Source organism: Lolium perenne, chromosome 4, assembly GCF_019359855.2.
Source record: "Lolium perenne isolate Kyuss_39 chromosome 4, Kyuss_2.0, whole genome shotgun sequence".
Lineage (NCBI taxonomy): Eukaryota > Viridiplantae > Streptophyta > Magnoliopsida > Poales > Poaceae > Lolium > Lolium perenne.
The window spans coordinates 164,892,514-165,036,692 of NC_067247.2; the positions used below are offsets into that span (position 1 = coordinate 164,892,514).

Genomic DNA, 144,179 nt, shown 5'->3' on the forward strand with positions numbered 1-144,179 from the left:
TAAGTCAACTTGTTTCACCACCACAAGCTTCACATGCTGGTACTTCTGCTGAATCTGAAAATTCCTCTTATAATCTTGATGATGCTTCTACTGTGCTTGATGATAATGGTTCATTAGGTCCTTTTCTAGATGCTACAATTACTAGGTCTAGACAAATTTAAAATACTGAAATTCCTAATGAAAATATTGTTACACCTGTTAATTCACCTGAGTCTGTAGAATACTCTAGTGATGATCTTGATGAAGATTATGTGGAACTTGATGATGATTTTATTGATAAATGTAATGCTACTACTGGTGCAAGTAACATTAAAAAGCTTCTTGCACAACATGTTGTTAGATATAAACTGTCTCCTGATCCTAAATTTGCCACATCTCCTATAAACATTAAGGATAAAGATTATGATTTTTCTCTTGATTTATCTCATATATCTATTGTTGAGAAAACACCTTTTTGTGGTACTGAAAAGGAAAGTGCTGTAGAGCACATGAATGAGCTTTCTACTTTGAGTAGCTTGTTTTCTGATGATATCAAGAAGCGTACTTATTTTGTTGCTAAAATATTTCCTTTCTCATTAAAGGATGATGCTAAAACTTGGTACAATAGTTTGCCTCCTGATTCTATTGATAGTCCAAATGGTTTGCTTGATGTTTTCTTTCGAAAATATTTTCCTGCTAGTGCTCAACATTGCTTTGCAGAAAATTTATAGTTTTGACCAGGAAGATGGAGAGAAATTGCCTGAAGCTTGGGAAAGGTTTGCTCTCTTCTTAGAGCTCGGCCTGGACATGATTTGGAAAAGCATGACTTACTTGATATATTTTATAGTGGACTAACCATTGAGTCTAGGGCATACTTGGATAGTTGTGCTGGTTGTTTTTTCAGGAAAAGAACTCCAGACGAAGCCGAAGAATTAATGGCTAGAATAAGCCAAAATCATGATGATTGGACTACACCTGAACCAACCCCAACACCAATATTGAAGAAGAGGGGTATGATTGAATTGAATGATGAAGATATGAGGGAAGCCAAGAAATCTCTTAAAGAGAAAGGTATTAAATTCTAAGATGTGAAGAATTTACCTCACATAGAAGATTTATGTAAGATAACTCCCCCTTCATCCACGATTGAGGTACATTCTCTTCAACGCTTTGATAAAGAAGATATTCCTTACTCAAAACCTCCTGATCAATGTTTAGATGAATTTGATAATTATGATGTTAAGCAAGATAACTTTAATATGAGAGTAGAGAATCATTTAATGGAAAATTCTCAAGCTATTAGTAAATTGCATGATATTGTGGAGAGAACCTCCAATGATGTTAAGATGCTTGTTAAACATTTTCATATGGTTCAAACTCAAATTGATCAACTCACTAAAGTGCAAAATGACTTGTTAAAAAATACTTCTAAAGAAAAACATGCTTATGAAGTAACAACTAGAGGTGGTGTTTCTACTCAGGATCCTCTATATTCTGAGGGGCATCCCAAAAGAGTTGAACAAGATTCTCAACGAACTAAAGAAACTAGTGATCCTTCTAAGAAAAAGAAGAAGAAACATAAAACTGTTGTAGAATCTTCTGAGCATGTTAATGATCCTAATAGTATTTCTATTTCTGATGCTGAAACTGAAAGTGGTAATGAACATGATAAAGATAATGATAAGAATGATGTTTCTGATAAAGAAGAGGTTGAAGATGAACCTGAAAAGCATGATAAAAATAAAAAGTATACTAAAGAAGATTTCATTGCTAAGAAACATGGTAATGAAAGAGAACCTTGGGTTCAAAAGCAAATGCCTTTTCCGGTTAAGAAACTAAAATCAAAGGAGGAAGAACACTATAATAAATTTTGTGAGTGGATGAAACCTTTGTTCTTGCAAATTCCTTTGACTGATGCTATTAAATTGCCTCCTTATTCAAAGTATATGAAAGATATTGTCTCTAACAAAAGGAAAATTCCTAATGAGGAGATTTCCACTATGCTTGCTAATTACTCTTTCAATGGCAAGGTTCCAAAGAAGCTGGGAGACCCAGGTATACCGACTATCCCTTGTTCCATCAAGAATAATTATGTTAGAACTGCTCTATGTGATTTGGGAGCAGGAATTAGTGTTATGCCTTTTTCTCTTTACAAGAGACTTTATTTAGATAAGTTGATACCAACTGATATATCTTTGCAAATGGCTGATAAATCTACTGTTGTTCCTGTTGGTATATGTGAGGATGTTCCTGTTCAAGTTGCTAATAATTTCTTAATATTAACTGATTTTGTTGTGTTGGAAATGCCTGAAGATGATAATATGTCTATTATTCTTGGAAGACCTTTTCTTAACACTGCAGGGACTGTTATTGATTGCAATAAAGGAAAAGTTACTTTCAATGTTGATGATAAGGAGCATATTGTTTATTTTCCAAAGAATATTGGTAAAGTATATGGAGTTAATACAATTTCTAATTTGAAAACTATCAAAGTGGGAGTTATTGATTGTCCTATATATGAGCCTAAAGAAGGATATCAAAATATTATGATTTGGTCCATATCAATACAATATAAGGTAACATGATTGATTTGAGGTTTATTTCTTCCTATGTCATGTAAAATTTATTTGGTGGCAAGACTTGATCAACCTTGTTATCAAGTACATTTTAAATGCATGGAAGAGCTGAACAACATTTGTTTCTTTCTTCACACTTGTTTTACTTTATGTAATACTACTTGTTTTGCAAGATACTTTAGTTGTTTAAAATTTTGAAAATCTTTTTCTGCCCTAAAACAGTTATTTTAACACCCAGAAATGTGCATTTTTTGAAGTTTTCAAAATTTACAAAAATTATACCACTGGTCCTATTTTTAAATTTGCAACCTGGGAGTGCCTGGGGCTGACCAGTGGGGCACCCCAGGGCTGCACACCATGTGCCGGCGCGGCCAGCATGGGGGGCGCGCCACCCTGTGGGGAGGGCCCCACCTGGCCCTCCACTCACTCATCCACCTACCACTCCACTCTCTTCCACGAGAAAACACACCACCATTATTCAAACCCGAGTTTCTTGCTGTTCTTGCTCGAGATTTTTGATCTCCTTGCTCAGCCCATCTTTGCTGCTGAGATTTGAGTCATTTGTTCTCCGGTATGTTGTTTGGTTGAGTATATCTTGAGTATTTTGCTGCTGTAGGTGACATGTTAAGTGAGTTTGCATGCTTGTTCTAAGTTGTAGAAATTATTTTTGATGCATGTTTAGTACTCTATCAAGTTCCTATAGTAGTTTCCCTCATTTATATGTCTCAAAATCAACTTTTATAATGATTGTTGAAAATTTCAGAAAAGGAAAATGCATAACCACACCTTTGGAGAAGTGTTCGAAAGGGATACGACAAGAGTGGCAAGGCCTTCAAGGGCAGCCACTCGAGTTAGGCGATCCTATGATGAGGATGTCATTGCACCTAGCTTTGAAGATGAAGAGGACAACAGGATTCCTAATGCTTCATCCTTTCCGTGCATTGACTTCTTGCGTAACGCATGGCTACTTGATGACTTCTTGTTTCTCATTAATGGGGTGGGCTTATCCACCTATATGGATGATGAGAGTGATCAATTTTATAGGCTAACTAAAATCTTTGTTGAAAGCTTTAAATTCAGCAACTCACCTTTCACACCATTAGTTAAATTTAAGATTTATGATATGCATGTTACTATGAAGTTGGGTGATTTTTGTGCTGCATTGGACATTACTCATATAGGTACAGCGAAGAAGATCGAGAACCGCCCCAAAGCTTTGATGGAACTCTATCGAGAAGTTACCAACGATGATGACCGTACCATTCAACGCGGCAAGATAAGGAACATTCAGCTCCCTGCCACTAGATATTTCACTTACTATCTTGCTACTAGCATTCTTGGTAGGGAGAACACTAGCAACATTTCTAGTTATCATCTTGCTTTTCTGGTTGCTGCACTTACTGGAAGTACACCTTATCATCTTGGTGCTCTCATTGCTCGTCGCTTAGCTAGTAAGGGACCTATTTATGGAGGAATTGTTGCCTCACGTATTGTTGCATATCTAGGTCTTTCTATTGATCCTAGTGATGAGAAATTGGCTCCTATTAAGCTTGATATTGCTGCTATGAAGGGTCACCAATTTGTCACAACTAACTCTAATTTAGAAAATATTTTCTATAGAATGCTGTTTATTGACGGGGATGAGAGGGAAATCCCTTTGCCACAGAACGATTTGTTCAGTGTTCGCAAGAGGCCGTGGTCGCGCTCCAAGGAGGAGGTGGATGAGCAGCTGAGGATACTTGGTTTCCACCAGTAGCATGACTCCGAGGACGCCGAGCCCTCCGACGGGTACACCGTCACGTATCCTGGTGCGTCCTCCAGCATGTACCAAGGACAAGATCCTTCTTCATCATACTACGAAGGTGCCACCTCATGGGCACCGTGGGATTGATCTCCACTTAGGCCAAAAGCCTAAGCTTGGGGGGAGGTATGCCGGCATCACTCATTCATTGCATATTACAATTGCCGGTCATTTGTATATACTTGTTTCTCTCGGTTGTTTCTCTTTCGGTTATTTTTATTTCAGTAGGTTCTTATTTTAGTTTTTGAAGGTTGTAACTACTGTAGTAACCTTTACTTTTACCTTTTTATTTCATTTGTGTGCCGATGGTTGCCTCTAATATGAGGAAGATGATATTTAGGGAAGTGCTGTCTAAAAAACAGATTCTAGACTGATACTAAAAAAAATTCTAAAAATAGCCGGAACGTTATTTTTAGCAGCCAACTTTTTTGCATGTTCCCAAGGTTATTATCTAACTTTCATTAGTTGAGCACTTTTCGATTTGAATAGCAGAAGATTTTCGAAAAAAATAATTACTGTACTGCTGTCAAAGTTTGGCAGATTTCTGCCACTTTGCTTTTATGTTACTCTTTTAGTTTTCATTCTCTTGTTTTTGCTTTGTTTCTTTTCTAAAACACAAAAATACCAAAAATATTTCTGTTGTTTCTCTTTATCATTTGTTATTTGGTTTCTTGTTCCTATTTTGCTTTATTTACTATCGTTGGTTTGCTATGAGAAAATCCAAAAAGATTTTACTTTCTTTCTTGTTTCCAATTCGAAAACACCAAAAATATTTGTTGTTCTTCTTCGGTTTTGTAAAGTTTATTATGGAGTTCAGCGGTCTCCGGTGGTTGGAGCTTGGTTTTCATTTCATATTATTCAAGCCACACAAGTGAAAGGCAATAATGACGATCTATGACAACTCGACTGTGGTGAGAGGCTGGTATGAACTCTATTTGTTTTCATTTTTGTACATATACTCATCCATGAGAGCATGCTTAGTTGGTTCATGTGAGGTATATGTCATTTAGTTAAAGTCTAGTAGTTCATGATCTCTCATGTTTAGCTCCAATTATTAATAATGAGTAGCATGTCATAAATATTTGATTGCATTGTTTTATTCATAGATAGGTATGACATTGTGGTATCCTCCTCTGAATAATTCATTTGAATTGACTTGGCACATGCTCACGCATGCATATGACTGAAAAACAAAAGTCAATTAAGCCTCGATGATTTACTTTGCTTCATAGTTCTTCTATCACTTTTATACCTCCGTTAATTTTATTTTGTCGCAAGCATGATTATGACGGTTATTGCTCTCTTGATTATTGCTTCCCAGTCTATTGCTAGCCTTCACTTGTACTGAGTGGGAATGCTGCTCGTGCTTCCAAACCCCTGAAAACCAAGTTATTCCAAAGTGTCCACCATAAATACCTATGCATGGCATTTCAAACCATTCCAAGTAAATTTTCATGTGCTACCTTTAAAACCTTCAAAGTACTTCTCAATTTGTGTCAATGTTTTATAGCTCATGAGGAAGTATGTGGTGTTTTATCTTTCAACCTTGTCATTTACTCCTGACAGACTTTCACCAATAGACTAGTGGCACATCCGCTTATCCAATAATTTTGCAAAAAGAGCTGGAAACGGGGTGCCCAGCCCCAATTAATTAACTTTCATTAATAATTATCTTCACATGTTTTGCCCTGATTTATCAGTAAGAAACTTAATTTGCAAATAGACACTCCTCCATGGTATGTGAATGTTGGAAGGCACCCGAGGATTCGGCGCCATGGCTTGTGAAAGCAAAGGTTGGGAGGAGTGTCATCCATAATGAAACTAAAATACATGTGTAAACAAAAGAGAAGAGGGATGATCTACCTTGCTGGTAGAGATAACGTCCTTCATGGGAGCCGCTCTTGAAAGTCGGGTTGACAAGGTAGTTAGAGTGCCCACTACCATTCGTTGATAACAACAATGTAATATTCCAGGTAATGGGGTTACAAAAATAGAGGAAACAGATGTGTGCATTGCATTCATGCATAGAAAATCTGGGGAATTTTCACGCTTTAAAGTAAAACAGTCACAGTAACTGAAGTTTCACTTGACCTTGGTGGAATTGAAGTAGCTCATCAAGTCAAGCGCTATAAACCTCAATGTGACTTTGATAAAACCTTGTTTTGGGTAGAGATGATTTGATCTAAGGGGTTAGATCAAATGGAAATAATAACCAACACAACAACACTTTACTCAATGATCAATTGCTTGATCTTATAAAAGATCATAACATGGAATTCCTTGCCATAACATATGAACCTACCATTAATTGAAAATCAAGTAACAATAATTGGAGAAACTATTCTTCACTTATCTTCTCCATGTCTTAAACTAATCCATGCTCTTACCTAAACCCTATGATACCCATTCTACTTTAATCTTGGAAACAAGATAAGGAGATCCAACTAAGGAATATAATTCTTCTCTATTTCAAATTATTATACATCAAACCCAGAGAGGTGAGAGTTCTATATTATTTATTAGAGAAGCAATAACAAACCTGGAGCTAAACCTTGGATATACATCCAAGTCTTCAAATCATCATCTTTAAGAGGAACACTAGGATATTATTCAAGACAATTCCTAGAAAGAGAACCTAATTATGTTAAACCTAGATATTGATGATCACATCATTTTCTATGGAGCCCGAACTTAGGTTAGCATTAAAGTCCTTCCCCAAATAAGAGAGAGACCACTCATACCAATCTTAGCTTTACCTATTTAAGAATAAAGGACAACCATTGAACTAAAGTATTAGGAGTTAAACCATATCATTTGGGAGTGGTGAGCTAGCCAATACCAAATGGAGTAAGATCATATCCATGAATTGATGAAGTAAAGTAGCAACTAATTCAACCAAGATAGACAAGTGGAGTTTTAGACTTGATACCTATTGAGATATTGTGAGTACACCATAAAATCTAGAATCACTATTCCTAAATGAGAGAGCTCAAGCTTTGGTGTTATACTCAAGATAGATGAGGCAACACTTGAAATGAAGGGAGAGAACTATCCATATATCCTGATGATTAAATCATCATTCCTTGAGAAGAATCATAAGTAATTATCTCAGGCATTCTCCTGGGATATAAATCTAATGAGATAACCATGACCATGTCCACCTAAGGAATTATAAGAGAAGTACTATACCCTAGCTATTCAAGTCAACACTTGATATTGGGAGTGAGAAACCAAATTCATCAGATATACCTTACAAATCCCAACCTTGATCATTATAAATTGAGTAGTGATCATAAACCCTAAGAACTTGAGGTAGAGGATATTAAGAACATAAGGAAAACCTAGTGACAAATTATATACTTTGCATGGTGAGAAACCATACATCATTATAACCAAAGTTAACTATAAAAAGAACCATAACCACTTTAATTACCTTAATGATAGATTAAGGCTAATATTAGAAATCTATTGGTAGAAGATAAAACCAATTCCCATGTACTCATTCACTAAAGGAGTACATAAACTACTAAGCAAGTAATCATATTACCTTGGTAAGGGGAGACTAAAACCTAGCAAATATAAAATGGTGTCATCTCAATTCTACAACCTGTAATCATATCTCAAACCTAGAATGTGTATCACTATGGTGATCATAATATAAACCTAGACCCTAATTGAGATCCAAACCAATTGCCATTAGGTGAATATGATGAGAACCCTAGAATTGTTCACTAATTAAAGTTCATGCTTAATTATGGAACTTAAGTATAACCTAGTGCTAAACCATTTGATTAAACCCATGATGGTGATCAATCACTTATCTTTATAACCAAGACCAAACCATGATGAGAGTAGTACCTACTCTAGGTATTTCAAGGTGTTACTAAACTATAATAAAAGTACTACACTTGGAAGGAGTTCCAGTAGAAGTTCCAACTCATTAGCACATAGTTATGCACATAAGATAAAAGGCAAGTGACAACATTCTCGAATAGGAGATCAAGTCCTTAGAAATATCCAGGTATAGGAAATCATGCCACTAGATCATCTCCTCAACTTATAAAATATAGGGCACATGAAATCACACCTTTGAAATCCTATTTCGAAATAAGAAACTAAGCCTTAAGATCATAATCCATTAATAAATCCTTGCTAGATAAAGAAAAGTCAATTTATCACCTATTATTATAAAGTGCTATAAGTACTATAAAAATATTTGTAATTTTAAAAGAAAGAGAATGGAAGATTATAATTATTAACATACATACTTGAAATATTGTGTATGTTGAACCTATCATTATATTAAACATCAAAATAGTATGCCTCCAGTAGAATTATTGCTTAAGAGGTAATTGCCAAGTTAAAAGTAATTACAAATTTCTGCAAACAGAATTGAATTCAAAACTGAATTCAAAATAGAAAACAAAAACAGAAAATAAAACAGAAAAAGAAAAGAAGGGAAAAACCTTACGTGGCTCACCTGGCCGTGCAGCCCATGGTGCAGTCCAGCAACAGCCCAGCAACACAGCCCAATAAGCAGCCTGGCCCAGCTCAAAACACAGCCCAACACAAGCCCATACCCCTTCGCTGTGGATAAAGACGAGGTGGGGGTCGTCGTCTTCGTCTTCTCCTCTGGGCGCGCAGGAGATCGCCACCGCGACGCCAACGCCACGTCCCGCGGTCGCCGCCGGAGTTGTTGACCACCAGCGCACGTCGGAGGCCTTATAAAACGCGCGGGAGCCCTCCATTTCCCCTCCTTTGCTCTAGTTTCACCCCAAATCGAAACCCTAGCACGCTCAGACCCCGGCCATGGCCGTCGATGTAGACCTCCCCAAGCCCCGCCGTTACCACCACTGAGACCGCCGTCCTCGACATGGTTACCGTGCGCAAGGAATTGCGCTGACGCGCCTCCAATCGACCGCGCCAAGTCATCTTCCCCGACGCCGGCATCTAGCTAATCCGGCGAACGAGGCCTCCTTCGACCTCGCCGTCACGCGCGTCGTGCTCCTGGTGAGCCGTTGATCTCCCTAGCATGCTCTCTGAGCTCGATTGCACACCGTAGCGCCACCGCGTCGCTAGCCCGTATGTGCCGCCGCAGCAACTCGTCGTCGGGCACGCTCCGGTGACCAAATCGGAGCGGCGCCACCACCAATCAGTTCGTCTTGACGCCCTCGTTCGTTTGAGCCTACGCACAGCCCCGCGGGAACCCTGTATCGTCGGCGCCGTCCACCACTGACCGCCGGCAGAGCACATGGTTGCCACATCGGCACCATGTGGCAGCCAGCGTGGCTTAGCCCCACCAGTCAGTGACTGTGTGGGTAGAGTCACCGGGTACATTTAGTCATTTCCTTGTTTTAATTTAAATCCCATTTTTCCAGAAACTTCAAATAAATCTAGAAAATCCAATTTAATTCAGAAAAATATAAATGAGATATTAAAATTCTTAGAAAAGAAAACTCTATCCAATAAAAATATAAAATGAAATTTTTATTTTTAATAAAAATTCAATTGTTTAATACTTGTTATTTAAGCCTTTAATTTTAAATTCTAAATACAATTAAAAATTCAGAAATTAAGAAACCATTTATAAATTAAATAAAACCAGTAAGCAAACAAAGAAAACATGAAAACTAATTTTCTTTACTTGCTATCCTATTAAATCATTATTAGGGAGATTTAAACCCTAATTAATAATTACCCTAATTAGTAAATTATTTAAAAATAATAAAAAGCCAAACTGAATATTAATTTTATTTCAAAGTTATTAATAACTTCAACTTTAACATGAAGTTATTAATCATAGAATTAAATTGTAAATAGCAAACCCTAAATTCCACACGGAATGATATTATAACCCTATCATTCCATGTGACTCCTAAAACCCTAAATTAATTAGGAACCCTAGTTCCATTATTTCATGTGAACCCTAAATTGCTTCTAACCTAAACCCTAGGTTAGAACATGTGATCATGGTACATTCTTTCAAAAAATAGAACCCTAGTAGCAAATAAATACCTGTCTTGGCCACATAAAATGTAGAAGACCTATCACTAATATATGGGTATCCCATGTGTTCATCATCATCAGACCTAAATAATCCAGTAGGGTCAACCAAGTGTAAACCCTAGATCCTATTACCAAAGCCATCATCCTTGTTTATCCCTATTTAGCATCACACCATTGTGATGAACCCTAATAGCAACCATACCTACTATTTCACATTACATAACCCTGTTCCACTAAACCCTACTAGTGTAAGATACTTATCAACCATCCTATTCAGGAGCCAATTATTCCTTACTTAATAGAACCAACAGTACAACCTAAACCACCTCAACCCTAATTGATATACTTCTTATTATTTAAGAAGTATGTTCTTCAAAAGTTATTCTTTTGAAGCAAATAAAGAATCATCCTCAACCCTGCTTATAAGGACCTATAAACCCTAGCCAGCTATCACTGGCAAGATAAACCAACCTTGACAACAATCTTGTATGAATAATTGCTTAGAATGCCAGGCTTAACTCAACCTTACAAGCCCTTTGTGTTGATGAATCCAACTAGGTTGTGATCCATCTACTACTTACTCCAGAAACCAATTAGAACCATAGAACTCCACAACCCTAATTATCATACTTGTTCTTTATCAAAGAACATGTTCTTCAAAAGTTATTCTTTTGAAGTATATGATAATTAATTATTAACCATGCCATATAGTGCTAAAACCAACCACTATTCATTACATGTTAGGATTATACCAAATGTTATTGTTATGTGCTATTAGTGTTATTATTATGATTTATTACAGCACCTGTTTATGATAACAAGCAACCAATTCTTAATAAGAACCTTGTTTGTGAATCACTCTAAAAGTGCAACACACCCTGAACCAATCATTACAACTCACTGATTCTAAATCATCGGGGTTAGGTCACGCTTAGAGCGATTGCATCTCATACTTATGCATTATTGCATCCTTGCCAATCTTTCAAACATCGTCCTTACCGAACGATGATGCTATTTCAGAATTTGGAGTTATTGCGTATCGAAGACCTTGCCTGCATAATCTTGCAGTCAAGAAAGGCAAGTTCATCGCTTGCTCATACCATTTGAGTATCATTATCAAATTACTTGCAAAGTACTATGATTATCACTATTGCATCAAAACCAAAACCACTATTTTCATAACTATGAATATGACTATGTGGTGGGCAATGGAACCATGGATTGTGTTGATATGGTGGAGGTTCCATTGCAAGGGTTTATATCCATCTAGGATTAAACAACAAATGTCGTCCAGTGATTCTTGTGCCGTAATACCCGTGTTAACCATAAGATCCGGAGTGGGACGGAGTAGTCAAAAGTGTTTCCACCTCTCGTACATCAACGGATGCGCTCTACCGTAGACACTTGTATCTGTCGGGGGCGAGCGGTTGGCTGGGGAAGCCTTAAGTCCCCACGGCATAGTCCGTAGACACTTGTCGCCCGAAGAACAAGCGGTTGGCTGGGGAAGCCTTAAGTCCCCACGGTATTGCGGTCTATGATGGGTTGCAGCTACCGGCGTAGGAATGTATGGTAGAGCCCTGCATTGTTGTCGTGGTCGGGGTCCACCCTGAAATATATGGGAATAATGGGACCGGCGTGGACCCAGGGTCGGGGTATGCAACAAAGGGTGGGTGTGCGAGGTAGCAGAGGAACATGATTGGCTAGACCTTATACCGGGCCTCACACCAAAGGAAGTGTGGACGAGAACTAGACTCGGTTGGCACCAAGGTTAAGATCTCTTATGGGTAAAGCAACACACATCTGCAGAGTGTAATGAACCGTGACCTGTCACTCCCTGTTCCGGGATATGGAACTACGAACGCGGCCGGAAAGGAGCTCCATGAAGTTCTAGTAAACCGGTGAAGGCTGACGGACATAGTTCTTCTGAATAAAAGCAACCTTTTGAAGAAATGGTTATGAAAACCTGCATTGGTGTTAGACTTTCTGGTCTAATGCCGTAGCTAGTGCATTAAACACCTCTTTCCTATAATGAACTTGTTGAGTACGCTCGTACTCATCCCACTCTTAAATCCCCTGCTTAGATATGGAGGCATCGAAGGAGGATCTACAGTGCAACTCGAAGGCCGAGGAATCAACAACTACTTCAAGAGACAGGACCATGTCAGAGGAGTCAGATACCACATCCAACAAGGAGAAAACCTAGTTTAGCCATAGAAGGGAACTAGATTCCTAAACCTAGCTCCTATTTAGCTAGAATCTATTCTCAGCCTCTATAGCTAGTTAAATACTCTACAAATAGAGTTCGTGATAAGACTAGACTACGAGTCGTTCTTCTGGAATTTATTTGCAGTTTTACCTCATTGTAAAGTAGGAGGCTGTGATGATCTTATGTAACAGAGTCTGTGTGTAATTCTATAGACATGCCTTGGACCCGCATATGTTTCTGTTGTACCACTCTGAGCGATATAATTCTAGTGGAACGGTGTTTCATTGGTGTTATATCAGACTTGCATACTTCACCATGCAGTGGTATGTCGGGTCACCACAAACAAACACCTCTCAAAACAATTTTACTTCTGTTTTAAAAATGAAAAGCTCTAGCACATGTTAATCCCTGCTTCCTCTGCGAAGGGTCAATCTTTTATGTTTATGTTGAGTCACCATCCTTTCTTTGAGCACCTTCTTGAGAGCATAATTATCATTCTTAGTGTAATATGTTTGTCCCAGAATATGGGTAACTATGGTATAACTTTGATGCTTTTATCTTTGATAATGTTTACTTCTAGTCTTTCCATGAAATTCAGAGATGCCTGGGCATTTATGTTTTGCTGTACAAATACGGGCAAGCGAGATACCACTTTATCATATCTTTTTATGAGCATTGCAATCCTGGTGATAGATATGTTTCATGATGCTTATTATTAATTTGTTGGTATCTTTTTCATGATTGACATAACTATTATATGACTTTATTTGCATTTATCTTATCATGAATTGCCTAAGTACTCGTCCATATAATGAGAATATTTACATCATATGAGCAAATGTGTTCGTGAAAGTTCTTTTATCGCACTCAGTTGTTAACTGAATTGCTTGAGGACAAGCAATAAGCTAAGCTTGGGGGGAGTTGATACGTCCAAAACGTATCTACTTTCCCGAACACTTTTGGTATTGTTTTGCCTCTAATTTGTGTATTTTTGATACAACTAACACGGACTAACGCTGTTTTCAGCAGAATTGCCCTGGTGTCTTATTTTTGTGCAGAAAATCAACTTTCAGGAAAATCTCCGGAAATAATTGAAATGGGCCTATTTTCACAGAAGATCTACGGAGCCAGAAGATGAGACGGAGAGGGGGCCACGAGGTGCGCACACCACATGGCGGCGCGGTGGGCCCCTGGGCCGCGCCGCCATATGGTGACGCCGCCTCGGCCAGCCCCCGACGCTCCCCTCTGGACTACTTAAAGCCCTTGACCTAAAAAGGCACGGGGGTTCGACCAATTTGCCAGAAGACATTCAGAACTCCGCCGCCATCGAAAACTCTACTTTCGGGATCAGAAACTCCGTTCTGGCACCCTGCCGGGACGGGGAATTGGATGAGATCATCGCCATCATCGCCACCGACGCCTCTCCATCAACCATCCATGCTTCCCCCATCCATGTGTGAGTAAATCCCCGCTGTAGGTTGAAGGGGATGGTAGGGATTGGATGATATTGTTCATGTAATAGCCATAAGATTGTTAGGGCATGGTGCCTAGTATCCGTTGTTGGTACTTTTATGATATTATTGCAACTTGTTATGCTTAATGCTTGTCACTAGGGCCCGAGTGCCATGATTTCAGATCTGAACATGTTATTGATTCATGATGATATTTATTGTTTTATGATCTTACCTACAAGTTATATACACATATTGCTGTCCGGAACCCGAGGCCCCAAAGTGACAGAAATGGGGACAACCGGAGGGGAAGGCTTTGATATGAGGATCACATGTGTTCACGGAGTGTTAATGCTTTGATCCGGTGCTCTATTAAAAGGAGTACCTTAATTACCAGTAGTTTCCCTAGAGGCCCGGCTGCCACCGACTGGTAGGACAAAAGATGTTGTGCAAGTTTCTCATTGCGAGCACGTACGACTATATACGGAACATATGCCTATGGTTATTTAGTACTTGGATACTGTTTTATTATTATCTGCAAATGCCTTGTCTTGATTATTACATGAGTTATCTTATCCATGCAGCGCCCGTTCATCCATCTCTATGCCTACAGTATTTTAATCCTGCTGTTTACTATAATCACTACTGTTGTCTTTATTACACTGCTGCTTATATTTCACTACTGCTACTGCTATAAAACTGTTGCTACTGATAAACTCTTGCGAGCAAGTCTGGTTCCAGGTGTAGCTGAATTGACAACTCCGTTGTTAAGGCTTACAAATATTCTTTGGCTCCCCTTGTGTCGAATCAATAAATTGGGTTTTACTTCCCTCGAAGACTGTTGCGATCCCCTATACTTGTGGGTCATCAATACTCTCCAGTCGCGTCCCGAAAACCGTCCCTCAAACCACGTTGGATGGAGCGTTTGGGGGACATGTTTTGTTCGTACCGCGTTTGGGGGACGCGCCCCAAACGCCGTCCCCAAATAGGAATTCAAATCATTTGCATTCAAAAGAGATCGTTCCCGCCGTAGTCATCGCGATCAGAGTAGCGGCGATCAAAGTACTGGGCGCGCGATCATATTACAGACCGATGATAGAAATAAAAGAAGGGTTTGTCGTAGGGCGATGCCGACGCCGCCGACGCATCCTGAGTCGACGTTGGCCCGTCGATCACGATGAACTCATCGTGATCTGCCCGGTGGACGTCGAGGCAGAGGCCGACGCAGGTGTAGTAGCGGTTGCGTCTACCGGCTCTTACTCCGCCTACGCCTTCTTCTCCAACTGCGCCGCCCTCCGCCCCTTCCGCTCCGCCGTTGACAACTTCCGGCGCAGACAGTCTTGATGCCACTGATCATCGGTCCAGCTTTCCGGCTTCTTCTTCGGAGCCGGTGCCTTCCGCGGCTTCGCGAAGGGCGCCTTCGCCCCTTTCGTCCCATTGCTCGGTGGCTTCTTGGTCCCTTTCTTGGCTATTTTTTTTGGGGCAGTTGGTGGCGCCATGGATGGGGAGAGGGTGGCGGCGGGAGGAACAGGGTAGCGACAGCGGGAGGGAGAAATGAATCGGCGGGCGGGCGGGACAGGTTAAATGTGTTGGGATGGAAGAAATGCGCGGCGGGAGAGGCGCGATTTGGCGGGAGCGGCGGACAAATTTTCTCTTTGCCACTGACGCATCGGGCACGCTTTTCCGTGTGTCCAGCGTCCCCGGAGCATCCTCTGTGTAGCGGGGACGGGCTCGGGGCGCCGGGCACCGTATCTGGCTGCGCCGGACAAAATTCGGCTTTGAGAAACGCGGCTGAGAACTTTTTTTTGTCCGGCGCGCCCAACTCCCTTTGGGGGACGGTTTGGGGGACGCTGAAGATGCTCTTAATCAATAGCGCAGCCAAAAAAAAAATGCAACATACAAATAATGGGGGCAGACAAGAGGTAATCGTTCAGTGTCAAATACTTGGAGATGTTCTAAATCTGAGCATTGAGAGCTCCAATTCTCCTTCCCGTACGGATAAATTCTTATGTCCCTCCCAGCCGGATTTGTGTATGCTCAGCATCTCCAGCGGCGCGATGTAAATGGGCGCTGAGTGACTGTTAGTGTCCGTTGTGATCGGAAATGTGTCTGGCACCACCTTCAGTGGGGCGACGCAAAGTGATCGGGCCGTCCGCGGAGACGCAAACCTGGCCCAAATATGCGCCAGGTTTGCGTCTCCGCGGACGCTCGGCGGTCGCGGAATTTGTCCGCGTTGGGTGCATCTGGGCCCGGTCGGCAGTGAGTAGGTAAGCAAAAGATTTTTTCATTACTATCGATTGGCCAAAAGGACCATCTTTACAGAGATGGTTAGTCGAGTTAACCTAAAACTACAACGGCCGTACCTACTCGCCATCGCGCGGCCTACACCGGCCTCGGTTACTCGCAGTCGCGCGGCCTACTACTGGCCGCCGGAAGGGCTGGCGTCATCGTCGAAGCAGGAGCGCTTCGCGCACGCCCGCCGTGCACGCCGGCGAACGGACATCTCGTCCTGCCGCCTCTGCCGTTCGACGACCTCGGCCATGGAGCTGTCCCACAGGGCCTCCGCCTGGGCCAACACCACCTGGGTAGCCGCCGCCTCCGCCGTCGCCTGGGCCTCCTCCTCCTCCGCCGCACGAGGGGTCGTCGTCCGCGATGTCGTGGATGACGGCGTCCGCTGGAGGGGCAGCGATGGCCACCCGCGCCTTCGCGAGCTCGGCCATGGCATCGGCGAGCTCGGCCATGGCGTTGGCGATCTCCGCCCTGGTCGCCGCGAGGCGCCCTTCCGCGCGCTCTGCCGCCTCCGCCACCGCCTGCACAACCTCCGCCTCCGCCGCCGCCTACGCAACCTCCGCCTCCGCCACCTCCGCCTCCAGATCCAGCTGCTGGGCCTCAACGCCGGCGGCGACTACCTCCTCCTCCTCCTCCGGGTGGAGGTGCCGGCACATGTGAACAACTTGCTCTCAACTAATGTGGTCGGCCATGGATGGATGGTAGGGTTTGAGGTGTGCCCGTCGTCCCCGCTGGTGTCCACCATATATAGCCACGGCGCAGCGGGAAACGGCGTTGGCGCGCAGGTCGTTTCCCGCGCGCGCGAAACGCCGGCGAAACTTGCCAATGTTTTGGGCACGCACGGGAACGATCATCTTCGCGCGGGAACAGTTAATCGCCGGCGGCAGTCCTCGACGGAACGTAAAACGCCATTAGCGACCTTGACGCTGTCCCCGGTTAAAAAATGCGTCCGCCCGCTGAAAGTACCCCAGACACAAACGGGCGTCCTGGGCCACACCGCATCCACGGGCCGACGTAAACGGACATTTCAGATGTCTGAAATGCATCGGCCCGCTGGAGATGCCCGCAGGAGTGTCAAGGCGTCACGCGGCCGTCGTAATGAGTCGTAATGAGGCGTAACTCGTTGCCTTCTGATTGAGGGGATCGAGCTATTTGTTGGGGAGGATGATGGGAGGGTAGTTATTCGTGTGTCTCACATTTAACTTTGTTGTTGAGCTATTTGGTGCTGCATGGTTGAGGTACCAGGTATATCTATGCTCGGGACTAAAACTGAATTTCTTAGCTAAACAAAAAAAAAAAATCACCGTAGGATGCTACAGTTTGTTCAAACAGTAAGAGGATACTTGTACAGCCCGGTCCAGGATCAGTATGGGTCTCTATTTCATTACTATAGTCTCTGGCGTTTGTAAGGGCTCTTCTTGGGCTGGGCCTTTGCGGAGAGCTCCCAGGTAGTTAGTATATGGCCTTCAGATCATGCAATTCGGGAAGTACTCGGGTGCAGTGCAGGGGAAGCTGTAGTCAACAGACTGTGGTGTTGCCAAAGGTTTATATTGGAGGACTTTTACTGTACCCCCGAATGAACAGGGGCGGTCCAATCTTACCAATCCAGCGGCTCGTGAGCCCTCGTACTCCCCCACGAAGCCAAGAAGTACTAACCAGAAATCGCTCGGAATAGCGGTGGAGTACCTCCACCGGAGGGGCAGAAAGTAATTTCTCAAACTATGTGCACCCGGGTAGGGTTGTTACCGTGATCTATTGTTTGTGTGAGGGTGTTTTTGCAAAAGCTATCCGGTGAGTCCCAGATTGATTCATGATTCATTTCTTTGAGGTTTCTTTGACGAACCCCAGAAGAGATACTCCTGGCGGCGTTGGGGGAAATGGAGAACCCGACCAGGGGATGCGGCACGGCGCGGCCGTCGCCCTAGGGCCTAGGCCCTGAAGGAGATATGCCCAAGAGGCAATAATAAAAGTGGTTATTATATATCTTTATGTTTATGATAAATGTTTATATACCATGCTATAATTGTATTAACCGAAACATTGATACATGTGTAATATGTAAACAACAAAGAGTCCCTAGTATGCCTCTTAACTAGCTTGTTGATTAATGGATGATTAGTTTCATAATCATGAACATTGGATGTTATTAATAACAAGGTTATATCATTGTATGAATGATGTAATGGACACACCCAATTAAGCGTAGCATAAGATCACGTCATTAAGTTATTTGCTATAAGCTTTCGATACATAGTTACCTAGTCCTTATGACCATGAGATCATGTAAATCACTTATACCGGAAAGGTACTTTGATTACATCAAACGCCACTGCGTAAATGGGTGGTTATAAAGGTGGGATTAAGTATCCGGAAAGTATGAGTTGAGGCATATGGATCAACAGTGGGATTTGTCCATCCCGATGACGGATAGATATACTCTGGGCCCTCTCGGTGGAATGTCGTCTAATGTCTTGCAAGCATATGAATAAGTTCATAAGAGACCATATACCACGGTACGAGTAAAGAGTACTTGTCAGGAGACGAGGTTGAACAAGGTATAGAGTGATACCGATGATCAAACCTCGGACAAGTAAAATATCACGTGACAAAGGGAATTGGTATCGTATGTGAATGGTTCATTCGATCACTCATCATTGAATATGTGGGAGCCATTATGGATCTCCAGATCCCGCTATTGGTTATTTGTCGGAGAGAGTACTCAACCATGTCCGCATAGTTCGCGAACCGTAGGGTGACACACTTAAGGTTGGATGTTGAAATGGTAGAACTTGAATATGGAATGGAGTTCGAATATTTGTTCGGAGTCCCGGATGAGATCCCGGACATCACGAGGAGTTCCGGAATGGTCCGGAGAATAAGATTCAAATATAGGAAGTCATTTTATAAGATTTAAAATGATCCGGAAGGTTCCATGGAAGTTCTAGAAGGTTCTAGAAAAGTCCGGAAGAAACCACTTTGGAAGGCGGAGTCCCAAAGGGACTCCACCACCATGGCCGGCCAACCCTAAAGGGGGAGGAGTCCCAAGTGGACTCTCCTAAGGGGGCCGGCCACCCCCTCCCTAGGAAGGGTGGGAATCCCACCTCTAGTGGGAGTCCTAGCTTGGGTAGGTTTCATGTGATATGGAAGGTTTTGGTTCGGGGTCTTATTCGAAGACTTGTAGACCAACTCTTGGGTGTTCCACCTATATAATGAGGGCCAAGGGGAGGGGGCCGGCCACCCCAAACACCACAAGGTGGCCGCACCCCTAGTGGCCGGCCCCCCCTCTCCCAAACCCTAGCGGCCCTCTCTCCTCCACCACATCCCGCATGCTTAGCGAAGCTCCGCCGGGTTTCTCCACCACCAGCGACACCACGCCGTCGTGCTGCCAGATTCAAGAGGAGCTACTACTTCCGCTACCCGCTGGAACGGGGAGGTGGACGTCATCTTCATCAACAACCGAACGTGTGACCGAGTACGGAGGTGCTGCCCGTTCGTGGCGCCGTGATCAAGATCTTCTACGCGCTTTTGCAAGCGGCAAGTGAACGTCTACCGCAGCAACAAGAGCCTCATCTTGTAGGCTTTGGAATCTCTTCAAGGGTGAGACTCGATAATCCCCTTGTTTCTACCGTCTTCTAGATTGCATCTTGGCTTGGATTGTGTGTTCGCGGTAGGAAATTTTTTGTTTTCTATGCAACGAATCCCTACAGTGGTGTCAGAGCCGTATCTATGCATAGATGGTTGCACGAGTAGAACATAATGGTTTTGTGGGCGTTGATGCTCTTGTTATCTTTAGTTTGAGTACTTTGCATCTTTGTGGCATAGTGGGATGAAGCGGCTCGGACTAACTTTACATGACCGCGTTCATGAGACTTGTTCCTCGTTCGACATGCAACTTGTATTGCATAAGAGGCTTTGCGGGTGTCTGTCTCTCCTACTATAGTGAAGATTCAATTTACTCTTCTATTGACAACATTAGTATCAACGTTGTGGTTCATGTTCGTAGGTAGATTAGATCTCTCTCGAAAACCCTAAACCACGTAAAATATGCAAACCAAATTAGAGACGTCTAACTTGTTTTTGCAGGGTTTGGTGATGTGATATGGCCATAATGTGATGATGAATATGTATGAGATGATCATTATTGTATTGTGGCAACCGGCAGGAGCCTTATGGTTGTCTTTAAATTTCATGTTGAGTAGTATTTCAAAGTAGTTGTAATAGTTGCTACATGGAGGACAATCATGAAGACGGCGCCATTGACCTTGACGCTATGCCGACGATGATGGAGATAATGCCCGAATATGATGGAGATCATGTCCGTGCTTTGGAGATGAAGATCAAAGGCGCAAAGACAAAAGGGCCATATCATATCACATATGAACTGCATGTGATGTTAATCCTTTTATGCATCTTATTTTGCTTAGATCGTGACGGTAGCATTATAAGATAATCCCTCACTAAAATCTCAAGATAATAAAGTGTTCATCCTTAGTAGCACCGTTGCCAAGACTTGTCGTTTCGAAGCATCTCGTGATGATCGGGTGTGATAGAATCAACAAGTGCATACAACGGGTGCAAGACAGTTTTGCACATGCGGATACTAAGGTGGCCTTGACGAGCCTAGCATGTACAGACATGGTCTCGGAACACGTGATACCGAAAGGTAGAGCATGAATCATATGGTTGATATGATGAACACTTTGAGTGTTCGCCGTTGAAATTACACCTTGTCTCGTGATGATCGGACTTAGGTGTGGTGGATTTGGTTCGTGTGATCACTAAGACAATGCGAGGGATATTGTTTTTGAGTGGGAGTTCACCTAGATTTTTAATTATGTTGAATTAAAATTTGAACTCAATTTGTCATAAACTTAGTCTAAACTTTTGCAAATATATGTTGTAGAGATGGCGTCACCAATCAATTTTAACCAGTTCCTAGAGAAAGAAAAGCTTAAGAGCAACGGTAGCAACTTCACCGACTGGTTTCGTCATGTGAGGATCTTCCTCGCTGGCGGAAATCTGCAATTTGTGCTTGATGCACCGCTAGGTGACCCTCCTGCAGAAACTGAAACCGAGGAAGTAAAGAATGTTTACGCAACTCGGAAAACTCGGTACTCTCAAGTTCAGTGTGCCCTCCTGTGCAGTCTGGAAGCCGATCTTCAAAAACATTTTGAGCACCACGATCCTCATGAGTTGGTCAATGAGCTGAAAGCTATATTTGAGACTCATGCGGCCGTGGAATGCTATGAAGTATCAAAACACTTCTTCAGCTGTATGATGGAAGAAGGCAGCTCCGTTAGTGAGCACATGCTCGTTATGACCGGGCATGCGAAGAAACTCAGTGACTTGGGAATAGTGATTCCTAATAGACTGGGGATTAATCGTGTCCTTCAATCACTGCCACCAACTTACAAGAACTTTGTGATGAACTACAATATGCAGAACATGAACAAGGAGTTACCTGAACTCTTTGGCATGCTAAAAGCTGCTGAGATTGAGATCAAGAAAGAGCACCAAGTGTTGATGGTCAACAAGACCACCAGTTTCAAGAAACAGGGCAAGTCTAAGGGAAAATTCAAGAAGGGTGGCAAGAAAGCTGCCACGCCTCCTATGAAACCTAAGAACGGCCCTAAGCCTGATGCTGAGTGCTATTACTGCAAGGAGAAGGGACACTGGAAGCGTAATTGCTCCAAGTATCTGGATGATCTGAAGAGCGGCCTTGTCAAGAAGAAGAAAGAAGGTATATCTGATATACATGTTATAGATGTTTATCTCACTGGTTCTCGTTCTAGTACCTGGGTATTTGATACTGGTTCGGTTGCTCATATTTGTAACTCGAAACAGGAACTAAAGAATAAACGAAGACTACTGAAAGATGAAGTGACGATGCGCGTTGGAAACGGATCCAAAGTCGATGTGATCGCTATCGGCACACTTCCTCTACATCTACCTTCGGGATTAGTTTTAAGCCTAAATAATTGTTATTTTGTACCCGCGTTGAGCATGAACATTATATCTGGATCTTGTTTAATGCAAGACGGTTATTCATTCAAGTCTGAGAATAATGGTTGTTCTATTTTTATGAATAATATCTTTTATGGTCGAGCACCTGAAAAGAATGGCTTATTTCTGTTAGATCTCGATAGTAGTGATACGCATATACATAACATTGATGCTAAGCGAATTAAATTGAATGATAATTCTACTTATATGTGGCACTGTCGTCTTGGTCATATTGGAGTGAAACGCATGAAGAAACTCCATACCGATGGATTACTTGAATCACTTGACTTTGAGTCACTTGATAGATGCGAAGCATGTCTAATGGGAAAAATGACTAAGACACCATTTTCTGGTATGATGGAGCGAGCTACTGACTTATTGGAAATCATACATACCGATGTGTGCGGACCAATGAGTGTAGCATCGCGCGGTGGTTATCGTTATGTTCTAACCTTCACAGATGATCTGAGTAGATATGGGTATATCTATTTCATGAAACATAAATCCGAAACTTTCGAGAAGTTTAAGGAATTCCAAAGTGAAGTAGAAAATCAACGTAACAAGAAGATTAAATTTCTACGATCTGATCGCGGAGGTGAATATCTGAGTTATGAGTTTGGCATGCATTTAAAGAAATGCGGAATACTTTCACAATTGACATCGCCGGGAACACCACAACGAAACGGTGTGTCCGAACGTCGTAATCGAACTCTCTTAGATATGGTTCGTTCTATGATGTCTCTTACTGATTTGCCGTTATCATTTTGGAGTTATGCATTAGAGACAGCCGCATTCACTTTAAATAGAGCACCATCAAAATCCGTAGAAATGACACCGTATGAATTATGGTTTAATAAGAAACCTAAGCTATCGTTCCTTAAAGTTTGGGGTTGCGAAGCCTATGTAAAGAAGTTACAACCGGACAAGCTAGAACCCAAAGCGGAGAAATGCGTCTTCATAGGATACCCTAAGGAAACTATAGGGTACACTTTCTATCACAAATCCGAAGGCAAAATCTTTGTTGCTAAGAACGGAACCTTTCTTGAGAAAGAATTTCTCACTAAAGAAGTGACTGGAAGAAAAGTAGAACTCGATGAGATATATGAATCTTTACTCGTTGATCAAAGTAGCGCAGTACCGGAAATTGTACCTGTACCGCCTACACCAGCAACAGAGGAAGCTAATGATAATGATCATGAAACTTCGAACGAGGAAACTACTGAACCTCGCAGATCGACAAGGGAACGTGCCACTCCTGATTGGTATGATCCTTGTCTAAATGTCATGATTGTGGATAACAATGATGAGGACCCTGCGACGTATGAAGAAGCGATGATGAGCCCAGATTCCAACAAATGGCAAGAAGCCATGAAATCCGAAATGGGATCCATGTATGATAACAAAGTATGGACTTTGTAGACTTACCTGATAGCCGCAAGGCTGTCGAGAATAAATGGATCTTCAAGAGAAAAACAGATGCTGATGGTAATATTACTGTCTATAAAGCTCGACTTGTCGCAAAGGGTTTCCGACAAATTCAAGGAGTTGACTACGATGAGACTTTCTCACCTGTAGCGAAGCTAAAATCCGTGAGGATTTTGTTAGCAATAGCTGCATTTTTCGATTATGAGATTTGGCAGATGGATGTCAAAACGGCGTTCCTTAATGGAGACATTGAGGAAGAGTTGTATATGGTACAACCCAAAGGTTTTGTCGATCCTAAAAATGCTGACAAAGTATGCAAACTTCAACGTTCAATTTATGGACTGAAGCAAGCATCAAGAAGTTAGAACCGACGCTTTGATAAGGTGATCAAAGACTTCGGGTTTATACAGTGTCATGGAGAGGCCTGTATTTACAAGAAAGTGAGTGGGAGCTCTGTAGCATTCCTGATATTATATGTAGATGACATATTATTGATTGGGAATGATATAGAACTATTAAGCAGTGTAAAAGGTTATTTGAATAATAGTTTTTCAATGAAAGACCTTGGTGAAGCATCGTATATATTAGGCATCAAGATTTATAGAGATAGATCAAGACGCATAATAGGGCTATCACAGAGTACATACCTGGACAAGATTCTAAAGAAGTTTAGAATGGACGAAAGTAAGAAAGGTTTCTTACCTATGTTACCAGGCAAGGTCTTGAGTAAGACTCAAGGACCGGCTACGGCAGAAGAAGAGAAAGGATGAGTAATATCCCCTATGCCTCGGCAGTAGGATCTATCATGTATGCCATGCTATGTACTAGACCAGATATAGCACATGATGTTAGTTTGACTAGCAGATATCAAAGTGATCCAGGAATGGAACAGTGGACAGCGGTCAAGAATATCCTGAAGTACTTGAAAAGAACTAAGGATATGTTTCTTTGTTATGGAGGTGACCAAGAGCTCGTTGTAAGCGGTTACACCGATGCAAGTTGGAACACTGATCCTGACGACTCTAAGTCACAATCTGGGTACGTGTTTATATTGAATGGTCTTTGCGATGGTGGGCAAGCTCAAGGCAAGCAGGTGGCGAAGTCTTCAACAGAATCAGAGTACATAGCGGCTTCAGAGGCTTCATCAGAAGCGGTATGGATGAAGAGGTTCATTGTAGAGCTCGGTGTGGTTCCTAGTGCATTGGACCCATTAGTCATCTACTGTGATAACATGGGTGCCATCGCCAATGCACAAGAACCAAGGTCACACAAGAGGCTGAAGCATATCAAGCTGCATTACCACTCGATTCGCGAGTACATCGAAGATGGAGAAGTAAAGATTTACAAAGTACACACTGATCTGAATGTAGAAGATCCGTTGACTAAAGCTCTCCCTAGGGCAAAGCATGACCAACACTAGAATGCCATGGGTGTTAGGTACATTACAATGTAATCTAGATTATTGACTCTAGTGTAAGTGGGAGACTGAAGAAGATATGCCCAAGAGGCAATAATAAAAGTGGTTACTATATATCTTTATGTTTATGATAAATGTTTATATACCATGCTATAATTTTATTAACCGAAACATTGATACATGTGTGATATGTAAACAACAAAGAGTCCCTAGTATGCTTCTTAACTAGCTTGTTGATTAATGGATGATTAGTTTCATAATCATGAACATTGGATGTTATTAATAACAAGGTTATATCATTGTATGAATGATGTAATGGACACACCCAATTAAGCGTAGCATAAGATCACGTCATTAAGTTATTTGCTATAAGCTTTCGATACATAGTTACCTAGTCCTTATGACCATGAGATCATGTAAATCACTTATACCGGAAAGGTACTTTGATTACATCAAACGCCATGATACGTCCAATTCGCATCACTATTTTATATCATAATTTGTTGTTATTCATTGATATATTTCATATTTGGGGATAATACTTATGTTATTTCATCTATTTTGCATGATTCATGATTATTGGAGGATCGCGCACCGGAGTCAGGATTCTGCTGGAAAAAGCCCCGTCAGAATGCAATATTTCGGAAGATCAACAGTTGGCGGAAATTATATGAAAAATCCTATTTTTCCAGATGACGAAGGGAGCCAGAAGGGGGAGCCGAGGGGACCCGAGGTGGGCCCACCTCATAGGCCGGCGTGACCCAAGGCCTGGCCGCGCCGCCCTGTGAGGAGGGGGCCCACAGCCCCCTCTCGCCTCCTTTTCTTCGCGAACGTCTTCGTCCCGAAAACCTAAGCTCCAGGGGATAGGTCGCGAAGAGTCACAGCCACCTCTGCGAGGCGGAGAACACCAGAGAGAAAAGAGCTCTCCGGCAGGCTGAGATCCACCGGGGAAATTCCCTCCCGGAGGGGGAAATCGACGCCATCGTCACCGCCATCGAGTTGGACATCATCTCCATCACCATCATCATCATCTTCATCATCATCACCGCCGCCTCCACCGCTGCACATCGTCACCGCTGTAACAATTTGGGTTTGATCTTGATTGTTTGATAGGGGAAACTCTCCCGGTGTTGATTTCTACTTGTTATTGATGCTATTGAGTGAAACCGTTGAACCAAGGTTTATGTTCAGATTGTTATTCATCATCATATCACCTCTGATCATGTTCCATATGATGTCTCGTGAGTAGTTCATTTAGTTCTTGAGGACATGGGTGAAGTCTAAATGTTAGTAGTGAAGTATGGTTGAGTAATATTCAATGTTATGATATTTAAGTTGTGGTGTTATTCTTCTAGTGGTGTCGTGTGAACGTCGAGTACACGACACTTCACCTTTATGGGCCTAGGGGAATGCATCTTGTACTCGTTTGCCAATTGCGGGGTTGCCGGAGTGACAGAAACCTGAGCCCCCGTTGGTATATCGATGCAGGAGGGATAGCAGGATCTCAGAGTTTAAGGCTGTGGTTAGATTTATCTTAATTACTTTCTTGTAGTTGCGGATGCTTGCAAGGGGTATAATCACAAGTATGTATTAGTCCTAGGAAGGGCGGTAAATTAGCACAGGTTCACCCACACAACACTTATCAAAACAATGAAGATTAATTAGCCGTATGTAGCGAAAGCACTAGACTAAAATCCCGTGTGTCCTCGAGAACGTTTGGTCATTATAAGTAAACAAACCGGCTTGTCCTTTGTGCTAATAGGATTGGGCCACTCGCTGCAATCGTTACTCTTGCACTTTACTTACTCGTACTTTATTCATCTGTTACATCAAAACCCCCTGAATACTTGTCTGTGAGCATTTACAGTGAATCCTTCATCGAAACTGCTTGTCAACACCTTCTGCTCCTCGTTGGGATCGACATTCTTACTTATCGAAGATACTACGATACACCCCCTGTACTTGTGGGTCATCAAGACTATTTTCTGGCGCCGTTGCCGGGGAGTGAAGCGCTATTGGTAAGTGGAATTGGTATGGGAAATTTCTACTGTTTGTGCTGATTTTATTTCTGCCTGCTGCCATAATTCATTATGGAGAGATCTTCTCTTGAGTATTTATTTGGAAAATCTACTACTACTGCAAAGGTAGTGGATGAGGCGCCAGGTGAGGAAGAAATACCATACAAAATACCTATGAAAATTATTGAACGTGTAGTGGATAACCGTTATACAGGGAAAGAAAAGTCCACCCTGGAGATCATTTACTGTTCTTACATGAATTATGCGGTTTATTCAAGTGTGCAGGTATTGCTATGGATGAAGTGAGGAAGAAACTATTCTCTATATCGCTGTCTGGTAAAGCGGCGCATTGGTATAAATTACTGGATAATGGGGATTCTCTTGAATGGAATGATATTGTGCCCCGGTTTTATTCTAAGTTCTATCCTCCAAGTGAAATTCACAAGGATCGGAACCGCATATATAATTTTTGTCCTCATGATGGAGAGAGTATTGCCCAAGCGTAGGGGAGATTGAAGTCTTTAATGCTCAAATGCCCCATTCATGAGCTTCCTGGTAATGTTATTATTGATAATTTCTATGCAAGACTTTCTTTTCAAGACAAGACCTTGCTGGATACTTCTTGTTCTGGATCATTTACGCGCAACAAAGAAGAGTTTAAAAGGGACCTTCTTAATCGGATCCAGGAAAATACTGAAGGATGGGAGAACGACAAAGATAGAGAATCAGGTATAAATTATGATTATAAATGCATTAAAGCTTTTATGGATACTGATAAATTTCGTAATATGAGTGCTACTTATGGTCTTGATTCTCAAGTTGCTGCAAATCTTTATAAAACTTTTGCCTCTCATTATGAATTGCCTAAGAAGAACTTTGATAAGTATCATGAACCATATAAAGATAAAATTGATTCATCTATTAATAAATGTGTTGTAGTTGAAACTGTTGATCATGTTATTCCTGAAGCTTATATTGAAAAAACTCCTTTCCCTGCTAAAATGAAGGAGTACTCTGTTATAAATAGTGCGGTTCATAAAAGTGAAAAGAAACCTATAGAACCTGAAGAACAAATAAAAGTTGAACCTGCTGTTGCAATAGTTAAAGATCTTGTGACTGAAAATGTGGAGGATGGTCATATTATTTTCTGTGAAGATGCCTCTAATATTGTTTCACATCCTAATAAGTCTAAGAAAGCTAGTGTTCCTAGGTTATCTGTTAGAATTGGAGATCATTGTTATTATGGTTTATGTGATATTGGTGCAAGTATTAGTGCTATTCCTTATGAGCTTTACACGGAGATTATGCACGAAATTGGCTCTTGTGAACTTGAAGATATTGATGTGGTTATTCGGCTGGCTAATAGAGAAACTATCTCTCCAATTGGTATTGTTCGAGATGTGGAAGTTCTATGCGGTAAGATTAAATATCCTGCTGACTTTTTGGTACTTGGTTCTGCTGCTAGTAAATATTGTCCTATCATTTTTGGTAGACCTTTTCTAAATACTTGTGGAGCTATTATAGATTGCAAGAAAGAATTTTTTTTGACTAAATTTGCTGGTGAATCTTATGAGTTTAACTTCTCTAAATTTACCAAAACTCCTTATAAAGCTGATTTGCCTAATAACGATTTTAGAGTTGAACAGTGTGCATCTATCGCTCTTGCTCCTAATAATCCTTTGCAGCAACATTTGGAGAATAGTGAGAGTGAAGTTTTTAGGGAAGAAAGAGACGAGCTTGATGAAATTTTCCTTCGTCAACCTATTCTTAAGCATGATTTACCGGTAGAAGATCTGGGTACAACACCGCCACCAAAGGAAGATCCTGTCTTTGATTTAAAACCATTGCCTGATAATCTTAAATATGCTCATATTGATGATAAGAAAATATATCCTGTTATTATTAGTTCTAAGCTTACAGAGTTTGAAGAAGAAAGGTTATTGGAAATATTGAAGAAACACCGAGGTGCTATTGGCTACACTCTGGATGACTTGAAGGGGATTTCTCCCTCTATTTGCCAACATGCCATTAATATGGAAGATGATGCGAAGCCTGTTGTTGAACCTCAGCGTCGTCTAATTCCTAAGATGAAGGATGTGGTAAGAAATGAGGTATTAAGACTTCTTGAAGCTGGTATTATATATCCTATTGCTGATAGTAGATGGGTTAGTCTTGTGCATTGTGTTCCTAAGAAAGGAGGAATGACTGTTGTGCCTAATGATAATGATGAGCTCATACCTCAAAGAGTAGTTGTAGGGTATAGAATGTGCATTGATTATCGAAAAGTTAATAAGGTTACTAAGAAAGATCATTACCCTTTGCCTTTTATTGATCAAATGTTAGAAAAGGCTGTCTAAAAATACTCATTTTTGCTTTCTTGATGGTTATTCTAGGTTTTCACAAATTGCTGTTAAAACTAAGGATCAAGAGAAAACCACTTTCACTTGTCCCTATGGAACTTATGCTTATAGACGTATGCCTTTTGGTTTATGTAATGCCCCTGCTACTTTTCAAAGATGCATGTCTGCTATTTTTCATGGCTTTTGTGAGAGTATTGTAGAGGTATTCATGGATGATTTTTCTGTCTATGGGAATTCTTTGATAATTGCTTGCGGAGCCTTGATAAAGTTTTGCAGAGATGCGAGGAAACTAACCTTGTTCTTAATTGGGAGAAATGCCACTTTATGGTTAATGAAGGAATTGTATTGGGACATAAAATTTCCGAGAGAGGTATTGAAGTTGATAGAGCTAAAGTTGAAGCAATTGAGAAGATGCCCTATCCTAGGGATGTTAAAGGTATTCGTAGTGTTCTTGGTCATGCTGGGTTTTATAGGAGGTTTATTAAAGACTTCTCCAAGATTTCAAAGCCTCTTACTAATCTTCTTCAAAAAGATGTACCTTTTGTTTTTGATGATGATTGTAAGGAAGCCTTTGAAACTCTAAAGAAAGCCTTAACAACTGCTCCTATAGTTGAACCTCCTGATTGGAACTTGCCATTTGAAATTATGTGTGATGCTAGTGATTTTGTTGTAGGCACTGTTCTTGGACAGCGAGTAAATAAAAAATTGAATGTTATTCATTATGCTAGTAAAACTCTTGATGCTGCTCAAAGAAATTATGCTACTACTGAAAAAGAATTATTAGCTGTAGTCTTTGCTTGTGATAAGTTTAGATCTTATATTGTTGATTCAAAAGTTACTATACATACTGATCATGCTGCAATCAGATACCTCATGCAAAAGAAAAATGCTAAGCCAAGGCTTATTAGATGGGTACTTCTGTTGCAAGAATTTGATTTACATATTGTAGATAGGAAAGGTGCTGATAATCCTGTTGCTGATAATTTGTCTAGATTGGAAAATATTGCTTATGATCCTGTTCCTGTTAATGATAGTTTTCCAAATGAACAATTGGCTGTAATAAAGGTGAGCTCGCGAGACAGTCCTTGGTATGCTGATTATGCTAACTTTATTGTTTCCAAGTACTTGCCTCCAACCTTTTCAGCTCAGCAAAGGAGGAAATTCTTTTATGACTTGAGGCATTATTTCTGGGATGACCCACACTTATATAAAGAAGGAGTGGATGGTATTCTGCGAAGATGTGTTCCTGAATATGAACAGCAAGAGATATTGAGTAAATGTCATGGTAGTGCTTATGGAGGACATCACGCCGGAGATAGAACCGCGCAAAAGGTTCTACAATCAGGTTTTTATTGGCCAACTCTCTTCAAAGATGCAAGGAAGTTTATCTTATCTTGTGATGAGTGTCAAAGGGTTGGTAATATCTCCAGACGCAATGAAATGCCTATGAATTATACTCTTGTTATTGAACCGTTTGATTGTTGGGGATTTGACTTCATGGGACCTTTTCCCTCTTCAGAAGGTAACACTCATATACTTGTTGCTGTTGATTATGTTACTAAATGGGTGAAAGCCATACCTACAAAAAGTGCTGATGGTGAGACCTCTTTAAAGATGCTTTTAGATATTATTTTTCCTCGATTTGGAGTTCCTAGATATATTATGACTGATGGAGGTTCTCATTTTATTCATGGTGGTTTTAGAAAAACTCTTGCTAAATATGGTATTAATCATAGAATTGCTTCCGCTTATCATCCCCAAACTAGTGGGCAAGTAGAACTATCAAATAGAGAAATTAAATCTATCTTGCAAAAGACTGTTAATAAAACTAGAAAGAATTGGGCTAGTAAATTGAAGGAAGCACTATGGGCTTATAGAACTGCTTATAAAAATCCCATGGGAATGTCACCTTATAAAATGGTTTATGGAAAAGCTTGTCATTTACCTTTAGAACTAGAGCACAAAGCTTATTGGGCTGTTAGAGAATTAAATAAAGATCATAAATTAGCTGGTAATAAGAGGTTGCTGCAATTGAGTTCTCTAGATGAATGGAGAAGTGAAGCTTATGAAAATGCTAAACTCTTTAAAGAGAAAGTTAAAAAATGGCATGATAGAAGGATTATCAAAAGAGAATTTAATATTGGGGATAAAGTCCTATTGTATCGGTCTCGTCTCAGATTCTTTGCAGGGAAATTACTCTCGAAATGGGAAGGACCATATGTTGTTGAGGAGGTGTATCGTTCAGGAGCAATAAAAATTAGCTCTCTCCAAGGCAATGCCACACAAGTGGTGAATGGACAAAGACTCAAGCATTATATCTCAGGTGATTCTTACAATGTAGATGTTGATGTTATTCGAGTGGAAACACCGGAGGCTTTCATCAAAGGTCAAATTGAAAGTCCACCAGAACTCCACTTTGAATAGGTAACAGTACTGGTAATAAAAAAGTTCGCAATTTACTTTCCGAACAATGTTTTTGGTATTTTTGGAAAATATGAAAAATTACGAGATCGAAACGGAGTGGAGGAGACGCACGAGGGCGTGCCCCCATAGGTCAGCGCGGGCCCCAGCCAGGCCACGCCGCCCTATGAGCTGGCCGCCTCGTCGCCTCTCTCCGACTCTGGTTCGACCTGGTACTTTCCTTATGACATACAAATTCCTACTATATAATCCCCCGGACCCCTGGAGGTTCGTATATCGTTTTCTCGACGTGTTTTGTTTCGAGCTGTTTCTGCCAGGATTTGCTTCGGATCTAGAGCCATCATGTCTTCGTCGGAAACTCCGAAGGACAGCTCCTGCAAGGACGTTGACAACTTGTACATGGAGGAGCTGAGGATGCACCCCAAGGAGTTGCTGCTCGTTGATGGAGAGCTGCAGATCAAGGATGTCCAGGGTCCTAAAGGAGAAGGAAGCTTGGAAAACAGGATGGAGAAGCTAGAGCAAGAGGTCTTCAAATACAAGAAGATGGCTGAGTGTGAGGTGGACATCTTCCACAAGATTGTGTCTGAACTTATTGATGCACACGAGAAGGAGACTGCAAAGCTATGGGGCGACATCCTCTCACTTCACGACACCACCAACAAACTCCAAGCTCAACTCTATGATGTTCAGAATCAGAACTGTGAGTATGAAAACAGGTTTAAACACATAAGCTATGCTGCTAGTTTCAGGACTCCCGAGACCAAGATGTCGTTTGTTGATGGAGAGCCTCTTCCTTGGAAATCTGATGATGGGAATTCATCACCACCATCGCCGAAGGAGTAATTCATCATCGGTATTGACATTCCCTTGGTTTGTTCCAAGCTTGGGGGAGTGCCGCTGTATCACATCATCACTATCTTTTACTTTTTACTATCAAGTAGTGTCATATCATGAGTAGGGAAGTTATCATATAAGATGGGTTGCAGTGTGGAAGTATCTCTCCTTTAGTTGGTTGTCTATGTATCCCTTGGTGTGAGTTATCGTTATGAAATATTAATGAGAAGTCTTATCATTTACATATTGCACATCTTATTTTAGTTTGCAATCCCTATTATATGATTGATCTTGTTATTAGTATTGGTATCACTTTGGGAGCATTGAATAAATCTATTTGGTTTTGGCAAACTTAGCATTGGTCAATAGCAACAACACTTTGAGGTCTAAGTAGAAAAGAGAAATACATGTAGTTGTTTCATTGTCTTCCTTTCTTGTTAGCTCATAGCTTATTATTCTGAAGTTAAATTTGTTTGTGCTTACAAGAAAGATGCATGATTGTTTCTATCACATGTATACTTGTTTGTTTCCCTCGACTCTTATGCTTGCTAATTAACCTTGCTAGCCAAAGACCTGTACTGAGAGGGAATACTTCTCGTGCATCCAAACCTTAACCCAAAACCTATGTCATTTGTGTCCACCATAACTACCTACTACATGGTATTTCCTGCCATTCCAAGTAAATACTTCGTGTGCTACCTTTAAACAATTCAAAATTTACTATCTCTTATTTGTGTCAATGTTTTATAGCTCATGAGGAAGTATGTGGTGTTTTATCTTTCAACCTTGTTGGGCAACTTTCACCAGTGGACTAGTGGCTTCATCCACTTATCCAATAACTTTGCAAAAAGAGCTGGCAATGGGATTCCCAGTCCCAAATTAATTAACCTAAATAGACACTCCTCCATGGTATGTGATTGATGGACGGCACCCGAAGGATTCGGTTAGCCATGGCTTTTGTAAGCAAAGGTTGGGGGGAGTGTCATCATAATAAAACTAAAATAAAAAGGCACTCCTTCATGGTATGAGATTGTTGGCAGGCACCCGAGGATTCGGTTAGCCATGGTTTGTGAAAGAAAGGTTGGAAGGAGTGCCACACAAAAATAAAATGGGAGCCGCTCTTTGAAGGTTTGTCTGGCAAGGGGGTTAGAGTACCCGCTACCAGTCGTTGACAACAACAAACACCTCTCAAAATGTTACTTTCCTTCTCTTTATATGATTTCAAAACTGAAAAAGCTCTAGCACATGATTTAATCCCTGCTTCCCTCTGCGAAGGGCCTGTCTTTTACTTTATGTTGAGTCAGTAAACCTATTTCCCTCCATCTTAAGCAAGCATTTGAGTTGTTGTGATCAAACCATTATATTGTGATTTACCTCATCATGTCTTTTACTTTTCCTTGTTTAGTACAAGTTTTATCTGAATGAATATAGCTTTGAAAGTTATCAATGATCATGAGGAGATTATTATGATTGAATATGCAAGTTGTGCCATATGAACTTTAACATAAGAGCGCTGCTCGATAGATAAGTATAACCTGTTAACTGTTCTTTGACCAAGAACGAAGTTTGCCATTACCAACCATGATTTCTTATGCACCTTTATTTGTGATTACCTTATACTTGTTTCAAGTTGAATTATATGAGGAAGTTGTTTACTAGAATGTCTTGTGTGGATGAATATGATGCTTCTTGTCCGTATTTTATTTATCGACTCTTCACTCCATAAACATGTGGTCCTGTTTACCGAGTTCAGTTTCGCTTGGGGACAAGCAAAGTCTAAGCTTGGGGGGAGTTGATACGTCCAATTCGCATCACTATTTTATATCATAATTTGCTGTTATCCATTGATATATTTCATATTTGGGGATAATACTTATGTTATTTCATCTATTTTGCATGATTCATGATTATTGGAGGATCGCGCACCGGAGTCAGGATTCTGCTGGAAAAAGCGCCGTCAGAATGCAATATTTCGGAAGATCAACAGTTGACGGAAATTATATGAAAAATCCTATTTTTCCAGATGACGAAGGGAGCCAGAAGGGGGAGCCGAGGGGACCCGAGGTGGGCCCACCTCATAGGCCGGCGCGGCCCAAGGCCTGGCCGCGCCGCCCTGTGAGGAGGGGGCCCACAGCCCCCTCTCGCCTCCTTTTCTTCGTGAACGTCTTCGTCCCGAAAACCTAAGCTCCAGGGGATAGGTCGCGAAGAGTCACAGCCGCCTCTGCGAGGCGGAGAACACCAGAGAGAAAAGAGCTCTCCGGCAGGCTGAGATCCGCCGGGGAAATTCCCTCTCGGAGGGGGAAATCGACGCCATCGTCACCGCCATCGAGTTGGACATCATCTCCATCACCATCATCATCATCTTCATCATCATCACCGCCGCCTCCACCGCTGCACATCGTCACCGCTGTAACAATTTGGGTTTGATCTTGATTGTTTGATAGGGAAACTCTCCCGGTGTTGATTTCTACTTGTTATTGATGCTATTGAGTGAAACCGTTGAACCAAGGTTTATGTTCAGATTGTTATTCATCATCATATCACCTCTGATCATGTTCCATATGATGTCTCGTGAGTAGTTCGTTTAGTTCTTGAGGACATGGGTGAAGTCTAAATGTTAGTAGTGAAGTATGGTTGAGTAATATTCAATGTTATGATATTTAAGTTGTGGTGTTATTCTTCTAGTGGTGTCGTGTGAACGTCGACTACACGACACTTCACCTTTATGGGCCTAGGGGAATGCATCTTGTACTTGTTTGCCAATTGCGGGGTTGCCGGAGTGACAGAAACCTGAGCCCCCGTTGGTATATCGATGCAGGAGGGATAGCAGGATCTCAGAGTTTAAGGCTGTGGTTAGATTTATCTCAATTACTTTCTTGTAGTTGCGGATGCTTGCAAGGGGTATAATCACAAGTATGTATTAGTCCTAGGAAGGGCGGTACATTAGCACAGGTTCACCCACACAACACTTATCAAAACAATGAAGATTAATTAGCCGTATGTAGCGAAAGCACTAGACTAAAATCCCGTGTGTCCTCGAGAACGTTTGGTCCTTATAAGTAAACAAACCGGCTTGTCCTTTGTGCTAAAAAGGATTGGGCCACTCGCTGCAATCGTTACTCTCGCACTTTACTTACTCGTACTTTATTCATCTGTTACATCAAAACCCCCTGAATACTTGTCTGTGAGCATTTACAGTGAATCCTTCATCGAAACTGCTTGTCAACACCTTCTGCTCCTCGTTGGGATCGACATTCTTACTTATCGAAGATACTACGATACACCCCCTATACTTGTGGGTCATCACGCCACTGCGTAAATGGGTGGTTATAAAGGTGGAATTAAGTATCCGGAAAGTATGAGTTGAGGCATATAGATCAACAGTGGGATTTGTCCATCCCGATGACGGATAGATATACTCTGGGCCCTCTCGGTGGAATGTCGTCTAATGTCTTGCAAGCATATGAATAAGTTCATAAGAGACCACATACCACAGTACGAGTAAAGAGTACTTGTCAGGAGACGAGGTTGAACAAGGTATAGAGTGATACCGATGATCAAACCTCGGACAAGTAAAATATCGCGTGACAAAGGGAATTGGTATCGTATGTGAATGGTTCATTCGATCACTAAAGTCATCGTTGAATATGTGGGAGCCATTATGGATCTCCAGATCCCGCTATTGGTTATTGGTCGGAGAGAGTACTCAACCATGTCCGCATAGTTCGCGAACCGTAGGGTGACACACTTAAGGTTGGATGTTGAAATGGTAGAAGTTGAATATGGAATGGAGTTCGAATATTTGTTCGGAGTCCCGGATGAGATCCCGGACATCACGAGGAGTTCCGGAATGGTCCGGAGAATAAGATTCATATATAGGAAGTCATTTTATAAGATTTAAAATGATCCGGAAGGTTATATGGAAGGTTCTAGAAGGTTCTAGAAAAGTCCGGAAGAAACCACTTTGGAAGGCGGAGTCCCAAAGGGACTCCACCACCATGGTCGGCCAACCCTAAAGGGGGAGGAGTCCCAAGTGGACTCCCCTAAGGGGGCCGGCCACCCCCTCCCGAGGAAGGGTGGGAATCCCACCTCTAGTGGGAGTCCTAGCTTGGGTAGGTTTCATGTGATATGGAAGGTTTTGGTTTGGGGTCTTATTCGAAGACTTGTAGACCAACTCTTGGGTGTTCCACCTATATAATGAGGGCCAAGGGGAGGGGGCCGGCCACCCCAAACACCACAAGGTGGCCGCACCCCTAGTGGCCGGCGCCCCCCTCTCCCAAACCCTAGCGGCCCTCTCTCCTCCACCACATCCCGCACGCTTAGCGAAGCTCCGCGGGTTTCTCCACCACCACCGACACCACGCCGTCGTGCTGCCGGATTCAAGAGGAGATACTACTTCCGCTGCCCGCTGGAACGGGGAGGTGGACGTCGTCTTCATCAACAACCGAACGTGTGACCGAGTACGGAGGTGCTGCCCGTTCGTGGCGCCGTGATCAAGATCTTCTACGCGCTTTTGCAAGCGGCAAGTGAACGTCTACCGCAGCAACAAGAGCCTCATCTTGTAGGCTTTGGAATCTCTTCAAGGGTGAGACTCGATAATCCCCTCGTTGCTACCGTCTTCAAGATTGCATCTTGGCTTGGATTGTGTGTTCGCGGTAGGAATTTTTTTGTTTTCTATGCAACGAATCCCTACAGGCCCATCACGGGTGAGCGTATCAGGAGCCGACCGGGGGATGAGGCAGCGCGGCCGTGGCGTCATGGCCGGGGAGGGGGACGAGGCGCGGTTGTGGCGACCAGCCGGCGCAGGAGGAGCCGTCCGAGATTGGGACGACGCGCCGCGCGGCTGTGGCATCTAGGCACCTGCCGGATGCGCGCGGCCAGATGCGCGCCAGTGGTGGTCGGCTCCCTCGGCGGTCAGGTGGGAGCGGACGTGGCGGCCAGGTCGGTGGCAGTAGCATTTCATCGCTCTGTCGACGAGGTGGGTTAAATGGAGGAGCGGCCGTGGCAGCTAGGTGGTTGCCTCACTCCACGGATTCACACTCCATGTAAGGAACATCCCAATCCCAATCCCTCTAATTTTTCCATGCATGATTTAGAATTGCTTTTAGGGCTACTTTCTATTTTGGTGTGGCTAGTTTCAGTTTTGGAAATTATTTAAACATGTGCATAATCTTGATTTTTGATGTTATCAACTTCCCTGAGAATTTTGGTACAATTTTAAAAAATTAGCTATGCATCAGTAGTGGTAACCACTCCTGAAATTTTGTCAGTCACCAATTAGTTCGAGCTTCTATAAATTTGAAGGCTTAGTGTGGGAATTCTTAGCATGTGTTACCACTAGAATCCCTTGAACCTTGGCAGTAGCACAACCAAATTGAAGCCTGGCCATTTATCATGGGCAACCTTAAAGTAAATACACATAGTACATAGATTTGTAAAAGAGCTCGAAAAATTTAAAACTCACTCTTAAACCACATCTTGATTCTTGACCTGATTGGTAATGTTATATAGCAATGAACCTCAAGTCTCACAAAGCACATCTGCAACAAGTAGGAAAAATAAAATTCGAAAGTTTTTTTCATGTCCAGTGCTCTATGAACCTAAGCACAAACAGGCCACATGTGCTCCTGCAACAAGTAGGAAAAAATTATTAGGATTGTATTAGTTGATGTATTGAAATGAGATTACACTCTGCTAATGAATGTGCAATTGTGCATATAATAGTAGTTCTCTTCCAAAGATGCACATCATAGTCTGGCCACTTGTGCATCTTAGAAATTTCTTTTAGAGTTTATTCTGCCATCCCTAAATATGTAGCAATACCTTCAAGCTGAAATTGTTTGTTTAAGTTGGTAATTAGTATAATGTAAATGCTCTAGTATCCGTAAGAGATTGCAGAGAATGTGACCGTGTTTTGGAGTTCATAGTTCAGAATCTGGATATCTCTGTCCTCTGTGTTTATGACCGCTACGTACCAGTGTACTCCACGGTTCAAACACTGAGTTTGTATTTTACCTAATATTGCTAGAATTACTTGACTTCCAAGATTCATTAATTATTTAGTTCTGCAATAGTGAATTTAATTCCTCCTGAACGTTTTGAGTACGGCTCTATACATATCTGTAATGAGATTTGTTACCGTGAAGTACTACTCCATCCGTTGTGCCACTAAAAGGTTGATTCACCTCACTTCAAAGGTTGACGCTTGTCACTTTGTCTCTTCATTTTACTAGTTAAGCTCAGTCTATTTTCATACCTTGGTTATGTAATTTTACTAGTTCAGAAATACCTTATATATATGTTTGCTAGTTGGAACTTGCCGGCCTTGCATTCTTCTTTTATATTGTGTGGAAATAAATATTGCCGGCCTTGTAGTGTTGTCTTGAAGAAACATGTACCTAGCAACTTGGCATAGTCGACATCTAGTATTGGTATATTCATTTTCCTTGCATCTATCTATAATTAAGTTCTAGAATTCACAATGCTTACTTTTTGCATTTCAATTTTCATAAAGCTGCAGCTTGATGATGCTCGGACGAGTCTGGGATGGGGCGACGGTGCAAACCCGGGGCTGGTGACATCGGACGGCACGGACCATGGCACCATGCCGAGCAGCACCTCTTGCCATCCCCCGCTCGCCTCTGCCTCGCCGGATCAATGCACCGGAGTGGAGCAGCTGCGGAGATCGTACATCCACGTCGCCATCCCGACATGTCGCCCGGCCTTGCAGGACGCCAAGATCTGGTTGGAGTATGGCAGAGGAGGCCTTCCTTTGGGAGATCAAGGCGACCACCGGAGTGGAGCAGCTGCGGAGACCGCACATCCACGTCGCCATCCCGACATGTCGCCCGGCCTTGCAGGACGCCAAGATCTGGTTGGGGTGTGGCAGAGGAGGCCTTCCTTTGGGAGATCAAGGCGACGACGTGCCATCCCTGCACGCTGCCCTCTCTTTCCTTCGTTACGTGTTCTGGTTAAATATAGCATTTTTAAAGCTTGTTTTCACATTGTTGTATAACCTGACGCAGTTTGCTCAACCAAACAGTGGCAAGGAAGTAGTTCCATTACAACCCCCGATACAAAACAAAACAGGGATTTTCCCATTACGTTTACGTTACCACCTGTTAGCTGATACCATTTACCTTTACGTTACCAAAACTGAACCAAACATGTCCATAATACCTGCACCAAATTTAGCGGGACATATTCAAATCTGGCTGAATGTAGACATGCAACAAGGCAACCGAATGCATGCATATACAGCAAATATCAAGGTTACACGCAGACTGAAGGTTCAACTATTTCAAACTGATAAATGTCTCTGCCAACACAATGAATGGCCGGTATCTATCATTTTTGTCCATTAGCTCGACCGAATGAAAATTCGCAGGTTGAAGGTCCAAGGTTTTGGAACTGAAACAAGCATGCAGTATGTAGATCATCGTCAGTACCATCCATCATCGACCATTATCAAATCATCATGATGAGTCATATCTGCCCAAATTATTATAAGCGAAGCAGCTATCCCTGAGTTAATTCCATAGAATTTGTATCCCCCAAAATTCATTTGGTTCAGAACTATTTATATGTATACATTATACCAGACACGCTCAAGAAATAATTGAACTCATAAATTAAAACATCAGGAAACATCAACTGATTGGTTCCAAAAAGAATGAGAAACTTAATATAATTTCTAACATTAATTTTGTTCAAAACGATATGGTAGCACAGACACTCCTATGTTTGTTTCTTTTCAAATTTTACACCACTTGGAACACACAGGATATACATTCAAGAATTAAAATCTGGGCAAAGAAAGTACATCTGTATGGCCATTAAAACATCAGGAAACATCAACTGATTGGCTCCAAATAGAATGAGATACTTAATATAATTTCCAACATCAGTTTTGTTCTAAACTAGATATGGATAGCAGAGACACTCCTAAGTTTGTTTCTTTTCAAAATTTCCACCACTTGGAACACACAGGCTATACGAATCTGAGGAAAGAAAGTACTACTATATGGCCACTACTACTGTAGACCTGTAGTTTTGCTGCACAAAGAAAGAGAAGAACTAACTAGCTCACGTCGCTATACATCAACCAAGAGCGCACAGGCGACCCGGACGAAGGCGGAGATGACCGATCGGATCAGCCGCGCGTTGGGGAAGAACGAGCCTTTGACCCAGGACGCAGGAAGTGGCGGCTCCAGACGGCCACCAAGGGCAGAACCGGGCCGCGGCGCGCAGTGGGGGCCAGGGCCGCGGAAACGTCGGACTCGGTGGCGAGGCAAAGCGGCGTTGCCGCAGTTGGGGCGGGGATGCGGAATCAGCAATCCCGAGTGATCTAGCTCTATCGGAAATCACCATGAGGATTAAAGTGCAAATTAATGCAAATTGACCTTTTGACACTCTTAGAAAAATAAAATTTTAACTAATCCTACAGCACGGACGGTCAGATCCGCCTGGTACTCCACCGCATTAAGAGATATAATAGATGCCCCCCATAGGGGGACTCACAGCGATCTGATCACGTGAGCCGTCGGATCTTTATATTAGTGCATCTCAGCCGTCTATATTTTCACCGCGTCCATATAAAAGGGACACCCACGGTGAAAACCCTAGAGGCACACTCACCCAATCCCAGCCGCCGCGCCCCATCCCCTCGCGAGTCTCCTTCCAATCCCCACGTGTGCTCCTCCCCCGTGTCCGGCGGCGCTGCTCCATCTCCCTGGCCGCCACCCACCTTCTCCTCCTCCCAAGCCCCGTATCCCCACCTCGTCGGCCGGCCTCCTCCATGGAGCTCGAGCTCTGGAGACCCGAGGCTGGGTGAGCATGGAGTAGCAGCAGCGGTGGAGGCCCTCATGGTCATCTCCGATGAGGCGGAGGAGGAAGCCCTCCAGGGCGCCGTCGGTCCGGAGGCCGCCACCACGGGCGGCGACGCTAGAGGAGCATGAGGATCCAAGAGATGGGCCGTGGGCGCGGTGTGCGGGGGACTGGTCTGCGGTGGGTGAGCGCTCTGTCCCTCGCCCCCGACGTGCTCCTCTCCTCTCTCTCCATATCCTCGTCCTCCTGTTCTAGCCTAGGTGCATGAATTTTTTTGTTCATAAGAGAGGCTCCTCTACTTTTCAGTTCAAATCCGTATGTTTTCTGACTTTTCTGTCCGTTTGTTGTAGTATTGCCTGGCATCCAGACCCAAACTTGGAATGAGGTAACCTTGAGGTAACCTGTTGAGACCTGCTCCAGACCCAGCCGTCCACTATCAAGATTTGAGAAATATTACTCTGAAGAAGATTGTGGTGTAAGATTATGATTGGTTTCTGGGTTAGAAATGTATAAAGGAATTCTGCTAACTCTAGAACCATATGACCACTAATTTTTCTTTATAATGTTCCTACCTAGGTTCTATTAGTTTAGATCAGCTTCATGTTATTAGAATCGGCTAATGTGAGAGATCAGTTAAATCATTATCGATGAAGCGCTCGTCAACAGTGTACCTACATGTTATTAAAATCGGCTAATGTGAGAGATCAGCTTCTTTGGTTTCCATTTTTCTTAGGCTGGCGTGCATACACCCATGTTAAATGTGATGCTTGAGATGTATATTATGAAGTTTGTCTGTTGACATGTTTATCGAAGAAAAAGAAATGTACTGCTATGCTTGAAAGGACTCCCAATAGAATACCTTGTGTTTTATCTCCGATCTTAATCTTATTGGAGTATAGCGATTAGAATTGTCTTTGTTCATTAGCAGGACATAGCTAGACCAGACATATTTGACCAAATTATTATAATTCCCATAGACTCATAGTTAACTTCTATGGCTGCATATGCTGGTCAAACATATCCTACTTGCTGCATAGATAAGTGTTTTTCTTACAGTTTTGTAGTTAAACTACATGTGGTGATACTTTCTGTTTTATTGGCAGTTTTCTTTCTGGTTATACCTTATGTTTTAATGTCAGTTTTCTTGGTGGTTACCCATTGCTTTATCCGTATATGTGCAAAAGTTCTGTGGCAAGTAGCAGGTTTGCTCCCTTTCCAGGTGTTAATTGGTGACTGCATAAAATAATGACTAAGAAAATCAAGTACTCTTAGATTCAGTATTACTTGCTGTACATCAAGGTTACCTCATTTTATATGACCATTTCTTGGCTGAATTCTTGGTGAAGTTATGCTTGCTGGGTGGTCTGCTCCTCCGGAGATGATTGAAAGCTGATCTACCTCGCAATGAATAACAACACCCACTTAAAGTTCACGGCCATACAGAATATCAACTGAAATTCATAGCGATATACATGTATTTTTCCCGGCTGGGGCTCATCATGGTGGTCGTTGTGAGCTGAAAGGCATGGGGGCGTCCAGACCATCACTCCCCCCCTACAGTTGTTTGACATGGGTCTAAAGATCTTCGTTCCTCGCCTAGAAGCCCTTGCCAAGTTTGCTTTTGGGATGGGTTTGCCTCGGGTATGTAATGCAAGCTTGTGATTTAGTACCGTCATTCTATCACGTAACTAAGAATATGAGGTTTTTATATTTATTGGGGTAACCTATCGTAGGAAATCGTCGCATAGAAATCAGTATAGCTTTTGTTAGCATTTGAGTCCACTATTTTTATGAATTCGTTCTTGTGGGAGGATCTCACCACTTATATTTGAAAACATCATGTTTGTCAAGTGGTTATCTTAGTTAACAAAATAGAATATTTTTTATTTTGTTTGCTATGGCTTTGAAGTAAATTTATCCTTCATGTTGTGTCCATCTCCATTATATTCACTATCTCCAGTGCCTGTTTGGAATTCTGGTGGTCATGATATCTTTGTTTGCTTGGTTTGGAGATGTGAGGTTCCAGAATTGGAGCAGAAGGTTGAGCAATGGTAGCGAATGACATAGTCGCTTTAAATTTTGCACTCCCTTCTTTCATACATTTATTTAGCCAATTGGATTGTCTCTGTTGAGGTAATGCTTTTTCTGCAGATATTTGTTAATTGGGTTCTGAAATAAAAATCAGTGATCTAAGATAAATAAGAGGTGAAATATATATTTTTTAAACTTGGTTTCTTGCCTATAGATGCTCACGTATTGACAATTATTGTTTTTTGTTACTAAAAATTGATTGCAGTGTTCAAACAAAGAATTATGAGTGCTGCATTGCAATATGGTGCCTGATCTGAATAGTAATATTCAAAAATGTTGTTCCATAAAAATGGTGCAATATGTAGCAGCGAAGAACTTGATTTGTTTCCCCCTTGATTGTTTATCATGAAATAGTTTTTTCTCTCCACCTGGTTGTTCCTATTTCTTTTGTGTAATAGCATATCCATTTATGCGCAATAGGTGAGATGCTATTTATTTGTAACTTCGAAAACAGTGAGTACTACCCATAATCACTTCAACTTTTATCTAAGAAAACACATAGGAACAGGAGAGGATTGAACATGTCATTTTTGTTTAATTTAATGGCATATTAAACTTGATGCACATGTCACGAGTTATAGCAGAGAATGCACACTCGGGATGATTTTGAGATCGGTGGGATAGCAAGAGCCATGAAGGAACTGAACTTGTAGCTTAATTCAGAAATATTTTTGGCAGGATCCCCATATTTGTATGGAGGGATCTAGGAAAGTTCTTTTGCAATGTATTATTATGGTCAAAGCTGCTCTTTGTTGCGAAGTTGAGCTCTGTACAATGTTGGTGGTTCTTTTCATATGATGCATGCCACACGTCTGCTATTCATATTGGGTCCCAAAACCAGATCATAAGTACTTTTCTCATTGTAAGAACTATTTATTTCGCTTTTCTTAGAGGTATTTACCAACTCTATGTACACGAGAGTGCTCAATTTTTTGGAGGAACTTTCAAACATATTCTATTCCATTCATGTTTATTTGATGGGCGTTCATATATGTTGATTAAAGATAGCTGGAATGAGTTTAGGTGTAGTAAAATCCATATATTATTTTATAATTGGTTAAATCAATATGTTGCACTATTGCCATCACGTCTTATCAGTTCCTGACTGCTGCTGGTAGTACTTTTCATTTTTGGTTATTACAAGCAGAAAAGCTAAAAGTTGTCTTATTCTTGCTATGGGTAGCCAATTGTGGTTATAGCCATGGTGGAGATGAGATCCACGGTGTATCCGTATTTTGTTTTTTTGAACATACTGTATAATTATGGATTCTCTTTATTTCTCTCATGCTGTCATGTATCTCAAACACATAGATCACATAATATATCAACGTCCACTTAAATATACAAGATTAGAAGTTTGGTTGTGTAAGTAGCCGGACAAATAAACATATGGTTTGTTAGCTGAAGAAATGCTCATCTGTTATAAATTTAAATGCTTCATGTTCTTTTTCTCGTGCCAATGCTTACGAAATGTAAGCGAGAATAGGGTCTATTGACAAGTGCAGCATGCAGCAAAGATATAGAACAAATAATTCTAAGAATTTCCCAGGCAGCTATATCTTGGTCTGAAAAACATGTTTATTACTGTACATTAAATTTCTGTTGTACATGTTAGTTTCACCCATTATTTATTGCCAGGTTATCCCAACCATAATCTTGATCTTTCTGCAGGTATTAGGCTGTTTATTGAAATATCACCACACTCCGATGCAGTGGATTCCCACAAATCTTGCAGGTTCAGGGGCAGGCCACACCAACGGCAGAAGCTAGAGCTCAGAAATTGTTTGGTATCCATCATCAACCTTTGCACCTATTCGTGATATATGCGGCTTTGCTAGATGTACCTTCATCCATGGTAGGCCTCACCATAGGTGGTTTGCTTTTATTTCAGCCAGTTGTGCACCATGTACTATCTTCACAGAAGGATGGAAATTCACATCGAATTTAAGTATCTTTGCTAATTTGAAAAGAAGTTCACAAATATATTTATTTAGCTTGAAATTTGGGGATCTTCGGAGAAAATATTTAACATCAACAAGTATCTTTTAGAATTCATTTGTGCACAGAGCTTTGTTCCATGATTCTGTTCAGGTCATGGCTTTAGAGATAGTTACTTATCCAGTAGACATGGTCTTTTGGTTTACTTGCGCTTCGTATTCTTATCGTCTGCCTGGATGTCATGTTAGGTTCTTCCAACTGTGGTTGATGATCCGTAGGAGCTACCGGCATCATACGATGCATCTGGAATAAATAAGAGGTAACCTCTCTTTCTATGTGTGCAAGCAGCCTATCGATACCTGCCTGGATGATGCTTCTATGTATCCCTTTGCTCACTAAGGTTGTTTAAAATCCTCTCACCGTAGAAAGTACAGAATGATGATACTTAAGAGTAAGAAGAAAATACCTAAACTACTGTCTTCCTATGGTAGCACCATCAGTTATACAGTTTAAGAGTGCGGTGAAATCACCGTAAAGTTGTGTATTTCTAGGAGATGTCGTGCATCACCGGATTTATCGGTGGAAGATGTTGTGGTGGCGCGGTCCATCACTCCCGGCACCGTTCAGCGAGGCACCATGGATCCTTCTTTTTAATCCAATCTTACTAGCCTATTTGGTATTGCTGCCTCTGTAGAGATGCGTCGTTCTGAGGTGAGCCTCTGTTTCATTCGATGCTCCTTGCATTGATTTTCTTAGTGTGTGCCCGTGATTTTTGTTTATGATGAAATGCCGGACATAGCCTTGTGAGATTCTTTGCGTACATGTGGTTGCCCTGGACACAAATAAAAGCCATTTGTGGGACATGTGGTAGTAATGCATGCGGTAGGAAAAAATAGTTAGAATGAATATGTATAAGGTCCATATCGAACACATGCACATGTTCATCTATATGCACCATATGGGCTCGGTATGGAAATTCAGATTCAAGTGTCCAATATTTGCGCCTCTCTTCTTGCCTAATAGTAATTTTGTTTTCTCAAACACATGCTTAAGCACACGCCAAAGCGTGTGTATTTGTGTATTAGAAGAAAACTGCAGAAAAAGCGGGTGGTACACCAAAGCATAGCCAAGCTACAAAAAAATTAAAGGCTAAGAAGAGAAAGAAAGAAGAAGCTAGAAAGAAATATATACCATTTGTTAGCACTGGGGACTGCCGCGTCATCGGGTGGCCTGGAATGCGGAGGTAGGATAGGAAGTGCTTTTGCCCCAGCAAGCATCCACATCTTTGCTTCTTCCAGAATATAAATGACCAAGTCTTCTCTATTGAGATTGATATTCTTAAAGATCACATCATTCCTTGCTTTCCAAAGCCTCCAAACGGTTAGCGAATTAGATATTTAACACCTTTTTTTTGCATTCCAGGGCTGGCATTATCTACGGCGATAGCGAACCAATGTTGAAGCTCTCATGGGCGCGAGGCATATAACCAAGCAGGTTAAGTCCGGACAGAATGTCATGCCATATCTGTTTAGAGAAGGAACATTGAGTGAGCAAATGGGGTATAGACTCAACCTCCCGACCGATCACATAAAGCGCGGGTGTCATTATCATTCAAGTCATGGCGTTTGCGCCTTTCTACTGTCCAACATCGGTCAAGCGAGGCCCGCCAAGCAAATATTTTGCATTTGAGACGGCTCCAACATTCCTAGATTGAGTTGTGATGAGGAGAGAATATGGAGCCTTCAAAAAATGCTTTGTAAGCAGATTTAGCAGAGTATGAGCCTGACTCGTGAGGTTCCAAGTTAAGGTTTCTGCGAGCCCGGATGCGGCTCTGCTCAACAGTGATGTTTGCTAAGTGAAGAAATAGAATGATAGCTTCGGTGGAGAGGGTTCCACTAATATCCCCGATCCGGGCATTCTCTGGTAAGGCTGAGGCGTGACCAGGCACTTGATGACACGAGGGTGAGAGTAGCAACCACGACAGGGGTAAGATCTCGCAATACTACGCCTGACAAGCCATCTATCCGACCAGAAAGGCAGGTTAGTGCCATTACCAAGGGTGGCTGTAGTTCTTTGCATAAACAAGGGCTTCGATGTGGCGACTAAGATGGATGTGAAAGTTGGTCCAAGGGCGAAACAGTTGCCTAATAGTACTTCATTTCAGGAGATATTGGTGGCCCAATCTTGATAACCATATATTCCTTTTTAATATAAAAACATAAATGTGGTTCCATGTTAGAGATATGCTTAGAAGTAGCACCATGTTCATGTTTTTGTTCCGGTGGGAAACATAATTTATTTCTAAAAATGTATTCAATACTAAATGACCAAATGGACGATGCATCACTTGGTGCTTATGTTTTGGCTATTGTGCTACTTGGCAGAACCACTCCTGGAGATTCTAAAGTTTTGGCTTGCATCATAGTGACATTCATAGTTTCAGTAACTTTGAGCTTCAGATTAAGGAGATACAAATGATTTTTTTGCTTATCATGGCTACCTCTGAACTCTGAAGTTGATGAATAAGCTTGCTACCATTATTTGATTTTCTATTATTTCTTCGACAATCCTTTCTAATATATTTCCTTAAATTATATTTTTTTTTTAAATGTGAGGACGTGGTGATCCTTGTTGTGCAGAGAACCAAGTCAAAACTTTAAAATGTTTTATCTCCTCCAAAATTACTTGATAAGGAATCCTGCAAATGATTTTAGCATATCATGGCTACCTTTCTTTTGTTGTTCATTCCTTAATTTTGCTACTTTAGATAGTCATACAATCGTACTTATTGTACTATATTTTCAGTATTAGTCATTGTAATATATCCGCCCATTTTCCTGATTGTATATAATTGTTTGTCTAACAATACATATTATCATTTTACCGTATTGTTTTTATCACCATGATACCAAATGTAAATCGGTGCGAATTCAACGGGGTCGTGCGCCAAGGCGCACAATTATATCTAGTCCAAGGGGTATATATGATGCCCCCTCACGGAGCTCTCACAGCGATTTGAGATGGTGACCATCGGATGGCTCCTCGCAGCGAATCTCAACCGTTCATCTTTTTCACCGCGTGGTATAAAAGCGCCCAGACTCGCTGTGAAACCCTAGCCAGCCGCCGCCCGCAATCCCCAATCCCGTCGCGACCGATTCGCCTCCTCCCCTCCACCTACTTCGTCGCGCGCGACGGCCGACGATGCTGCTCAGCCTCCACCCCCGGCTTCCACCGCTCCTCTCGTCGTCCTCCCCAATCCTCCCTCGCCATGGAGCTCGGTCTCAGACAAGCGCGAGAGGAGGTCGCCGCTGCTGTGCACAACGAGGAGGCGCACATCGACGGGCGCGGGAAGGGAGCCACCAGGTCGTCGAGCGCCTTGTGCTCCCAACACCGTCAGCCAGCGCGTCTCCGGCGAGCGGAGGAGGCCGCCGTCATCAAGCATGATGAGGAGGTGCGCATCGACGCGCGACGGAGGGAGTGCTCCGCGTGTGCGCCTCCGTTGCTGGTGTGTTGCTCCTTCCTCCCCATGGCCTCCTCGTCCTCCTCCACGCTGCCTCCGTGCCCAACCTCCTCTACATGGACGTGAGGCTCCATAATCCATATACTGTTTCCTCTGCCCCGCCTCCTCTGCACAACCTTGCAGATGCTGAGATGGGACGGTGCCAACAACAACATCAACCACTGGTCGTCTCCTTCCTCCCCCTACAGGTTGAATCCATCTTGCACGAGCTCCTCTACTTGATTTCATTCTTTTTAATTTAGTTTATAATTTGAACAGCTAGGGTTTGGGTGACCCATAGGTTCCAACAGTACCTTCAGAAGCCCTGTTTCCCCAATTAAATCAGGTTCCAGTGACCTAGGTGGATCAATCTAGAAGGTACATCCCAAACATTCTTACTAATTGTTGTGCTGTGATTGATCGTTTTATTTTAATATCACTTTATTTAATTAATAGTAGTTCATGTAAATGGATTTTATTATCTTTTTAAGCCAGTCTATCCGTGCTCTTCGATGTGATAAATTTCTTGTTCTACCATGTTAACGAGTACATGAACCTTAGGGTGGCCGTGGTTTCACAGTGAGGAATGATTGTGGAGTGCTTATTGTTGCAGGAGCAGAATGAAGCATGTCCGCCTCTGTACTTGTAACATGTTAGTCTTCCGTTCCTGAAAAACATCTAGGTGAGCACTCTTCCTCCCTCTTCTTTGCTCACTCCTCAATATAAGTTTGTAAGGTAGCTCTTGCATATAGAAAGTGTTGGTCAGAGACCAGTTCTTCAATGTGTCCACCAAGTTCATCTTTTTTTTCTCTGGTTTCAGAGTTGAGAAAGGTTGTAACCTTGGCGCTTCTCTGTATAGCTGAAGAACAGAAGAATGAAATAAGTAAGGCCTCATTTGGATTTGCACTACCCAGAGATCTTCATTTTGGACATGCCAACAACTGTTGATTGTACAGGTGAAACATAACTCTGTAGATTGGACATGACAAAATACCATCTTGCTAACTCTGTAGATGGTTTTTGTTTGGCCATTGGACCCAATGCTTAGTGCCTTCATTACTTCGGCATCATTAGTTATGACTTAGAATTGTTTCCATGACTTAAATTGCAAGTATTGAATTAAATTTCAGTAAGCTGTTAATTAGTTAGAGCCACATTACAGCATTGCCTGGTCTACTTGTGTATTACAATACTCCTGCACTTCTATGGCTCGTAAGTGTACTTATACAAGAAACAAGATGCATTTTTTACAGTATTGGTGCGATGTAGCATCTCTTTCCAGTATTGTGGCTATTGAATTTGCAGAATTGGTGGATTACTTTTTATATTGCAAGAGTTTCTTCAATTCTGAACAGAGTGTAACAATGCAATAATATATAATGTTCACCTGCTTATATTTTCTATGGTGGCTTGCCCAGTAACAGACTGGAGCAAAGACTGGAGCAAAGACGTAGATGAAGATCTATGAAAGATTCGACCCTAATATAATTGTGCAAGGTTGTCATTTCTCCTTATTCTTTTGGTTCAGGTGTGTTATGGAAGAAGAAAATGAAGTTATTCAAATTGTCCCTGATCTCGATGTTCTACAGGTGATAGCCTGAATTTTGGTTCAAGTTTCTCATGAGGTTACATCACCAATAGTTTGATTTTGTTAGCAATGCACTTGTACGTCATGAAGGCTGAGCTATATGTGTATTTTGTTTGTTTGATGTTTCAGGGCTAGCGTTCTTGACTAAGGAGGAAAAAAGAGGCATATGTTTTAGTTTTGAAATAAAGGATCGGAACTCAACTATAAAGTGTATATGAGGCGAGGCAATTTTCTTTGGCCAGTTCTTTATTTATTTATTTGAAGATTTTTTAGATTTATGGTTAATGCCAATTTAATTTCTGCAAGAGTTTTGGCTTTGTCAATGCCATGATATTAATTCCTTAGTTATTCTCCAAAATACTACCTTTTGTCAGATCTGTATGGATATCTTTGGCGGAGCCTTGGCTCGGTGAGCCTGGGCAGCTGTCCAGGCTCAGCCGAGGAATCTCCATGCTGTTGGTAGTGGGAGTGATTTAATCAGCTGTTTATGGGGATAAATGTCCAAAATTGTTGTGCTGACCTCCAGTTATCAGGTTGTAGCAGATCATGTCATGTCTATCTGAGTGGCGAGAAATCAAGCAAAAGTAAAAGGTACATCTCTGCATTACTTATCAGAACCATGCCCTTGCAATATTGAGTGACTTAATTTTTTAGCATTGAATGGCATTCATCAATGGAAACTCAAGAAATGAAGGTTTTTTTGGGTATTGTATTGCTTTTGTGAGCGTCTCTTCATGTACTTCAGTGGCAATGAGCAAATAAAATCTTACCATTAATATATAATCTATAATTTACAGAGGAATCTGCACCTTAACACTACCCTGTTTTCTAGGATTCTCCAACTTAGTCTGAACATTTAGGTGTTAATTATGTCTGTGTAAACTTTATTTCTATTTAAATTATCTTTATGATTGATGATTGATATATAGTTATTTACCATATGATTTCGATATTTCTTCAAAAGAAATTAGCACCTGGGTTGGGTGGCAACGTGTCCGAGCTGCCAAGCTAGGGCTATATATCTATACTATCTTTGTATTGGTGACATCCAATACATTGAGCCACATAAATCTTTTTTTCTGTCCTGGTAGTTATCATCATGTTTTTTCCTGTTTAGGTGCTCCAGAGATGCAACGTTTTCAAATGGCACCTCATCTTTTTGTTCATTTATGTTGTTTGTCATAGTTTTACACTAAGGGATAATTGGCTATATAATGATTCTCATAGTTTTAAAATAAAAAGGAAGTGTTTTATTGTAGGTCTTTGGCCATGGAGTTAAAGTTACTGGCTGGTACAAAATTTTAGATTCTAGGCACTAGAGGAACTAAATTTGAGGTTTAGTTCTATGAATTGGTTGGTTTTCAGTGTTTTTTATTTTTATCATATAATTATTGAAACATGAAGTGGCATTGACACATTTTTTTTACCATAAGTATCACTTCTCTGAGTTACTAATATTTTTTCCAAGATCAGATTATTTCCTGGTCATTTACCTATTTCTTTGTATTCACACTAGAAGTTGCTATTGTCTAGGCTATGTAGTCTGTAACTCTACTAGCAGGAGCGTCTTCACTAGGTATATTGGGGATCCTAATGCGCTGATGGTGCTGCTGATATGACCAAATGAAGTGCTAACAGCTTGTATGGACATTCTTATTGTTGAACATGTTTTATGCTATTCATCAAGCCATACCAAGTCGATTATCTTTGTATGCTCTACTTCTGTCTTTATTTATGTCACGGTTGTGTGATAATCTAGATAGTTGTATTTTCCCTTCAAATAGTGTTAGATGATTGAGTAATTATGGGTGGAAGTTACTGTTGTTTTGCACATTTCCTTGTGTTGTCATCTGCCTAGCTGCTGGTTGTTTGACATTTGCTTTTCTCTTAGACCAATTGAGGTACATATGTATTATGTAGTCGTAGTTTCAGTTTCTTGGTTTATATTCCATGGTCTGTTCAGATTATGACATGTACAAATGTACATTAAGGTCTGCTAATTGGTTTGTTGGCCGACTTATTCATACTTACTCTATTATAGTTTCCTAATTCATCCATATTTCAGGAATTTGGTAAGTAAACAAAATATTAATGAAATAGGAAAATATATAGGTGTCAAATTCAGCTACATTGCGTGTGCATGATATATTTGGTGAAATATATGAGTAAGCTCCAAAAAAATATGTGGGTTCCGAGTATTGACCTATTATGGTTATTTTTTTGGTTCCTCTCTTTCTCCTCGAAGCATGTCCATTCCCAATAATGTGAATGCTTTGTTTTGTAGCCTGAAAAGGAAGCTTTTGCACTGCAACTCAAATGGATCTGGTTCAAATTAGTCTTGGTGAAGTATTACAGTCATGTTTTTGCTTTTTTCCATACTTGCATTAGGTGTGTAAATATTTTGCCCAAATGGCTTTCTTCATGTTATAGCTGATAAAAGTCAGGTCCCTTGTGTGATATTTGGCCATGTTCTAGACCAGAACATATGTATATTAATTCAACGACGGACAATTGGCTCAGAAATAACATGTGAGTCCAATCTCGAAGGCTGCAGTCCAACACTGACCACAAGTAAGCCCCATGACCTCCTCTGCTTCTCCCCTGCTTGCTGGAGGATGGCACGCAGCAGTGTGGGGCATTTGGCAGAGGTGTGCTTCTTTATTTTTCTTCTACCTATTTATGATATTTTGCCATTGGTTTGCATATGGGATGAGACACATATATCTCTTGAAACTGACAGCAGCAGTAGCTCTATCAGAGTACTCTTGGAAGGAGCAGTCCTCATGCAAGGAAGTAATCGAGAGAACCTATCTTTGGGGTCATAGAATAATGCAGCATCTGTCCTCGCATAATGTTCATACCTTATGAGACATCTGTGTTGTTTTCTTACAGATGGATCCTCGTGACTCGGATTAGCAAAAACACGATTGCAATTATGGAGGGCGCCATAAAACAGAGATACATCCTCACATGATCAATATGGATTGCTTGGTTTGAGCGGCAGTTTAGCCTATTATTATGCTTGTTTTGGTGCAGTACAAGAAGTTCATTGGTTGCAATTTTTTAGATGAATATTGATGTCCTATATTAGTATTGTCTGTATCTCTGAATATTGGGAGTTGATAGCTTTTTCTTTGTCAAACAAAATTTATGGAACACTCCAGATTGATTGAATCATGTGTTTGCAAGATGGCATCGAGTATCTATCTTATTCGTTTGTGTTTCTGTTTTACTCTACACATCATCTCATTTCGTCCAAACCAAGCTATAAATACTCCAGCAATCATGCCCTTTAGTTTAGTTGTCACTTACAAATGATGAAAAGAGCTCAGTTCAACAACAAATTTTCTTAACCGGTTCACACTGCTGAGTAAACTTCATAAAGATCAGAACTGAATAAAAGGATAGATTACAGGAGACGAAATTATGTAGAACATCTAAATTGCAATTTCTGTGTAAAATCAAAATTGATATTACTTCATTGGACGCCATCCTGTGGGGGCAAAGCCTTGGCCGTTGAGTCCCATTGTGTGCGGGAAGAGCCATAGTCGCCATCCTAGAGGCGGTGGATTATCCTACTAGCATGCCAAGTGTCGTATCATTGTCGTTTGACGGCGCTGCGGCTGCTGAGTCTCCATTGCGTGGGTGCGGCATCATAGAGGCGGCGGCGCGTCCGAGAAATTGCGGCCGCTGAATCGCCTGAGGAGATAATACAAAGGAATTCAGATTATTATTGATCCAACGGGGAATCTTCAAAAATAGGGTTAAGCTACTGGTTTCAGACCCCACCTCCATTCCGCACCATCTGTTAATCATCCAACGGTTCATGATGAAAGTTTTCAAATATTCACACAATGGAGGTTGGATATATGTTACATTTTAACTACAACCCTGAACTAGGAGATAAATTAGCCATGTATCAAATATTTATTATATCATTATATAAAACGTTTATCAGTGCGAAAGTTGGGCATGCGGGTCGAGGCGCGTCCCAAAATGATATCTGGACCTAATATGATCTTTTTTTTTGGGTTTTTGGTCTTTTTTCTCTTATTGTCCTACAATGATTTTCTCAATGACCTTTTTCACAGAATCCCTTGGTTCCGAGCATTGTGTGCTAAATAGTGATCATACTATTTGCAACAAAAATAAGTTATTACACTATTTGTCTCGCGTATTGGCAGTTAACTTATATTGTCGCTATACATAATAAACATCGGTACGAACTTCACGGGATCGTGCGCCAAGGCGCACATCTAAATCTAGTAGTTTTGGAGTACCAGGGCACCGTAAAAATCCTACAGTATTATATTAGGCTGGTCAGAGTGGTAGTATAGTGGTAATATCATAGGTAGTATCATGTATTTTAGGTCAGATGATATGGCATCTAATTAAGAAGGAGAGATAGGATTAAAATAACATAGGTGGATATTGTATCATAGCACATGTTACGAGAAAAGTAAATGGAAAATAAATCTTGTACGTAGATTTACATTGAGATTCTACAAAATAATAAATTTGAAAGTTTATAATACTACTCTATAATACTACTCACTATAAAGATAGTATCATAGACAAGTATCATATGTATGATACTAGTATATGATACTATGCACTATAACCACTGACCGTATTGCTAGTGATTGTCTAGTGACCGTATTGCTAGTGACCGTATACTAGTATCATAGTACTGACCGTATTGCTAGTGATTGTCTAGTGGCGATCAAGGAATTGAAGCTGCCACACCGTGTCGATGAAATCCAAGATGTCAGCAAGCTGAACAGTAATTCCAAGAAGCTAATTAATGTTCCGCCATGAAATCCAAGAGTCCAATCGAGATCAGGCTCACTAACTAGCTAAGTTTTCTCGTTCTGAGGTTGGTCGGCGTGTGTGGCTTTTTGATGAATAATAGGGGGCTAGCTTTTGTTGGAATTGGGCCTTGGTTTTAGAACAAGTACAATAGAGTCCAATCAGCTAACTATAAAATATTAAATAATATATTTTAGATTATTTAGAGGAGAGAGAAGGGGAGAGAGAAGGGGAGAGAGAAGGGAGGTGCGCTCTTGCATGTGCTCCTAAGGCTGGTGCCAACGCGGGCTGGAGGAGAGGCGCTACCGCCCGCGATGGGGCGAGAGGGAGGCGACAGGCGGGCGAGACGGTAGCGGCGGGCGGTGGTTCCACCGCCCGGCGGTAGGACGCGGTACCGCCCGCCTATAGCCCGCGTTGGAGGCGAGAGCGGGGCGAGAGGGAGGCGATAGCGGTGCTAGTGGGGGCGGTAGGGAGGCGGTAGGGAGGAGAGAGAAATGAGAGCTGTCACTATAGCCCGTGCATTGGCACCGTGGGGTGAGAGTGGGGTGAGAGTGAGGGTAAAAGCTGACGTGGCGAGGCTATAGTGGGGTGATGCATTGACACCAGCCTAAGAGCAAGGACAATAACATAGCCAGCTACCGGCTATATAGTCACACTAGTATAAAAAGAGGCTTCCATACGACCCCTTTAGTCCCCAAAATGTCAGAACCGCGACTAGTGGGGTCTTTAGTCGCGGTTCTGCAGGAGAACCGCGACTGACGGTCTGGGCCCAGCGGGCTCGGTCGACAGCTAGTGTCCGGGCGGGGTTTGCCAGCCGCGACTAAAGGTCCTCAGGCCTGGCCCGAAGGCCTTTAGTCGAGGTTGGCCAGGCCAACCGGGACTAAAGTCCCATCCCTATAAATACACTTCAGCACACTTCACTTAGCAACTTGGTGTGCCACTTCTATTCACAAGGGGTGGTGGGTTTGCCTTGGATCATCTTATGCACACAAGGTGTTTGATGAAATGCCCAAGAGCATGAAACAAACATGATATGAAGTGTCTGAGCCACACTTAAGCTTTCTCATTTATTTTTCCTCCTCGATCGCGGTTAGCAACTTGAACCTTTCATGTGTCATTGATAAAATATGCATGTGTGTAGTTCATTTTTTAATTTCTATTATTTCTATCTAGTTAGTTTAACAAATGCATGATGATTAATTATATACTTTATATAATAATGCAGATGAATCAGCAATGGATGTACGGTAACTGACTCTCGGGTGAGTTCATTACGGGTTTGAATGATTTCCTCGTAGTGGCTAATGCGAACAAGCAGGAGGGTTTTATTATCTGTCCATGTACTGCCTGTAAGAATCAGAAGGGTTACTCTTCCTCAAGAGTCGTTCATGTGCACCTGCTTCGGCACGGTTCATGCTAAGCTATAATTGTTGGACCAAGCATGGATAAAGAGGAGTTATAATGGAAGAAGATGAAGAAGGGGATGATATCGATGACAACTATCATGGTCATTTCGGTGATACTTTCATGGAGGATGCTGAAGGAGGGGAAGGTAAAGAAGAGGCACGTGATGAGCCCACTGATGATCTTGGTCGGACCATTGCTGATGCACGAAGACGCTGCGAAACTAAAAAGAAGAGGGAGAATTTGGATCGCATGTTAGATGATCACAAAAAGTCACTGTACCCAGGATGCGATAATGGTCTGAAAAAGCTGGGATGCACACTGGATTTGCTGAAATGGAAGGCACACGAAGGTGTAGCTTACTCAAGATTTGAAAATTTGCTGAAAATGTTGAAGAATATGTTTCCAAAGAATAACGAGTTGCCCGCCAGTACGTACAAAGCAAAGAAGGTTGTCTGCCCTCTAGGTTTAGAGGTTCAGAAGATACATGCATGCATTAACGACTGCATCCTCTACCGCGGTGAATACGAGAATTTGAATGAATGTCCGGTATGCACTGCATTGCGTTATAAGATAAGAGGCGATGACCCTGGTGACGATGTTGAGGGCGAGAAACCCAGGAAGAGGGTTCCCGCCAAGGTGATGTGGTATGCTCCTATAATACCACGGTTGAAATGTCTGTTCAGGAAAAAAGAGCATGCCAAGTTGTTGCGATGGCACGAAGAGGACCGTAAATCGGACGTGGAGGAATGACTTGCGGAAGAAGCTTAATCCAGAAGCTCGCTTCCGACCAATTCAAGAGAAATTGGCAGAATTTTTGATTCTGGAAGTCCACAGTCCTAAAGGAGAACACTATTACAAGAACGAAGAACTTCTAATTTGATAAATTGTATATGGAAACTTGTTTGAAGTTGTTCTTGTATATGGTCACCCGAGAGTGAACATTATATATTCCTCTTGAATTGTTCTTGTTTGAAACTTCAAACTTGTTTGAAATTGTATATTCATATGCATCAACGTGTAACGTGTATATAGTAGCGTAGAATATGTGAACTGAAACTTCTTTGAAATTAAAATAAAACACAAAATAAAATATAAAAGAAATGAAACACAACAAAAAGAAAACAGATTAGGGGGTAAAAACCCTAAACCTGCGGAGACCTTTAGTCCCGTTTGGTCTAGCCAACCGTGACTAAAGGTCCTCCGCCCCGACGAGCGTCTGCCGCCCACGTGGATGGGCCTTTAGTCGCGGTTCGTAAGCAACTGCGACTAAAGGGGGCCTTTAGTCTCGCATAATTAGTCCCGATTGCGCAACCGGGACTGAAGCCCGTTACTAACCGGGACTAAAGCCCTTTTTTTCTACCAGTGTCATGCCATGTCATATAAAGCTTTCATAAATAAACCTTCATACAATAAGCTGGCTATTAGGTTGGCTCTATAAATATTTTAGTATTAAATGGTTGCATGTGAATGTGTTTGCATGCAAGACTCAAAACATGAGAACAGCCGGCTACAGCATCCATGGTAGGCTGCATGCGGGCTGCAGCTTTTTGAAATTTGTGCTATAGCCAGGCTACAAGTGAAGAGTCAACTCAATAGGATCTATTATACTTGCTCTAATCACTTTGTGAGAGTGAAAGGTAGGTCATATGTTAGTAAAGTACTTTATTCTTATAGCCAACTATTGTACATGTTAGCTATATGGTAACTACAAATGACATGTCATCTTGTTATAGTTAGCAGTTGGCTATATTATTGGAATTGCTCTTAGTCCATATCACAATACAAATTTTGAAATTCTATTTATCCCATTTATGTAAAGCAAGGCGGCGGGAGTAAAATTTATTCCCATATTGCTAGTTGAGAGAGAAATATGAAGTGGTTTATAAGGGGCTGCCTCCTTCCAGAATCGATGAGGGGTTTACAAATTTTCATCGTCTTTCTCATCTTGTACTTTGGCGTGGACCAACATACGGGACAGTAGGACTCCGGATGTTGGAACCCCGCCTCTGTACGGGTGAGGGGCAGTCAGGTATTGGGAGAGCGCTTACGCGTGACTGCTGGCAGCACGATGTCGTCCTATGACGAGTTCCCCAGCGACGACTTCTACCCTAACGTAGACGACCTTCTCCTCGGCAACCTTAACATGGGAGACAGAACCGATGATGATGTCGGCGCCGCCGCGCTGCTGCTGCTCAAACTGCAGAGTATGTGATTCTCCTTCGTCTATGTCACATCTTGCTGGAGTTTCTAGTTTCGGTGTTTGCAGTAGATGCGATAGGTTTAAATTGTTTAGATGCTATATGCTCATCTACTCTCTTAGTGTACATGATTAGTTTTAACACTATTTCTCTTATCATGCTATGTCAACTATTTGTTCGGATTAAATTATATGGTAATTTTCTGATATCTTCAACAGCTTCCGAGTGCTGCGTTTTGTGGCTCAAGCTATATGTAATTCTATTATAAGTTTTTTGAAAACAACATTTTGAAGTTTGAGAAAATTCTGAAGAAAAATCCTATAGATGTAAGAAATGATGTATTCTATCACGGTGAAAAATCTGAACTCAATATTTCAGGCTGTGCAAAAATGACGAGATTGAGAATTTGAAGTGTACAACTTCCAAAATTTGTCATTATTTTGGGGTCTAGACTCTAGAATACAAGGTGTTTAAAATTGGCATTTTGCATGTTAGTAAAATATGCCATTTTCAACATCTGTTTTTTCAAGAAAAATAAACTTTAAAATGTAGTTTTCAAACTTTTGAAGAGAAAAGCTACATGTAGCCCGGGCTACTTTTGCAGTTTTTCGCCAGCTTCCACTAAAAAAATGTTATGAATTGGAGGCTGGTATGTAAAAAAGTTATGTTATGGACGAAAGTTGGGGTAGTTTTGTTTAGTTTGTCAGCTCAGGTCCCAATACCGATCCACTAAAAAGGATCCTGTGATCCTGCTAAAACAAAGCTCCCTGTACCGTTGCACAAACGTTCTGACAGCAGCACAAACACGTACTGCTATAGCAGTGGTGATAGACTGATAGTATGCTTTAAACAAATTCGCGTGCATCTTGTTTTCATGCAGATACACACACATACGTTCTGACAGTAAAATGACAAGTAAACAAGCTCGGCATCCTGATCTAGGCCGGATTGTGTAATCTATCTATCTCAATTCTCAACACGCAGTGTATCACGTGCACGCATGGGAACATGCGCTCGCGCAAAACATATTCGTAGCAAAGGAAGCCTACAAATGCGCGCAGAAGCAACAGACAAGAGGAACACGAAGGGTCCGCTACCGATGCATGCATGTGTTCCAACTTGTTTGAGGAACCCTAGCTAGAGGTTCTTTCACGGTTGGATCGAGGCAGGCAGGCAATAATCTGGTCATGATGGATATGTATGGTTCGAAGTGACGCTCTCTGCCAAAACATACATGCTTGGTTTGGTTGTTTCTTGCTTTGTCGGCGTGTGTCACAGCCTCAACAGTGAGAGTGCATCCATGGCTGATGCATGGTTCTAGTTTCCATGTATGTGAGCTCTTGCGAATGAAACTATTCGTCCACTGTATAAAGTCTCCTTCAGCTAAACATTGTTGGACGATGATCAGCCACGGTCATTGCATGCAATGTCACCGGGTATTTTGGGATACTGGTAGGAGCAGTATAGTCGCAAGCTTCGACTTGTACTGCTTGTCTTGCCGGGATGCTCGGCATTCTGTCCGAGACGAAGGGGTCATCGAGATTGACATTTGTGTCACCTTGCACCCGTCTAGCATATAGGATCACTGTGTACCTTTTGAGTTCGGTTGTACTTAGGGCTGGGCAAGAAAAGCTGGAGACTCGGCTCGAAATCAACTTGTCTTTTAGCTTGACTCAAGATCGACTCGAAAATGAAAGGCAAAGATTTTACCTCGTTTCAAAAAAATAAGATCGACTCGAAAATGAAATGAGCTAAGTATGAGTGTCTTAGGTAGCTCGACCTAAAAATGAGCTGATCTTGAGCCACCACTAGCTCGCCCGGGTCATTAGCTTGAAATAATATAACCATGTCTAGTGATTTTGTAATATGTTAAAAGTAAATAGGATATTTTGTTACCTTGTATGCTGTGCCTGTGAACGTTATTTTTTCCTTCCTTCTATTTCCAACAAAATCTAGAAGATTAATTAGGTGAGCAATTTCAGGCATTAATGATACGTGGTCAACCTTTATAAATAGGCTACCATGGGTTTACGGTCATGTACTAGTTTTACGACCGAGAATAAGCAAGCTACTTGAATATATTAAATTATTTTATTTTGATTGGAATAATATTTAGTAACGTTTTATTATGATGTTGTTGTGTGTTCTACTAGTTAAAAATTGTGTTCAAATATGGGATTTTTTGTTTTTTACTAGCTTGAAACTAGCTCAAGATCGACTCGAGATCGTTACAAGCCGAGTATGAGCCAATTTTACGACTCAGCCTTTCACCCGACTCAATTAGAGCTCGTCCAAATTTTAATACGAGCTGAGCCGAGCCTAATATAAGTCTCTCGAACTCGGCTCATTTGCAGCCCTAGTTGTACTTGTACTGGAGTTGAGCTCCATGGAGGGCATATGACATATGAGGCGCCGCCGACCGGCCCTTCACGTCCAGAAATCTTGTTCAGAGACGTGCCAAGTAATGAAACAAACGGGTGACATTAACACAAGAATTTTTGGTTTTAGATTTTCTACATCTCTCAACCTGTTTATCTGACGGTCCATTTTAATGTGTTGCTAGAAGTTTTTTTATTAGCTCCTAGTTTTTATCACTTTTTTATATCTTTATAGTAATATTATAGCTATTTACTCTCCCCTTTGAAAATAAGTGACTTGGCTTTTTCTAGATACAGTTGTATCTAGATGCATTTCAGTGTGTAGCTATATCAATATCTAAACAAAGTTAAGTCATTTATTTTTGAACGAAGCTTCTAGTTACCACGTTGTTGTAGTACCTTCACGAAGGTTACTCCACACCAACCCACCCATCCAATACTTACATGATAGTGTTTCGATGATCTAGCACATCTCTTATTTGTGTATTTATATTACTTTCTCCGGCCCACAGATAAGATAAGTGTACGTTTAGCATTGTTCTAAGTCAAACATTATTAAATTTTATAGAAAAAGTAGAATATTTATGTCACTAAATTGGCATCACTAGATTTATAACTAATGTAGTTTCGTAATTATATTAATTTGATATCTAAATGCTATTACTTTTTGTAAAAAGTTTATCAAACTTAAAAATATTTGACTTAAGCAAAAGCTAAACATACACTTATTCACAGGCGGAGGAAGTATAATTGAATACACTCAGCAAGCATTGTACTGCTATGAGAGAGGGTAACCGTTCACAACAACCATGGTAGGCGCGATCGTACATTATCAAATTTGATAACTCGGGATGAAACATGGATTGTTTTGAAGCACTTGTCGATGTGAATTCAATAATAAAAACGAGCTGTGATCGGCTGAATTATTTAGAAGTTTTGTTTTTAGAATTTAGCAAATACTAATGTTGATGGCATTAAAATAATATGGTAGATTCTTTATATGCTCATGTCTTTGTGGGGGAGGACGGTTATTAGAACATATGTTACATTAGATAAAACAATCATAATTAAGTATGCTTATTGATCAACAGATTTTTTTTTGTAGAAGCAATATTGAAATTATTTTAGATAGAAAGGGCAATGTACATTTGATCCTAGCTGCATATGATTTCCTTACCCAAAAATAAGTTTCGAATGCTATTTTTTTTAGAATTGTTTGGCCCTTATATCGCCACATATTCTATGAGCTCGCTTAGAGTTTCGTAAAAAGTTAACACTTTCCATGGCCTGCGCAAAAAATAAAAATAAAAAAATTGCATTGCCTCTACCACACCGTGGCCTACTTCGTGGGTTTCCTTTGTTGATGATGACGAGGATACCGTTAAGGAGCTAGCCCCCCAGACGCCGCCAGCTGCTGCCAAGGACTGCACAACAGCTGTTGTTGACCAAGGCAATGAGGTGGAGATGGCCACCCGGGTGCTCTTGATTGTCTCTGTTGGTCGCGTCGCCGAGGATGCTGAAGAGGAGATGGCAAGGCAAGCTGCTGTTGACGATGATGAGGCAGGAAAAGGGGTGCTACCCCTCGTTGCCGCACCGTGGCCTCCATCTTGGGCGTACGTTGCGGACAACGACGACGAGGACTTCGAAGAGGAGTTGGTTCCCCAGACACCGTCGGCCACCAAGTTCTTCAATGATGATGTTGTTGTTGACAAGGTTGATGGCAGGGAGGTGGAGTGTGTGGCAGGCACGAGTGATGCGTGGCAGGAGGTGATGCCGCGGCGCGGCCCGGCCGTGCCGCCCGAATTTTTCATCCCCGCTAGTTGCTTGTTGTCATGTCCCTGCTTGGTTCAAGGATAGATGTTGCATGTGCCTATCCCCTGGTCACCGCGTTGCGGTTTGCTATGACAACTTCAGGTGCTCTCGATGCCTTAAGAACAATCATCAGGCACGTGACTGATGTAGCGCTTGGCGTGCTCTCATGTTGTTGGCACGCCTTGTTGCGTCATTGCCTCGCCAAGCGAAGTCTCCGCGCCATGCCCAGGTTGAGGTCTCGCCCGATGTGCCTCGTCGTCAGTCCTAGGTATCAGTTGTTTCTGCTCCTATTAGCTCTTTGGCATCGGCGAATATGCAATCCACTTTGGAATAGCAAGATGAGTTCTTTGAGGAGGTTGTCTGTCCTCTTCACGATGCTGTTGATTCTTTGCACGACTGATGCTCGAGACTGTGGGCTTTCTGGAGCGGGGGAAAGCTGTGTTGGGTAGGCTCTCCCGAACTCCTGCCATTTCTTTAGTTCTACGTGATGTTGACAAAGTGGGAACGAGCGGAGTGGGCCTTCATGGTTGTTTCGCTCCTCGTGCTAGGGCGTGCTCGATGATCAAGGGTCTGGTCAAGCAGGTCATGCCTGAGCTCTTGGAGTTGTGTGATGGTGTTCTTACACCTCCTCTCTTCAAGGAAGTGAGTCTCGGCTCGCACAGGTTCTCAGATGTGGCTTCTCCATCGTGCCAGGCACTTGCCTTTGAGAAGTGTGGTGTGTTGACGTTGCAGTCTTTCCTTCGCCCGAGTCCGGTAGACATGTGGTCTCTATTGGACTATTGGCGATGGGGTTGCCAACAGTGCCCGGAGCTTTCGTTACCAGAGAGGTTTGCGACTTTCTCGCCACCTTGGTTGTTGCCTACTCTGGATCCACAGTTGTTTGATGGATGCCTCCAATGTTGTGGCCTGTCTTTTTCGGCCTGGTGTTGGAGTGTCGTGTTCGAGTCTTTGTTAGTGTCGCTTTGTGGACTATGTGAGTGTGCTGTTTGTGTGGGACTAGCCCGGTTATTGTAGGTTTTCGCCTGATTTTCTCTAAAAAACGGACACCCTCTTCTTAATTAATTCATGAGACAAAACTTTTGCCTCAGTTTTTTTTTTCTAAAAAGGCACCAATTTTTTTTCCTTTTTTTGGCACATATCACATAAAATTCAGCTTTTCTTGAAACAACTTCTTGAACACTCGTAATATTTAGAGATGTAGGTGCAATATTTTCAGAATATTTTATTTTTTTCAATATTTTTTTAAGTTAAACAAAGGGAGCATATGCACTGAGAGTAAAAATTCAGTGCGTAGATAGAAAGCTTATTATATACTTTGACCGGACTGTACATTTCTTGCACTGAGAGTAAATATTTTTTTGAAAATCATACATTACATAGACAGGTTAATGTTTTCTGGTTGGTTTGGTTGCACTGATCTGCTGGGATGGAATACCCATGATCGATGGCTACAGTTTGTGGGCCACCCGGGGCCATATATGCATGCATGGCGGCCGGACCACCACCCTACAGGCAGGCGGCAGCGGGGCCACGCCGTCGCGGCGAGACCACGTGAAGTGGCCACGCCGGAGTAGCATTGCCCTGCGCCCCCACACGCACAGTCGTCGACGCATGGGAATGGAATCGATCTTCACAAGACGATCGAGTTTGATCTGGTCCCCGGAAGCCTGAACCTGATGGCATGCATGTAGCAACAACAAGCAAGCATGTTTCAACATTCAGAATTTTTCTGCTCCGACTCTCGCTACAGTGTCTGGGCTGGCTGTATGTGTGAGCCGCTTTGGCTACTAGCTGCGTGCGTGCGTGCTCTCCGATTGAATACCCATGCGCACACAAATTGCTACATCTGACCGGCCTAAGCTAAAACCACTTCTACCGCTTTTTGTCCTAGTCTTACAGTCGATGGAAATTCAGTCCCAGTCCCATAATTTACCGCGTGGAATGAAATGTTGGTGCGCAAACTGGTCCAACGTGCCAAAAAATGAGATGAGCAATGGAGGCGTTTTCGGTTGCCTCAATACTAGAAACCAGATTTATGGTCCTTCCAACTAATTAATATGGTTTTTACCATAATTCAAATTTATATAGTAGCTAGCAGCGTTCTAGTTAGGGCTGTGAGCAGGAGCCCGCCTAAACCCGCATATAGGTGTTCTAAAAGCCAACCAAGTGCAATTTTTATTTTACATTAACATATTTGGCTTTTGGTATACATATATGGGGGTTCACGGGACGTCCCCTTTGCAACCCTAGTTCTAGTTACAAGGCATTGAAGCGTCTTCGCATCCAACCAAGCGCAGATGCAACTCAACTCGAGAGGGGCTAAATGCTAGCTCACAAACGGGACCAAGGATGGTATTTTCTTCCGCACCCCACCTCCCAACCCTAACCGCCGCCGGTAGCGCCGCCGGGGCGAAGACCCACGGGGCGTGGCGGCGGCGGGGGGGGGGGCTTCCTCGTCGCTGCATGATGAACGGTGGTCGGATCCCACCTCCTCGACGCATGGCGGAGCATGCACAGATCGGATGGGATGGGCGACAGCGGGCGCTGCGACTCCTCCCGGCGGCTGTCCCCTGGCGGACCGGCCGACGCGGGTGGGTTGGGCGGTGGCGGCCTGTCTCCCTCCTTCCGTCGGCTGTCCTCCGCAACACTCCGGCAGGGGCTGGTGGTGGGCGGCGGCCAGGCCCTCGGTCTGCGCCATGCCCTCCCCCCGCCTCTCGTCGGTGTGTGGATGCGATCTCGGGATTCTTCCGCAACACGAGGGCGCCCGCGGCAACAACCTTGGGTTCGACGGAGGAGGTGCCCATCTTCTTCGCCGGAAAGGGTCGGCCTGCGGTTGGTGGTGGTGGATCCTTGATCTATCACCGCGATCCGGCAGCGAGATGGAGGAGCATGGAAGCCGGCGATGTTGTCACCGGTAGAGGGTTGGATTGGCCAGCCCGGGATGGTCGCCGATGTGGGGGTCCGACCTGAATAAAGGTGGCGGTCCTACGGCCTCTCTTGCGTGAAGAGGAGGACCTACCGGAGGCCTGGACTCGTGATCTGGCCGGGGGGTTGAGTTCCGGAAGGCTCCGCCGGCGAATGTAACAGTGCTTTGCCTGGAGTTTGTTGGATCGGAGGTATTCGGTCGTGCGCACCCATGCTTTTATTCCGATCGATTGGTTCTGGATGGAGCGGTGATACGTCTCCGACGTATCGATAATTTCTTATGTTCCATGCCACATTATTGATGTTATCTACATGTTTTATGCACACTTTATGTCATATTCGTGCATTTTCTGGAACTAACCTATTAACAAGATGCCGAAGTGCCGATTCTTGTTTCTGCTGTTTTTGGTTTCAGAAATCCTAGTAAGGAAATATTCTCGGAATTGGACGAAATCAAAGCCCAGGGGCCTATTTTCTCACGAAGCTTCCAGAAGTCCGAAGGAGAGACGAAGAGGGGCCACAGGGGAGCCAAACCATAGGGCGGCGCGGCCCCCCCCTTGGCCGCGCCGGCCTGTGGTGTGGGGCCCCCGTGCCGCCTCTTGACCTGCCCTTCCGCCTATAAAAAGTCTCCGTGACGAAACCCCCGATGCGAGAGCCACGATACGGAAAACCTTCCAGAGACGCCGCCGCCGCCGATCCCATCTCGGGGGATCCAGGAGATCGCCTCCGGCACCCTGCCGGAGAGGGGAATCATCTCCCGGAGGACTCTACGCCGCCATGGTCGCCTCCGGTGTGATGTGTGAGTAGTCTACCCCTGGACTATGGGTCCATAGCAGTAGCTAGATGGTTGTCTTCTCCCCATTGTGCTATCATTGTCGGATCTTGTGAGCTGCCTAACATGATCAAGATCATCTATCTGTAATTCTATATGTTGCGTTTGTTGGGATCCGATGAATAGAGAATACTTATTATGTTGATTATCAAAGTTATGCTATGTGTTGTTTATGATCTTGCATGCTCTCCGTTACTAGTAGATGCTCTGGCCAAGTAGATGCTTGTAACTCCAAGAGGGAGTACTTATGCTCGATAGTGGGTTCATGCCTGCATTAACACAGGACGATGTGAGAAAGTTCTAAGGTTGTGTTGTGCTGTTGCCACTAGGGATAAAACATTAGTGCTATGTTCAAGGATGTAGTCACTAGTTACATTACGCACCATACTTAATGCAATTGTCTGTTGTTAGCAACTTAATACTGGAAGGGGTTCGGATGATAACCTGAAGGTGGACTTTTTAGGCATAGATGCAGTTGGATGACGGTCTATGTATTTTGTCGTAATGCCCAATTAAATCTCACTATACTCTTCATGATATGTATGTGCATGGTCATGCTCTCTTTATTTGTCAATTGCCCAACTGTAATTTGTTCACCCAACATGCTGTTCGTCTTATGGGAGAGACACCTCTAGTGAACTGTGGACCCCGGTCCAATTCTCTTTACTGAAATACAATCTACTGCAATACTTGTTCTACTATTTTCTGCAAACAATCATCTTCCACACAATACGGTTAACTCTTTGTTACAGCAAGCCGGTGAGATTGACAACCTCACTGTTTCGTTGGGGCAAAGTACTTTGGTTGTGTTGTGCAGGTTCCACGTTGGCGCCGGAATCCCTGGTGTTGCGCCGCACTACATCCCGCCGCCATCAACCTTCAACGTGCTTCTTGGCTCCTCCTGGTTCGATAAACCTTGGTTTCTTTACGAGGAAAACTTGCTGCTGTGCGCATCATACCTTCCTCTTGGGGTTGCCCAACGAACGTGTGAAATACACGCCATCAAGCTCTTTTTAAGGCGCCGTTGTCGGGAGATCAAGACACGCTGCAAGGGGAGTCTCCACTTCTCAATCTCTTTACTTTGTTTTTGTCTTGCTTAGTTTTATTTACTACTTTGTTTGCTGCACTAAATCAAAATACAAAAAAATTAGTTGCTAGTTTTACTTTACTTGCTATCTTGCTTACTATATCAAAAACACAAAAAAATTAGTTTACTTGCATTTACTTTATCTAGTTTGCTTTATTTACTGTTGCTAAAATGGCCAACGCTGAAAACACTAAGTTGTGTGACTTCACAACCACAAATAATAATGATTTCTTATGCACACCTATTGCTCCACCTGCTACTACAGCAGAATTCTTTGAAATTAAACCTGCTTTCTTGAATCTTGTTATGCGAGAGCAATTTTCTGGTGTTAGTTACGATGATGCTGCTGCCCATCTTAATAATTTTGTTGAACTATGTGAAATGCAAAAATATAAAGATGTAGATGGTGATATTATTAAACTAAAATTGTTCCCTTTCTCATTAAGAGGAAGAGCTAAAGATTGGTTGCTATCTCTGCCTAAGAATAGTATTGATTCATGGACTAAATGCAAGGATGCTTTTATTGGTAGATATTATCCCCCTGCTAAAATTATATCTTTGAGGAGTAGCATAATGAATTTTAAACAATTAGATACTGAACATGTTGCTCAAGCTTGGGAAAGAATGAAATCTCTGGTTAAAAATTGCCCAACCCATGGGTGACTACTTGGATGATCATCCAAACCTTCTATGCAGGACTAAATTTTTCTTCACGGAATTTATTGGATTCAGCTGCTGGAGGTACCTTTATGTCCATCACTCTTGGTGAAGCAACAAAGCTTCTTGATAATATGATGATCAACTACTCTGAATGGCACACGGAAAGAGCTCCACAAGGTAAGAAGGTAAATTCTGTCGAATAAACCTCTTCCTTGAGTGATAAGATTGATGCTATTATGTCTATGCTTGTGAATGATAGGACTAATATTGATCCTAATAATGTTCCATTAGCTTCATTGGTTGCACAAGAAGAACATGTTGATGTAAACTTCATTAAAAATAATAATTTCAACAACAATGCTTACCGGAACAATTCTAGTAACAACTATAGGCCATATCCTTATAATAATGGCAACGGCTATGGTAATTCTTATGGGAATTCTTACAACAATAATAGGAGTTCACCCCCTGGACTTGAAGCCATGCTTAAAGAATTTATTAGTACACAAACTGCTTTTAACAAATCTGTTGAAGAAAAGCTTGGGAAAATTGATATACTTGCTTCTAAAGTCGATAGTCTTGCTGTTGATGTTGATCTTTTGAAATCAAAAGTTTTGCCTAATGAGAATCATCATAATAAAATTACTACTACAGCAAATGCCATTCAAGTTAGAATTAATGAGAATATAAGATTAATGGCTGAACTGCGTGCTAGGTGGGATAGAGAAGAAAATGAAAAACTAGCTAAAGAGAAAAATATAGCTAAAGTTTGGACTATTACCACCACTAGTAATGCTAATGCTACACATGTTGCTGCACCTCCTACTCATAGTAATAAAAGAATTGGTGTTAGCAATGTTTCCACTTCTAATGCAAAGCGCGAAACTACTAAATCGCTAAAATCTGCTGAAATTGCCTGTGATAAAGCTGCTGAAATTTTTTCCAACATTGGGGATGATGATCCCATTGCTTTAGATTATAATGGTTTGAATTTTGATGATTGCCACATCTCTGAAGTTATAAAGTTCTTGCAAAAACTTGCTAAAAGTCCTAATGCTAGTGCTATAAATTTGGCTTTCACACATCATATAACAAATGCTCTCATAAAAGCTAGAGAAGAGAAACTAGAGCGTGAAGCCTCTATTCCTAAAAAGCTAGAGGATGGTTGGGAGCCCATCATTAAGATGAAGATTAAAGATTTTGATTGTAATGCTTTATGTGATCTTGGTGCAAGTATTTCTGTTATGCCTAAGAAAATCTATAATATGCTTGACTTGCCACCGCTGAAAAATTGTTATTTGGATGTTAATCTTGCTGATCATTCTACAAAGAAACCTTTGGGTAAAGTTGATAATGTTCGCATTACCGTTAACAATAACCTTGTTCCTGTTGATTTTGTTGTCTTGGATATTGAATGCAATGCATCTTGTCCCATTATATTGGGAAGACCTTTTCTTCGAACTGTTGGTGCTATTATTGATATGAAGGAAGGTAATATAAAATATCAATTTCCTCTCAAGAAAGGTATGGAACACTTCCCTAGAAAGAGAATGAAGGTACCTTTTGATTCTATTATGAGAACAAATTATGATGTTGACACTTCATCTCTTGATAATAATTGATATACACTTTCTGCGCCTAGCTGAAAGGCGTTAAAGAAAAGCGCTTATGGGAGACAACCCATGTTTTTACCTACAGTACTTTGTTTTATATTTGTGTCTTGGAAGTTGTTTACTACTGTAGCAACCTCTCCTTATCTTAGTTTTGTGTTTTGTTGTGCCAAGTTAAGCCGTTGATAGAAAAGTAAGTACTAGATTTGGATTACTGCACAGTTCCAGATTTCTTTGCTGTCACGAATCTGAGTCCACCTCCCTGTAGGTAGCTCAGAAAATTATGCCAATTTACGTGTGTGATCCTCAGATATGTACGCAACTTTCATTCAATTTGAGCATTTTCATTTGAGCAAGTCTGGTGCCATTTTAAAATTCGTCAATACGAACTGTTCTGTTTTGACAGATTCTGCCTTTTATTTCGCGTTGCCTCTTTTGCTATGTTGGATGAATTTCTTTGATCCACTAATGTCCAGTAGCATTATGCAATGTCCAGAAGTGTTAAGAATGATTGTGTCACCTCTGAATATGTCAATTTATATTGTGCACTAACCCTCTAATGAGTTGTTTCGAGTTTGGTGTGGAGGAAGTTTTCAAGGATCAAGAGAGGAGTATGATGCAACATGATCAAGGAGAGTGAAAGCTCTAAGCTTGGGGATGCACCCGGTGGTTCACCCCTGCATATATTAAGAAGACTCAAGCGTCTAAGCTTGGGGATGCCCAAGGCATCCCCTTCTTCATCGACAACATTATCAGGTTCCTCCCCTGAAACTATATTTTTATTCCATCACATCTTATGTGCTTTTTCTTGGAGCGTCGGTTTGTTTTTGTTTTTTGTTTTGTTTGAATAAAATGGATCCTAGCATTCACTTTATGGGAGAGAGACACGCTCCGCTGTAGCATATGGACAAGTATGTCCTTGGTTTCTACTCATAGTATTCATGGCGAAGTTTCTCCTTCGTTAAATTGTTATATGGTTGGAATTGGAAAATGATACATGTAGTAATTGCTATAAATGTTTTGGGTAATGTGATACTTGGCAATTGTTGTGCTCATGATTAAGCTCTTGCATCATATGCTTTGCACCCATTAATGAAGAAATACATAGAGCATGCTAAAATTTGGTTTGCATATTTGGTTTCTCTAAGGTCTAGATAATTTCTAGTATTGAGTTTGAACAACAAGGAAGACGGTGTAGAGTCTTATAATGTTTTCAATATGTCTTTTATGTGAGTTTTGCTGCACCGGTTCATCCTTGTGTTTGTTCCAAATAAGTCTTGCTAGCCTAAACCTTGTATCGAGAGGGAATACTTCTCATGCATCCAAAATACTTGAGCCAACCACTATGCCATTTGTGTCCACCATACCTACCTATACTACATGGTATTTTCCCGCCATTCCAAAGTAAATTGCTTGAGTGCTACCTTTAAAATTCCATCATTCACCTTTGCAATATATAGCTCATGGGACAAATAGCTTAAAAAACTATTGTGGTATTGAATATGTAATTATGCACTTTATCTCTTATTAAGTTGCTTGTTGTGCGATAACCATGTTCACTGGGGACGCCATCAACTATTCATTGTTGAATTTCATGTGAGTTGCTATGCATGTTCGTCTTGTCTGAAGTAAGAGAGATCTACCACCATAGGGTTAAGCATGCATATGTTAGAGAAGAACATTGGGCCGCTAACTAAAGCCATGTTCCATGGTGGAAGTTTCAGTTTTGGACAACAATCCTCAAATCTCAAATGAGAAAATTATTAATTGTTGTTATATGCTTATGCATAAAAGAGGAGTCCATTATCTGTTGTCTATGTTGTCCCGGTATGGATGTCTAAGTTGAAGAATAATCAATAGCGAGAAATCCAATGCGAGCTTTCTCCTTAGACCTTTGTACAGGCGGCATAGAGGTACCCCTTTGTGACACTTGGTAAAAACAATGCATTGTGATGATCCGGTAGTCCAAGCTAATTAGGACAAGGTGCAGGCACTATTAGTACACTATGCATGAGGCTTGCAACTTATAAGATATAATTTACATGATGCATATGCTTTATTACTACCGTTGACAAAATTGTTTCATGTTTTCAAAATCAAAGCTCTAGCACAAATATAGCAATCGATGCTTTTCCTCTATGAGGACCATTCTTTTACTTTCAATGTTGAGTCAGTTCACCTATTTCTCTCCACCTCAAGAAGCAAACACTTGTGTGAACTGTGCATTGATTCCTACATATTTGCTTATTGCACTTATTATATTACTCTATGTTGACAATATCCATGAGATATACATGTTACAAGTTGAAAGCAACCGCTGAAACTTAATCTTCTTTTGTGTTGCTTCAATGCCTTTACTATGAATTATTGCTTTATGAGTTAACTCTTATGCAAGACTTATTGATGCTTGTCTTGAAGTACTATTCATGAAAAGTCTTTGCTTTATGATTCACTTGTTTACTCATGTCATATACATTGTTTTGATCGCTGCATTCACTACATATGCTTTACAAATAGTATGATCAAGATTATGATGGCATGTCACTCCGAAATTATCTCGTGTTATCGTTTTACCTGCTCGGGACGAGCAGAACTAAGCTTGGGGATGCTGATACGTCTCCGACGTATCGATAATTTCTTATGTTCCATGCCACATTATTGATGTTATCTACATGTTTTATGCACACTTTATGTCATATTCGTGCATTTTCTGGAACTAACCTATTAACAAGATGCCGAAGTGCCAGTTGCTGTTTTCTGCTGTTTTTGGTTTCAGAAATCGTAGTAAGGAAATATTCTCGGAATTGGACGAAATCAAAGCCCAGGGGCCTATTTTCTCACGAAGCTTCCAGAAGTCCGAAGGAGAGACGAAGAGGGGCCACAGGGGAGCCAAACCATAGGGCGGCGCGGCCCCCCCCTTGGCCGCGCCGGCCTGTGGTGTGGGGCCCCCGTGCCGCCTCTTGACCTGCCCTTCCGCCTATAAAAAGTCTCCGTGACGAAACCCCCAGTACCGAGAGCCACGATACGGAAAACCTTCCCGGAGACGCCGCCGCCGCCGATCCCATCTCGGGGATCCGGAGATCGCCTCCGGCACCCTGCCGGAGAGGGGAATCATCTCCCGGAGGACTCTACGCCGCCATGGTCGCCTCCGGTGTGATGTGTGAGTAGTCTACCCCTGGACTATGGGTCCATAGCAGTAGCTAGATGGTTGTCTTCTCCCCATTGTGCTATCATTGTCGGATCTTGTGAGCTGCCTAACATGATCAAGATCATCTATCTGTAATTCTATATGTTGCGTTTGTTAGGATCCGATGAATAGAGAATACTTGTTATGTTGATTATCAAAGTTATGCTATGTGTTGTTTATGATCTTGCATGCTCTCCGTTACTAGTAGATGCTCTGGCCAAGTAGATGCTTGTAACTCCAAGAGGGAGTACTTATGCTCGATAGTGGGTTCATGCCCGCATTAACACACGGGACGATGTGAGAAAGTTCTAAGGTTGTGTTGTGCTGTTGCCACTAGGGATAAAACATTAGTGCTATGTTCAAGGATGTAGTCACTAGTTACATTACGCACCATACTTAATGCAATTGTCTGTTGTTAGCAACTTAATACTGGAAGGGGTTCGGATGATAACCTGAAGGTGGACTTTTTAGGCATAGATGCAGTTGGATGACGGTCTATGTATTTTGTCGTAATGCCCAATTAAATCTCACTATACTCTTCATGATATGTATGTGCATGGTCATGCTCTCTTTATTTGTCAATTGCCCAACTGTAATTTGTTCACCCAACATGCTGTTCGTCTTATGGGAGAGACACCTCGAGGGACCGGTGGACCCCGGTCCAATTCTCTTTACTGAAATACAATCTACTGCAATACTTGTTCTACTGTTTTCTGCAAACAATCATCTTCCACACAATACGGTTAACTCTTTGTTACAGCAAGCCGGTGAGATTGATAACCTCACTGTTTCGTTGGGGCAAAGTACTTTGGTTGTGTTGTGCAGGTTCCACGTTGGCGCCGGAATCCCTGGTGTTGCGCCGCACTACATCCCGCCGCCATCAACCTTCAACGTGCTTCTTGGCTCCTCCTGGTTCGATAAACCTTGGTTTCTTTCTGAGGGAAAACTTGCTGCTGTGCGCATCATACCTTCCTCTTGGGGTTGCCCAACGAACGTGTGAAATACACGCCATCAAGCGGCGCGAAGCTCTTTTTCTGTGTTGACATCAAGTGACTATGGATACATGATGAAAGTCGGAAGAAGAGAATTTCATGAAGGCCGGAGGGGAGGACTAGCTAAGGGAGGTTCAAGTCTCCGCGCTGCTGAGGGGTTTGCTTGGTGTTCCGGGCTTCACAGCAGTGGTATAAAAGTGGGGGCGACAACACAGGTGAAGTGCAGAGTCTTACCGTTCATGGTGAAAACCCAAGGTCTGGCCTTAACAGCTTGTGCATGGCAATGACCTTGGTGGAGGCATTGTTTTGAGAGCGGGGACTATCTTCAGGGTGAAAACCCAAGATCTTTGATCGGGCGACGACGGTGTTTGAGCACTGTTCCCTTCTTGGAGGAGTCGTTTTTTGAAGAGTATGTAATTCAGGTGTTGTCATGACGGTGGATGTATTGTTGTTGTTAGGTCCGAGATATTGTAGCGGGACTTTTATTGCTTAGTTTTGTTTTCCTTTTTTTGGCTGTGTGCATACGTGGTGCCATTGGGTGGTGTGTTGTTGCAGAGGCTGAGTGTAATTGGTATCTCTTGATATTAATATATTCCCTTTATCGAAAAACCTACGGGACCAAAGCGTTGATGCATGTACTACCTCTTTTATTCCTAAATTTCCCATTGCTTCAATTCCTAATGAGTTGGTAGTGTCTAGTGCTGCAAAGCTAGGGGTTTCTGTAGGTGTTTCTCCTAGTAAGGTTAGTTCATCAATTAATCTTTTAAGGAAACTGATTTACATAGAACTCTAGTCATGCTTGGGGATAAAGTGAAGCGTGGAGACGAGTCTTTTAGACTAGTCATAGTGAGAAGTAACATAGAGTAGTAACATGCACATGTTACTACCTTCATAGTGGTTAGTAACATCAAAATAGCAGGATTATCATAGATGTCTTCATTAATTAGCTTACAGTCTCATTGTATCTTGGGAAGTGTGATGTTATAGTAACTCTATGTTACTCTATCCCCTCTCTCCTCATTAACTCACCGCCACGTAACGAAATTTGGTGAGTTAGACACTTAGTTATTACTCCCTCCATACCGGATTAATAGGCAAATACACACTTCGAGAAACAAGTTTGACTACTAATTTGGTCTACAAAATATAAAATATATATCACATAAATTATATCATTGGATATATTTTTGAATATGAATCCAACGGTATAATTTTTGTGACATATATCTCATATTTTGGTAACCAAATTTATAGTTAAACTTGTTTATGCCTAATTGTCCATTAATTCGGTAGGGAGGGAGTAGTGAAGTTACTCACACAATGAGTTAGTAGTTTGGTTTTAGAAACAAAAAAAAGGTCTACACGAAGGCTAAACTGCTTTCTGCTTTTGTGCGTTGTAGTGTTAGAATCCCTTCTAAAAATAAATCTAAGTCAACATAAAAGGCAGTTTCTTGCATAGTGTTGGTTTTGGATATCAAGCTAAACATGAAGTAGTGCATGAAACAATTGGGGATGACAAGCTGGATTTTTTTTGTTGTTCTTTAGGAAGGGCTTCGTGAAATTAAGAAGGGAAGAGAAAAAAATAAGCTCACTGAGCAAAAGTAAAACATATGCAAGAAGGTGATGAAAGATGCAAAATATTTCATCTAATTAAAAATGGTAGACATCGAAGATAAAAAGATCTTTCAACTAGAACAAGACGAATGAACTTTTATAGGGAAAAAAGAATATTAAATACTATATTACTAAGACGAATGAGTATAAGATATTGTTTGGGGCACCGGCCCGTAATTACTTCTCTTTAATAGAAACAAAATCGGTGGATATTCCTAAAATTTCCCAAGAGAAAAATAATATTATTACAACTGATTTTGTAGAGAAAGAGGTGTATATGAAGCTATAATTGAAATGGAAATTAAAGAACAAACCTTTAGGACCAGATGGGTTTCCAACTGAGTTCTATCAAAAAATCTAGGAAATTATTAAACCTACTTCATGAATATGTTTGAAAATTTTCACTAACGGAAATTACCATTATTTCATCTAAACTATGGCACAACTATTTTGCTAAGCAAAATGTAGTTCAAATTCATCAATATAGACATATTTGTTTTCCAAGTGTTAGTTTATTATTTTTTACAAAGGTTGGTAGTAATAGAGTGACAGACGTGGCGCATAGAGTTAATCGACCAACCCATACAACAGTTATGCTAAGAAGACATATTCTTGAAGGAATGCTGATTTTTCAAAAAATAATCCATGAACTTAGTAGGAAGAAAATAGATGGCATACTCCTTAATTTTACTTTTAAAAGGCATATAATGAGGTTCAGTGGCCTTTCTTACAGTAAGTTTTGCGAAAGAAATATTTTGGCCCTAAATGGTGTCAATGGATAGATCATTTTATTAGTCAAGGTAGTGTATGCATTGAAGTAAACAATGACATTGGGCACTATTTTCAGGACAAAAAGGGTTTGAGAGACATGGTGAACCGCTGTCACCTAAGTTGTATAATATTGTGGCCGATATGTTAGCAATTCTAAATGCAAGAGCAAAAGAAGTTGGACAGGTTGGTGACATTATAACTTATCTAGTTGAGGGAGTGAGGTGTCGATTCTTCAATATATTAATGATACGATCATTTAATGGAACATGACATTGAAAAGGCGCCCAATATGAAACTCACACTTTGCATCTTTCAAGAGTTAACGAGACTACAAATAAAATTTTACAAGAGTATTTTTTTTTGTTTCAGTCCAGATAAGGTTCTAGAAGATCAATACCGAAATTGTTTGGTTATGTGTTCTATTTAGATACTTGGGGATGCCCATTCACTACAAAAAGAAACTAGTGAGTGGAAAATGAAAAATCGTGGAAGATCACTTTGATAACAAGCTCACAAGTTGGGTGGGCAAACTTTTGTCGTATGGGAATCACTTGGTTCTAGTCAATTTAGTTCTAACTAGGCTTGTCATAGATGTGCTTTCTTTCGTTTGAAATACCCGAAGCGGTAAGGAAAATGTTGGATTTTTTCCGCCCAAGGTTCTTTTAGCAAAGCGATGAACTTTAAACTGTGAATGAACAAAGTGTATGGAAAGAGATAATGCAAAATAAATAACTAAAATCCAAATCATTGTCCCAAGTTAAGCCTCAACGGTCGACTCACCTTTCTTATCAAGGTCTTGTAGAGGTGAAAGACGAGTTTACTTCCATCTAGGGAATGACGAGGCACTCAATTCTGGGAAGACATATGGCTAGGAGACTCACCATTGTCTCACCAATAACCATCCTTAATTCCTTATACAATATTGTTCAACGAAAATGTGTAGGAGGAGCTATCTACTAGTACAAAATTACAAAGAAACTACTCAACAGGAGGAGGGGGCATCTTTCCTCCGTGCCGGACTAGTAGTTATGGTTAGGTTTTGTGTGTTGTGGTGCATTGTTGGGGCGGTGGGAACGTTATTTGGGCGAATAAATCTGCTCCAATTATACTCCCACACCAACAACGACCTATTGGGCGACGCCTCGGAGTTGATGGAAACATGTACTGATCGGTCCCTCGGGTCGGTAACTTGGTCTTCTCGATGTTCTTCAGATCTAGCGAGATTAGTTCCTCGGTGTGTCGATGGGGTTTGTTGTTATCTGTGATGGCACTGGCGGTCGGGGCGAGGTGGTTCTTCTGGAGCGAAAACGTTGGTTCGAAGGTGGTGGATATGCCATTCTTGTACAACTTCGCCGATCGAAGGCGGTGGATCTTGGTCCAAGATCGCATAGGGACGTCCCCGATTGACGTGCCACAACGACATGTGCCTCGTTGCTTGCAGCAAGCATATCCATCTACTCATGAAGCCTCGTTGACGATGGCGCTTTCTTGATCTTGCAATGGTGAAGGCTCGACGTCTCTTCTAGCATCATTCTCGGCGGCGCTAGTTTTGGACGGTGGCCGCTGGCTATGGTGGTTGCTGAAATCCCTATGGATAGTTTTGCATATCTCAATTTTTTAGAATTTTATCTACAAATTTACAATCATTTTATTGCAGTCTGTCTTTTAGTTTCCGTGTATGTTGCTTCATGATTTTAGGTTGCCAAATCAACCCTAGATTGGCTGCCTGTGAAAACTGTGGGATTATATAAATAAAATATACTATGAATAAAATGAAAATATAAACTATAAAAATTAATAAAAAAAATATAGAAACAAAGAAAGAGAAAAATATGTACTCCCTCCGTCCCAAAATGTAAGACGTCTAAGGATTAGTTAAAAGTCAATGTTTTTTAAGTTTGACCAAGTTTATACATTAAAATATAAACATTTACGGTACTGAATCAATATGAATAGATTCACCATAAAAAATTAAATGTTCATTCCATGTTGTAGAAATAAATATATTTTTCTAACTATATTTAATTAAAATTAGTAAAATTTAACTTTTAATCAATCTTTAGACGCCTTATATTTTGAGACGGAGGGAACCTAGCAGGGGCATACCCTCTGCCAAAACACGCATCACACTGTACTGCGCGGCGTGCTGCGGGTAGATAGAAAAGCCTAGCTGAAGAACAGCAACGTCCATTACTTTGGTTAGGTGAAGTGTTTATTATCTTCTCGTGAGTGCATTTGCTGATTCGCAGAACACACTGTCACGAGTACTGTAGACTGTAGGTAGGGTATCGATTAATGTGCGTACGCTGCCCTGCCACGAGCGGCGTGCATTGAAGAGCAGTCAGTCACTGCACTGTTTTTGCAGAATGTAGAATTGCAGTCTTCGGATTACTCAAGCAGGGGCTTCCTGGAATTATTTATTGACAAGATTACAAACGGAGCCGGGCAGGCACACAAGTGCAAGGATCAATGCGATCACGCACAGAGTGTGTGTGAGTGTGTACTCAAGCCACAGCTCCCAGGTCACAGCAAACGCAGGTGCACGATCGAGGACGCAGCTGGCGGGTAGCCTGGGGTCAGTTTGGGTGCTTCAGTGAAATGTGGCTTGGGCATATTTCCTTCTATCAATACGTGAAATCCTTTGAATACAAGCATAGATTACACAAATAATAGTATAAAAATAGTGAAAACACATATATTTGAAATGGCAACACAGTCTTCAACTCCTGGCACCACCACTGCTTCAGCGGCCTTCTCCTAGGTCTCTTGGCGGCACTGCCTTTTCCAGCATCCTTAGGGCATCTCCAACCCGGAGACCCAAACCGAAAAACGGACACCACTTTTGTCCGTTTGGGTAAAAACGCGTCCCAACGCGCAGACCCATATTAAAAACGGACTGCTGTGCTGTCCGGCACGACCCAAAACCGGACCAAATTTGGGAGCAATTTGGGGCGAGCCGGACGCGTGCGGGCGTCTCTGGTCATCCGCGCGTGTCCTCCCAAACCCCACATGGCAGCCACACACCCAGACCCGCACAACATTTTCTCTCCTCTATCCTTCTTTTTCTCTTCTGCCATGGATATTGCCATCGCTCCCCACCGGAATAGGCTCGCCGGCCAACCGCCGCCGTCGAGCTCGCGTGGAGGATCCCGTCGCTAAGCATGGCCCCTTTTTTTCGTCCCTGCCGGAGGTCGCCGCGGCCGAAACGGTGATGAGCGTTGCCGCCGCGCTGAGGAGCTCCGCCGCCCGCGCCGCGCGAGGAAGCTCCGCCCGCTGCAGCTGCTGCCGACGAAGGAGAGGTGCGGCGGAGCTGTGGTGCACGAGCTGGAGCCTGGCGGGCGGGGGCCGTGGGAGCGGCCATCACCGGGGATGTCGGCGGCGAAGAATAGAGCCGCGCCCGCGGCGAACGGGGCAGCGCCCGCGGCGAGAGGGAGCGGATGCCGGAGGTCATGGCCTCGCAGGCGCGAGCCGCGCCTCGCCATGGCCGCGCCGTCGCCGGCCTCGCCACGCGCGCCCCGGCCTCGCCCGTCACGCCGCCACCGAGCCAAGCCGCGAGGAAGCTCCGCCGCCCGCGCCGCTGCAGGGCCGCGCACGCCGCTTCCTTCCCACGCGCGCAGGCTGGACCCTCCCGAGCCGTTCCCCGCGCCGCCCTCGCCCGCCACCGCGACGCGCGCCGCCCGCCACGCCGTCGGCCGCCGTCCGCGAGCACGGCCGCGTCGCGCGCGCACGCACGCTCGGCGAGGCGGGGGCGGGCACGGCCACGGGCGGGACGGAGGCCGCCGGGCCGGTGCGGGGACGGAGGCTGCGGGCACGACGATTACGATATGGCTCCCGGCGAGATGGGGATAGCGGGCACGCACGAGCGGTGGCGGAGGTTGACGCGGGCGGGGCCTGCCGGAGCGAGCGAGCTCGCCGGGGCGGAGGTCGACGCGGGCGGGAACTGCCAGAGCGGAGCTCGCCAGGGCATGGCGGGGGCGGAGGTCGCCGTGCCTTGGCGACCCGTGGCGCGGCGGAGCTCGCCGGGAAGTGGCGGGGTGGGGCGGAGGTCGCCGGGGCGGGGACGGAGGCTGCTGGGGCCGAGGTTCGACGGGGCGGGGCGGAGCTCGCCGGGCATGTTCTTGCCCAAGTAGTAGTATGGCTTGACAGGGAAGAGAAATAATTTGGGTCTGTCCGCCGTTGGGGAACCAAAACAAGCCACGGACATATTGTCTGTCCGCGTGTCCGGAGGTCGACCCAAACGACCACAATCGGACGACTATACACGTCCGTTTGGGTCGTGGGGTTGGAGATGCCCTTAGAGCACCCTTTGCCAAGGTTGTGGACAGCATTACCCATAATTATCTTGGACTTGGAGCACTGCAAAAAAAAGGCCAATTACTAGAACACGCGCAAGCAATTTATATGTCTACAATATCTCATCGTGTTAAAGAGATATAGCCTCATATAGCGACACCCAAAGCAAAGGGAGTGCTAAAAGAGTAAACTGAATGCGCAAGCAATGTTCATGTATAAAGGAAAAGATCTTATGAATAATCTTTCACATTACATATATGGTGCCATATTTTAATCATCACCAGATTCAAAAAAATTACATACATAATATAGAACCAGGAGCCTCATATTAAAACATAAATGACTAAGACATGATCATGCAAGACCAATGATCATGCGCAAGCTATGTATTTGTGCACGACACTAGGTCTTGCAAGATCATCCATTGAACGGTACACAATTTAATCATCGGGCATTGCAACAAAACAAAGAAAAAATAAACAAATTGGGTCTTCGTATTTACATTGGACACAAAAATTCAGAAATGGAACTGGCGAACCAATTAGAATGCACAACATTTGTGTTTGTACCAAGCACATGTTCAACGGGACGATCTCGAAAGACATAGAGCCACAAATTATAATACAAGTTTTAGGGTGATTGGCATTTTTAATAACTGTCCATCTGCCCCGATCTAACGGTGATAATTAGACGGAACCAAATTGACGGAACCGGAACCGCGGGACCGGAACCAAAATTTGTGGGACCGGAACCTCAAATATAATTTACCAACATTATATAAGACAAACGTCCGTTTGAATGGCTGAAGCATCTGATTAGTCTACACAAATCTTAAAGCAACACATAATTTATCATATTTACACATATCTTAAATCTGTCCGGTGTAAACCAAAATCAAACCACCTCATATCTGATGCTCTCTCACTATCCATTCGTCTCTCTCACTCTCTCCACAGCCGGTAATCCCCGCGACGCAGGTGACGGTGAGGGGATGGCGACAGAGTCCCAGCGATCCCCGCGACGGAGGGGACAGCGAGGGGACGGCGGCGTCGGGTCTCTCCCGGCGATCCCCACGACGGAGGGGCAGCGAGGGGACGGCGGCGTCGGGTCTCTCCCGACCATCTAATGGAGGGGAGGGGAAGGGGACGGACCGGCCTGCCCCGGCGATCCCCGCGAGGGAGGGGAGGAGACGGCGGCCATCCGACGGACGGGTGGGGAAGGCGAAGGGACCGGCCTGTCCCGGAGATCCCCGCGATGGAGGGAGGTGAAGGCGACGAAGGGGAGGGGACGGCGGGAAGCGCTTGTCGGGGCGGCTGATTAGGGGAGGAGCGCCGGCGGCGACGTTTGAGAAGAGAAGCGGTTGTCCTCCTCCTCTAGCTCTTTCCTCTTTTCTTGATTCCAATTCCCAAATTAGACATTGCTCTGACAAGTTGTTTTCAGTGTGCACTTTGTCAATTTAGTTACGCATTGAGGAGCTGCTCAAAAACCTTTGCCATTCATTTGTTTGCATTAAGTGATGGCACCAGAAAGTTTGAAATCGTGGTCTGTGAGATACTATTTCTCAAAATGCAAACAAACGGAATAATTCACCACTCGCCATTGGCATGCTAATGATTTTACAAGATGTTGGCTAGGCTGCTTTTTCTGTCGGCCACTGAAACTTCCGCTGCATATAACATTACCCAAACCTGAATAGCTCCTTAGGTTGTACCGAACAGTTCGCAGCTCACTCTGTTTATTTCCCCCATGTCCGGAGTTTGTCTTGCCATCACAAATCATATGAATCTCTGAATTTGTACTGCACACTAATGATCTAGTACTGCATTTTCCATGTAGCAAGATCATACAGATCGCTAAGCTTGCACTTTTAATAAGGCGGGTGTACCTTTTGGTAGCTTCATACTACTCCAAGATGGTTCAACACTAATTCAGATAGCTATTTAGTTTTTTAGATTTTACAGAGGAACTGATTTGTCGTGAGTCTAGTTACTTTGGAATTGTAGACATCGTTTATATGCCTGCTAGTTCTCAACTTCTCATCTCAACTTTTTTAATAGACATAGGCCATTCTGGGCATGCGCCACCCTGATTTTTGTTGCTGCATCCATTGCCACATTTGTCACGGGCCAAGCAGTACAGGCAAGTATGGTTCTTTAAATTGTTTCTGGCAACTTATATACCGTACCTTGCATTGTAAATGCTTATTTTTTTATATAATCTTAATACCTTTCTATGCTTTTGGCCAGGATACGTTCGAACCATACGACGTTTTGTGGAATGGTATTGTTGGCACTTTGGGCTACCTTGATGTTGGCCAGAAGGGCTTGGATGAAGATAGGTTGTATTATTCATGTTTTCTGGTGATTTGGAAGTGCTGGTATGCATGTATAAGATGCCTAGTTTGTAACACGAAAGCAAAGAAAATCAGGCTTCTTCTATGAGTAAAACCATCAGGTTTCATTGACGAGTAGATCCATCAGGCTTCTTGCATGACAAAAATTCCTTTGCCAGACGGGATTTGAACAAGAGCAAGCATAACACAGCTAGCTACTACTCTGACTAGATTGGATACTCATCAAGACTCACTGTCCCAGATTTTGCACCTTACAAGGCATCCTTTGAGGATATGCTATTTCTTTGATCTTTCTAATCCTCTTACATGGCTTGGTCCAGAATGCTTCTATCTAAAAGAAGCTTATGTAACATGGTATTTCCACGATGTTGGGAACTGATATTCGTTCTGACGACCTGAAAGTTCAGTTATTATCACATAGTATTATAAGTCCCGTTCATTTGGCTTGTTCTCAAACCTGGATGATCTGTTCGTGTTTTAGTTGCTGAAACCAAATGTCACAAGTAGGAGAACAACACTGCAAATGCCAAGTTATATTCACACACTGTATATTAATTTCATTTGTACAACATCAAGACCCACCTTATATAGGGGAAGAAAAAAAAATTAAGAAAAAATGAAGAAAGCAATAAGCATCACTATCTGCAGCTACTTGAGTTGAGATCGTGAGTGTCATCTTGCTTAATGAAACAACATCTACTGAGTGGATCCACCTTGTACCGGATGACGAGCCGCCAAGTCGTAGGAATCAACCCCATGCGCCATAGCAGCGTAATGCTGCGGGCTGACATGACCATCGAATCCAAACTGGCTCTGCAAAAACAGCAACAAGCAGGTCAAACTACTAGCATGAATAGTACGGTTTCAGGTGGGAGCTGAGTCAAACCTGATGATGGGGCATCCGAGCACCGGCCCTCACGACCGCCAGCTGCTGCTGGAATCTGGAAGACGAGTCCCCGGTTCCCACCATCGCTGGCCTGTATAAGAGGAAAATCTTCATTGCAATATATCTAAAGTACAATACATGCATAGTCATAAGCATATTAGTCTAAGATGTAGGATCCAACAATTGAAATCTGTGTGAGCAAGAACACGCTCCAGCAAATTTATTTCTTTTATGACGCACCAAAAACTCTGAGTATTAAAGTTAAAACAAAATTAAAAATGTGAGACATAATAGCTCGACGATCACACTTGAAATGCTAACCCATATCTAAGACATAATAGCTCGGTGATCACATAATAGCGCGGAGTATTAAAAATCTGAGACACAATAGCTCGACGATCAAATGTTTTTTTTTGTAGGAGTACTTGCCATTGCTAATGTCAATTTTTTTTTTTGACAAAATGATTGTAGTCCGGTTCTCTCCTGCATATATATTACTCCTCCAATTATCAAACTAGGATGTATTATAGTTGGTACAATCTGATGCATCATGGTTTTCCTTTTGACAGGGAAGAGAATAGAAGGTACCGTATCAGGTCACAACTCATGATCTGCAATTTTAGAAGATTACATTTGCCATACATCTGAACTGCAGATCCACTGTATGTCTGGTCTTCACAGCTGACCCATTTCATGCGAGTGCCGATATATTTACTGCCCAAGGCCATTGTAGTGTGCATACTGCAGCAAATAACATATTTTCGCTGGTATGCAGGTTAATGATATAAAAACTGAAACTGAATGCGATATTTCAGAGCAGTATGATTTCGGAACACCATAAGCTAGCAGGTGCATACAGTGATACCGATGCATTTGTGATTTGCGATGTAGAAATACAGCTCTATTATACTTCTTTTAACAGGGGTACACCTTGATTAGGCACTAGGAGATAGAAATTTGAAACACTGAATTTGACTCATCCATGTTGCAGACACGAGACTGACGGACGTACAAAACACTGAATTTGACTCTAACAAAGTTCACACACTAGACTGACCTTCAGTGTTTAGGCGACGGTGTCCAATCCCGCAGGCGAGCATGGCGGTGGCCGCCCACTCCGATACCACTGTTGAGGCTGGAGGTCTGATCCCGCCGTCGAGGAGAGCGGGGGCGTTACACCAGACTGAGCCACGGAGGAGAGAAATTCGGGTTGGGATCTTGCAGATCAAGAACCATCTCGAGGTGATCGAAGGAGGCGAGGTGGACGAGGAGGCAGAGACGCGTCCGCCGTGATCTCGGGCGGCGCTCGTCAGGTAGGGGGTAGGGGTAGGGGCTGGATGCTCCCGGCGATCCCAGCGACACTCTGGCCGATCCCCCAGCGACGGAGGGGGCGGGTCAGTGATTCTGCCGGCGATCCCCGTGATGGAGGGGAGGGGGCTGCGACAGAGAGGACAGGGCCGTGACTCTCCACTCGATCCCTTCGATGGAGGGAGGGGCGGTAGCTGCGACGGAGAGGACGGGATCTGTGACCTCCAGCGATCCCCGCGACGTGGGGAGGCGCGGTGGTGCCGGCGCCGGCGTCGGGCGCTGCTGTAAAGAAGGCCTGGACGAGTCGTGTATAGAGGAGTTTATTCTGATTTGGTTGATGAGCTTTTGGTTTTTCTTTGATTCTGATTTGATAAGTTAATTTCTAAAACGTCATAGAAGTTGCATAAAATTTATTATCGATTTAATCAACGGTCATAAAAAATTAGATTAGACGGAACCTAAATTTGATTAGACGGAACCTAAGTTCCGTGCCAACCACCGTAAAAGAGCTCTAATTATAATCATCGGTATAAGTAGCACAAGCAATTGTCGATGACTGTCAAATGGATATCGTTAAGGTAGCCTCATAGAGCATAGTACAGAAAGAGTAAAGAGATGATCCTACAGAGCCAAGGGCATGATTAAACCATGGTTTTTTATCATACCAATATGTTCGACTTGAACATCCTTTCACCTACAACTGTTGCAGATTAATCATCGGCGCCACAACAAAGTGCTGCATATTAGGCATCGTATGTCCAGGTTAAAACGTTGTAGCCATGGATTCATGCAATCCATTGGGATCTTGGACAAGAAATGCGAAATAATCATACACCATCATATTACATGGAACCGCGAACAATGAAAGATAAAAAGAAATATTGTGTCGATCTAACCCTAAAACCAAATATTACCCAATCGAGCAAAATGTAACAATAAGCCACATGTATGTACATATAAATGTGTTATTCAAGAAGCACACAGACATAGTAGAAGAACAAAAAACGGCATAATCGACGATAGTTTACCCTAGCACTACAAATCTACCTTGCATGTAATGAATAAGTATATAATTAGGCTCCCCATACAGATCTACACATTTAGAACTGTCTAAGAGTGCAACCGCCGCTGACGAGATGAGAGAGATGGAAGAACATAGGAGCGGGCGGGTTCGAAAAGACGAATGAGAGCAGATAACCGGCGGTAACCGAATTTATGACGCGTGTTGCGTTGCGTTGCGTTGCGTTGCCTCTTGTTTTTCTTCACGCGTGCAGATGCATTTTTTTTTACTTTGCTCTCGCCTGTGTTTATCCTGCCACGAACGCCTAAAGTAACTATCCATGGAGCCAATTTTTAAGCCGTGTTACTCCCTTCAAATGAATTATCCAGAAAATATCTATGATGTTGGGGCAGTCTTACATAGAAGTTTATCAATATAAGACTATCAGAAATAGCATGACAATGATTCTTACGAATGAGTTCATTAAGTCTCCCAAAGCTTGAGCAATACTTTCTTTAAGATGAGGCCAAAAATATAAATATGAAAACGATCATCACAAGCTTATTTAGGAGTATAAACTTGGTGTAGAATGACTTTCTCAATAATGTCCAGTCAAAACGACATTTAATATCCAGAGATCTAAATCGTATGCAAGCATTACCAGAAAGAGATAGATATAATAATATCCTCTACACATGATCATGAGAAACATTGGCCATTTTAAATAAAGAGTATAGATCTTCAATACTACTACTAGCCAAAGTAGCATGTAAATGTCTTTTTTCAAGGATACACCCTGGAAGGTGCATCAAATTCCATAGAAGAAGAGGCCAAGACGGCCGAAACAACGTCAACGAAGGCAACCCGATACAAACACGACGCCACACAGATTACAACACCACCTACACCAGCCGAACGACAAACTCACCTTGCACCGTCCAAAGGAGATGATACACTAAGCTACTGGGCCGCGTCACGACCGAAGAAAGGAACTCCAGGAAGCCAACTCCAACTTTAAGATGGCACAAGCCAACGCACCGCCCACCCAAAAGTACCCTGAAACGGCGGGTTTGAACCAGATCGAAGGAGGCGCCGACCACGAAGAAGTGACGTCGACGGTGTACATAGCGCCCCGGAAGCCCAAGCTCTGAGCGGCGGCCACCACCGACTCCAAATGGCGTACCAAGGACTCCCGAACCATCGAGGCGACACATCCAAGAAGGAAAACGACACAGCCGTGCCGCCGCCCGATCCGAAGACCGGATCAAGGTTTCCCCCGATGTTCGACGCGGGGAAGAGCGAGCAGCACCATGACGACGCCTCCAACGAGGTGACGTCGCCCGCGGGCGTCGCTGTCGCCAACTTACGCAGGGATTTCTCCCCGGTCCTGCCGCCAAACCCAAGCCCGTCGGAGAAGCGCCGCAAGGAGCCGCCTTTTGGCCACACCGCCGTTGAGAAGCAACGCCGTGGTCGCCGGAGAGGGAGGTGCTGACCTCCGTCTCACCGCACGAAGAATGGGGACTGGAGGGTGAGACTCCAGCCCGCCGCCGCCCGGCCGGCCGCCGACACCTCCATGGTGCCCAGCAGCCGACACCACCAGGCGTCCACGCGCCGGCCTGCAGCCACGGCGGGCCCTGAGTTCCCGGCCGCCACCGCAGGGGACGCCACCATCGCGGGGGAGAGCAGCACCTCCGCCAACCCGAGATGCGCCGAACGTCGGTTTCTTGCAGCACCTCGCCACCGGAGTGCCGCCGCGCCACGCACCCCGCCGCCGGAAGAGGAGGCCGCCACCACGGGAGGGAGAGGCCCCGCCGCCGCCATCACCGCCCGGGATTTGCCCCGCGGGACCTCTGGCGATGGCGGAGGAGGGGGAGCGGGGGTAGGAGCCTAGGGTTTTTTCGGGAGCGGGGGAGTGGGGGATATTCACGGCTTCGCATGTAAATGTCTCGTAGCAGTTTTACTCTTATTACCTGTCAAAACTAGCCAAACTCCATCCGGTGAGTAGCGGCGCGAGTGGCCGTGGGAATTGGGGAGCAGCGCAGCTAGCTACCAGCTACGGAGTAGGTTGAATGGGGACGAAGCGAGCGGCGAGTAACCGGGGCGACGACGAACTCAAACGAAGCCCGAGGTGGCGCGCACCGGAGGCCGGCCGGAGCGTGGATGCACGCAAATGCATGGTGCGGTCTGCGGTGGGAAGAGGGGCGAGAAAAGGCGAGACGCTTTCCACCCCGGCTGTCGTCGATCAGCAGAAACGAGGGCGCCACGGATACGCGCGCGTGGCCATGCATGCACACGACGACAGCGGGTGAGTGGCAGAAAGCCCGGGTTTGGGTCCAGCTTCCCACAAAGCTAAGCCTACCTGCTCTGCTACACCTTTTTGCTAATCCATGCCTCCCTTTGCACCGTCTCGTCTCTCTTGTGTACACCGCTTGCACCTGTACAGCTAGGAGTTGAAAAAATCAGCTAATTAGCTGTCCAGCTCCAAGAGTCAAAGCTTCAGGTCACTTGGAAAGGCTTCTTCGGCAGATTCAGCGACCACAATACTTTTCAGTTTTCTTTTGCTCTTTGCCTTTTTGACTTTGAGTGAGCTACTACCCCGATCCCGCGGATTCAGCAAGAGTAGGAACCTCACAAAAGATAATCACACTGCTAGCCTCGTAGGCTACCCCCGTGGATCCATGGTCCATCATGTTACCAAAACTGTGGATCCTCATATCCATGTTCAAATCCTGCGTCCTGCACGATGAGGACATGCACGCAAGAGACAGCTTGGGCAAGCATACATGCATGCGGGTGTACCGGATAGAATAAGTTCTGTTTATGAATCCAATGTTCACATTTTTGCGAGTGCGCTATTTTTGTTAGAGAGGTGCGGACACCAAAACACTCAAATCACCACAAAAGGCTCTCCGTATTTCCCTGAGCCTTACCATAAAAAATGAAATCCTCGATCCACCATGCAACTTTGAGGATGGTCACCAAACCCGTATAAGTTTGAAGCCACCTTCACAACTTAATTAGAGGCTTCCGAAAAAAACGCCACGAAGGCTAAACACTTTAGGAATCTCCACTATTTAATTGGAATTCGCAAGAACACCACTAAGTCAAAAAGTCATCAAGGGTCCAAAAACCCGAGAGGAACAAGCTCCGGGTACAAGCACGGAAGAAATATACTCATGAACTTTCACCATCACATATCACTGCGAAGAACCAATCGACGAAACCACCAACGCACAACCTTTCCCCGAAATCCTAAGTCCATAACCATGGACATTGCTGAGGCGACCTCTCATCACTAGCGCTTTATCCTACTCCCTCCGGTTCGTATTAGTTGACTTAACTTTATTTAGATATGCATGTATCTATTCAGCAAACACGTCTAGATACATCCGTATCTAGATAAAGTTGGGTCGACTAAATTGGAGAGAGTAGATATTTTGCTTATGTTGCACTATATCAAATGGAGAAAGAGATCAATGGTGTATCCTAACTAAGATACAGCTCTTGAACATAGTACACCGCTAGCACAATCTCATGCATGCATGTCCCAAAATCATTGAATGTGGAACTTATGTAACACTATATTAAATAAAGAACGAAATTAATAGCTCTTGCAGAGTCCATAGAAAAATATATAATGCTATCCCAATATCATCCATACATATTCTCATAATCATTAAATAATGGCACAATCCTTAATAAGAAGATCAACATGGGTGATGGTAGCTAGCTATAAGAGTTTGTTTATGTCATTGTCCATTGGTATTAAATTGCTGTAAGAGACAATTTAATAGTTTAAATATTGTAGCCATCATCATATTCTTCATTGGTGTCACTCTTCAAAATTTGTTTATGTCATTGTCCATTGCTAAGAGTCTTTCTCTAATTCAAGAAAGGATTAGTACAATGCCGCTACCTAGCTCCAGCCATGCCACTATATAGGATAGCGCGGTAAGATACCATGTGCTGTGAAATGCCTAACATAAATATGGTGACATATAAGACTTTTCTTAATGAATTGGCTATAAGCACGTTATCCTAAATAGTGGTGTATCTTAAGAGACATATGATGATGGCTACTAGCAACGCTAAAATGCTCTTAATAAGTTGGGGCTCCAAGTGCAGAGTGTTATATCAACGGAGTACCTTCTCCACAAGGGTAACTCGAGGGTTTATATCGAACTCTCGGGGAACTAGATGCAAGAGTGTATTCTTTTCTCTTCTTCAAGCAATCATGCAGGTAAAGTAAATGCCTTGTGTCACCAACTCCACCGTGTGGTTGTTGAAAGAACATCTCTCACATTATGTTTTGAAGTGTTTGATGTCAATATATGGGATACACTAATGTTTGATGAAGTGGTGCAGAGATTACATTTATACATGTTTGTGAGTGTCTTGTGTGGAAATACAAGACAAAAGGAAGCTATCAAAGTTTTACCAGGCCGGATAATCCGGGCCGGATATTTGCACCCATTTTTTGGCTAAGGACTCGAGGCGATCCGGCTCAGTACTACCCCGGATATTTGGCCGGACATTTGACCGGAAATTCCCCAAGGCCGGATAATCCGGGCCGGATATTTGCAAAATATCCGGCCCCCAAGTTTTGGCTAAGGACTCGAGGCGATCCGGCTCAGTACTGCCCCAGATATTTGGCCGGACATTTGACCGGAAATTCCCCAAGGCCGGACATTTTGGGGGGCCGGATTCTCCGGCCCCAACTTAGGCCGGATTATCCGGCCCTCGAAAGCTCCCAACGGCTGGATTTTGAGAGGGGGTATTTATACCCCCTTTCTTCTTCCTTCCAACCAGCTCAATCATTGCTGAAATTCTGCCAAGCCTCACCACCATTAGAGCCACCTCAAAGAACACAAGATTTGCAAGATCTCTTCCTCCACCCATCCAAAGCTCTTGATCTTTGGAGATTCGAAGGAGAAGACCCCGATCTACATCCTCACCGAAACGTTCTTCATTTCCTCCTCATATGCTTGAGGACCCCCTTGCTAGTGTTCCTCTTTGGATCCCTAGTTGTTGTTGTTGATGTATGCTTGTTGAATTTGTTGTGTTGTTACAGATTTGGGAGCCTCCAATTTGGTTGTGGATGTGTGCCCCAAGAACCTTGTAAAGGCCCGATTTCCGCCTTGAGGAAATCCCTTAGTGGGAGTGAGCTAGGCCTTCGTGGCGTTGCTCACCGGAGACCTGAGTGAAGCCTTCGTGGCGTTGGTTTGGCTTTCGTAGCAACCACACTCCTCCAAACGTAGACGTACCTTCTTGCAAAGGAAGGGAACTACGGGAATCAACTCCGTGTCTCCGCGTGCTCCACTCTTGGTTACATCTATCCTTTATCTCTCTATATATTGCGTAGCTATATCTTGCTTAGTTTTTAACCTTGTCATATAGGTAAATTCACATAGTTGCATATCTAGAGAATTTACCTTTGTGTCAAGCCTAAATTGAAAAAGAACTAAAAATTGGTTAGCACCTATTCACCCCCCCCCCCCTAGGTGCGGCATACGATCCTTTCAATTGGTATCAGAGCCTCGGCTCTTATTTTGGGCTTAACCGCCTAAGAGTATGCCGGACGATAATGTTATGGAGGGAACCCCAAAGCCGGTTTCCATGGATGATCTCAAGTCGTTGGAAACATCCTTGAGGTCCTCCATGGAAGCTCAAATGGAAAGCATGAGAAATATGATTTCCGAGCTTTTGCCGAGGGCTCCCCCCGTCATCCCCGTCCTAGAGGTTCGGGACAAGAGTGGGTTAGAAAAGGGAGATGCTTCGGGCTCACCCTCCTCTACCTCACCTTTGAAGAGTGATAACTTAGAAACTAATAAACTCCCCACTATTTCTCCTAGAGCAACAAGTGATGGTAGAGGCTACCATAATGTGTCTCCATATTTCCTCTCCCCCGATATTCCGGTTCCCCATCCTCATATAAACACTCGGGGTGACCCACCTAAGTTTAATGAGAATGATTTCGATACATGGCAATTTGAGTTTCGCTCTCATGTTCGTAGTGCCTCCAATGAACTTTGGAGAATCATCGTGGAAGGCTTCAAGTCCTACAACCCCAACAAGTTGACTAGAAGAGAAGCGGTTGATAATCAACTCAATGACATTGCCTTGCACATGATCCAAACTAGTGTGGGGACAAAGGAATTGTCCCGGGTTCGGAATTTCACCACCGCCAAGGAAGCTTGGGATGGTTTGGCCGCTAGTTGCATTGGAAGTGAAAGCATGAGAAGGAGCAAGTATAATGCTCTTCGGAATCAAGCCGAATTATTCATGAGGCTTCCGGATGAAGATCATCAAGTCATGTATCAAAGACTTATCACCATTGCCGATTCGTTCCGGAATGTGGGTGCCAAACACATTGATGACTCTTGGATCAAAGACAAGTATATTGATTGCATGATGTCGTTTGAACCCATTGATGTCAAGACTCTTGTCGGGAGAGAATGTTTCTCCTCTCTCACTTCTCAACAAGATCGTGCTACAATTGTGGTGACAAGCGCCATTTCATAGCCGATTGTCCCTATGAGCATAGAGAAACCCATGGTGGAAGGCTCATTCCCAAGGACAAGGGCAAAGTCTCAAAGGCACCCAACAAGAAGTTCTACAACAAGAGTAAGAAGGACAAAAGGCCTTCAAGGATTGTGCTCATGACCAAGAGTATTCTTCCGATGAAGTTGAGAGTAGTAGTGATTGCCACCACCAATATTCCCTCTTCATCTCTCTTTGAATCCCCCAATGAGAACCCTCACATCAAGAATGCACATTGCTTCATGGCTAGGTCCTCCTTGGATACATCTATTGTGCTATCAACTCAAGATGATGAAAAAGATGAAACTTCAAATGGATTGGTTGCTCTTGCTTCTCTCTCCACCAACTCTTCATCACCAAATGAATTCCCCAATGAAGACATTCAATTGAAGGAAGAAAGTTGCCTCATGGCTAAATCTTCCGAGGTATCTTCCCCAACCCCTCTATACCTATCATATCAAATGACCTAGGGGTTGATCATGCTAGTCTAAAAGTGAAATAAGAAATGCTTGACTTTGATGAGTTCATTCTTAACTTGAAAGGTGACACTAAAAAGCATGTTTCAAATCTCATAATTCGTCTAGCTCAATTAAATGATACCCTTGAGAAAAAATGTCAAATAGAGAGAGAAGACTCTCTTGAAATTTATGCTCTTAAAAATGCCCTTGAGGAAGGACAAGAAACTATAGCTTCTCTTGAAGAGAAGCTAGAAAATCTCGAAGAGCCTCAAGATGAAATTAATGAGCTTACTAAAGAAAGAGATCTTGCTAGGGCTAAAGCAAAAGTGCTTAAAAAGGAAAAAGCCAAATTTGGTGTTGATCATGAGAAACTTGTGAAGGATCTAGATGATCTAGACAAGGCTCACAAAGCCTTGAAGAGTGAATACTCACTTCTCTCCAAGTCGAATGAGCAACTTCAAATTAGGCTTGCTAAATATGATGTGCCTAGCTCCTCCACTCCTACTTGTGATCATACAAGCATTATTGAGGAAAATGCTAGGTTCAAGGATGAACTTGCTAAGGCCTCCTCTCCCCAAAGTAAATTGTCTTTGGATGATCTTTTGAGTAACCAAAGATCAAACAATGGGAAGGAGGGCCTTGGTTACGTTTCCAAGGCAAAGAAGGCTAACAAAAAGAAAACCAAGCCCGCACAAAAGAAAGCTATTACTAATGATGAAGCCCCTAAGGTCAACATCATTAATGATGATGTTGCGGGAATTGCTAATCCTCACTATGTTTTATTTAAAGATTATTATGGTGATGTTTATGCAAAATATGTTGGTCCATATGATGGTTATATTGCTTGGTCTATTTGGGTCCCAAAGACCCTTGTTGCTAACATAAGAGGACCCATTGAAAAATGGGTACCTAAATCCAAGAATTGATCTCATGTAGGACTATGCCGCCGGAGGGTCAAAATGGGTACTTGATAGTGGATGTACAAGTCATATGACCGGCGGCAAGAACCTCATCAAGGAGTTGAGGCCCAACATAGATCATATCACCGTCTCCTTTGGCGATAATTCTACATCCGAGGTATTGGGTTTTGGCAAGGTTGTGGTTACACACAACATTACTCTTGTGGATGTCATGCTTGTCAAAACTCTTGGTTACAATTTGCTTTCCGTTTCCGCCCTTGGCAAGATGGGTTTCGCCGTCTTTATTGATAATGATATTGTGGTCCTCTTGTGGAGCAATACTCTAAAAGTCGCTTTCGTTGGGTATCGCGAACACAACTTGTATGTGGTGGACTTTTCGGGGACCACCACCACAAGTGCGATGTGCCTATTCGGAAAGGAGGATGTGGGTTGGTTGTGGCATCGCCGCTTGGCCCATGTCAACATAAGAACTTTGCAAAGTCTTCACAAGGGGAACCATGTCAACACCCGGATTTTTTAAGTCCAGATGCCTATTATGCCATACATCGCAATCCCAGGAAGATTGTTGTTGCGAGACATAACAGTTGATATCATAAGTCATCATTCATTACAAACCATACTCATCTTACAAATATAGATCACAGATGTCTACGCACGCTTCTTTTCCTGTAGACAGTGTTGGGCCTCCAAGAACAGAGGTTTGTAGAACAGCAGCAAGTTTTCCCTTAAGTGGATCACCCAAGGTTTATCGAACTCAGGGCGGAAGAGGTCAAAGATATCCCTCTCAAGCAACCTGCGATCACAATGCAAGAAGTCTCTTGTGTCCCCAACACACCTAATACACTTGCCAGATGTATAGGTGCACTAGTTCGGCGAAGAGATAGTGAAATACAAGTGGTATGAATGAATATGAGCAGTAGTAATGGTGCCAGAAAATACTTGACTGTCTACGGCGACAGAAAATAGCTTGCTGGCGTGCAGTTGATGGTGGTAATATTGCAGGAAGTAGAGATGCAGTAAAACAGTAAACAAGAGGTGATTGCAGTATTTGGAAACAAGGCCTAGGGATCATACTTTCACTAGTGGACACTCTCAACATTGATCACATAATAAAACCACTCTACACTCTCTTGTTGGATGATGAACACCATTAATTGTGTAGGGCTACAAGAGCACCTCGATGCCGGAGTTAACAAGCTCCACAACATTCGATGTTCATATTTAAATAACCTTAGAGTGCATGATAGACCAACGTAATTATACCGAGTACTAACATAGCATGCACACTGTCACCATCAAGCTATGAAAGGAGGAATAGATCACATCAATACCATCATAGTAATAATTAACTTCACAATCTACAAGAGATCACAATCATAAACTACGCCAAGTACTACAGGATGCACACACTGTCACCATTACATCATGGAGGAGGAATAGAGTACTTTAATAACATGACTAGAGTAGCACGTAGATTAATAGTGATACAAAGCTCATATGAATCTCAATCATGTAAGGCAGCTCATGAGATCATTGTATTGAAGTACATAGGAGAGAGATTAACCACATAGCTACCGGTACAGCCCTTAGCCTCGAGGGAGAACTACTCCCTCCTCATGGGAGACAGCAGCGGTGATGAAGATAGCGGTGGTGTCGATGGAGAAGCCTTCCGGAGGCACTTCCCCGTCCCGGCGGCGTGCCGGAACAGAGACTTCTGTCCCCCAGATCTTGGCTTCGCGATGGCGGCGGCTCTGGAAGGTTTCTCGTACCGTGGCTTATTCGTATCGAAGATTTAGGTCAGGGGGCTTCTTATAGGCGAAGAGGCGGAGTCGGAGGGGGTCTGGGGCAGCCACACAGTAGGGGGGCGCGCCCCCCTGGGCCGCGCCGGCCACATGTGTGGGGCCCACAGGGCTCCCCTCTGGTGCCTCTCCGGTGTTCTGGAAGCTTCGTGGAACTTTAAGATGCTGGGCGTTGATTTCTTCCAATTCCGAGAATATTTCCTTACTAGGATTTCTGAAACCAAAAACAGCAGAAAACAGAAACTGGCACTTCGGCATCTCGTCAATAGGTTAGTTCCGGAAAATGCATAAAATCATCATAAAGTGTGAACAAAACATGTAGGGATTGTCATAAAACAAGCATGGAACATAAGAAATTATCGATACGTTGTAGACGTATCTGCATCCCCAAGCTTAGTTCCTACTCGTCCTCGAGTAGGTAAACGATAACAAAGATAATTTCTGAAGTGACATGCTACCAACATGATCTTAATCATACTATTGTAAAGCATATGAGATGAATGCAGCGATTCAAAGCAATGATAAAGATAATGATTAAACAACTGAATCATATAGCAAAGACTTTTCATGAATAATATTTTCAAGACAAGCATCAATAAGTCTTGCATAAGAGTTAACTCATAAAGCAATAAATTCAAAGTAAAGGCGTTGAAGCAACACAAAGGAAGATTAAGTTTCAGCGGTTGCTTTCAACTTGTAACATGTATATCTCATGGATAATTGTCAACATAAAGTAAAATAATAAGTGCAATAAGTAAGCATGTAAGAATCAATGCACAGTTGACACAAGTGTTTGCTTATAAGATGGAAGAAAGTAGGTAAACTGACTCAACATTAAAGTAAAAGAATGGCCCGTCGAAGAGGAAAGCATTGATTGCTATATTTGTGCTAGAGCTTTTATTTTGAAAACAAGAAACAATTTTGTCAACGGTAGTAATAAAGCATATGCATTATGTAAATTATATCCTACAAGTTGCAAGCCTCATGCATAGATTACCAATAGTGCCCGCACCTTGTCCTAATTAGCTCGGATTTACATGGATTATCATCGCAATACATATGTTTTAACCAAGTATCACAAAGGGGTACCTCTATGCCGCCTGTACAAAGGTCTAAGGAGAAAGCTCGCATTGGATTTCTCGCTTTTGATTATTCTCAACTTAGACATCCATACCGGGACAACATAGACAACAGATAATGGACTCCTCTTTAATGCATAAGCATTCAACAACAAATAATATTCTCATAAGAGATTGAGAATTGTTGTCCAAAACTGAAACTTCCACCATGGATCATGGCTTTAGTTAGCGGCCCAATGCTCTTCTCTAACAATATGCATACTCAAACCATTCAACTCATGATAAATCACCCTTACTTCAGACAAGACGAACATGCATAGCAACTCACATGATATTCAACAAAGGGTAGTTGATGGCGTCCCCAGGAACATGGTTATCGCTCAACAAGCAACTTATTAAGAAATAAGATACATAAGTACATATTCAATACCACAATAGTTTTTAGGCTATTTGTCCCATGAGCTATATATTGCAAAGACAAAGAATGGAATTTTAAAGGTAGCACTCAAGCAATTTACTTTGGAATGGCAGAGAAATACCATGTAGTAGGTAGGTATGGTGGGCATAGTTTTTGGCTCAAGGATTTGGATGCACGAGAAGTAATCCCTCTCAACACAAGGCTTAGGCTAGCAAGGTTGTTTGAAGCAAACACAAGTATGAACTAGTACAGCAAAACTCACATAAAAACATATTGCAAGCATTATAAGACTCTACACTGTCTTCCTTGTTGTTCAAACACCTTTACCAGAAAATATCTAGACCTTAGAGAGACCAATCATGCAAACCAAATTTTAACCAGCTCTATGTAGTTCTTCATTAATAGGTGCAAAGCATATGATGCAATAGCTTAAACATGATCTATATGAGCACAACAATTGCCAAGTATCAAGTTATTCAAGACATCATACCAATTACCACATGTAGCATTTTCTGTTTCCAACAATATAACAATTAACGAAGCAGTTTCAACCTTCGCCATGAACATTAAAAGCTAAGAACACATGTGTTCATATGAACCAGCGGAGCGTGTGTCGAGGGTACTCCTCGCCAATGCCCTCCGATAGGGGCTTAGGGTTGATGGAATCCTGCAAGCTGACACGAGACATCGGTTCACAGTCAAGCGGGGAGAGCGATTTACCCAGGTTCAGGGCCCTCGATGAGGTAAAACCCTTACGTCCTGCCTGTCTTTTCTTGATTATGAAGACAATGGGTTACAATGGGGTGCCGAATAGTTCGGCTGAGATCTCGTCGAGATTACTACTGCTAGGGTTACCTAGCTTTAAGCTTTTTCTGGCTATGATCGCTAAGATTGTTCGTGTCCCTCGGCAGCCCCTCTCCTGGCCTTTATATAGGAGGCCAGGTCTCAAGGGTCCTAACCAAGTACGATCAGGTTTACATCACTTTTTAGATCTAATCTTTCCTTGTTGACCGCTTCCTTGTCTTGCCCGCCAAGGTTTCTTCCGGTGCGCTGTCCAGGTGGCCCATCTAGCCTTCAGGTGTCTTCATGGGCCTCCATTTAGTCAATACATGATAGGGCAATGTTCATTACTCGAAGGGTAGTGCCCACGTCAGTAGCCCCCGAGTATCTAGCCGAAGATAGTTCGGGTAGAGACTAATGCATGTCTTCTCCTGATGTTCTTTGCTTATCTTGAATTTGCTCCGTCTTGATTTTATCGGGTGCGCGTCAGCGCTCCCGATGGGAGTAGCCCCCGAGTCTAGGTACGGATGCTGGTAATCCGTGTGTAGACTCAAGTTGTACTACTCGAATATTTTCCTCTGTCGATGTTTTTCACAGATCTTCATAGGTCATCCGATATATTTTCTTTATGCGAAGGATAATGAGTAACGTGCCCAACTTTTGTTGGTTAACTGCCGATGGCAAAACAACGTTACCCTACACAGAATCAAGTCCCCGGGCATGATCCTGGAGTGCAAAAAACTTTTATTGGGTGTGCATCATGCACTCCCGATGGGAGTGTCTAGGTGCAAGCGCTTGTAACCGAGTGCAGACTCAATCCTTCTTCCTTCGACTGCTTATTCTGTCGAGTCTTGATTTTATCGGGTGCGCGTCAGCGCTCCCGATGGGAGTAGCCCTCGAGTCTAGGTACAGATGCTTGCAATCTGTGCGTAGACTCAAGTCTTTCACCCGATAACTTTTCATTTTTTCCTTCGGATGCTTCTGTGTTTCTCTTTTTTTTATATATGGCGTCACTGTTGCGGGCCGATTGACAGGACTTGACCTGACGTGTAACTGCTGTGGGCCGATTGACAAGACTTGACCTAACGGGCCCACCCTAGCTCTGCGCGGGCAGGTTTTAGGGCTTGATTAATGCACGTGTGGTGATCGAGGCGTCTCCTCAATTTTCGCGCGACGTGGGAATAATGGGCCGCCGGTTCCACTCCTTCTTCAAGCGCCACATGTACGGTCAGATCTGCCCCACTCCCCACGATGCTTTGTGGAGTTATGGCCACGATTGGGCGCAAATTCTTACGGGATAAATAGGGAGCCTCCTCTTTTTTTTATCTTTTACCCCGTTTACTGCTCATCTTCTCCTTCAAGCCTTCCTGTTCCTCTACCTCTTCGTTAGAAGCTCCGTTCACCATGGGCAAGAAGAAGAGCGGCAGTACGTCGGAGGTGGGCAAAGTTAGCCGTGATTGGAGCGCCTCCGCCATTTCCAACCGCGACATCAACAAACTCCGCGCTCTCGGCTTCATCTCCGCATCTGAGGATCCCACTGTTGATCCATATGCCTCAACTCATACTTTCCAGATACTTAATCCCACCTTTATAACCACCCATTTACGCAGTGGCGTTTGGTGTAATCAAAGTACCTTTCCGGTATAAGTGATTTACATGATCTCATGGTCATAAGGACTAGGTAACTATGTATCGAAAGCTTATAGCAAATAACTTAATGACGTGATCTTATGCTACGCTTAATTGGGTGTGTCCATTACATCATTCATATAATGACATAACCTTGTTATTAATAACATCCAATGTTCATGATTATGAAACTAATCATCCATTAATCAACAAGCTAGTTAAGAGGCATACTAGGGACTCTTTGTTGTTTACATATCACACATGTACTAATGTTTCGGTTAATACAATTATAGCATGGTATATAAATATTTATCATAAACATAAAGATATATAATAATAACCACTTTATTATTGCCTCTAGGGCATATCTCCTTCAACTCGAAGGGTTCGGAAAGAGCTCGGCACGGGAAGAAGATGAAGGAATCTGCAGTACGGTCTTCAGTTCAGACTAAGCATTGATATAAAAACTCCCATCGGGAGCATCAAGCACACATCATACAAACAAAAGGATGTTTAAATTGGCAACAGAGCCGAATTTTTGGAGTTACGAATGATCTTATGTACAATGAGTCAAGTAAACAGTTCAAGGGATTGCCGATGATGAACCAGGGGCAGATTCAGGAACAGGTCCGGCTTGCGCTTCATCCACCAGCTTCAGAAGTCGGTTGGCGCAAGTTATTGCCAATCTCTTGAAAGGCTCAAGATCGACTAGATGGTTTTCATCATCGATAGGCAGTGCCTTAGAAAACTCCTCCAATTCTGACCCCATCCCATGACCCATAAGCAACTGAAAAGTAAGAACTGCTCCAATCAAGCTGCTGCGGCGTTTCAGTACCTCCACAGGCTCGGAAGGATCGACAAGGAAAGCCTCCGCCATCTCGTCGAGAGTCTTGTCCAACATCATCTTTGGGAAGATCATCGAGTATAGCTTCGACAGTGCTCCCTTAGACTTTTGCAGCAGTTTAAGGATTTGGGTATTGGACTCGGTGGCAAGTGATAAAGCGTCGGCTGTGGAATCCTCCCGGAGCTGATGGCGTCGGCTGACAGTTATGTTGGCGGCCTCTGAAAGAGAGACATATCAGCAATCAACAAAGAAACATCAAGAAAGAAGCGGAATACCATGAGGGTTTTTACCTAATAAATTCTTGACGGATTCACGGAGGACACCTTCCTTCTCATCGATTGCAGCCGCCGCAGCATGCCTGTCATCCTGATCATCCTTCATCTGACGCTTCAGCCTCTTCACCTCTTCCTTCAACAAGGCGTTCTCATTCTTGGCATCAGTAGCAAGCCTGTTGGCTTCGACCACCTGATCAGCCGAAGATTTGACGGCCTTTCGAAGTTGGGAGTTTTCGGCTTCAAGGCGAGTGGATTGCTCAGCAAAGTCCGCCACAGCGTCGACTGTAGCGTAAATCGGCTGCAGCTAGGAAAAATCAAGAGGAGCCAGACAACAGAAACTTGGCAAAACCAGGTAGATTAAGTATTTACATGATCACGACCAGCTGACGGGGTGGGAGCGTCATCAGAAGGGATAACTCTCGATACTGGGACCTTCTCCACACCCGTGCGTGAAGGAGGAGTTGACTTGGCGGGAGAAGGATTTGACTCCTTAGCCGATGCTGCTTTCACAGAGGCAAGCTTGGCCCTCTTCGCGAGAGGAACATCATCATCGGAGCTACTTAAGTACAATACACAGTTAGCATGAAGGATGACGTGAAATAGATTAAAACAAAAAGAGTATAGATGCTCACAGATCCAGGTCATCTTCGTCCACGAAGAAACTTGTTGAACTCTTCTTAGCAGATGGAGGCGAAGCAGCTTCATCGGCGTCATTATCTCCTCCTCTAGGACTTGATTCAGCCGAAGTGATAAGATCATCGTGTACCTGCTTACGACGCCTGCTCATGAGGAAGGTGTCATCTTCGGCAGCTTCCTCCTCCTGGACATCGCTGTCTTCAAGAACGTGTTGAACGTCCTCGGTTCCCTCAGAATCGTCATCGTCATCCTCCAATACCAAGCCGCTCTCAGGTGAGGGAGGATAGCATTGGGCAACAATGGGAGCCTGCAGAAGGAAAGAAACTTATAAGGCACAGACAGGAAAAGAAATAATAACAATAAACAAGGAGCAGAAAGGTTACCTCGGACGGGAGGTGTTTGAGATCATAAGGAGGACGAGCCGACGTCAAGACAATGGTGTCCTTCGTACTAAGGCATGTTAGGCGACGAACTTCGTCTCGAAGCTCATCTGTCGACAGGTCGGCAGAGTTGATCCTTGACTTGTCGCTTTTGCCAGTATAAAGCCACATCTGGTGAGGGCGGGACATCAGTGGCTGCACTCGACGTTGTAGGAACACTGAAACTACTTCAGTACCGCACATCGTCAGGCCTCCTGAATTCTTCAAAGTGACTATCTGCTCAAACAGCTCATCGGCTGTCGCCTTTTCTTCGGGAGAAAGGGCGTTTTGCCAAGATTTCTTCTTTTGAGCAACCAAGACGTCATCCCAAAGAGGGAGATTTGAACGCCGCCCAAGAACAGCGGGATCTCACAGGTAGAACCACTTGTTGCGCCAGCCCTGGACGGATTCCTTCATCGGGTAGTCGAAGTAATCGACCTCCTTCCTGACGACAAAGCCAACGCCACCGACAACGGGGGGGCCATTACTGTCGTTGTGACGCTTCTCGTAGAAAATCTTCCTCCAAAGGCCCCAGTGAGGCTCAATGCCGAGGAAGGCCTCGCAGACGGTAATGAAAATGGAAAGGTGGAGGATGGAATTTGGGGTCAGCTGCCAGAGCTGAATCCCATAGAAGAAAAGGAGGGAGCGAAGAAACTCGTGGGCCGGAAGAGAAAGGCCACGGAACAAGAAAGCAGCAAACATAACAGTGAAGCCCTTCGGGGGCTTTGGGCGAGAAACTGAACCTGGGAGACGAATGTCATTTGTCCATCCCGATGACGGATAGCATATGAATGAGTTCATAAGAGACCACATACCACGGTACGAGTAAAGAGTACTTGTCAGGAGACGAGGTTGAACAAGGTATAGAGTGATACCGATGATCAAACCTCGAACAAGTAAAATATCACGTGGCAAAGGGAATTGGTATCGTATGTGAATGGTTCATTCGATCACTAAAGTCATCGTTGAATATGTGGGAGCCATTATGGATCTCCAGATCCCGCTATTGGTTATTGGTCGGAGTGAGTACTCAACCATGTCCGCATAGTTCGCGAACCGTAGGGTGACACACTTAAAGTTGGATGTTGAAATGGTAGAACTTGAATATGGAATGGAGTTCGAATATTTGTTCGGAGTCCCGGATGAGATCCCGGACATCACGAGGAGTTCCGGAATGGTCCGGAGAATAAGATTCATATATAGGAAGTCATTTTATGAGATTTAAAATGATCCGGAAGGTTCTACGGAAGGTTCTAGAAGGTTCTAGAAAAGTCCGGAAGAAACCACCAAGGAAGGCGGAGTCCCGGAGGGACTCCACCTCCATGGCCGGCCAACCCTAGAAGGGAGGAGTCCCAAGTGGACTCCCCCTATGGGGGCCGGCCACCCCCCACATGGAAGGGGGGAATCCCACCCCAAGTGGGATACCCACCTTAGGTAGGTTTCCCTATCACATGGAAAGTTTTGGGTTCGGGTCTTATTCGGAGACTTGTAGTCCAACACTTGGGGCTTCCACCTATATAATGAGGGGCCAAGGGGAGGGGGCCGGCCACCCCAGGAACCACCAAGGTGGCCGCACCCCTAGTGGCCGGCGCCCCCCTCTCCCAAACCCTAGCGGCCCTCTCTCCTCCACCACATCCCGCACGCTTAGCGAAGCTCCGCCGGATTTCTCCACCACCACCGACACCACGCCGTCGTGCTGTTGGATTCAAGAGGAGCTACTACTTCCGCTGCCCGCTGGAACGGGAGGTGGACGTCGTCTTCATCAACAATCGAACGTGTGACCGAGTACGGAGGTGCTGCCCGTTCGTGGCGCCGTGATCAAGATCTTCTACGCGCTTTTGCAAGCGGCAAGTGAACGTCTACCGCAGCAACAAGAGCCTCATCTTGTAGGCTTTGGAATCTCTTCAAGGGTGAGACTCGATAATCCCCTCGTTGCTACCGTCTTCTAGATTGCATCTTGGCTTAGATTGCGTGTTCGCGGTAGGAATTTTTTTGTTTTCTATGCAACGTTATCCTACACGAGTAATGACGAATCAGACCTTGTTCATCGTTTACGTGATCAGGTGTCCTGTCTGAATAAGGACATCACCTCTCTTCGTGCGATGGCTGCCTTGGTGAAGAAAAATGGAGAGATAGCGACTGCTGTCGAGCAATACGCTCTCGATGGTCTTTATGTTGCTACCGAAAGTTTGAGCTGTAAGTATTAGTCTGCCTTCTGGCATAGCTTGAATGTTTTTTTTACTTGACACTCGTTCCTTTTCCAGTTGTAGCTTCGGATGCAGCTGAGGAAGACAAAAAGATCCATGAAGAGGTTGAGGCGATGACCGATGTCGCACATCCAACACATGGTCTGTGGTTGCATCGTCCGAAGGCTGTCGTCATGGCGAAGTTTAAGTACCGGGTGATGAAGGCGCATTATTACTTTGATAAGTACTATGCCCATCTCATGATGGTTTGGAACACCTTGTTCCCTCTGGACCAAGCACCCGAAACCTTATCTGGCTTATTCACCCGATTCAAGTCTCCTGAGAGGATTCGACAGCTGGTGCGGAAAGAGCTTCTGGCTGGTGCTGAACTTGCCTTTGCTTCAATATTGGCGTGCCATCCATCTTTAGACTTGACAGCCGTAGCGAATACTGAAAGGGATTTAAGCCAGCATTATGATGTTGCTAGAGGTCCTGCTTACACCGTCATTTCTCGGATGGAATCGTGCCTTGAAAAGGATCTGAAGGCCCACTGGGACCGGGGGACCCGATTATGAATGTAATAACCTTGTATCTGCATAAGATTGTTTACTGCGTACGCTGCACGCTATGTTAGTTTGATTAATATTTTATTGTCGAGTGCGGCTGAGTGATCAGTTCAACCTGCTTTCTCGACGACTTCGTTGAATTTTATGCAATGTTATTGCGAAGTCGATATGTAATTTATTCGAGAGCTTGGCTTCGTCACACGGTGCACCAGTTTGAGCCTTATCTCGTGATAATGTAACCATCGACTGCAGCTCTCGCATATTTTTCGAGGCTTGGATTGGTTGTTTTTGTGTGTCATTAATCTTAGCTCTCGCTGAGAGTATTCAATTAAGGACACTATATAAGTCAGCGCTCCCGATGGGAGTTAGAGCCGATTGTAAGGACTCCAAACGTTATGTTCGGGTGCCAAAGCCTGAAGCAAGAAAAAGGTAGAAAATCTGATTAGATCTTTATTCATAATGTAAAGCAACTCTATAGGCCGTTAATTAAAAACAATCGTGTCCTATGTATAGAACCGTCGCAACTGCGCGATGTTCCACGGATTCTTGACGTCTTTTCCTGAGGCTGGATTTTTGAGCCGATAGGCTCCTCCTGGTATCACTTCAGTGATGATGTATGGTCCTTCCCATGGAAATTCTAGCTTCAGGGGTCTTTTTTGCTTCAGCCGAAGTACCATATCCCCAACAGTGAAGCTTCGACTGCGTATTCGTCGGCTGTGGTAGTTTCTCAGCGCTTGCTGGTATACTATTGTTCTTGCCAAGGCGATGTCCCGTGCTTCGTCGAGGAGGTCGACAGCGTCTTGCAGCGCGATATTGGAGGAAGACTCTGTGTATGCTGTCACTCGAGGAGCTTCAAATCGGACGTCGGCTGGTAAGACTGCTTCGGCTCCGTACACCAAGAAGAATGGAGTGTATTGAGTTGACCTGTTGGGCGTGGTACGCAAGCTCCAGAGCACGGATGGTAACTCTTCGACCCATGCTCCGGCCGCGCCTTTAAGGCGTTTCTTGAGGCCATCTCCTATTAGGCCATTGATCCTTTCCACCTGGCCATTGGTCTGGGGGTGAGAAACTGATGCGAATTTCAATTTGATTCCTCCGTCATCACAAAATTTCCTGAACTCCTCGGAATCAAAGTTGGAGCCATTGTCTGTGACGATGCTGTGGGGCATACCAAATCGACAAGTTATTCCCTTGAAGAATTGAACCGCTGTTTCGGCTTTTTGGTTTCGTACAGGTACTGCCTCGATCCACTTAGTGAATTTGTCGACTGCGCCAACAAGTACGTGTGTCCTCCGGGTGACGATCTTGGCAGCGGTCCAACTTGATCGAGTCCCCATTGAGCAAAAGGCCATGCCAAGGGTATTGTCATTAAATCCGTTGCAGGAGCATGTGGTTTTGATGAAAAACGTTGGCAGGGATCGCACTTCATGACTAGGTCCCTAGCATCCGACGCTGCCGTTGTGTGGTGACCTGGCATACCACTGCATGGTGTAGTATGCAAGTCTGATATAACACCAATGAAACACCGTTCCACTAGTATTATATCGCTCAGAGTGGTACAACAGAAACATATGCGGGTCCAAGGTATGTCTATAGAATTACAACATCGACTCTGTTACATAAGATCATCACAGCCTCCTACTTTACAATGAGGTAAAACTGCAAATAAACTCCAGAAGAACGACTCGTGGTCTAATCTTATCACGAACTCTATTTGTAGAGTATTTAACTAGCTGCAGAGGCTTAGAATAGATTCTAGCTAATTAGGAGCTAGGTTTAGGAAGCTAGTTCCCTTCTATGGCTAATCTATGTTTTCTCCTTGTTGGATGTGGTATCTGACTCCTCTGACAGGGTCCTGTCTCTTGAAGTAGTTGTTGACTCCTCGGCCTTCGAGTTGCACTGTAGATCCTCCTTTGATGCCTCCATATCTAAGCAGGGGATTTAAGAGTGGGATGAGTACGAGCGTACTCAACAAGTTTATTATAGGAAAGAGGTGTTCAATGCACTAGCTACGGCATTAGACCAGAAAGGCTAATACCAATGCAAGTTTTCATAACCATTTCTTCAAAAGGTTGCTTTTATTCAGAAGAACTATGTCCGTCAGCCTTCACCGGTTTACTAGAACTTCATGGAGCTCCTTTCCGGCCGCGTTCGCAGTTCCATATCCCGGAACAGGGAGTGACAGGTCACGGTTCTTTACACTCTGCAGAGGTGTGTTGCTTTACCCATAAGAGATCTTAACCTTGGTGCCAACCGGGAATGACCCGTCCACACTTCCTATGGTGTGAGGCCCGGTATAAGGTCTAGCCAATCATGTCCTCCGCTACCTCGAACACCCACCCGTTGTTGCATGCCCCGACCCTGGGTCCACGCCGGTCCCATTATTCCCGTAATTTCAGGGTGGACCCCGACCACGACGACAGTGTTGGGCTCTACCATACACTCCTACGCCGGTAGCTGCAACCCATCATAGACCGCATTACCGTGGGGAATTAGAATGGGATCCCCACCCTCCGGTTGTTCCGCAAGACACAACTGCTACGGCAAGCAATGCTTTACCGTGGGGAATTAGAATGGGATCCCCACCCTCCGGTTGTTTCGCCAGATACAACTGCTATGGTAAGCGCATCCGTTGATGAACGAGAGGTGGAAACACTTTTGACTACTCCGTCCCACTCCGGATCTTATGGTTAACACGGGTATTACGGCACAAGAATCACTGGCGACATTTGTTGTTTAATCCTAGATGGATATAAACCCTTGCAATGGAACCTCCACCATATCAACACAATCCATGGTTCCATTGCCAACCACATAGTCATATTCATAGTTATGAAAATAGTGGTTTTGCTTTTTATGCAATAGTGGTAACCATAGTATTTTGCAAGTAATTTGATAGAAATACTCAAATGACATGAGCAAGTGATGAACTTGCCTTTCTTGGCTGCAAGATTATGCAGACAAGGTCTTCGATGCGTAATAACTCCAAATTCTGAAATAGCATCATCGTCCGGTAAGGACGATGTTTAAAAGATTGACAAGGATGCAATAATGCATAATTATGAGATGCAATCGTTCTAAGCGTGACCTAACCCCGATGAATTAGGATTAGTGAGTGGTAATGATTAGTTCAGGGTGTGTTGCACTTTTAGAGTGATTCACAAACAAGGTTCTTATTCAGGTGTGATTACTTGGTATTATAAACAGGTAGATAATAAGGCATAGTAATCAATTGAGCACACAAAGAATGATAATTGGCATAATGTTAACAAGTAAAGAACAGGGGTTAGTTTTAACACTATATGGCATGGTTAATGATTGATTATCATATACTTTAAAAGAATAACTTTTAAAGAACATGTACTTTGATAAAGAACAAGTATGATAATTAGGTTTGTGGGGTTTTATGGTTTTCTATGGTTCTAATTGGTTTCTGGAGTAAGTAGTAGATGGATCACAACATAGTTGGATTCATCAGCAACTAGGCTTGATTGGTTAAGATAAGCCTAGGCATCCTAAGCAATTCATTATACATGGTTGTGGTTAAGGTTGGTTTATCTTGCTAGTGATGGCTGGCTAGGACTTATAGGTTCTTATAAGCAGGGTTGATGATGGTTCTCTGTTTACTTCAAAAGAATAACTTTTGAAGAACATACTTCTTAGATAATAAGAAGTATAACAATTAAGGTTGAGGTTGTCTTGTATTAGCTATTGGGTTTCTAAGTAGAGAATGGTTGGTTCTTAAATAGGATGGTTCATAAGTATCTCAAACTAGTAGGGTTTAGTGGAATATGGTTAGGTAATGCACAATATTTGGTATAGTTGTTATTAGGGTTCATCACAATGGTGTGATGCTAAGCATGGATGAATAAGGATGATGGTTTTGACAGTAGAGGCTAGGGTTTAAACTTGGTTGATCCTACTTGATTAACTAGGTTTAGTGATATGCATACATGGAATACTAAATTGCTAGGGATAGGGTTCTACATTTCATGTGAACATATGTATGTCTTTTAGTTGCTAATGATGGCTCTATGATTTGAAATAAAGTACCATGAACATCTGTTCTAATCTTGGGTTTAGGTTAGAAGCAAATTAGGGTTCACATGTAATAATGGAATTAGGTTCTAAATGTATTTAGGGTTTAGGGTTTCACATGAAATGATGAGTTCCTGGTTTTATTACTTATGAAATTAGGGTTTTCTAAATACCCTAAAGTTCTTGAATTAATAACTTCACTTTAAGGTTGAAGTTATTAATAACTTTGAAATAAAATTAATATTGGATTTGGCATTTTATTATTTTTAATGAATTAATAATTAAGGTAATTATTAATTAGGGTTTAAATCCCTCTAATAAGGATTTAACAAAATAATGAATAAAGAAAATTACTTTTAATGTTTTCTTTATTCATGTACTGGTTCTTATTTAATTTGAAAAGTTTTTTACTAAATTATTGAATTTTACTTGAATTTAACATTAAAGAAAAGGCTTAAACAATAAGTATTAAATGATTAAATTTTTATTAAAAATAAAATTTTCATTTTATATTTTTATTGGATAGTATTTACTTTTATAAGAATTTTGATGTCTTATTATTATTTTTCTGAGTTAATATGATTTTTCTATAAATTTTTAAAGTTGCAGTAATTTTTGAATTGAAAAAAAATAAAACGAAATGACTAAACCTACCCGGTCAGTGCACCCACACAGTCAATGACTGGTGGGGCTAGACCACGTCACCTGCCACCGTGGCAACGACGTGGCACACCTTGCTGTGACCGGCGGCAGTAGCGAGACTCGCCGGCGATGGGCTACTCCCGCGGGGATGTGCGTAGGCTCAAACGAACGAGGGCGATGAGCTGAACCTACTGGTGGTCGCGCCGCTCGGAAATGGTCACCGGAGCACGGCGAACGGTGAGGGTCAGCGGCGGCGGACGGTGGTTATACGGTGATGACTAGCTACGGGGCATGCCAGGGCACATTAAGGAGCTCGGGAGAAGCGTGAGCTCACCCTGATGACGAAGAGCTTGAAGGGGAGGTCGAGGGAGCTCAGACGGCGGCGATTTCGTCAATGGCCGCGGCGGCGGTGGTCGGAAGAAATGGCGAAATTCGCCATATCCGGGGCTTCCTAGCTTGCACGCGTAGACGAGGTGAACGAGGAGGAGATGGCGGTGACGGGAGCATCCACGGCGAGGCACGGGGCTACCTCAATCGCCGGCGGTGAACGGAGGCCGGCGAGCTAGGGTTTCGTTACTGAGAGAGAATGGAGCAGAGAGAGGGCAAATTGGAGGCTTCCGCGCCATTTATACGTCCACGGGAGTGTGCTGGCGGTCAAGAATACCGGCGGCGACCGCGGACGTGGCCCTGGGCGTCGCGGTGTCGACCTCCTGTGCGCGAAGAGGAGAAGAGGAAGACGATGACCCTCTCCTCGTTTTTATCCATGGCGAAGAGGTATTCGGCCGTGGTGGGCTGTGGTGGGCTGAGGCTGTGGCTGCTTGGTGGGCTCGACTGCTGGGCTTGCTGCTGGGCTGCGTCGACCAGGTGAGCCTGGTAGGTCACTATCTCCCTTTTCTTTTTCTGTTCTGTATTTTATGTTTTCCATTCCATTTGTTGAATTGAAATTTGAATTCAATCCTACTTTGCAGATGTTTCTTTATATTTCAATTAGGAGTTAATAACAAAATCACTGCATTGTTTTGTTTTTCTGAACATTTATTAAATATGTGAGCTTTATTGTAAATTTTAATTAAGCATGATTTTATGCACTATTTTAATTTCCTTTTTCTTGTGTATTAATTTTATTTTGGATGATTATGGTTGATGCTTTCATCTCCAAGTATTTCAGAGATTGTTCTTAGGGCTTGGTTTCTATTTGAGGAATTGGTCACTTGCATGTTAGTTCCTGTGAGCAACATTTTATTAAGGTTTTGTAGTTTGGATGATAATCCCATGTTCATTAGCATTTGTGTTATGGTCTATTAACACTTTGAATTAATTTAGAGTAGATATTACTCTCCTCAAGGTTGGGTTTTTAATTATATAGATCAGTGGTTGGTATGAGTAGTTCTTCACCACACATGGGTTTTAATTGTGAGTACAAACACTAGATGTTTCTTAGGTTTAATTAGGGAAGCATAGATCTTAACAAATGAGCAATTCTGGGGTCCTAATTATATTCACCTAATGGGATGTGGTTTGGAACTCAAATGTGAACTAGGTTCATGGTTATGATCATCCAAATGATACACCCCTATGGTTGAGATATAATTTCTAGGTTATAGACATGAGATGACACCATATTGTATTTGCTAGGGTTTAATCTCCCCTAACCAAAATAATATGGTTACTTGCTTCATATCTTATGTGCTTCTTTAATCACTAAGGATTTTAGAATTGGTTTTATCTTCTACCAATTATCTTCTTTTATTATCACCAATTTATCATTAAAGTAACTACACTGGTTATAGTTCTTTTTATAGTTAACTTTGGTCATATAGATTAATGGTTCCTCACTATATAAGGTATAGAGTTTAACTCTAAGGTTTGCTTAGGTTCTTTAATCTATGGAATGTTGATGTGTTAGGATTCTACTTATGATCACCAAGTGATTCACAAGTTAAGGTTGGAATATAAGCATATGGTTGCTTACTAGTGATCTCCCAGTAATTTCATGTGGAAATGAGATCTACTTATCCTATTAGGGTTTATTCTCAATACCTCAAGTTCTTAGGGTTTATGATCATCACTGAATTAATAATGATCAAGGTTTGGCTTCCTAAGGATCTCTCATTAAATGGGGTTCTCACTTCCATGATCAAGTATTGTCTTGATCAGCTAAGGTATAGTACTTATACTTTACTTTCTTGGATGGGACTACTATGGTTGCCTCTAAAGTTTATATCCCAGGAGAATGCCTGAGATATTATGTTAGGGTTCTACTCAACAATGATGATATGATCATCTGGTCATAAGAATAGTTCTCTCTCTCAAATCCAGGTGTTGCCTCATCTATTTTTTTAGTGTAATTCCATAGCTTGAGTTCTCTCATATATGAATGGTTTATTCTAGGGTTTATGGTGTACTCCTAATATTTATTTAGGTATCAAGTCTAAAACTCCACTTGGCTATCTTGGTTGAATTAGTTGCTACCCTACTTCATCAACTCATGGATATGATCTTACTCCATCTGGTATTGGCTAGCTCACCACTCCCAAATGATATGGTTTAACTCCTAATACTTTAGTTCAATGGTTGTCCTTTATTCTTAAATAGGTAAACCTAGAATTGGTATGAATGGTCTCTCTCATATTTGGGAAAGGACTTTAATGCTAACCTAAGTTTTAGGCTCCATAGAAATTGATATAATCACCATTATCTATGTTCTACATAAATGTTGTCTCTCTCTATGGAATGTCTTTAATAATACTCTAGGGTTCCTTTTAAAGATGATGATTTGAATACTGGGATGTATATCCAAGGTTTAGCTCCAGGTTTGTTATTGCTTTTCTAATAAATAATATAGAACTCTCACCTCTCTGGGTTTGATGTATAATAATTTGGAATAGAGAAGAATACATATTTCTAGAGTTGATCTCCATGTCATGTTTCCAAGAATGAAGTAAAATGAATACCATGAGGTTCATGGTAGGATCAAGGATTAGTTTAAGACATGGAAAAGATAAGTGAAGAATGGTTTCTCCATTTATTGTTACTTGATTTCCAAATAGATGTATGTTCATATGTTATGGTAAGGATTACCATATTATAATCTTTTATAAGATCAAGCATTTGATCATTGAGTAAAGTGTTGTTGTGTTGATTTCTAGTTCCATTTGATCTAACCCCTTAGATCAAATCATCTCTACCCAAAACAAGGTTTTAGCAAAGTCACATTGAGGTTTATAGCGCTTGACTTGATGAGCTACTACAATTCCACCAAGGTCAAGTGAAACTTCAGTTACTGTGACTGTTTTACTTTAAAGCGCAAAAATTCCCCAGATTTTCTATGCATGAATGCAATGCACACATCTGTTTCCTCTATTTTTGTAACCCCAATACCTGGGATATTACAGTCTCTACCCCTTAAACTAAACTTCGTCCTCGAAGTTTGATCTCTCTCACGTTTCCGAAGTGTGGTTCTGACTTATGCAGACTTAAACTTTTCTAGAACTCCGTGGTGATCTCACTGGATATAATTGAATAAATCCCTTCTCCAGATTCTTTCTGGAATCCATTAGGGTTTGTCTCTGAACATTATTTTCTCACTCCAGTTCTATGATTTTTCTCTGGAATCTCATGATACCTGTCTCTAAGCCATGGCTTCTCACTTTAATTAATTGATTTCTTTCAACTCTATAAGCTTGTTTCCTTTCTCATTGAAGAATCAATGATGGGACTTCTTCTGATGCTGCTAGTCTTAACTGAAGACTAGTTTGAGAACATTCTCCCAATTGGTAAGTAGGTCTTTGTTTTCCCTTACTACCAAAACTGCAATAATGGTACTTGTAAGGTATTTACCATGGGGATTGATACGTCTCCGACGTATCGATAATTTCTTATGTTCCATGCCACATTATTGATGATATCTACATGTTTTATGCACACTTTATGTCATATTCGTGCATTTTCTGGAACTAACCTATTAACAAGATGCCGAAGTGCCGATTCTTTGTTGCTGTTTTTGGTTTCAGAAATCCTAGCAACGAAATATTCTCGGAATTGGACGAAATCAACGCCCAGGGTCCTATTTTGCCACGAAGCTTCCAGAAGACCGAAGAGAAGACGAAGTGGGGCCACGAGGTGGCGACACCATAGGGCGGCGCGGCCCAAGCCCTGGCCGCGCCGACCTAGGGTGTGGGCCCCTCGTGCCCCCTCCTGACCTGCCCTTCCGCCTACTTAAAGCCTCCATCGCGAAACCCCCAGTACCGAGAGCCACGATACGGAAAACCTTCCAGAGACGCCGCCGCCGCCAATCCCATCTCGGGGGATTCAGGAGATCGCCTCCGGCACCCTGCCGGAGAGGGGAATCATCTCCCGGAGGACTCTACGCCGCCATGGTCGCCTCCGGAGTGATGTGTGAGTAGTCTACCCCTGGACTATGGGTCCATAGCAGTAGCTAGATGGTTGTCTTCTCCCCATTGTGCTTCATTGTCGGATCTTGTGAGCTGCCTAACATGATCAAGATCATCTATCTGTAATTCTATATGTTGCGTTTGTTGGGATCCGATGAATAGAGAATACTTGTTATGTTGATTATCAAAGTTATGTCTATGTGTTGTTTATGATCTTGCATGCTCTCCGTTACTAGTAGATGCTCTGGCCAAGTAGATGCTTGTAACTCCAAGAGGGAGTATTTATGCTCGATAGTGGGTTCATGTCTCCGTGAACTGGGAAGTGACAAATCTCTAAGATTATGGATGTGATGTTGCCACTAGGGATAAAACATTAGTGCTATGTTCGAGGATATAGTCACTGATTACATTACGCGCAATACTTAATGCAATTGTCCGTTGTTAGCAACTTAATACCGGAGGGGTTCGGATGATAACTTTGAAGGTGGACTTTTTAGGCATAGATGCATGCTGGATAGCGGTCTATGTACTTTGTCGTAATGCCCAATTAAATCTCACAATACTCATCATAATATGTATGTGCATGGTCATGCCCTCTTTATTTGTCAATTTCCCAACTGTAATTTGTTCACCCAACATGCTGTTTATCTTATGGGAGAGACACCTCTAGTGAACTGTGGACCCCGGTCAAATTCTCTATACTGAAATACAATCTACTGCAATACTGTTCTCTCGTTTTCTGCAAACAATCATCATCCACACTATACATCTAATCCTTTGTTACAGCAAGCCGGTGAGATTGACAACCTCACTGCTTTCGTTGGGGCAAAGTACTTTGGTTGTGTTGTGCAGTTCCACGTTGGCGCCGAATCCACGGTGTTGCGCCGCACTACATCCCGCCGCCATCAACCTTCAACGTGCTTCTTGGCTCCTACTGGTTCGATAAACCTTGGTTTCATACTGAGGGAAAACTTGCCGCTGTACGCATCACACCTTCCTCTTGGGGTTCCCAACGGACGCGTCTTTGTACGCGTATCAAGCTCTTTTTCTGGCGCCGTTGCCGGGGAGATCAAGACACGCTGCAAGGGGAGTCTCCACTTCCCAATCTCTTTACTTTGTTTTTGTCTTGCTTAGTTTTATTTACTACTTTGTTTGCTGCATTAAATCAAAATACAAAAAAATTAGTTGCTAGTTTTACTTTATTTGCTATCTTGTTTGCTATATCAAAAACACAAAAAAATTAGTTACTTGCATTTACTTTATCTAGTTTGCTTTATTTACTGTTGCTAAAATGGCTACCCCTGAAAATACTAAGTTGTGTGACTTCACAACCACAAATAATAATGATTTCTTATGCACACCTATTGCTCCACCTGCTCCTCGAGCAGAATTCTTTGAAATTAAACCTGCTTTATCGAATCTTGTTATGCGAGAGCAATTTTGCAGTGTTAGTTACGATGATGCTGCTGCCCATCTCAATAATTTTGTTGAATTGTGTGAAATGCAAAAATATAAAGATGTAGATGGTGACATTATAAAATTAAAATTGTTCCCTTTCTCATTAAGAGGAAGAGCTAAAGATTGGTTGCTATCTCTGCCTAAGAATAGTATTGATTCATGGACTAAATGCAAGGATGCTTTTATTGGTAGATATTATCCCCCTGCTAAAATTATATCTTTGAGGAGTAGCATAATGAATTTTAAACAATTAGATACTGAGCATGTTGCACAAGCATGGGAAAGAATGAAATCTTTGGTTAAAAATTGCCCAACCCATGGACTGACTACTTGGATGATCATCCAAACCTTCTATGCAGGACTAAATTTTTCTTCGCGGAATTTATTGGATTCAGCTGCTGGAGGTACCTTTATGTCCATCACTCTTGGTGAAGCAACAAAGCTTCTTGACAATATGATGATCAACTACTCTGAATGGCACACGGAAAGAGCTCCACAAGGTAAGAAGGTAAATTCTGTCGAAGAAACCTCTTCCTTGAGTGATAAGATTGATGCTATTATGTCTATGCTTGTGAATGATAGGACTAATATTGATCCTAATAATGTTCCATTAGCTTCATTGGTTGCACAAGAAGAACATGTTGATGTAAACTTCATTAAAAATAATAATTTCAACAACAATGCTTATCGGAACAATTCTAGTAATAACTATAGGCCATATCCTTATAATAATGGTAACGGTTATGCTAATTCTTATGTGAATCCTTACAACAATAATAGGAACACACCCCCTGGACTTGAAGCCATGCTTAAAGAATTTATTAGTACACAAACTGCTTTTAACAAATCTGTTGAAGAAAAGCTTGGGAAAATTGATATACTTGCTTCTAAAGTCGATAGTCTTGCTGCTGATGTAGATCTTTTGAAATCGAAAGTTATGCCTAATAGGGATATTGAAAATAAAATTGTTACTACAGCAAATGCCATCCAAGTTAGAATTAATGAGAATATAAGATTGATGGCCGAATTGCGTGCTAGGTGGGATAGAGAAGAAAATGAAAAACTAGCTAAAGAGAAGAATGTAGCTAAAGTTTGGACTATCACCACGACTAGTAATGCTAATGCTACACATGTTGCTGCACCTCCTACTATTAATAATAAAAGAATTGGTGTTAGCAATGTTTCCACTTCTAATGCAAAGCGCGAGAAACTACCTGAAACTGCTAAAACTGCTGAAACTGCCTGTGATAAAGCTGCTGAAATTTTTTCCAACATTGGGGATGATGATCCCATTGCTTTAGATTATAATGGTTTGAATTTTGATGATTGCCACATCTCTGAAGTTATAAAGTTCTTGCAAAAACTTGCTAAAAGTCCTAATGCTAGTGCTATAAATTTGGCTTTCACGCAACATATTACAAATGCTCTCATAAAAGCTAGAGAAGAGAAACTAGAGCGCGAAGCCTCTATTCCTAGGAAGCTAGAGGATGGTTGGGAGCCCATCATTAAGATGAAGGTTAAAGATTTTGATTGTAATGCTTTATGTGATCTTGGTGCAAGTATTTCTGTTATGCCTAAGAAAATTTATAATATGCTTGACTTGCCACCGCTGAAACATTGTTATTTGGATGTTAATCTTGCTGATCATTCTACAAAGAAACCTTTGGGGAAAGTTGATAATGTTCGCATTACCGTTAACAATAACCTTGTCCCCGTTGATTTTGTTGTCTTGGATATTGAATGCAATGCATCTTGTCCCATTATATTGGGAAGACCTTTTCTTCGAACTGTTGGTGCTATCATTGATATGAAGGAAGGTAATATAAAATATCAATTTCCTCTCAAGAAAGGTATGGAACACTTCCCTAGAAAGAGAATGAAGTTACCTTTTGATTCTATTATTAGAACAAATTATGATGTTGACACTTCGTCTCTTGAAAATACTTGATACACACTTTCTGCGCCTAGCTGAAAGACGTTAAAGAAAAGCGCTTATGGGAGACAACCCATGGTTTTTACTATAGTACTTTGTTTTTATTTTGTGTCTTGGAAGTTGTTTACTACTGTAGCAACCTCTCCTTATCTTAGTTTAGTGTTTTGTTGTGCCAAGTAAAGTCGTTGATAGTAAAGTTCATACTAGATTTGGATTACTGCGCAGAAACAGATTTCTTTGCTGTCACGAATCTGGGCTGTTTTCTCTGTAGGTAACTCAGAAAATTATGCCAATTTACGTGAGTGATCCTCAGATATGTACGCAATTGTCATTAAATTTGAGCATTTTCATTTGAGCAAGTCTGGTGCCTCGATAAAATTAGTCAATACGAACTGTTCTGTTTTGACAGATTCTGCCTTTTATTTCACATTGCCTCTTTTGCTATGTTGGATGAATTTCTTTGATCCATTAATGTCCAGTAGCTTTATGCAATGTCCAGAAGTGTTAAGAATGATTATGTCACCTCTGAACATGTTAATTTTTATTGTCGCTAACCCTCTAATGAGTTGTTCTAAGTTTGGTGTGGATGAAGTTTTCAAGGATCAAGAGAGGAGTATGATGCAACATGATCAAGGAGAGTGAAAGCTCTAAGCTTGGGGATGCCCCGGTGGTTCACCCCTGCATATTCTAAGAAGACTCAAGCGTCTAAGCTTGGGGATGCCCGAGGCATCCCCTTCTTCATCGACAACATTATCAGGTTCCTCCCCTGAAACTATATTTTTATTCCATCACATCTTATGTGCTTTGCTTGGAGCGTCGGTTTGTTTTTGTTTTTGTTTTGTTTGAATAAAATGGATCCTAGCATTCACTTTATGGGAGAGAGACACGCTCCGCTGTAGCATATGGACAAGTATGTCCTTAGTTTCTACTCATAGTATTCATGGCGAAGTTTCTTCTTCGTTAAATTGTTATATGGTTGGAATTGGAAAATGATACATGTAGTAATTTGCTATAATGTCTTGGATAATGTGATACTTGGCAATTGTTGTGCTCATGTTTAAGCTCTTGCATCATATACTTTGCACCTATTAATGAAGAAATACATAGAGCATGCTAAAATTTGGTTTGCATATTTGGTTTCTCTAAGGTCTAGATAATTTCTAGTATTGAGTTTGAACAACAAGGAAGACGGTGTAGAGTCTTATAATGTTTACAATATGTCTTTTATGTGAGTTTTGCTGCACCGGTTCATCCTTGTGTTTGTTTCAAATAAGCCTTGCTAGCCTAAGCCTTGTATCGAGAGGGAATACCTCTCATGCATCCAAAATACTTGAGCCAACCACTATGCTATTTGTGTCCACCATACCTACCTACTACATGGTATTTTCTGCCATTCCAAAGTAAATTGCTTGAGTGCTACCTTTAAAATTCCATCATTCACCTTTGCAATATATAGCTCATGGGACAAATAGCTTAAAAACTATTGTGGTATTGAATATGTACTTATGCACTTTATCTCTTATTAAGTTGCTTGTTGTGCGATAACCATGTTCACTGGGGACGCCATCAACTACTCTTTGTTGAATTTCATGTGAGTTGCTATGCATGTTCGTCTTGTCTGAAGTAAGAGAGATCTACCACCTTATGGTTAAGCATGCATATTGTTAGAGAAGAACATTGGGCCGCTAACTAAAGCCATGATCCATGGTGGAAGTTTCAGTTTTGGACATATATCCTCAATCTCATATGAGAAAATTATTAATTGTTGTTACATGCTTATGCATAAAAAAGGAGTCCATTATCTGTTGTCTATGTTGTCCCGGTATGGATGTCTAAGTTGAGAATAATCAATAGCGAGAAATCCAATGCGAGCTTTCTCCTTAGACCTTTGTACAGGCGGCATAGAGGTACCCCTTTGTGACACTTGGTTAAAACATGTGCATTGTGATGATCCGGTAGTCCAAGCTAATTAGGACAAGGTGCAGGCACTATTAGTATACTATGCATGAGGCTTGCAACTTGTAAGATATAATTTACATGATACATATGCTTTATTACTACCGTTGACAAAATTGTTTCATGTTTTCAAAATCAAAGCTCTAGCACAAATATAGCAATCGATGCTTTCCTCTATGGAGGACCATTCTTTTACTTTTATTGTTGAGTTAGTTCACCTATTTCTCTCCACCTCAAGAAGCAAACACTTGTGTGAACTGTGCATTGATTCCTACATACTTGCTTATTGCACTTATTATATTACTCTATGTTGACAATATCCATGAGATATACATGTTACAAGTTGAAAGCAACCGCTGAAACTTAATCTTCCTTTGTGTTGCTTCAATACCTTTACTTTGAATTATTGCTTTATGAGTTAACTCTTATGCAAGACTTATTAATGCTTGTCTTGAAGTACTATTCATGAAAAGTCTTTGCTTTATGATTCACTTGTTTACTCATGTCATTTACATTGTTTTGATCGCTGCATTCACTACATATGCTTTACAAATAGTATGATCAAGGTTATGATGGCATGTCACTCCAAAAATTATCTTTGTTATCGTTTTACCTGCTCGGGACGAGCAGAACTAAGCTTGGGGATGCTGATACGTCTCCGACGTATCGATAATTTCTTATGTTCCATGCCACATTATTGATGATATCTACATGTTTTATGCACACTTTATGTCATATTCGTGCATTTTCTGGAACTAACCTATTAACAAGATGCCGAAGTGCCCGATTCTTGTTTTCTGCTGTTTTTGGTTTCAGAAATCCTAGTAACGAAATATTCTCGGAATTGGACGAAATCAACGCCCAGGGTCCTATTTTGCCACGAAGCTTCCAGAAGACCGAAGAGAAGACGAAGTGGGGCCACGAGGTGGCGACACCATAGGGCGGCGTGGCCCAAGCCCTGGCCGCGCCGACCTAGGGTGTGGGCCCCTCGTGCCCCCTCCTGACCTGCCCTTCCGCCTACTTAAAGCCTCCGCCGCGAAACCCCCAGTACCGAGAGCCACGATACGGAAAACCTTCCAGAGACGCCGCCGCCGCCAATCCCATCTCGGGGGATTCAGGAGATCGCCTCCGGCACCCTGCCGGAGAGGGGAATCATCTCCCGGAGGACTCTACGCCGCCATGGTCACCTCCGGCGTGATGTGTGAGTAGTCTACCCCTGGACTATGGGTCCTGATGCGTGTAGTTGACACGTCCGTTGGGAACCCCAAGAGGAAGGTGTGATGCGCACAGCGGCAAGTTTCCCTCAGTAAGAAACCAAGGTTTAATCGAACCAGTAGGAGTCAAGAAGCACGTTGAAGGTTGATGGCGGCGGGATGTAGTGCGGCGCAACACCAGGGATTCCGGCGCCAACGTGGAACCTGCACAACACAACCAAAGTACTTTGCCCCAACGAAACAGTGAGGTTGTCAATCTCACCGGCTTGCTGTAACAAAGGATTAACCGTATTGTGTGGAAGATGATTGTTTGCAGAAAATAGTAGAACAGTATTGCAGTAGATTGTATTTCAGTATAGAGAATTGGACCGGGGTCCACAGTTCACTAGAGGTGTCTCTCCCATAAGATAAACAGCATGTTGGGTGAACAAATTACAGTTGGGCAATTGACAAATAAAGAGGGCATGACCATGCACATACATATTATGATGAGTATAGTGAGATTTAATTGGGCATTACGACAAAGTACATAGACCGCTATCCAGCATGCATCTATGCCTAAAAAGTCCACCTTCAGGTTATCATCCGAACCCCCTCCAGTATTAAGTTGCTAACAACAGACAATTGCATTAAGTATTGCGCGTAATGTAATCAGTGACTACATCCTTGAACATAGCACCAATGTTTTATCCCTAGTGGCAATAGCACATCCATAACCTTAGAGGTTCTTGTCACCCCTCCAGATTCACGGAGACATGAACCCACTATCGAGCATAAATACTCCCTCTTGGAGTTACTAGCATCAACTTGGCCAGAGCATCTACTAATAACGGAGAGCATGCAAGATCATAAACAACACATAGACATAACTTTGATAATCAACATAACAAGTATTCTCTATTCATCGGATCCCAACAAACGCAACATATAGAATTACAGATAGATGATCTTGATCATGTTAGGCAGCTCACAAGATCCGACAATGAAGCACAATGGGGAGAAGACAACCATCTAGCTACTGCTATGGACCCATAGTCCAGGGGTAGACTACTCACACATCACTCCGGAGGCGACCATGGCGGCGTAGAGTCCTCCGGGAGATGATTCCCCTCTCCGGCAGGGTGCCGGAGGCGATCTCCTGAATCCCCCGAGATGGGATTGGCGGCGGCGGCGTCTCCGGAAGGTTTTCCGTATCGTGGCTCTCGATGCGGGGGTTTCGCGACGGAGGCTTTAAGTAGGCGGAAGGGCAGGTCAGAGGCGGCACGAGGGGCCCACACCACAGGCCGCACGGCCAAGGGGGGGCCGCGCCGCCTAGGGTGTGGCCACCTCGTGGCCCCACTTCGTCTCCTCTTCGGTCTTCCTCGGAAGCTTCGTGGCAAAATAGGACCCTGGGCGTTGATTTCGTCCAATTCCGAGAATATTTCGTTACTAGGATTTCTGAAACCAAAAACAGCAGAAAAACAAAGAATCGGCACTTCGGCATCTTGTTAATAGGTTAGTTCCAGAAAATGCACGAATATGACATAAAGTGTGCATAAAACATGTAGATATCATCAATAATGTGGCATGGAACATAAGAAATTATCGATACGTTGGAGACGTATCAGCATCCCCAAGCTTAGTTCTGCTCATCCCGAGCAGGTAAACGATAACAAAGATAATTTCTGGAGTGACATGCCATCATAACCTTGATCATACTATTTGTAAAGCATATGTAGTGAATGCAGCGATCAATACAATGTATATGACCTGAGTAAACAAGTGAATCATATAGCAAAGACTTTTCATGAATAGCACTTCAAGACAAGCATCAATAAGTCTTGCATAAGAGTTAACTCATAAAGCAATAATTCATAGTAAAAGCATTGAAGCAACACAAAGGAAGATTAAGTTTCAGCGGTTGCTTTCAACTTATAACATGTATATCTCATGGATATTGTCAACATAGAGTAATATAATAAGTGCAATATGCAAGTATGTAGGAATCAATGCACAGTTCACACAAGTGTTTGCTTCTTGAGGTGGAGAGAAATAGGTCAACTGACTCAACAATGAAAGTAAAAGAATGGTCCTCCATAGAGGAAAAGCATCGATTGCTATATTTATGCTAGAGCTTTGATTTTGAAAACATGAAACAATTTTGTCAACGGTAGTAATAAAGCATATGTATCATGTAAATTATATCTTACAAGTTGCAAGCCTCATGCATAGTATACTAATAGTGCCCGCACCTTGTCCTAATTAGCTTGGACTACCGGATCATCACAATGCACATGTTTTAACCAAGTGTCACAAAGGGGTACCTCTATGCCGCCTGTACAAAGGTCTAAGGAGAAAGCTCGCATTGGATTTCTCGCTATTGATTATTCTCAACTTAGACATCCATACCGGGACAACATAGACAACAGATAATGGACTCCTCTTTTATGCATAAGCATGTAACAACAATTAATAATTTTCTCATATGAGATTGAGGATATATGTCCAAAACTGAAACTTCCACCATGGATCATGGCTTTAGTTAGCGGCCCAATGTTCTTCTCTAACAATATGCATGCTTAACCATAAGGTGGTAGATCTCTCTTACTTCAGACAAGATGAACATGCATAGCAACTCACATGAAATTCAACAAAGAGTAGTTGATGGCGTCCCCAGTGAACATGGTTATCGCACAACAAGCAACTTAATAAGAGATAAAGTGCATAAGTACATATTCAATACCACAATAGTTTTTAAGCTATTTGTCCCATGAGCTATATATTGCAAAGGTGAATGATGGAATTTTAAAGGTAGCACTCAAGCAATTTACTTTGGAATGGCGGAAAATACCATGTAGTAGGTAGGTATGGTGGACACAAATGGCATAGTGGTTGGCTCAAGTATTTTGGATGCATGAGAGGTATTCCCTCTCGATACAATGTTTAGGCTAGCAAGGCTATTTTGAAACAAACACAAGGATGAAGCGGTGCAGCAAAACTCACATAAAAGACATATTGTAAACATTATAAGACTCTACACCGTCTTCCTTGTTGTTCAAACTCAATACTAGAAATTATCTAGACCTTAGAGAAACCAAATATGCAAACCAAATTTTAGCATGCTCTATGTATTTCTTCATTAATGGGTTCAAAGTATATGATGCAAGAGCTTAAACATGAGCACAACAATTGCCAAGTATCACATTACCCAAGACATTATAGCAAATTACTACATGTATCATTTTCCAATTCCAACCATATAACAATTTAACGAAGAAGAAACTTCGCCATGAATACTATGAGTAGAAACTAAGGACATACTTGTCCATATGCTACAGCAGAGCGTGTCTCTCTCCCATAAAGTGAATGCTAGGATCCATTTTATTCAAACAAAACAAAAAACAAAAACAAACCGACGCTCCAAGCAAGCACATAAGATGTGATGGAATAAAAATATAGTTTCAGGGGAGGAACCTGATAATGTTGTCGATGAAGAAGGGGATGCCTTGGGCATCCCCAAGCTTAGACGCTTGAGTCTTCTTAGAATATTCAGGGGTGAACCACCGGGGCATCCCCAAGCTTAGAGCTTTCACTCTCCTTGATCATGTTGCATCATACTCCTCTCTTGATCCTTGAAAACTTCCTCCACACCAAACTTAGAACAACTCATTAGAGGGTTAGCGACAATAAAAATTAACATGTTCAGAGGTGACATAATCATTCTTAACACTTCTGGACATTGCATAAAGCTACTGGACATTAATGGATCAAAGAAATTCATCCAACATAGCAAAAGAGGCAATGCGAAATAAAAGGCAGAATCTGTCAAAACAGAACAGTTCGTATTGACGAATTTTATCGGGGCACCAGACTTGCTCAAATGAAAATGCTCAAATTGAATGAAAGTTGCGTACATATCTGAGGATCACTCACGTAAATTTGCATAATTTTCTGAGTTACCTACAGAGAAAACAGCCCAGATTCGTGATAGCAAAGAAATCTGTTTCTGCGCAGTAATCCAAATCTAGTATGAACTTTACTATCAACGACTTTACTTGGCACAACAAAACACTAAACTAAGATAAGGAGAGGTTGCTACAGTAGTAAACAACTTCCAAGACACAAAATAAAAACAAAGTACTGTAGGTAAAAACATGGGTTGTCTCCCATAAGCGCTTTTCTTTAACGCCTTTCAGCTAGGCGCAGAAAGTGTGTATCAAGTATTATCAAGAGACGAAGTGTCAACATCTTAATTTGTTCTAATAATAGAATCAAAAGGTAACTTCATTCTCTTTCTAGGGAAGTGTTCCATACCTTTCTTGAGAGGAAATTGATATTTCATATTACCTTCCTTCATATCAATGATAGCACCAACAGTTCGAAGAAAAGGTCTTCCCAATATAATGGGACAAGATGCATTGCATTCAATATCCAAGACAACAAAATCAACGGGGACAAGGTTATTGTTAACGGTAATGTGAACATTATCAACTTTCCCCAAAGGTTTCTTTGTAGAATGATCAGCAAGATTGACATCAAATAACAATTTTTCAGCGGTGGCAAGTCAAGCATATTATAAATTTTCTTAGGCATAACAGAAATACTTGCACCAAGATCACATAAAGCATTACAATAAAAATATTTAACCTTCATCTTAATGATGGGCTCCCAACCATCCTCTAGCTTTTTAGGAATAGAGGCTTCGCGCTCTAGTTTCTCTTCTCTAGCTTTTATGAGAGCATTTGTAATATGTTGCGTGAAAGCCAAATTTATAGCACTAGCATTAGGACTTTTAGCAAGTTTTTGTAAGAACTTTATAACTTCAGAGATGTGGTAATCATCAAAATTCAAACCATTATAATCTAAAGCAATGGGATCATCATCCCCAATGTTGGAAAAAATTTCAGCAGTTTTATCACGAGCTTTCAGTGATTTTAGCGATTTCGGGCAGTTTCTCGCGCTTTGCATTAGAAGTGGAAACATTGCTAACACCAATTCTTTTATTATTAATAGTAGGAGGTGCAGCAACATGTGTAGCATTAGCATTACTAGTGGTGGTAATAGTCCAAACTTTAGCTACATTCTTCTCTTTTGCTAGTTTTTCATTTTCTTCTCTATCCCACCTAGCACGCAATTCAGCCATTAATCTTATATTCTCATTAATTCTAACTTGGATGGCATTTGCTGTGGTAACAATTTTATTTTCAATATCCCTATTAGGCATAACTTTCGATTTCAAAAGATCTACATCAGCAGCAAGACTATTGACTTTAGAAGCAAGTATATCAATTTTCCCAAGCTTTTCTTCAACAGATTTGTTAAAGGCAGTTTGTGTACTAATAAATTCTTTAAGCATGGCTTCAAGTCCAGGGGGTGAACTCCTATTATTGTTGTAAGAATTCCCATAAGAATTAGCATAACCGTTGCCATTATTATAAGGATATGGCCTATAGTTATTACTAGAATTGTTTCGATAAGCATTGTTGTTGAAATTATTATTTTTAATGAAGTTTACATCAACATGTTCTTCTTGTGCAACCAATGAAGCTAACGGAACATTATTAGGATCAACATTAGTCCTATCATTCACAAGCATAGACATAATAGCATCAATCTTATCACTCAAGGAAGAGGTTTCTTCGACAGAATTTACCTTCTTACCTTGTGGAGCTCTTTCCGTGTGCCATTCAGAGTAATTGATCATCATATTATCAAGAAGCTTTGTTGCTTCACCAAGAGTGATGGACATAAAGGTACCTCCAGCAGCTGAATCCAATAGGTTCCGCGAAGAAAAATTCAGTCCTGCTTAAAAGGTTTGGATGATCATCCAAGTAGTCAGTCCATGGGTTGGGCAATTTTTAACCAGAGATTTCATTCTTTCCCATGCTTGTGCAACATGCTCAGTATCTAATTGTTTAAAATTCATTATGCTACTCCTCAAAGATATAATTTTAGCAGGGGGATAATATCTACCAATAAAAGCATCCTTGCATTTAGTCCATGAATCAATACTATTCTTAGGCAGAGATAGCAACCAATCTTTAGCTCTTCCTCTTAATGAGAAAGGGAACAATTTTAGTTTAATAATATCACCATATACATCTTTATATTTTTGCATTTCACATAGTTCAACAAAATTATTAAGATGGGCAGCAACATCATCAGAACTAACACCAGAAAATTGCTCTCGCATAACAAGATTCAGTAAAGCAGGTTTAATTTCAAAGAATTCTGCTGTAGTAGCAGGTGGAGCAATAGGTGTGCATAAGAAATCATTATTATTTGTGGTTGTGAAGTCACACAACTTAGTATTTTCAGGGTTAGCCATTTTAGCAACAGTAAATAAAGCAAACTAGATAAAGTAAATGCAAGTAACTAATTTTTTTGTGTTTTTGATATAGCAAACAAGATAGCAAATAAAGTAAAACTAGCAACTAATTTTTTTGTATTTTGATTTAGTGCAGCAAACAAAGTAGTAAATAAAACTAAGCAAGACAAAAACAAAGTAAAGAGATTGGGATGTGGAGACTCCCCTTGCAGCGTGTCTTGATCTCCCCGGCAACGGCGCCAGAAATTTGCTGCTGGCGTGGAGTTGACGTGGGAGTCAGAGATCTTTGTAGTGTAACTTTTCTTCAGGTCCCCGGCAATGGCGCCGGAAATTTGCTTGATGCGTGTAGTTGACACGTCCGTTGGGAACCCCAAGAGGAAGGTGTGATGCGCACAGCGGCAAGTTTCCCTCAGTAAGAAACCAAGGTTTAATCGAACCAGGAGGAGTCAAGAAGCACGTTGAAGGTTGATGGCGGCGGGATGTAGTGCGGCGCAACACCAGAGATTCCGGCGCCAACGTGGAACCTGCACAACACAACCAAAGTACTTTGCCCCAACGAAACAGTGAGGTTGTCAATCTCACCGGCTTGCTGTAACAAAGGATTAACCGTATTGTGTGGAAGATGATTGTTTGCGAGAAAATAGTAGAACAAGATTAAAGAGATTGTATTTCAGTATAGAGAATTGGACCGGGGTCCACAGTTCACTAGAGGTGTCTCTCCCATAAGATAAACAGCATGTTGGGTGAACAAATTACAGTTGGGCAATTGACAAATAAAGAGGGCATGACCATGCACATACATATTATGATGAGTATAGTGAGATTTAATTGGGCATTACGACAAAGTACATAGACCGCTATCCAGCATGCATCTATGCCTAAAAAGTCCACCTTCAGGTTATCATCCGAACCCCCTCCAGTATTAAGTTGCTAACAACAGACAATTGCATTAAGTATTGCGCGTAATGTAATCAGTGACTACATCCTTGAACATAGCACCAATGTTTTATCCCTAGTGGCAACAGCACATCCATAACCTTAGAGGTTCTTGTCACCCCTCCAGATTCACGGAGACATGAACCCACTATCGAGCATAAATACTCCCTCTTGGAGTTACTAGCATCAACTTGGCCAGAGCATCTACTAATAACGGAGAGCATGCAAGATCATAAACAACACATAGACATAACTTTGATAATCAACATAACAAGTATTCTCTATTCATCGGATCCCAACAAACGCAACATATAGAATTACAGATAGATGATCTTGATCATGTTAGGCAGCTCACAAGATCTGACAATGAAGCACAATGGGGAGAAGACAACCATCTAGCTACTGCTATGGACCCATAGTCCAGGGGTAGACTACTCACACATCACTCCGGAGGCGACCATGGCGGCGTAGAGTCCTCCGGGAGATGATTCCCCTCTCCGGCAGGGTGCCGGAGGCGATCTCCTGAATCCCCTGAGATGGGATTGGCGGCGGCGGTGTCTCTGGAAGGTTTTCCGTATCGTGGCTCTCGGTACTGGGGGTTTCGCGACGGAGGCTTTAAGTAGGCGGAAGGGCAGGTCAGGAGGCGGCACGAGGGGCCCACACCACAGGGCCGCGCGGCCAAGGGGGGGCCGCGCCGCCCTAGGGTGTGGCCACCTCGTGGCCCCACTTCGTCTCCTCTTCGGTCTTCTGGAAGCTTCGTGGCAAAATAGGACCCTGGGCATTGATTTCGTCCAATTCCGAGAATATTTCATTACTAGGATTTCTGAAACCAAAAACAGCAGAAAACAGCAACTGGCACTTCGGCATCTTGTTAATAGGTTAGTTCCAGAAAATGCACGAATATGACATAAAGTGTGCATAAAACATATATATATCATCAATAATGTGGCATGGAACATAAGAAATTATCGATACGTTGGAGACGTATCAGGTCCATAGCAGTAGCTAGATGGTTGTCTTCTCCCCATTGTGCTTCATTGTCGGATCTTGTGAGCTGCCTAACATGATCAAGATCATCTATCTGTAATTCTATATGTTGCATTTGTTGGGATCCGATGAATAGAGAATATATGTTATGTTGATTATCAAAGTTATGTCTATGTGTTGTTTATGATCTTGCATGCTCTCCGTTACTAGTAGATGCTCTGGCCAAGTAGATGCTTGTAACTCCAAGAGGGAGTATTTATGCTCAATAGTGGGTTCATGTCTCCGTGAATCTGGGGAAGTGACAGAAATCTCTAAGATTATGGATGTGCTGTTGCCACTAGGGATAAAACATTAGTGCTATGTTCGAGGATATAGTCACTGATTACATTACGCGCAATACTTAATGCAATTGTCTGTTGTTAGCAACTTAATACTGGAGGGGGTTCAGATGATAACCTGAAGGTGGACTTTTTAGGCATAGATGCATGCTGGATAGCGATCTATGTACTTTGTCGTAATGCCCAATTAAATCTCACAATACTCATCATAATATGTATGTGCATGGTCATGCCCTCTTTATTTGTCAATTGCCCAACTGTAATTTGTTCACCCAACATGCTGTTTATCTTATGGGAGAGACACCTCTAGTGAACTGTGGACCCCGGTCCAATTCTCTATACTGAAATACAATCTCTTGCAATCTTTGTTCTCTTGTTTTCTGCAAACAATCATCATCCACACTATACATCTAATCCTTTGTTACAGCAAGCCGGTGAGATTGACAACCTCACTGTTTCGTTGGGGCAAAGTACTTTGGTTGTGTTGTGCAGGTTCCACGTTGGCGCCGGAATCCCTGGTGTTGCGCCGCACTACATCCCGCCACCATCAACCTTCAACGTGCTTCTTGGCTCCTACTGGTTCGATAAACCTTGGTTTCATACTGAGGGAAAACTTGCCGCTGTACGCATCACACCTTCCTCTTGGGGTTCCCAACGGACGCGTGCTGTACGCGTATCAGGGATGTTCGTGATGATTTATTTCCCCAGGAATGGATTAGACTCATTTAATCTATCCAATCTTGGTTTATAATTGATACCTCTAACTATTTTGGTTTCTTTAGGTTCCATGAAAGGAATCATTCTTTTAGTCTATGGTTCTGATATGGTCAAACTCCTTCGGTGTTTGATCTTCTTGCGCTATATTTGGTCTATGGTATTTTCTTCGCCCAACTTCATTAACCTTAGATTACTTGAGCTATCAAACTGCTGAGTGAATATTACTCACTTGCTCAAGTTATAGTCCACTTCTTACTTCCTCGAGGTATAATCCTCGGCTTCTGGTCTGACATCCTTCTGAAAGTAGTGTTCAACAATCTTATGAAAATAAGATTGAACTTCCTCTCAGTTCAGACCTTCTTCATATATCTTACTCAAAGTATTAAGTCATTTTACATCCAACTCAATATTTACTCTACCCCTTAGAGTTTTCTTATGGTCTTCAACTCCTTTTCTTCCAACTATTGGACTTATGATTAGAATATTGGTCTAGATTTAATTTATGGTTTGTACTCTTCTAAGGTCTTGCGAAGAATATCTGTGGTGCATCCACCCAATTGTGAACATCCTTCGACTAAATGATTATAGATCATAATTATTTGGCTGACAAAATTTTATTTGTTCACAACTTCTTGGTACAGATAATCCAATTATGGACTACTTAATACCAATTGTAGCTATTTGCTATCTAAAAATGGATTCTATTATAGGTTCTTATCAACTAGACGAGACATCTTCTACTTTATCTCGCAATATTGATCCTATATCAAATATGGTCTTCTGATATCAACTATGGTCTTCTTATATTTGCTATGGTTTCATAGGTCATCTTCCTTTCTTCAGGGTTTATTTTGCAAGAAAACCACTAGCTGACACTATGATTATAGTATCCTAAGTGATTTCCCATGCATTCCCTCTTCCATGATGACTAGGGATCTGCTTGAGCTTCACCATAATCATCATATTTCTCACCTTCATGCTTCTCTGTACTAAAGTACTCCTCTGTTGAGGTAAGCATGAGTTTTGATTGGTACTTCCTTCTGAATATTGTGGTTGCTTCCCACAACTGTGTTTCCTTTATCTAATGAACCTTCATCTTGTCTTAGGAATCTTCCAGAATTCGTCGCTTCCTCACACGAATACTATTACCCTCTAGATCTCTAGCATCAAGTAAGACTTGATATAGCAACATGCATTTGCATATCAACGTCTAACTTCATGTATGGATCTAGTCAAACAATAAAAATCCAATAAAATCCAAGAAGATTCAGCTTTGTGCATATAATACACATCATCATAAGCCTGAATATACTAGTTGAGTAAGACATCTCGAAACATCAAGCTCTGATGTGTAGTATATAACACCATGTAAGATAGATTTATATTGTGATACTTAGCACGAATATTTGGGATTCTACTGTTTGTCTCCACTTTTACCTTAATTGCACAATTGCAAGGGGTAAACTTGAAACAAAGTGGTCTAGGATAGTTAAGGTTAACCTAATTTTGTTTGGAAGTACTACTTATCCTTCATTTTATTGAGAACTATCTCACATGATATCTCTAGATTCTAATATAGCTACTCTAAACTCCTAATTATTAGAGCATAGCTCCTATATTTCCAAGTGTTTCTATCCTAAGACTGTGGTCATGCTGTGCTTGGCACACTTCCCATGGTTTTGGAACATAATTCTTACACTATTATTTCACCTTTGGCTTCTTATTGTACTCCTCCTACATACTTTAGATGTTCATCACATAATGATTCACAGATGAATCATATATGATTTCTTTCTCTACCTTTTAAGTAGACATATTTTATTCCATTCACTCTTCCTTAACTCCCATGATTGACTCATCATGGTCTTTACTACCTCATATAACTCAGAACTATCATTTACTATCAACTATTTCACAAGTTTGGATAGATTTTACTTACCCATTACTTGTCTGATCTACCTCTTCTATTAGGATATCATAATGATTTTCATCACTTGATATAACTCCTATTACAGTTCTGGATAACTCTTACTTAATCATAACATATGTTGGTACACATCTTCCAATAGGATAGCTTCCTTATGGATGTATCCTCTCTTTGGACTACCATGTATTGTATACCAACTGGGGTCTACTCATTTATTGTTTAAGTACTTCATGGTGTACTACATGTTTGGGGTTAGCTAACTAACTTTATTTTATCTTGGTAAGCTAGATACGAAATTTTGACTCAAGTGTGTCAGGATTATTCTCAAGTGAATATCCATCTCAAGTCATATATAGTATTTGTTTTACCTAAGACAACTTCCTATAGACACTACCAATCCTATAGGTCTCCTTTAAAGGGTTTTAATCCTAAGGTCAAAGCATTTGCTCTGATACCAACTGTGGTGACCTGGCATACCACTGCATGGTGTAGTATGCAAGTCTGATATAACACCAATGAAACACCGTTCCACTAGTATTATATCGCTCAGAGTGGTACAACAGAAACATATGCGGGTCCAAGGTATGTCTATAGAATTACAACATCGACTCTGTTACATAAGATCATCACAGCCTCCTACTTTACAATGAGGTAAAACTGCAAATAAACTCCAGAAGAATGACTCGTGGTCTAATCTTATCACGAACTCTATTTGTAGAGTATTTAACTAGCTGCAGAGGCTTAGAATAGATTCTAGCTAATTAGGAGCTAGGTTTAGGAAGCTAGTTCCCTTATATGGCTAATCTATGTTTTCTCCTTGTTGGATGTGGTATCTGACTCCTCTGACAGGGTCCTGTCTCTTGAAGTAGTTGTTGACTCCTCGGCCTTCGAGTTGCACTGTAGATCCTCCTTTGATGCCTCCATATCTAAGCAGGGGATTTAAGAGTGGGATGAGTACGAGCGTACTCAACAAGTTCATTATAGGAAAGAGGTGTTTAATGCACTAGCTACGGCATTAGACCAGAAAGGCTAATACCAATGCAAGTTTTCATAACCATTTCTTCAAAAGGTTGCTTTTATTCAGAAGAACTATGTCCGTCAGCCTTCACCGGTTTACTAGAACTTCATGGAGCTCCTTTCCGGCCGCGTTCGCGATTCCATATCCCGAACGAGGAGTGACAGGTCACGGTTCTTTACACTCTGCAGAGGTGTGTTGCTTTACCCATAAGAGATCTTAACCTTGGTGCCAACCGGGAATGACCCGTCCACACTTCCTATGGTGTGAGGCCCGGTATAAGGTCTAGCCAATCATGTTCCTCCGCTACCTCGAACACCCACCCGTTGTTGCATGCCCCGACCCTGGGTCCACGCCGGTCCCATTATTCCCGTAATTTCAGGGTGGACCCCGACCACGGCAGCAGTCTTGGGCTCTACCATACACTCCTACGCCGGTAGCTGCAACCCATCATAGACCGCATTACCGTGGGGAATTAGAATGGGATCCCCACCCTCCGGTTGTTCCGCAAGACACAACTGCTACGGCAAGCAATGCTTTACCGTGGGGAATTAGAATGGGATCCCCACCCTCCGGTTGTTCCGCGGATACAAGCTGCTACGGTAAGCGCATCCGTTGATGAACGAGAGGTGGAAACACTTTTGACTACTCCGTCCCACTCCGGATCTTATGGTTAACACGGGTATTACGGCACAAGAATCACTGGCGACATTTGTTGTTTAATCCTAGATGGATATAAACCCTTGCAATGGAACCTCCACCATATCAACACAATCCATGGTTCCATTGCCAACCACATATTCATATTCATAGTTATGAAAATAGTGGTTTTGCTTTTTATGCAATAGTGGTAACCATAGTATTTTGCAAGTAATTTGATAGAAATACTCAAATGACATGAGCAAGTGATGAACTTGCCTTTCTTGGCTGCAAGATTATGCAGACAAGGTCTTTGATGCGTAATAACTCCAAATTCTGAAATAGCATCATCGTCCGGTAAGGACGATGTTTAAAAGATTGACAAGGATGCAATAATGCATAATTATGAGATGCAATCGTTCTAAGCGTGACCTAACCCCGATGAATTAGGATTAGTGAGTGGTAATGATTAGTTCAGGGTGTGTTGCACTTTTAGAGTGATTCACAAACAAGGTTCTTATTCAGGTGTGATTACTTGGTATTATAAACAGGTAGATAATAAGGCATAGTAATCAATTGAGCACACAAAGAATGATAATTGGCATAATGTTAACAAGTAAAGAACAGGGGTTAGTTTTAACACTATATGGCATGGTTAATGATTGATTATCATATACTTTAAAAGAATAACTTTTAAAGAACATGTACTTTGATAAAGAACAAGTATGATAATTAGGTTTGTGGGGTTTTATGGTTTTCTATGGTTCTAATTGGTTTCTGGAGTAAGTAGTAGATGGATCACAACATAGTTGGATTCATCAGCAACTAGGCTTGATTGGTTAAGATAAGCCTAGGCATCCTAAGCAATTCATTATACATGGTTGTGGTTAAGGTTGGTTTATCTTGCTAGTGATGGCTGGCTAGGACTTATAGGTTCTTATAAGCAGGGTTGATGATGGTTCTCTGTTTACTTCAAAAGAATAACTTTTGAAGAACATACTTCTTAGATAATAAGAAGTATAACAATTAAGGTTGAGGTTGTCTTGTATTAGCTATTGGGTTTCTAAGTAGAGAATGGTTGGTTCTTAAATAGGATGGTTCATAAGTATCTCACACTAGTAGGGTTTAGTGGAATATGGTTAGGTAATGCACAATATTTGGTATAGTTGTTATTAGGGTTCATCACAATGGTGTGATGCTAAGCATGGATGAATAAGGATGATGGTTTTGACAGTAGAGGCTAGGGTTTAAATTTGGTTGATCCTACTTGATTAACTAGGTTTAGTGATATGCATACATGGAATACTAAATTGCTAGGGATAGGGTTCTACATTTCATGTGAACATATGTATGTCTTTCAGTTGCTAATGATGGCTCTATGATTTGAAATAAAGTACCATGAACATCTGTTCTAATCTTGGGTTTAGGTTAGAAGCAAATTAGGGTTCATATGTAATAATGGAACTAGGTTCTAAATGTATTTAGGGTTTAGGGTTTCACATGAAATGATGAGTTCCTGGTTTTATTACTTATGAAATTAGGGTTTTCTAAATACCCTAAAGTTCTTGAATTAATAACTTCACTTTAAGGTTGAAGTTATTAATAACTTTGAAATAAAATTAATATTGGATTTCGCATTTTATTATTTTTAATGAATTAATAATTAAGGTAATTATTAATTAGGGTTTAAATCCCTCTAATAAGGATTTAACAAAATAATGAACAAAGAAAATTACTTTTAATGTTTTCTTTATTCATGTACTGGTTCTTATTTAATTTGAAAAGTTTTTTACTAAATTATTGAATTTTACTTGAATTTAACATTAAAGAAAAGGCTTAAACAATAAGTATTAAATGATTAAATTTTTATTAAAAATAAAAATTTCATTTTATATTTTTATTGGATAGTATTTACTTTTATAAGAATTTTGATGTCTTATTATTATTTTTCTGAGTTAATATGATTTTTCTATAAATTTTTAAAGTTGCAGTAATTTTTGAATTGAAAAGAAATAAAACGAAATGACTAAACCTACCCGGTCAGTGCACCCACACAGTCAATGACTGGTGGGGCTAGACCACGTCACCTGCCACCGTGGCAACGACGTGGCACACCTTGCTGTGACCGGCGGCAGTAGCGAGACTCGCCGGCGATGGGCTACTCCCGCGGGGATGTGCGTAGGCTCAAACGAACGAGGGCGATGAGCTGAACCTACTGGTGGTCGCGCCGCTCGGAAATGGTCACCGGAGCACGGCGAACGGTGAGGCTCAGCGGCGGCGGACGGTGGTTATACGGTGATGACTAGCAACGGGGCATGCCAGGGCACATTAAGGAGCTCGGGAGAAGCGTGAGCTCACCCTGATGACGAAGAGCTTGAAGGGGAGGTCGAGGGAGCTCAGACGGTGGCGATTTCGTCAATGGCCGCGGCGGCGGTGGTCGGAAGAAATGGCGAAATTCGCCATATCCGGGGCTTCCTAGCTTGCACGCGTAGACGAGGTGAACGAGGAGGAGATGGCGGTGACGGGAGCATCCACGGCGAGGCACGGGGCTACCTCAATCGCCGGCGGTGAACGGAGGCCGGCGAGCTAGGGTTTCATTACTGAGAGAGAATGGAGCAGAGAGAGGGCAAATTGGAGGCTTCCGCGCCATTTATACATCCACGGGAGTGTGCTGGCGGTCAAGAATACCGGCGGCGACCGCGGACGTGGCCCTGGGCGTCGCGGTGTCGACCTCCTGTGCGCGAAGAGGAGAAGAGGAAGACGATGACCCTCTCCTCGTTTTTATCCACGGCGAAGAGGTATTCGGCCGTGGTGGGCTGAGGCCGTGGCTGCTTGGTGGGCTCGACTGCTGGGCTTGCTGCTGGGCTGCGTCGACCAGGTGAGCCTGGTAGGTCACTATCTCCCTTTTCTTTTTCTGTTTTGTTTTCTGTTTTGTATTTTATGTTTTCCATTCCATTTGTTGAATTGAAATTTGAATTCAATCCTACTTTGCAGATGTTTCTTTATATTTCAATTAGGAGTTAATAACAAAATCACTGCATTGTTTTGTTGTTCTGAACATTTATTAAATATGTGAGCTTTATTGTAAATTTTAATTAAGCATGATTTTATGCACTATTTTAATTTCCTTTTTCTTGTGTATTAATTTTATTTTGGATGATTATGGTTGATGCTTTCATCTCCAAGTATTTCAGAGATTGTTCTTAGGGCTTGGTTTCTATTTGAGGAATTGGTCACTTGCATGTTAGTTCCTGTGAGCAACATTTTATTAAGGTTTTGTAGTTTGGATGATAATCCCATGTTCATTAGCATTTGTGTTATGGTCTATTAACACTTTGAATTAATTTAGAGTAGATATTACTCTCCTCAAGGTTGGGTTTTTAATTATATAGATCAGTGGTTGGTATGAGTAGTTCTTCACCACACATGGGTTTTAATTGTGAGTACAAACACTAGATGTTTCTTAGGTTTAATTAGGGAAGCATAGATCTTAACAAATGAGCAATTCTGGGGTCCTAATTATATTCACCTAATGGGATGTGGTTTGGAACTCAAATGTGAACTAGGTTCATGGTTATGATCATCCAAATGATACACCCCTATGGTTGAGATATAATTTCTAGGTTATAGACATGAGATGACACCATATTGTATTTGCTAGGGTTTAATCTCCCCTAACCAAAATAATATGGTTACTTGCTTCATATCTTATGTGCTTCTTTAATCACTAAGGATTTTAGAATTGGTTTTATCTTCTACCAATTATCTTCTTTTATTATCACCAATTTATCATTAAAGTAACTACACTGGTTATAGTTCTTTTTATAGTTAACTTTGGTCATATAGATTAATGGTTCCTCACTATATAAGGTATAGAGTTTAACTCTAAGGTTTGCTTAGGTTCTTTAATCTATGGAATGTTGATGTGTTAGGATTCTACTTATGATCACCAAGTGATTCACAAGTTAAGGTTGGAATATAAGCATATGGTTGCTTACTAGTGATCTCCCAGTAATTTCATGTGGAAATGAGATCTACTTATCCTATTAGGGTTTATTCTCAATACCTCAAGTTCTTAGGGTTTATGATCATCACTGAATTAATAATGATCAAGGTTTGGCTTCCTAAGGATCTCTCATTAAATGGGGTTCTCACTTCCATGATCAAGTATTGTCTTGATCAGCTAAGGTATAGTACTTATGCTTTACTTTCTTGGATGGGACTACTATGGTTGCCTCTAAAGTTTATATCCCAGGAGAATGCCTGAGATATTATGTTAGGGTTCTACTCAACAATGATGATATGATCATCTGGTCATAAGAATAGTTCTCTCTCTCAAATCCAGGTGTTGCCTCATCTATTTTTTTAGTGTAATTCCATAGCTTGAGTTCTCTCATATATGAATGGTTTATTCTAGGGTTTATGGTGTACTCCTAATATTTATTTAGGTATCAAGTCTAAAACTCCACTTGGCTATCTTGGTTGAATTAGTTGCTACCCTACTTCATCAACTCATGGATATGATCTTACTCCATTTGGTATTGGCTAGCTCACCACTCCCAAATGATATGGTTTAACTCCTAATACTTTAGTTCAATGGTTGTCCTTTATTCTTAAATAGGTAAACCTAGAATTGGTATGAATGGTCTCTCTCATATTTGGGAAAGGACTTTAATGCTAACCTAAGTTTTAGGCTCCATAGAAATTGATATAATCACCATTATCTATGTTCTACATAAATGTTGTCTCTCTCTATGGAATGTCTTTAATAATACTCTAGGGTTCCTTTTAAAGATGATGATTTGAATACTGGGATGTATATCCAAGGTTTAGCTCCAGGTTTGTTATTGCTTTTCTAATAAATAATATAGAACTCTCACCTCTCTGGGTTTGATGTATAATAATTTGGAATAGAGAAGAATACATATTTCTAGAGTTGATCTCCATGTCATGTTTCCAAGAATGAAGTAAAATGAATACCATGAGGTTCATGGTAGGATCAAGGATTAGTTTAAGACATGGAAAAGATAAGTGAAGAATGGTTTCTCCATTTATTGTTACTTGATTTCCAAATAGATGTATGTTCATATGTTATGGTAAGGATTACCATATTATAATCTTTTATAAGATCAAGCATTTGATCATTGAGTAAAGTGTTGTTGTGTTGATTTCTAGTTCCATTTGATCTAACCCCTTAGATCAAATCATCTCTACCCAAAACAAGGTTTTAGCAAAGTCACATTGAGGTTTATAGCGCTTGACTTGATGAGCTACTGCAATTCCACCAAGGTCAAGTGAAACTTCAGTTATTGTGACTGTTTTACTTTAAAGCGCGAAAATTCCCCAGATTTTCTATGCATGAATGCAATGCACACATCTGTTTCCTCTATTTTTGTAACCCCAATACCTGGGATATTACACGTTGGCCAGTAAAATCCTGCCCTAAAAGCTTTGACCACAAGGGCCCTGCTTCCTGCATGATGCCCGCAGGTTCCTTCGTGTATCTCACGCAACAGTGCTTTTCCATCGTCAATGGCGATGCACCTTTGGAAGATCCCTGAGATGCTACGTTTGTAAAGCTCACCATTTATCACGGTGAAAGCTTTTGAATGTTTGACGATTCGCCTAGCTTCTACAGAGTCCTCTGGCAGCTCTTGTTTTGTCAGATATGCTAGGAATGGTTTGGTCCATGGTGGCTCAAGGAGGAGGACTTGTTCGGCAGGTGGGGCTGGAGATTCTTCAGCCGAAGGAGTTTGCTGTGAGCTTGCCTCTAATTCATCAGCCGATGATTACGGAGGTGCCGACGTCTTTTCTTTTATTGATCGTTGAGCGATCACTTCGTAAAATACTCCGTCTGGGATGGGGGAGCATGTAGACCCGATGTTTGCCAAAGTGTCGGCTTCCTCATTACTGGCTCTGCCAATATGTTTGAGCTCGCAGCCTTCGAATTTAGCCTCCATATTCTGATACAGCTGCCGATAAGCGATCATGTTGTCACTAACTGCGTCGCACAAGTTCATCGATTGCTGCACCACCAAGTTCGAGTCTCCATAAATTTCTAGGCGAGTAGCACCACACGCTTTTGCCATTTTCATTCCATGCAACAGCGCTTCGTATTCTGCTTCGTTGTTTGTCGGTAGAGAGAAATTCATGCGTAGTATATACTTCATCTTATCTCCCTGCGGTGATATCAGCACCACTCCTGCTCCTGCACCTGTACTCCGTTTCGACCCATCGAAGTACATTGTCCACGACCCTGACATGTCGGGTGTTGCCGGTGTCTGTGATTGAATCCAATCTGCCACAAAGTCTGGAAGTATTTGGGATTTTATCGCCGTTCGGTTGACGTAAGTTATGTCGTGTGGCGCTAGTTCGATAGCCCATTGGGACACCCGACCTGTGGCTTCAGGATTGGTCATTATGCTCTTTAGGGGCGCTTCACTTACAACTTTAATCGGATGTTCCGTGAAGTAGTGCCGCAACTTGCGAGCTGACCTCCATACTGCATATGTCAGTTTCTGGTGATGGGGATACCTCTGCCTTGCAGGCGTGAGTACTTCACTGAGATAATAAACGGGCCGCTGCACACCATGGACTCTTCCTGCTTCCTCTCGTTCGACGACTAGAACGCTGCTGAATACTTGTGCCGTTGCAGCTATGTACATGAGCAACGTCTCCTTCTCGCGTGGAGTCACAAGTACTGGGGAGGTTGATAGGATTTTCTTCAAGTTGTCGAAGGATTCCTGTGCCTCCTTTGTCCACTCGAACTTTTCTGATTTTTTCATCAAGTTGTAGAAGGGCAAGGCTTTCTCCCCCAGCTTTGCAATGAACCTGCTGAGCGCTGCCATTCGTCCCGCCAGCTGCTGCACTTGGTGCAGATTCTTTGGCGGCTCCATATCGAGAATGGCTTTGATTTTTAAGGGATTGGCTTCGATTCCCCTGGCCGATATGAAGTACCCGAGTACTTGTCCTCCGGGTACTCCGAAGAAGCACTTTTTGGGATTCAACTTGATTTTGTATCTGTCCAGATTGTCGAAGGTTTCCCGTAGATCATCGATGAGTGTGGCTGCGTGCTTCGTTTTCACCACAATGTCGTCGATGTAAACTTCGATGTTTCTTCCAATCTGCTCCGCAAGGCACGCTTGCATGCAGCGTTGGTAAGTAGCTCCTGCATTTTTCAACTCGAAGGTCATGACGTTGTAACAGAAAACGCCGTGTGGGGTGATGAACGCGGTTAGCTCCTGGTCTTCTTTCTTCAGTTTAATCTGGTTGTACCCGGAGTATGCATCGAGAAAAGAGAGACGGTCGCATCCGGCTGTGGAATCGACTATTTGGTCTATTCGAGGCAGCGGGAAATGATCCTTCGGGCAGTGCTTGTTAAGGCTGGTATAGTCGATGCACATGCGGAGGGCGGTTGTGTCCTTCTTCAGCACCATGACGGGATTGGCCACCCACTCAGATTCCTTAAGCTCTCGAATAAACCCTGCCTTGCGGAGCCGATTAACTTCTTCGCCAATTGCTCTTCTCTTTGGCTCAGAAAACCATCGCATTGATTGCTCTACTGGTTTGGCCATTGGGTCAACATTCAGGGCGTGCTCAGCGAGTTCCCTGGGGATACCTGGCATGTCGGATGGTTCCCATGCAAATATCTCCCAGCGCTCACGGAGGAACTCGATGAGCACGCCTTCCTATGTGTCAGTGAGATCAGCCGAGGTATTGACCGTCTTCTTCGGGTCAGTAGGGTGCACCTGCAGCTTCTTAGTTTCCTTCGCAGTGTCGAACTCATCGGATCTCACGTTTCAATTGTCGGCTGGTGGCTGTGTATGGTCTGTAACGGTATCGATCGTGTTGAGTTCTTCCTTGGCTCCAAACTTCGAGGCGATCTTCTGGAACTCCCTGTCGCAGTTGTCTGATCGAGCGAAGCTGCCGTGAAAGGTTATTGGGGTCCCGTTGTTGCCTGGCATCTTCAGTTTCAAGTATGCGTAATGAGGCACGGCCATGAATTTAGCGAACGCAGGCCTGCCGAGGATGGCGTGGTACTGAGATTCCCAGTCGACTACCTCGAACTCGATCTTTTCTTTCCTGAAATTACTGGGTGTGCCGAAGACTACGTCCAATGACGTTTTGCCTAGCGAGTAAGCGGGTCGAGTCGGTATAATGCCGTGGAACCCTGTGTCAGATTCTTTTAACATGTCGACTGTCAAACCCATTGCTCTCATTGTGCTGGCGAATAGCAAGTTCAAGCCACTTCCTCCATCCATGAATACTTTCCCCATGTTGTACCCTCCAATCTGCGCTTCAAGGACAAGGGCCGCGTGACCGGGCCTTGGGACAGCTTTCGGGTGATCCGCCCTGCTGAAGGTGATGCTTTGCTCTGACCAATTGATGAAATCCGGCGTATCAACCATGGCGACTTCTGCATATTTTACTTCTCGAGAGAACTTCTTGATTTCTCTCTTCGAAAAGCTGGTTTTATGGATCATGTTGATTTGTCCATGTAACGCTGGGAATACTTCGGATGGTTGATACGTCTCCGACGTATCGATAATTTCTTGTGTTCCATGCCACATTATTGATGTTATCTACATGTTTTATGCACACTTTATGTCATATTCGTGCATTTTCTGGAACTAACCTATTAACAAGATGCCGAAGTGCCAGTTCCTGTTTTCTGCTGTTTTTGGTTTCAGAAATCCTAGTAACGAAATATTCTCGGAATCGGACGAAATCAACGCCCAGGTTCCTATTTTACCCGGAAGCATCCAGAATACCCGAGAGCCGCCAGAGGGAAGCCCTGGGGGCCCCACACTACACCCTGGCGCGGCCAGAGGGGGGGCCGTGCCGCCCTATGGTGTGGTGGCCCCAGGCCCCCTCCGAGGCTGCCCTTCCGCCTATTTAAAGCCTCCGTCGCGAAAACCCTATCACGTTCGACGAAACCCACAGAAACCTTCCAGAGCCGCCGCCATCGCGAAGCCAAGATCTGGGGGACAGGAGTCTCTGTTCCGGCACGCCGCCGGAACGGGGAAGTGCCCCCGGAAGGCTTCTCCATCGACACCGCTGCCATCTCCACCGCCATCTTCATCACCGCTGCTGCTCCCATGAGGAGGGAGTAGTTCTCCATCGAGGCTCAGGGCTGTACCGGTAGCTATGTGGTTCATCTCTCTCCTATGTGCTTCAATACAATAATCTCATGAGCTGCCTTACATGATTGAGATCCATATGATGATGCTTGTAATCTAGATGTCATTATGCTAGTCAAGTGAGTTTTACTTATGTGATCTCTGGAGACTCCTTGTCCCACGTGTGTAAAGGTGACAGTGTGTGCACCGTGTGGGTCTCTTAGGCTATATTTCACAGAATACTTATTCACTGTTATGAATGGCATAGTGAAGTGCTTATCTATATCTCTTTATGATTGCAATGTGTTTTGTATCACAATTTATCTATGTGCTACTCTAGTGATGTTATTAAAGTAGTTTATTCCTCCTGCACGGTGTAATGGTGACAGTGTGTGCATCCGTGTTAGTACTTGGCGTATGCTATGATTATGATCTCTTGTAGATTATGAAGTTAACTATTGCTATGATGGTATTGATGTGATCTATTCCTCCTACATAGTGTGAAGGTGACAGTGTGCATACTATGTTAGTACTTGGTTTAGTCGAATTGATCTTTCATGCACTCTAAGGTTATTTAAATATGAACATTGAATTGTGGAGCTTGTTAACTCCGGCATTGAGGATTCGTGTAATCCTACGCAATGTGTTCATCATCCAACAAGAGTGTAGAGTATGCATTTATCTATTCTGTTATGTGATCAATGTTGAGAGTGTCCACTAGTGAAAGTCTGATCCCTAGGCCTTGTTCCTAAATACTGCTATCGCTGCTTGTTTACTGTTTTACTGCGTTACTACTGCTGCGTTACTACTGCTTGTTTACTGTCCTGGGCAAAGCACTTTTTTGGTGCCGTTGCTACTGCTCATATATATTCATACCACCTGTATTTCACTATCTCTTCGCCGAACTAGTGCACCTATTAGGTGTGTTGGGGACACAAGAGACTTCTTGCTTTGTGGTTGCAGGGTTGCATGAGAGGGATATCTTTGACCTCTTCCTCCCTGAGTTCGATAAACCTTGGGTGATCCACTTAAGGGAAACTTGCTGTTGTTCTACAAACCTCTGCTCTTGGAGGCCCAACACTGTCTACAGGAAAAGGAGGGGGCGTAGACATCAAGCTATTTTCTGGCGCCGTTGCCGGGGAGGAAAGATAAAAGGTACT

At 42.5% G+C, this 144,179-nt stretch overlaps 5 long non-coding RNA genes across 19 annotated transcripts; 4 read left to right on the forward strand and 1 right to left on the reverse strand.

Moving 5' to 3' along the window:
- Positions 1-37,485: 37,485 nt before the first annotated feature.
- Positions 37,486-39,900, forward strand: LOC127294427 (uncharacterized). Of its 2 annotated transcripts, none has more exons than XR_007846612.1 (2): positions 37,486-37,831; positions 39,301-39,900. It is a non-coding gene; the product is annotated as an uncharacterized lncRNA (long non-coding RNA). The 2 variants fall into 2 exon arrangements; XR_011742999.1 differs by having other exon boundaries at positions 39,307-39,900.
- A 1,493-nt stretch (positions 39,901-41,393) lies between these two features.
- Positions 41,394-46,004, forward strand: LOC139830552 (uncharacterized). 2 transcript variants are annotated; one of them, XR_011743001.1, is made up of 3 exons: positions 41,394-41,872; positions 41,963-45,490; positions 45,890-46,004. It is a non-coding gene; the product is annotated as an uncharacterized lncRNA (long non-coding RNA). The 2 variants fall into 2 exon arrangements; XR_011743000.1 differs by having other exon boundaries at positions 41,963-45,558; positions 45,890-45,951.
- Positions 46,005-48,761: 2,757 nt separating this feature from the next.
- LOC127294428 (uncharacterized) lies at positions 48,762-53,902 on the forward strand. Of its 13 annotated transcripts, none has more exons than XR_011743005.1 (5): positions 48,762-49,518; positions 49,754-49,822; positions 49,961-50,637; positions 50,730-50,765; positions 50,858-53,902. It is a non-coding gene; the product is annotated as an uncharacterized lncRNA (long non-coding RNA). The 13 variants fall into 13 exon arrangements; XR_011743006.1 differs by having other exon boundaries at positions 49,961-50,096; positions 50,669-50,765; XR_011743003.1 differs by lacking the exon at positions 50,730-50,765 and adding an exon at positions 50,669-50,729 and having other exon boundaries at positions 49,961-50,096.
- A 28,315-nt stretch (positions 53,903-82,217) lies between these two features.
- LOC127294430 (uncharacterized) lies at positions 82,218-84,095 on the forward strand. Its single transcript, XR_011743010.1, has 2 exons — positions 82,218-83,442; positions 83,550-84,095. It is a non-coding gene; the product is annotated as an uncharacterized lncRNA (long non-coding RNA).
- Positions 84,096-84,187: 92 nt separating this feature from the next.
- Positions 84,188-86,187, reverse strand: LOC127294429 (uncharacterized). Its single transcript, XR_011743009.1, has 4 exons — positions 85,600-86,187; positions 85,131-85,283; positions 84,543-84,633; positions 84,188-84,469 (listed from the first exon to the last, which is right to left on the reverse strand). It is a non-coding gene; the product is annotated as an uncharacterized lncRNA (long non-coding RNA).
- Between the last annotated feature and the right edge of the window lie 57,992 nt (positions 86,188-144,179).